This window comes from Rhipicephalus microplus, chromosome 2, assembly GCF_043290135.1.
Source record: "Rhipicephalus microplus isolate Deutch F79 chromosome 2, USDA_Rmic, whole genome shotgun sequence".
NCBI lineage: Eukaryota > Metazoa > Arthropoda > Arachnida > Ixodida > Ixodidae > Rhipicephalus > Rhipicephalus microplus.
Genome location: NC_134701.1, coordinates 160958601 through 161076241, shown reverse-complemented (window position 1 = coordinate 161076241; position 117641 = coordinate 160958601). Strand labels below are relative to the sequence as shown.

At 45.0% G+C, this 117641-nt stretch overlaps 3 protein-coding genes and 1 long non-coding RNA gene across 13 annotated transcripts in view; 2 read left to right on the top strand and 2 right to left on the bottom strand.

Annotated features, from left to right (window-relative positions):
* Nucleotides 1–16406: 16406 nt before the first annotated feature.
* RpL19 (ribosomal protein L19) lies at nt 16407–21586 on the bottom strand. Its single transcript, XM_037421861.2, has 5 exons — nt 21417–21586; nt 21027–21133; nt 19909–20152; nt 19072–19182; nt 16407–16589 (listed from the first exon to the last, which is right to left on the bottom strand). The coding sequence occupies exons 1-5, from the start codon at nt 21419–21421 to the stop codon at nt 16460–16462; spliced, it is 597 nt and encodes a 198-aa protein (XP_037277758.1). The 5' UTR covers nt 21422–21586; the 3' UTR covers nt 16407–16459.
* Nucleotides 21587–22081: 495 nt separating this feature from the next.
* Nucleotides 22082–92204, top strand: Pfk (ATP-dependent 6-phosphofructokinase). 7 transcript variants are annotated; one of them, XM_075886985.1, is made up of 20 exons: nt 22082–22393; nt 30227–30378; nt 32466–32655; nt 34136–34301; nt 35048–35092; nt 36032–36140; nt 39649–39744; nt 40438–40530; nt 44949–45074; nt 46097–46161; nt 49419–49494; nt 51779–51925; nt 52392–52462; nt 53338–53425; nt 55813–55965; nt 62753–62979; nt 69393–69504; nt 71809–72017; nt 89422–89554; nt 91902–92204. In XM_075886985.1, exons 1-20 carry the CDS (start codon nt 22228–22230, stop codon nt 91977–91979), a joined length of 2502 nt encoding a protein of 833 aa, XP_075743100.1. In that variant the 5' UTR covers nt 22082–22227; the 3' UTR covers nt 91980–92204. The 7 variants fall into 7 exon arrangements, with proteins under 7 accessions (XP_075743100.1, XP_075743093.1, XP_075743098.1 ...); XM_075886978.1 differs by having other exon boundaries at nt 22094–22393; nt 39649–39748; nt 40442–40530; XM_075886983.1 differs by having other exon boundaries at nt 22095–22393; nt 89422–89566; nt 91902–92042.
* Nucleotides 24584–27042, top strand: LOC142796427 (uncharacterized). Its single transcript, XR_012893832.1, has 2 exons — nt 24584–24659; nt 26934–27042. It is a non-coding gene; the product is annotated as an uncharacterized LOC142796427 (long non-coding RNA).
* Nucleotides 92205–94495: 2291 nt separating the features above from the next.
* The window catches only part of LOC119169689 (uncharacterized), a 489699-nt gene continuing 466553 nt past the window's right edge, over nt 94496–117641 (bottom strand). For all 4 annotated transcript variants that reach the window (XM_075886975.1, XM_075886976.1, XM_075886977.1 and 1 more), the window contains exons 6-13: nt 103658–103725; nt 103309–103478; nt 102430–102492; nt 101586–101939; nt 101101–101283; nt 100450–100557; nt 99729–99845; nt 94496–97397 (exon numbers count right to left, since the gene is read on the bottom strand). In XM_075886975.1, the coding sequence (XP_075743090.1) occupies nt 97036–97397; nt 99729–99845; nt 100450–100557; nt 101101–101283; nt 101586–101939; nt 102430–102492; nt 103309–103478; nt 103658–103725 (1425 nt within the window). In that variant the 3' untranslated portion in view covers nt 94496–97035. The remainder of the gene's footprint in view (nt 97398–99728; nt 99846–100449; nt 100558–101100; nt 101284–101585; nt 101940–102429; nt 102493–103308; nt 103479–103657; nt 103726–117641) is intronic.

The following is a 117641-nucleotide window of genomic DNA, read 5'->3' as shown; positions in this document are numbered from 1 at the left end:
ACAAAGAAACATACACACACAGACAGAGACAAACAGATGAACGGACGGACACACAGACGGAAGTACAGGCGTGTGCACGGAAGGACGCATGGACGGACGGAAGATTCGCCCCAACCATCATCATCATTTACTGGGTGGATATGCTGTGATTTTTTTAGTGATGGAATGGAAGCTCTCGCAACGCATTACCGCCCACAGATAGAATTTTGTAATTTACACTCTGGTAATTCACACAGTGGTAGCACAGATCAAGGGCGTAGTCACAAATGTCTCTCGGGTGTGTGTGTGTGGGGGGGGGGGGGTACAACCATCCTTTATGTTTGTTCATGCATGCGTTTGAACATGTGCATTCACATTCAAAAATTGAAAAACTTCAGAAGGGGTGGTAAACCCCCCCCACTGGCTACACCCCTTCTATGCATCTTGTTTCTAGAAAGAAATTGATGTCGTGAAAAGGGGCTACAGAAGAAACTATATATACAGTAAAATGTACACGTACGTATATACAGTTACTGCGTAGGCGTATAATACGTAGTGCATACTGTGTAGGGATATATGATAAGTGACTAAATATATGTGCTCATATTCCTTTACACGGCTACGTAACGGGTGTAAGACTGGCCTCCGCAATCATTTTCGATAGTGCACCCTTGCGAACTGCAGGAGGCGATCGCGGAGTCCATGGTCGGGCACCACCATCTAGCGTTCAAATGCACCATGGCACGTGCCTTGACGCGTTCCTACAGCCAGCCCGACCATAGAGGATGCGCTAAGTGGTCTGCCTCGTAGTTGAGCGCACACGTGACTCATGGCGGCACTCATGTGGTGTATGATGACTAGTGGTCTCGCGTTTGCTGTTTCTTCGTTGCAGTTTGCGTGGTTTGCCCCTTTAGGAGAAGTGCGAAAACTGCGTAGGTGAGGCTTACCAGCGCGTGCGTGACTCCGGGCTTTCTTTGTAATATTGCAAATATATGTTTCCTGCGGTAAAAATTGCCGACAAAACGTGCCAACCATACTTGGTGTAGTTGTCTAATACATTGATGATCGCTATCAATTATTCTGGGTGCGGGTGACACTGTGAATTCTTTTTTTTTTTTTTTGTCGTGCTGCAGTAAGTTAACGCTTGGCAGCACACATATATACCTGTTTCATGCGGAGCGCTGTATGAACACAAGGCGAACATCTTAAACAAGCTTGGGCAAAGCAATATAGGCTCGCTATGCTGCGCCACCGAAACAAAATTGTCAACAATCTAGTCTGCAGTCATCACCACCAACAACAACAACAACAAAAAGAAATAGGCGGGGAGTTATCCGGAAGAACGCATACATACTGGGTGTTCAGTGGCGTAGCTTCGAATCTAAAGGAGCATTTTTAGACGGCATTGATCACTCTCTGATCTGTATACCAAAGTGTTCTATTGTCACCGAAAGGCGTCAAGAAAAATGACAGTACGTGAAAGTGAACATACTGACCGAGAAAATCTTTGTTCGATTCTCTTTTATACCTCGGCTGTTAGCGACAATAGTCGATGTTGGACTTGAAGTGTGTCGAGGATGACACCTAAGGCCCATTGCAGCGCCACCCTCCCTATTACGTCATTGTATAGAGCATACTTTGCGCCCCTCCCCTTCTCACGGGACTATTTGGGGCCTCCACCTCCTTGCCCCCTTCTTTCCCACGCGCACGCCTATGCTCATAGCCATGAGTTGCTCTTGGACGTTGAGCCCCATTAACCAGAATACTTCCACTATATTTCATAATTTAAACTAGTACATGTATACCGCGTGCCAATTATTTCGCGCCGTATAGCTTTAACTTGATTCATTGATATGTACAGTTTAACGTCCCAAAACCACCATATGATAACGAGAGACGCCGTAGTGGAGGAATCCGGAATTTTCTACCACCTGAGGTTCTTTAACGTGCGCCCAAATCTGAGCGCACGAGCCTACAGCATTTTCGCCTACATCGAAAATGCAGCCGCAGCAGCTGGGATTCGATCCCGCGACCTGTGGGTCAGTAGCCGAGTATCTTAGCCACTAGACCACAGCGGCGGGGCGCCGTATAGGTTTGAGCCCCGACTCAGCAGTATGAAACCACAGATCACTGCGTACCTCACGTATATACAAGACGCACTTGCAGTCGCACTTCTGAACATATCGTGAACACTTAAGCTCAGCGTTTAGACTATAGTCTTTCGTCAGCAGATATCTACAATATACGTACATGTAACAGCGGGAGACAGGCAAAAATGCTTCTTTCTCCGCGGTATACGGCGCGCGACCACCTGGCCACAATGATACACGATTTCAAAGGCATTGCAGAACACTTGGGACTCACTCATTTCATTCGCCTCGAAGCCACAACCGCGCGGAGAAACACAAGCAACGGCGGAAGATGGAGGAAACAAAAGAAGTTAAGTAGAAGAAAAGACGCGAAAGTTGACCGGCGCGGCGGCACGAAGTAAGTGCTGTTTCCCCGATAACGACTCCACCAACACCGGCTTGCATATTGAAAAGCTCCCAAAACAGCTGTCTGTGGGCTCGTAACTCGAGCTGAGAGGCGAACCAACGAGCCGCCGCAAAAAAGAAAGAGCGAGAAACAAGTAACTAAAAGCAAGAGAACGCGCGAATCTGTGCGTGCGTGTTTCAAAGGAAAATGGAAAGAAGGTTGGATGAAGGAGGAGTCTGCAGGGAAGCCTTCACTCACGCGTTCCGCGCCGTATTCGAGGCACGCCGCGTGCAAGAAATTGAGAAACAAACGTGGCGAAGAAATCGAGGTGGAAGAAACGTAAAAGCGCGCGTCTAGGTTGCTCGGCACGTTTGACGTACACACATGAACAACTTGGGACGTCTCCCCTCCAGGTTGTGACGAGGCCGCAGCAAGCCGGCCCAAATATCGCGCGTTTCTACTTTCAGAGCGAAGGTACCAGGAGAGTCCGACTGAGACAGAAAAAGGGAGTCACTCTTTTTACACGTTCGAGAATATTCGTGTCGCTCTATAATGGTAAAATGATTTACGGTTTTCCGCTGTTTTGTCACACGGCGTGAATCTTGTCTCGCAAGTGCGCGCGGCACGCGCGTAGGCGACGCCTCGCTGTTGGGAACCAGGACTTTCGAAACAGCCCGAAGCTTAGTATGAAGGAACACCGAAAAGTCTCTAAAAACGGTCTCAACGAGGGACGGTAGAACGAATTTCATTGCCCGAAGAGAGGCCGGAAGAATAGTCCAAAGAACAGTACCAGAGGTAGATCTGAGGAATAATTTGGGGCACATCCGAAGAATACTGTACGAAATACAGTTCAGTGAGCAGCATACGAACCCTTTCTCAGCAGTGAACAGCATACGAACCCTTTCTCAAGTTGAGAAGAGAAAGGGCTTATGCCCTTTCTCTTCTCAATCTGAAGAGCCATCAGGATAACCGTGTGAAGTAAGGACCCATGAAAACAGAGAACGGGAATGATCTGACGATCATCTCGAAAACCACTACGAACATCCTGAAGAACAGTCTCTGGGTAAACTGTGTACAAAGATGACCTGCAGAACAGCCCGAGATAACAATTAAAAGAACAGTAGTAGGAATAGGAAGAAAGGCGTATACTTAGGCGAGCAGTACGAGGAGTGATTTGACGAGCAGCTCGAACTCCACAAGATGAGTGGTGCACGAAGACAGACTGAAGAGCAGCCTGGCAGAAAAGGCTAAAGAACATTCCGAAGAACTTTAATAGGACGAGCTTGAAGAGCACTCCGAGAAATAGTATCCGTTGTTCACTCGACATCGTAAAGATTTTCTTGCTCCGGGTCGGCTTTGCGTTCTCCCATAGTAGAATATTTAGTACTCTAAATCGTTAACCACTTTTTATAAACATCCATGAAACAGAATGAAGTTCAGGTGAAGCTGGCGCTTGCTGCCCATCCGCGAATGGCTGCTTAATAGGAAGAGTGGTAATCCCGCTTATAAATAAAAATAAGCATAAACAGACCGATAGCAGATTAGAACACATTGTCTGTATTACCTAGTGGCGTTGCTGCAGATAGCATCGCAGAAAAGTGGGTCGATGCTGGGGGCGATGTAACGTGGGTAGCGTTCCCGAATCCCAGTCGTCTTGTCCGGCCGAGATGTAATCGTGATGGCTGAAAATTTGTCCATACAACTATGCACACGTTGGCCAGAGAGCGTCGCGTGGCTCTCATTCATCAGCCCTTATTGGCACAAAAAAAGAGAGCATCATTTTGTGATGGGATTCACCATGAACTTCCGTAACGGAAGTGACCTCATTAAAATGGCAAGCGAATAGTATGGTGTACTGCAATCGGGCATTGAATCATCTGGTATGAAAAGGTGGCTCTTTTGGGATGATGGCTTGAAGTACCAGTGCCCACTGGTCTACTGTAGTGTCATATGTTGCTGCAGCCTGAAGTAATTTTTGTTGAACTGAACCTTCAGAACCTTCGCATGCCTTTTCGCCTCCCGGATAAAGTAAAATGAAGCCACACAAGTTTGCTACACAGGATTTGACTGGGCGTCGCCTTCACTCGACGCTACGCGCACCTTATCAGCCGTGCGGACAGCCCGGTCTGTGAGCGCTGCCGTGTAAATTAGACTTTTACACGTATATTCTACGACTGCCCTCTATACGTGTTTTTACAGGCAACGTTGACAGGCATTGGTGTGGCATCACTAATTGTCAGCAATGTGTGACCAGACGACGTCAACAACTGCCATGATCTATCAGGGCTGTGATATGTTTTCTTAAGTGTACACGGAAGAAGACGGAGGAAGACGAGCATGTGATACAGTTGAAAGAGAACATTACACTTTTAACAGTGGAGCTGTTTTAGGCTTGAAGCGATTCCGCATAGAAGAACGTCCCTAAAGACCGCTATGTTGGAGTCTGAAGATCTGCCCAGCACGGTAAGTTCGCGTGCTCTGGTGTGGGCGATATCATTTAGGTTGGTCATGGAAACCGCATGTGATCCGAGGTCAGTCGGAAAGCAAATTATGGTGGGCTTAGGAATAATACTATGACTTCAGATGCTAGTTACTCCAGATGATACCGATCCGGACTGGACGACCGCTCGTAATCTGCATGTTTCGTAGACGCATGCATTACAGTAGATCGGCCAACTTCTCGATCGTTGCAGTTGATCACGCACGTTGTGTATCCACGGAGCGGATCCAGACACTCATTTTAGGGGAAGCGTTGGCTTTGATGTAAAACTGGGAGGGGGGGGGGGCGATCCTTGCTATTTTGGTTTTTGTAGTTACTGTCACAATTTATCACTGAAGGTCACATGACCAGCATTGTTGAACCGTGCTCGCAGTGGTCCTTCTCATTTGTCCTAATCGGTTATAGGAGAGGGACAACAGGCTTTGAATTAAGGGAGGGGGTGGCTGCCACAGGCATTTGGGGGGGCTACCACCCCTCCCCCCTTTGTATCTGCAACTGATACAGTCCGGGTCTGTTGGAAATGCCACTTCCACTAAAGCTGAACAGGCAGCCATGGCTCTCGCTCTCAACAGTTCCCGACAACCAAGGAAGGTTTGCCGGCAACACATCTACCAAAGGACCTACCACCAACCCGGCTGCCTGACCGGGATCTCAGGAGGGAGAGGTCTCTTCTACTGCGTATACGCATCGGCTGCCCCTGGCCAGCGACCCGGAGTCGTCGGCTTGGCTTAGCCTCATACCCTTCGTGCAGTGCGTGCGGGGAGGACAAAACTATCGAGCACCAGTTGTGTGCATGTCCAGTGCTTCAAGCACGAGTCGCCTTGCTCTCCGCACTCGATCGCCAAGCTGACGGTGCTAAAATAGTTCTGCCCGCGGCAACATGGAGAGGCTTTCTCTTCCCTGCACGGCACCACACCCAGGTCTTCAAGGCGGTTCTTCGCTTCTTTGGGGACACGCCCGCCACATCCTCGGTCATGGAAGCCCTTTCTCTTCTCCGCCCTTCACCACATCCTTAGCCCCCTCTCTCTATTCCCTTACAGGTGCTGGGCCGTGCTACCGACGTGTATTTTCTTTTACTCAACCTCTCCTCCTCCTTATCAAGGAGATTTAAAAAGAAAATTTGACTCAAAGCTAAGCGTCTGCAGGCGTGGCCGCTACAAAATATACGTAAATGCGAGGCAACATGTGTCGGAGCAATGACGACAGCATGAAAGTTACGTTACGTATATCATTCGATTAGGCAACAACTTTCGCAAGAGGTTTTCTTTTCAACTAGTTATTCATTATTTTCGCTTCTCTCGATAAAGCGCACTGGCTTCACGTTAGTGGTTATTCGGTAATCTTTGCGAATTCAGCAGCCCTATACTTGGTGGTGGTGGTGAACAAGTTTATTCAAACCAGCAACGTGGTGGGGTTGTTCCACCTCGTGCAATTTTCGAGGCACACGGGACGGCTTTATGCTCTCCCATAGTAGAGTACCTAGTACTACAAATCGTTAACTACTTTTCTGGTCTCCGATGACAGCGCAGCTCTGGCCGACTGGGCTCGCCCTACGCCATCTCCTGACGCCGACAAAAGCTCTAGCCGAGTGGTGCCCCGTCCTCGGACTCCTGCGACCGTGTCCATCTTTCCTATCTTCTCCTTACTTCCGTATGTCGCTGCCCCTGCACCATGCTCTCTCCTTCCCCCTCTCTATCTCCATACCTTTAATACCTCCTTACCCCCATTCCTCGCGAGCTACTCTAGAGGTGTCGCACTCTGATACAGGCAGTTACGGGGCTCACTTTTATCTTCTTTTCTTTTTAAGAATCAAATAACAAAAAAGAAGGCAGATTGAGGCATAGGTTGTAGTTGCGCCATGAGTGGTGGAGAGAACCTGTCTCTCAGTCGCCTACCGTGCTCGCAGGATAGCCCATATTTTGATCTTCCCGATATGAAGTGATCAGCGCGGCTCTCCACCGCACCCCAAGCTGTTCTGATGAGACTGCGTGTGCATCCTGTATGTGAGCGCATTCCCATAAAATATGCTCTAGGGTTGTGTGTCTCTTGCTACATAACTTACACGAGTCATCTGGGTATAGGTCGGGGTGGATGCGATATAGGTGCACCGGGTTGGGAAATGTTCTGGTTTAAAGTCGCCTCCAGTCAACCTCCTGAGATCTATCTAACTTGGAGCTAGGCGGTGGAAATCTGTGCTTCGAATTTCGGTGGAATTGAATAATGACGCAGAACCTAAACATTCGGTCTTTCTCCTACTGTTCCTCTCCTCCCTGTACCTCGTGGGAATTAAGCTCCTTTGCGAGCGCGGTACAAGTGAGACCTCGCGCGACGCGGTGAGCTTCATCGTCGAGGTTGGCAACGGGGGACTCACACGGGGTGTGTCGGAAATCGTATAATATACCTTTCTTCAAATTACTCGGATCATGTGAGCTTATCCTTCCGGAAGAGTGTGTTAGTTGCCTCGGGAGATATTCTTTCTCGCGCGTAGTTGCGGATGGCCGGCTGCGAGTCACTGATGGCATGACTGCATTTTTTGAGAAAATTATGGCCTGCGCTATAGCCACCTCTTCCGCGATTTCCGAGAACGTATTGAGCACGCGCTTACGCACTTGCGGTCGGTGTTTATTAAATGGGAAGTATTTCTTAATGAACTTCAACGACTTTGAGCGTATCTATCTATCTATCTATCTATCTATCTATCTATCTATCTATCTATCTATCTATCTATCTATCTATCTATCTATCTATCTATCTATCTATCTATCCTCCTAGGACTTTTAGCTCTCCTGACCGTTTCAAAGATACCAAAATGTATGCCATAACATGGCTCTATGACGAGCATACTTGACTATAGTCATTATAATAAAATCACGACATGTATGTCATGAATGTCATGATTGACATTTTACGGTCTTCCTTGTCTTGTGGTGGTTTCGTTTACATTACATTTTGCAACATGGTATGGTATGACATGACTCCATGGCAAACATAAGGGGCAGACCCTAAAGTGGAAATCAGGACAATTATGCCATGTAATTCGCGACTACACGCCACGCTCATGGTGCACTCACTAGCTTCACATATAACAAATTTGGTATTGCGGGACGTGAATGGATGACTAATGTATATGACTGCTGCAAACATTATCATGACATGCGTGTCATGTAAGAACATGACAACATACCACGTTCATGATGCACTCGCAGCCGTTTCGCCAGCTCCACATATACAAAATTAGGCATCACGTGACGTCAATATACGGCGAAGGTAAATGACACGTCTAAACATGATAATCGTGACATGCGTGTAATGTAAAATATGATTACATGCTACGCCCATAGCATGCTCGTGGACGTTTCGCCAGCTCTACAAATATCAAATTTGGTATCACGTGACGTGAATACACGACGAATGTAAATTACACGTCCAAACACGATAATCATGACATGCAAGTAATGTGAAACATGAGTATACATGCTACGCTCATAGCGTGCTCGCGGCCATTTCGCTAGCTCCACGTGTACGAAATTTGATATTACGTGACATGAATGGACGACGAAGGTAAATGACTCGTCCCAACATGATAATCTCGATATGCGTGTCATGTGAAACATGACTACATGCTACGCTCGTAGCATGCTCGCGGCCGTTTCACTAGCTCCACATATCACGTCATGTGATACTAAATTTGGTATCGCGTGACGTATGATAGACGACGAAGGTAAATGACACGTCCAAACATGATAATTATGGCATGGAAGTCATGTACGGCATAACATACGTCCACCTCGTAATGTTGTGCTCATTTCAAAGTGGCATATCAACCTTCCTCATTCGTTCCTCGCATATCATCGATTCCCACAGTACGTGGGATCTGCCAATTTTTACTGCCACAACGTAGGATTGGTGACTCGGGCACTCCGTCTACGAACAACGTCTCCTTGTATCTACCACAGGCCTTGAGTTATAGAGTTCTAGCTCTGCTTTCTCTTCTGCCTTGATTAAGTTCGGGGGGATTGTTTATGGGCAGATCGGGAACCTGAATTTTTTATCTGATTACCTTTTTAGCCGACACTTTACATCCTTGTTGACTATGGTAATTTATCCCTAACTTGTCGATCATATACTCTGTCCTGCGCGCGTGCTGGCTAGTCTCTCCAACTGGACAATCTTTTGAGCTTCTATTAGCTCATCCAAAGTGTTGTGTAAACCCAGTTGAAATAGTCTTTCGGTGCTGGTGCTATCTGGAAGGCCTAAAGCTTGCTTGTACGCCTTTGGTATGAGTGCATTGATCTTGTTTTTTTCGGCTGTATACCAATTTAGATGTGCCGCAACGTATATAATATTATTAATGGCGAATGAATAAATAGGTTTGATGACGTCAGCCTCTTTCATGTCCTGGTGTTCGTTTGCGACTCTCTTTATTAGCCGTATTGCTTTGGTGACTTTGGTTACTAGCCTCTTGACGGTTTCGCAGTTTGTACCCTCAGACTCGATGATGAGTCCAAGGACTCTCCTTTGTTCCACTATAGGAATAGTCCTGTCACTTTTGGTGTGGATTTGGATCTCTTCAGAAGCGCGATCCCGGCTGTGTCCCTAGGGTGGTCTGCCTTTGAGGGTGGGGCGATAGAGGAAGAGTTCGGATTCATACAACGCCCACTCGAGACCAGTACCTTCAAGATAGTCCTCGATAGCGATGACGGCTTCCTGGACCCTCTGCTTTATCTCTCAATCACTAGCTTAACACGCCCAGATAATGATGTCATCTGCATATATGGAATGATGTATTCCGTATATAGAGTTAAGACGTGCCGGGAGTCCTATCATTATGAGATTAAACAGCATTGGTGATATGACTGAACCCTGCGGGATCTGTTGCTTAATTTGCATCATGGTGTCTTGCGTGGAGAGTCGTGTGCGGAACCCCAACATGGAGTCTGGGTAGATTTCGTTCCCCTCAAGATAGTTCTTGATTCTGTCTAGAAAACCGTGTTCCATCAGCGCTTCAGCACAGGACGTGAGTGATATGGGGCGTTAGCTCGATAGATCGGGAGGTTTTCCAGGCTTGGGTACGAGGGTTACTTTAGCTTCTTTCCATTGTTGCAGAATAGTGCCCTCGACTCAGCGCTCGTTAATATATTGCGTGATGTTCTCTATTGCTTGGTCGTCAAAGTTCCGTATATAGTGTTCTGTTGATGATCCCATCCGGTCCCGGTGCAGATTTGGTGTTTAGCTTCTGTACAGCATCCCTGATTTCAGCCACGGTGAACTCCTCATCTAAGAGCTCGTTCGGGCCTCCGGTATATGATCCGTGCTCTCTGACGGGCATTGCGGGAATGTACGTGCTGCTAGCCTCAGCGATAAAGTCCTCCTCTCTGCCGTTATACCGGTGCCCCAGTTTACGCAAGGTTTGCTTGTGTGTTGATTTGGTGTTATCTAGGAAGTGTTTGAGCATGCGCCATGTCTGGCCAGCCGCAAGCGTTCATTTGGCCGTCGAGACTATTACAAACATGGTCCCATTGCTGTTTACTTAGCTGCTTACAATGTTCTTCATTTCTGTGCTCTTATAAAATGGTTATATGATAGAAGATAACAACAAGATTTGTTCATAAATGATGGCCTGATTTGTTGGTCAAGCGTAACAAATTCTTGAAGTCGACAAGGAGAACTAGAGGTAAGGATGATGTCGGTTTGTGAATACGGGCCGTAGAGTTAGTCGACATCTTTGATAAGCACCTCATTACTATTGAAGACGTCATAGAGGCATCATTCGGAAAATCATTTTGTGCTTATCGACACCATGATTAGACGTTATATAATAAACATTTACCTCGTGAAGTAGAACAAGAATACTGTAAGCCGTCGCGTAAATTTAGAAAAAATAACAAGGGAAGACACGAATCAAACCATGGCGGTCATTTAGTTTTTTTTTTTCAATATGAAATGCACTTTTATTTACATAAAAATTAAATCATGCATTGGAACGACTTTTTTTAAGACGTCGTGGCGTCCGAGCTTTTGTAATGGCATTGTTCTCGTCAGTCTTCTTCATACTGGTCAGATGGCTTTTTCTATTTCAATAGAAGCTGGCAGATATGGAACATATGTACACACTAAAAATAATCAGCCCGTAGAGAAAAGTGCAATGCACTATGCTCTGATATATGATATTCGAAAGCTGAACCTCAAGGGGGGACGCTTGCAAGAAGTGTCCCCCCCGCCAGCCTGAACACAGGGAGGTCCGAACACCCTGACCCTTCCCCCATGTTTTACGCTAAGGCTAATAAATTGTTCGCTTAAACGTGGTGAACCTTGTGCACAGTGTATAAATGACATATTTCATCACTGACGACAATGGCAAAAAATATAGCGATTAATTACTGTACTTCCGAAATAACTGTCACGATAAGGCCCGCAAAAAGCATCGGCTCCTTTCGCGTTTACGCTCGTTTACTCCTCACACGACGTGAAGGAAAGATATACGACTTTTGCGTGCAAGTTCCCGAAACTCGATGCCGAATCCCGCCCCAAGAACTTGATCACGATGCCGAGGATCTCTTTTATTCTCCTTCGTGGTACACCGACGGGAATGTATGATATCTCCCGCGAAAGCTGCAGGGAAAACACGCCGGTGGGAAATAAAATTCCGACGACGACTCGGTGTGAGTGAAGAAGCGTGGCGGTAAGCGTATAGTCGTCAGTTAAAGGGACCCTGCAACACTTTGATCACTGTCACAAAACGCTGCTGATCGGTAGTCGAGATCCCCGAGAACGCGCAAGCCAAATAATATAGCGCAGCACGCGGTCTGGCATTCGCAATAAATTCTCACATCTGCTAAAAATTGCTTTCTCTTCTTTCGACAAATGGCGATAAAAGCTCAAACATTACTAGTCACCGACTTTGGCTGATCTGAGCTAGGCGCGCTCGGTTGTTACTGGGACCGCCACGGGAGGCCGCGACTTGTCCACGCGTGTGATCGCACTGAGAAACCGCGTATTCGAGAAAGAGAGCGATAGAAAGTGCTCAAGGTCACGAGACACGCGTGACGTATTGTCTTTCCCCGTGACATCCCTCACTGTTTAGCTTCAGCGCATTCGTCGAGACGAGAGAAGAGAAAAATCAATTGCAGAGCGGGACACACTTCTGTAACTCCACTTGTACTGCACATTCAAAAAAAAAAAATGCGACGGTGAATTTGTGAGGCAATAGGCTTTTTTAGTGAATCCATTGCATCGCTATTTCAAGGAGCCCTGTAACACTTTTTCAAGTAACCATAAAATTAGCTCTCTGGAAGAGCTATTGCCTCACGGATTAAACCGCGCAAAAGTTTTAAAAATCTGTCCAGTGCGAGAGGAGTGACAAAGATTCGTCGCATGCTGCGATTGCATTTTCTCGTCTCAACGAAAGCGCTGGAAGCTAAGCAGGGAGGGATGGCAGACGCAAAGGAAAACGTCACGCGAGCCTCGTGACCTTGAGCACTTTTTTTTTCTTTTTTTTTTCTTCGAATGCGCAGCTTGTTTAGTGGGATCGTGCGCGCACGCGTGGACAAGTCACGGCTTCCCACGGCAGTCTCTGTAACGACCAAGTGCGTCCTGTTCGAATCAGCTAATGGCTAATAGATGGGCTTACTACGAGTGATTTTTGGGCTTATTTCGTGATTTGCCGAGAGAAGAGAAAGCAATTATCAGCTGATTTGATAATTTATTGTGAATCCCAGGCCACGTGCTGCGCTACAATATTTGGCTCGCGTGTTGTCGGGAGCCTCGAATACCGATCGGCAGCGCTTTCTGACCATGCTCAAAAAGTGTTGCAGGGCCCGCTGAAAAAAAAAGTGTTTCAGGGCCCCTTTAGTACGAATGCACCACAGCGTTTCTTGAAAAGGTTTGAGTGGCACCAGCGCCGCGTAACTTTGGCTTCTGTACCCACGATGTTAACCATGAATCACGACATACTGCTCATACCGGTGTTGTTATTTCGGGGACGGCGCCGAGCGCTTCCTGGCTGGCATCAGTCAGACCAGCCCAGGTGCAGGTGAAATAAACTTTATTTGGTCCTGAAGAACCCGATCAGACCCACTCCAAATGGGGGTCCACCGCAGTTGCTGGCCGCGCCCACGCCGGTACCAGATGTCCATGACACTCCATCCGTTCGCACGCCTGGACTGCTGAGAGCTGGACTGAGAGCTCGGAGCTTAATAAGGGCCCTGTTATGATCGGCCTGCCTGGCTTGACGCCGCTTTGTCGCATGAGACACGGTCGCTGAGCCCACCCTGATTTCTTCCGTGTCAGCGCTCCCAGAGATGCACCAAGAGCGGCGACAACAGAGAAATCGTTCTTCTAGTTATCCCAGGTCGTCGGCGCCCCTCGTAAAACCCTGTGGACACACCTGACCGACTGACGGATTAGGAAGACTTGTTGGCCGTCGAGGCAGCTTGCTTTGTCGTGAAGGTGCCCCGGGAAAAAGGCCCAGTGTCTGACAACCGTCTTCGGATGCGTTTCCCACGCTCTCCGTGGCACCTTGATGCCGCTGTTTCCACAATTTGTGGTCTGCCTGCAACAGACTACGAAATTGACTTCCATGTAAGACTCAACGTCTTCGTGCTGTGCTGTGTCGTGCGCGGTGTGCAGTGTTTTCTCCCTCGCCATGGGCTGAACTGGGCGTGCCTCTTCTTTCCCCTTTCGTGGGTTAGGAAGGAGGCGGCGTTTCACCTTCCCCTTTCGGAGGCGGAGGTGAAGATGACAAACTTCATTGGACTGTCCTGGCCTGCATTGTTTTTTCCTGCAGGGAGTCCTGGGAAGGCCAGGCCGTAAAACTCGAGCGCCGAGGCGCTCCCGACAAGCTCGCAGAAGCTCCCATCATGCTTCCGTCGAGAGCTTCCATGACGCTGCTCTCATCATGTGATAACACGCTACCTGTATATAATGAAATAAATGTTACTGTTAGCAGCTCCGGGCTCCTCTCCTCGACATCTCCCCGAGATTCTGGCTGGCTCCAGTCCTCTGGGCAGAACCCCGATTACATCAGCCCTCTCCCAGTCCTGTTCCCTGCTGAACTTTGCGGTGTGTAACGCCACACACTGCCAGAGCATGTGAGCGAGTGTGCAATTATCTTCCCAATGCTAGGGCATCCTTGGTTTATGCCTTCAGCAAAGTGACTGAACGTGCTACGGGAACCTACCTGCCCAGCATCCGAAAAGCCGACGACTGCCGTCTGTTGAGCTTGGAATGCGGGAAGGGGTACCTCCACCTTGATAGTGAGAAGTAACTTCATTAAATGTTCCAAGTCCCTGAAGATCTCTTCGAACTCGCCTCCGAAACCATCCGCACCGTCATGACTTCTCGCGCACGGTTATGGGCAACTTCACTGATTCTCGGAACAGTTGGATGAACCCCCGAGCCCATGTGGGCCATCCAATCCAGCCCAGATCACGCTGCGGAGCGTTCGAGTTAAGCTTGCTGACGACTGTACATTACGCAGGAGGATGAAAAGCACAAGTGCATGACGATCAAGGGCGCAGCCAAACTTTTTTCTTCGTTAAAAAAGGAGGAGGGGGCTACCCTCCCCTTTGTGGTTACGCCAGTTGACACTGCTAAATGAAAAATGAACCTGCGGATATAAACAAATAGTTGGAGCCATGATCGAGACGATACGAGGCATTGCGATAAATGCCCTATGGATCATTTCTACACAGGTTACAACTCTTTCTGAAATCAGTTCAGAAACATGACATGAATGTCCGTACGGACATGAAGTCGGACGCTTGCGGAAATGTGCAGCGTGGTTCATTTACACTCGATCTTTCTTCTTATGTGATTCTTAGAGAGAGAAATAAATATAAAAGTGAGCCCCGTAACTGTCTGCATCACAGTGCGACACAACAGTAGCTCACGAGGGATGGGGGTAAGAAGGGATTAAACGGTATAGAGATAGAGGGGGAAGGAGAGAGCGTGGCGCAGGGGCAGCGACATCCGGAAGTAAGGAGAAGACAGGAATGATGGACATGGTCGCAGGAGTCCGAGGACGGAGCACCACTCAGCGTGAGCTCTTGTCAGCGTCAGATGGCGTAGGGCGAGCCAGTCGGCCAGAGCTGCGCTGTCGTCGGAGATAGCGGGGGCACAACCGGTCAGCACGAAATCCAGCGAGCGAGTGCACTCGATCTTGTTACACTGAAAAAAGTACACTTGATAGGGCGTTTTGCCGTCCCATGGAAACATATGGCGTTCCGTTGTCCCTTATGCTTTAGGGGTGCGGGTGGGAACATTCTGTCACTTAAGCTTTACCTTTACGGCTACAAAAATCTGGACTCGCTCCCTGGATTTCATGCCGACCGGCTGCTCACCCGCGATCTCCGACGACAGAGCAGCTCTAGCCGACTGGCTCGCCCTACGCCATTTCCTGACGCCGAGAAGAGCTCTCGCCGAGTGGTGCCCCGTCCTCGACCTCCTGTGACCATGTCCATCTTTCCTATCCTTATTTCCGTGCGTGGGTCTCTGTCCCTGCTCCAGTCTGTTTTATTCCTCCCTATCCTTTTTAATCCCTCCTTACCCCCATCCCTTGCACAGAACTGTATAAGTTCCCTCCATTGAGAGAGGCAGTAGAACTGCGCTTACTTCTTTCTCCCTTTTCAAAGTCACTTTGCTACAAAAATCTCCGATGCGCACAGTATCGAGGTCTAAGCACTGCACATGCGTGCGCTTCGTTGTGGATGCGAAAATCAAAATTACGCGATGACGTGCATCTCAGAACAGATAGTGCAAACAGATTTGTTTAAAAAATTTTTTCAGGGGGCGGGTTGCACGTGCAGTGTGTGTCATTTTCATAATGGCCTGCTATTGGTCCCCACCAGGATTCTGGGTGCTATAGAGGGAACAATCACTTTGGATGCAATGTAAAGAGGTCTGGGCCACCATTATCCCCAAAAACCCATGTAGACATCACTGTACGATGGTCCGACTGTGTACAGATATAGGAGCATCCACCTCCTTTCGTGGTGCCCAAGATGCACGATGATAAAGAAAAGAAATCTTATTATCCAACACACACTTGCTCTTCGGAATTTTAAACTCCTTTTTGAATTTGGGTACAGTAGGTTTTTATCACACTGCAATTACTGCTAGAGGCACTTATTTCAGATCGCAAAGCTGCAATGGGTTTTTCACATGGACTTCGCAAGGAGCGGGCAACAAATTCCTGTAATTTACCCTCATACTTGACGGGTTATGAAAATTTTCACACACATAAATTAATGAGGTTATAAACTAGCCAATTGACAACTAAAATGATACAGGCCCCTTTACAGTGAAACTAACAGTGTGATCTTGGTCACTCTGCACACTAAAGTCTCTGCTGGGACGACACGCAGTGTCATAACACTTCACTAAAAGGAGCAAGGGTGTGCGCTAGGCGCATGCGCGTTGCAGCAGTTGAGGAGGCCCTAAGCACGGTGTGGTGTACAGTATGAACAGTCCACATTTTTATTTCTCCTCCACACCCGTGTGGCAGTATCACTTCTTGGCAGCTGCGGCCTCTTCTTTCTGGAGGGAAAGCAGCATCTCTGCCTTCTTCTGCTGTATCCTCTCGGCACGGCGGTTGCGGGCTTCGCGCACCTTCTGCCTCCTGGCTTCCGCTTGGTCGCTGCACAGTGACAGGCATGCACGTTAAACAATGCAACAACTGCAGCACAAAAAAGTCGCACTGATATATAAGAATAAAACAAAGGCAAGAAACTAAAGAGCAGTACTACAGCATCACTTTGAGAATATCCTGAGACTAGTGCCACACGTGTCCAGTTGTCAACGGCTCGCAGTTACTCTTTCTGCTCTGAGCCAAACACACAGGACAAAAAACGCAGCAATCACTACCTGCATGATGGTCGCACTTTTTTCTCTTTCAAAAAATGGACACTGCAGGTAGGAGTCTTTACATAGAATAGTTAGACTAACAAAAACCACAAATGAGAGAGACCTACCCTAGTATTAGGCACATGCATTTACTGCGCATTGCATAAATTCAAGACTTAGGACACAGGCTATTATGGAGTTTTTCTCTCCAAAAATAAACCTCGTGTTTTGACATCTAGAATGCCTGATCCAAAACACCAAAATGAGTTAGTTCAAAAAACAAACAGTCCCAGAAACGGTAATCTGGTGAGTGCAGTTGAGAGGGGACACAAACACCGAACCTCGCGAAGCCGTGTCATATTTCTCAGCCACCTCGGTATTGTTGGAAGCTCAATTTTGACCTTTGTGTTCTGCTCCCCTGACATGGTACGAATGCATGCAAAACGACAAAAAAAAAATAATTCCCTAAATAATTCCCTATGAATGCAGACTGAATTATCAGCTGAAAAACCTGCACAATTTTCTCTGGGCTCATTTATTTGCATTTGCTAATTTTTGTGACATCAACTTCAGATACGCATCCATTAAGATATGCTAATGCAGTGGTCGCAAAACATTCTGGCTAATTTCAACAAAGAATCCAATACAGTCAAACCCCCGCTACAACGAAAAATTCACGGTTCCCCGTCAGCAGTCCATAGGGGTCAATGCATAAATATTGTCGCCACAACGAACATTTTTTCTTCTGCCGTCCCGCTTGTACGAAATTGCACGATGCAATTCTAAACTCAGATATTTATTGCTATACAGGAAACCCAATCTTTAACTTTTTGAGAACCTGAAAATTCATCGATGAAGTCTAAAACACTCGTTGGAACCACCAGAAACCGCCGCTGTTCAGCAAGCATGGGCGCCGCCATTGCTCAATAGCGATGGCAATGAGACTGCACTGCTCATGGAGGATGGCTCTGCTTTTGCCACTGCTTTGGAGCCACAGACGATCCGAAGCTGAAGCTCAGTTCATGGTTTCCTTCACACATGCGTGCACCCGCGGAGTGATGCCTTTTCCGAATCCAATGCTTATTTTATTCGCGCTTGGTCAGTGTGGTACATAATCAAAGCTGCTCTTGTCCGCATTATCAATAGACCTCTACCGGGGTACGTCACAGCGTGACGTCACCGGTGCATGTGCAAGGCGGTGGTTGGCAAAACACTCCTACCGGTGGCTGAGTGGGGTGCAGTCTCTCGGTGTTTGGGGCATTCTTTTTCTTTTTGAAAGCTGAACCTTCATCTCACAGTTGCAACATTAGCTGTGGCATGTGTCGGAGAATATCTGGGTGCGTGATGAAATATTCGCCACGCTGGCTGGCTGTTTATCTCGGAGAAGTGAACACACGTGGCGGCCTGTGCGAGGAACAGCGGCATCGTCTTCGAAAATGTGCAGTGTTGACTGTGACAGTGGCGTGTAGTGTGCGTTGAAAGGCATCGACAATATTGGTTCATTTTACGGACGGTGAAACTGGGAATGTGTGCAGTGTGAAAAATGCGATGCGTCTTGTTTGCGAAAACACTGGCATTCATTGTGGGCCGGTTTCAGAAACTGATTGTCAACGGAACTTAACAATCCGACATTGTAGTCAAGGTAAAACTACATTCGGCGTGATCATCTGTGAGTGGGTACACCTCGGCGTATGCGCGGCGTGCAGAAAAATAAAAGTGCATGATAACCTGGTGATATATACGACTACGCATGAGCTATAAGCATGTTGTAGCGTTGCCGAATCTGCATATATGCTTCACCACGGCTATAACTTGTAATATCGGATACCTGATACGTGTTAATGGAAACGGCAAAGATTTTGGTTTCTTATCTACCTTGTACTTTTACGGCTCGATTCTTATAAAATGAAAATGCGCGTTAGAAGTTTGTGTATCAGGCCTAAAGGAGCGACAGGTACGCAAACATGTTATAGGTGTCAAATGCAGCAAGGTAACTGTGCCAGATAATATTATATATTATTAAGATGTCGGGTTTTACATCACATGAATTTTCACTGGGTTTTTCAGAAACGCAGCGGCAGAACTTCACTTCGATTTGCGGCCTCGAAAATAGCATTTTTTTTGCACTTAAGGATTGAATTAGGCATCGATATTTACAGTATAGGTAGTTTATGTGACATACAACCCAACATTATGGTTTTTCAAACACAGACGCTTTTGCAATTTTTCGGTTTTCAAGGGCCACTGTATGCAAAGGAGCAAGAATAGCGACTCACTTGAGCTGCTTGGACCTGGCCTTCTCAGCCTTCTTCTTGTGGATGTACTCCATGAGGACACGCTTGTTCTTGAACACGTTGCCCTTGGCCTTCAAGTACAGGTCATGGTACCTACGCAAGACGAGGTACCACAATGAGCTCTCAAAGCCTGAGAAAACAAAAGCTTGAAGAGGGCACCATTGACCCACGTTAACAGTTCCACACCACCTATGGCTACATGTCGGTAAAATGACTGTGTGCTCTACGCACCAACAGAAACCGTTTCGGCACATCCTTGAGTAGCAATGCATTTGGACCATACTTGCAGAAACAAAACCAGCCGAAATACGGGCGCGATCGCTAACTTGAAAATTTTGAGCAATCGTTAAAAAATTAATCAAAATTAACCAACACTAATAATTATGTGTTAGAAACACTAGCAATTCAGTTTCACAACTATCAGACAAATGCCGACACATTAGACATAAATGGCTGAAACAAAAACTTTGCTGTTAGGAGTCCTTTAATAAATGCAAATAAATATTCTCACCCTACCATACTTAGTGTAAAAAGGAAAGGCTCCAGCAGAATGCTTACAAATCACAGTCTTCTAATGATCATGCAAACAGCCTTTAATGCAAATTCTTTCCAACTCTACTTCTAAAAAACAAACTTCATAAGATTCCATTTGCTGCAGAGTGCACACATTATCTACAAGGCTGTTCTTTGTTTCCGGGGCACAATTCTGGCAACAACGGCTCATTCCCCAGGTAGAGCTTCTATTGTGACAACATAGTGTGCACTAGCCATACGGCAAGCAAAGAGTTGCTCAGACGAGACAACGAAAGCGGTACTAACAGGTGCTTGTCGATCTTCTTGGCCTCGCGGTACTTCTTAAGCAGCCGCCTGAGGACCCGCATCCTACGAATCCAGATGACCTTGCGGGGCATTCGGGCATTGGCAGTACCCTTCCTCTTGCCAGGACCACAGTGGCGACCCTTGCGCCGAGCCTCTTGGTTCTTGCGGACACGGGCACGAGAGTGCACTGCCACAGGCTTGCGGATGATGAGACCATCCTTAATGAGCTTCCGGATGTTCTGGCCTGCAAGGGAAAGAAAAAAAAAAACGACAGATCAAAAGAAACATACAATTAGTCACAGTAACCTCTGATGACGCCTTCACCATAAACTAAATTCTAAAACACTGCCTCAAAAGCATCAACATGCTTCGCCGATCAATGAGAGCTATTCGATAACACAGCTGGCTTACACCGACACCCATGAGGCAACCATGATCAAGCGGCAGCAAGATGAGTTGTTTTCGTAACATCCTGTAAACTATTTCATGCACTTGATAAGGCATTTAGTTGTACCGATGACGCAACGTGTCCTGTGCAGCAAATAGCCATACAGTCAGCTATTTCGTGCTTTGCCACTTTCGGGTTTCTTGATGCATCACAGTTAAAGGAATGTGTAAACACTGCACTCAACAAGTTTGCAATGCCTTGTACCTTATGCTGGCAGTAGCTAAGGTTCATATTAACAGAAAAAACGCTAGGCATCGCTTAATGATATGGCATTACTAACGTTATCCATGCTTCAATGGACAGCACCCGGCGTTTTATCTGACAACAAAAACATTATCTGACAACAAAAACATTGACCGATCAACAAAAAATTATGCCCTTTTTAGAAACACTACGATCCGTCAACACCACACGTAATTTCAATGAACACAACACCCAAGACATCACTACGCCGTGCAATATACAAATGACCACCAAGCATACTGCTTTGACACACCGCATTCCGCTAGGAAAAAAACTTCAGCGTTCAAGGCGACGCTCATGTAAGCACTTGTCACCTACTTTCCTGTAGGCTAAAGCTTTTCTATGGTGCACACTGCTATCCCCGAACCTCCGCGATGCTAGTCTACACCAATTTCAACATACATCATCAGCAGTAAAGTTCACCTACGTGAGTTGGAGTTTGCGATCTCGTTTGTCTCGTTGGGATCCAGCCAGACTTTCTTGCGGCCGCACTTGAGGACGGCTGCGGCCAGCCGCTTCTGTAAGCGCAGCGTACTGCAGAAGAAAACATAATTTGTAACGTCAAGTTCGTAGTTGTCAAGACATCTGCTCCCTTCCGCAGCGGTGCACGGGAAATGTGCGAGGGCTGGCAGCTAAGCCTAGCGCCACATCATGTGGCCGCGGCTTGCCGGCAAAACGAGTTTTATTTACTCGGATTCGTTTGACGACACACCGCGATGCTGCGAGCGACCGTAACTACGGTCTCTCGAACGTGTCTTTTGCCAAGAAACGGCAATTTTACTCGCGTTGAAGGCGTAAATTCGCAGAGTCAACTTACCTCATGTTTGCTGCAGAACCACGCGCAGTGTGAAAAGATCTTGCACAAAATTGATCAAAAACTAGTCCTCCGCTTAAAAAAATAGTTCTTATATTTTGCTAACCAAACAGAAATTACCCGTGGCAATTCCTTAATAATAAAAATTAATATATCTCACAACTTGTGTTAAATTTGAGATTAGTATAAATAATACTTCATAATAAGCTACGAAAATGTATCCATCAGGAGATCCTTCTATGTGCCTTCCACTAGTTCTAATTTAGTGTTCTTGCGCGCTTGTGCTTTGCCAAAAACATATTAGTAAAAACGCATGTATATTGTTATAATCATTGTTTATCTGTCTGTGTATACGTATTAGTTTATTAAATATTGAAATAATTACGTCTGCTAAGTTTTTTGTATAGCAGTTGTGACTTAACTTAGACCACAACCAAAGCATAGCCTTCAAGATTTGCAATTCACGTTCTAAGTTTACTCTTGTTTAGAAGTAAACTAACACTTTGGCACTTTCAAATTACTACAACAAGTGTTTTAAAGTTTTATTGACTTTCAAGGTTAAAAAGTGTTATAAAGTAAGAGTTTGACAATATTTATAATTGCTATCATCATCAGCACAAAACGAATCCAAAAGCAGTGTTGCAACTTGCAGGTCGCGCGAGCCAATCGCGTGCTGGTAGGTGCTCTGTGGTTCCCCAGATCGTGTACAGGCCGCAAGGTCGAAGGGGCAGCGCATCTCTCTGGTCGAGCGCGTCGTTTCTCGTCTCCGTCCTCATCTCTCAGGGCTCCTCGGAGGAGCTACGACGCTCTCGCGATGGCTGAACGCGCGGCCCAGAAGCAAGAAGAGTACGATAATAAAGAACAGCATGAGTTCGCCTCGGCGGCCGAGCTGGGAGCCACCGTCCGCGAGACCCGAGTGGCCCAGGGATCGGCGAAAGGGAAAGTGATCGCTGTGTTCACTAGCGGCGGGGACTCGCAAGGTACGATTTATCTCGTATATTGCATGCTCTGCCTCCGTGGGCAGAGCTATATGTGCCACGAACGGTTATGCGGTCTTCTTCCTTCTTTATAGTGTTCCGCCGCCCTCGAAAAAATTCGGCGACCTCCCTGGCGCTTTACGTGACAGTCTGCGCGTAACGCACGGACTTGCCGGCCGGCTGGCATTACAGCGCGCCGTTCTATATGCGGGTGTGCCAATTGTACCGTGTTCTTTCTATATCGCGATGTCTATGATAAGCGCGCAAGTTGTGAACCGTTTTGTGTGGCCGGAAGAGGTTGTGTGGCGTACTCGGCTGCAGCTGTCGCCTCGTTAATTCATTGACGGCCTGGCGTAGTTTCTGTTTTGCACCTGCTCACTCATTAGATTCGCTAAACTCGCGGTGGCGATCTCGATGAGCTCAGAAAGGTCTCCCAAAGGCTTTCCGTGTGCGCGTAGTTAATCGACCAAACAGAGCATCCGAGCGATCGTATCACCCGAATTCCTTCGCAATAAGCGCTGCTTAGTGGTTGCGCCGTCGCGCCGACAAAGTTCCGATTCTAAGCTCATTTCCAATATTGGCACGAGATTTAGTTATCTTTAGATTAGGATTTGTTTGCGCGACACGCGAAATGTTCTTGTCTGTTTCGTTGCCGCGCTGTAGCAGACGACGCGGGGGTCTGTGTGTAATCTTGAACCAATCTTGGCACCGCGTCCACTCCTCCCCCCTGTTGCATGCATAAACACACGGTTTGAGGAGCTCGTTGAAGGGAAGAAACGTGGGGTCAAGGATTCTTATGATGACAGGAGCCGAAGTTCGCTTTCGTACGAGTGAAATGTGCGCTCGTTTGCATAGCCGAAGCTGCCGTGGGTGTTGTCTTTGGCGCTCACTGACAGGATTCACCTTGCCGGTGACCTTTCGGCGTTCTTCCAAATTTGTCGGGCGTTCCACTTTCGGCTTTCAGCTTTATCTGTTTGCTGTTCGCTGCCAGCTAGCTTCCGCCATTTTCCGGCTAACTGTCAATCAGCGCGCCGTAAAAGTGTGGTGATTGATTGATCCTTTGTTATCGTTTGTTGTTTACTACGGCGCATATTGCGTGGAGCGGTAATGTTTCCAAATCGCCACGCAGATATGGGATAACCCGTGTAACCTGTCGGCTAGTGTTTGTACAAACGTGATGTAATTGCATTTCGGTGTTGCACAATATCGAGATCGATTCACAACTTGGACATTACTCTCCGTACATTTAGACCTGATAAGGACTATCTGTGGACAATTAAACAATTGATTGTTATCAGCTTATACACATTCTTATTTCGTAGTCATCGAATTACGTTAATGATATGAGCTTATATGTATACACAGCAAAAGCTTACGAGCACGAGATCATCCCTCCTCTCTGCGCGAATCTCGGACGGCATAGACCACAAATGGCATCTCTCCAAGATTCAATTCCCCCAATAGAGTGGCCTTGTTTTCCTTCTAGATGTTGTTGCTGTTGTCTTGAAGTCTGCGTCGCGCTCGCTTCATGTTGGTTTGTTTCGCTTAAAACCTCCACATTTGTTTGTTCTTTTGTGGGCTGGTGGCCTTCGACACGAAATGCCCCGAGATTATGTTTCTCTGCATAAAATCTCAAGTGTTCAAATTGCACTCACATAGAGTGCATGTGATCATGATAGATCTAGCCTGATCAAGCTTTGAAAGCGCCCCGCATACACTACTTGTTTCCTGATTGATATGTACAACATTCTGGAAAATCGTCATACAATTAGGTACTATTCGACCAACTCTAGCGAAAAAAAAATTAATACTACTGCAGTACTATTTTGCAACATTTTAATGATATCTTTTAAGGGAATTCTCGGATTTTCTATTTGTAGCAAAAGCTTTATTTATTACATCATGATCAAACTATGTATATAACTTATATACATGCACACATCAATAAACCCTTTTGTATATACATATTGCATTGAATAAGCAAAATAAAAAGTTGTTCAACTCACTTTGCACAATAGCTGACATCAAATGAAACTTATCTTTGTAAGATCGTTGCAGCATATAATGCTAGTGTATAGTTCTGTTCAAAATTTAGAAGAAAGGAGTCGTTATCCATGAGATAATGCACCTCTACAATGAATTCATCTGCGCGTAATTACAGCCATCACCAGTGAAAGTGCTTGTATTCTGCAGGTTTGCACCATGTTTTCTAATGTGAACGATTCCGGTATGTACCAAGGTTCTCTGCCTACGTAACCTTGAACGTTCGGTGAGTTGGTGATAGTTCATGTTTAATTATGAAGCAGCGCATGGAGATAAGCACAAAAAGAATGAAAGGGACACCGCTGCACTCGCAACTAGTTTATTTTGCGGAAAGAACATGGGTAATATACAACATGATAGTGTATGAACCTTCTGAATCGCGCTCCTGAGGAACCAATAAATGGCAACTGCACACACGTGATGCCAGGAAAGTCTTGCCTCCTTCCACCTGATTATGTAAAAATGAGTCTGCACAGGTGGGCGAGAAATGACGAGCCTAGATGAGACAAACAGTTACAAGACGCACGCTTACGCAGCAGTGCTGCGTGTGTGCTTCTTGTAATTTTTTATCCCTTCTAGGTGCACCGATTCATCGCTCAGTTTGCACCGACTGGCCTGCTTACAATCTGCATTGTATAGGTGGCCTTGTTGGTTTCAAGGATCACCAACTCCAGCACCAGAACCAAGGAGCCCTTGCTTCTGCTTTCTGTGCATATTATAAATACCAGAAATGAAATGTCAATGTGTTTTGAGAATGCAAAGTTTTAAAACTTGATGTTGCTAAACTTAACACCCCCCCCCCCCCTCCAGCTGCTCTCAAAATGTATGCCACTAAAAAATCCTGCGGAGAATCATAGTGAATAAATAGTACATCAACTGCTGTGCAATAATAATTAATGGTATTGAAATATGGGAAACGATATTATTTTGCTTTTTTTGTGTGTGATGTGAACAGTAATTGTTTCCTCATTGGCACTAGTTCAATAATACAGGGAAGAAGGCAGCAGGAAAAATGAAAGCAATAAGGAAGATGAGACAATTCGGCATTATTTCTTTTTTATATTGTTTTTTTTCTCACTGGCGGGCTGTCATGAATGTGTATAGTTCGTTCTTTTTAACCAACACCAATTGATGTATAGAGGAATGTAGCTCATTCAAGCTGGTACTGTTCTTTTTTTTTTCTCTCATATTTGGGTGGTAAGTGAACGAGTAGAAAAAGATGCAATGAAGTACTGTCCATGTTTAAATCCACGACCTGCAAGGTGTCCTATCAATAAAGTGGCATTGGCATCTGTTTTAATACCATTCTGCCCAAAAATGTTAAATCTTTTCACATAAACAAAGATTGGGCTATTTCTAACAATGGCTGACTGGTTTTTACTAGCAATATAGACCCTTTTCATTATGCACAAGTGTACTTCTTTTCACTGTATGTTTGCCCAAGAAATGGCGGCACCTTCGTGCTTAAAGCGGACGCGTGGTCCTAGTTGAAGGTGCTTGTCTATTACGAGTGTTTATATCAAGAGAGCAGACTCTAAATTTTCCGCATCACTACATAAGCAAATCACTCTTGAACAAGCTGTTCGAAATAAGTGACTAGCCATCGTTACTTCAAGCTGCATAGCAGAAAAGCTAACCTAACAATTTTAAAAATGATCTATTTTGATAGCTCGACTTTACATGCCTGTCCTTGGCTAACCGTAACACTCGGAGCTACAATGGGGCCGCATAGGCTGTAAACCTTAGCCTATGTCTACAAACTGTGCTGAAAATATATTCAGTAAAAGCAACAATATTTTGAAATGTCCATTGTCATTTACGTTGTGCTGGGTTTGTCGTGAGGCGGAATATGCAACTGTTCACTTGTGATGGGCAGTGGTTGTCAAAAACTCAGGTCACTAACCTTTTCCACATCTGGTCATGATATTGGATACAGAAAATGCTTCCCATAAACAATATTGCCACGTGAAGAATTCTATGGCCCTTTCGCTTCTGATGTGATGCAACTAATATCAACTGTTGCTCAGCTACATTGAGAGTCGTCTCGTTTCTAGCCGCGTAGCGCAACTCTTCATAGCCAAATCCATGCATTCTTCCAAGCTGCCGTTGGCCAAGAATGAATCGCTGTTTGAAACTGTCAAACATTTGTTCACGTGCATTGCCTGCATGATTTTTGGGCTGCCATAGAGTGACTGGCATGTTTTGTTGTAGCGTGAACTGTCATGGCATAGCATGTCGCTAGTTCCTTCGTGTGATCATGGCTTGCAGTTTAGCCAGAGAGGCGGCTATGCATTTCTTTATTTCGGAGTTGCTTGATGCTGACACGACTGCAATTTGTCTACTGCCAACTTTGCTCGCCTCATTTAAGAAGCATTTTTGTATTCGTGGTTTCATAGAAAAGTAGTGTCAATATCAGTGAATGTCTAACCTGTCTGTTTTCTGTATTTGCTGTCTTGTAAACTAAGTTGTTTCTCTTGTTTTTTTTGTTCCTCTTTTGCAGATGATTTTGTTTCAATAGACACTTTGGTATGTTACCTGCAAGATTTATGACAAATGATAAAATAAATGCAGCAGCTAGCATCCTGCCTGCTTTCTGCTGCAGTTCACAAGTTTTTCTCTTCATTTTTTTAATGAAGTGCAGCTTGGTTGTTAGCCTCAAAAAAAAAACAAAAAGGCCAATTCCTATTACGCCATCTTTATATGGCATTTTTCCTGAGCTCCACATCATGGGTTTGTTTCTGTGACGTAGTGTCAGTTTTGGGCCCAGGACCACTCAGCAAGGAACTGAATCGAACCACGAGCGCACAGACACCCACACGAGAATATATTTACAGAGAGCGTAACTATGAACGAGTAACATTTAAAGTAGTAGAAACAAGCAGTCTATAGCTGTACTCAATGTCTCTCTAAATTAGAAAAGTCTCGCCGTGTTTTGAGGTGGCTTGCGGGTCGCCGGCGCCTATCGCTCGTGGACTGTGCCCCGTCTGGCTCGTTGCCGTCCTCAACGTGCGTCGGACCACTCTGTGACACGGCCTTCTGCCGCAACAGCAGCAGTTGGTAGCTGATTGGTAGCTCCGCAGCAGCTCTCCGCCACCACGCTCGTCTCAGCAGCACACCGGGGTCGCGCCAGCCACCCGGAACGGCAGCAGGAACATCAGGCCCGCAACAACCAAAACCCACAGCCACTCTGGACGGCAGCCAGCACCGCGGTACCTCGCCTGGTCCCTGGGCCAGTCGCCCAGCCGGAGTACAGGCCTCGTTCACAGGATGTCCAGCTGTCCGGAACGGCAGCCAGAACAGCAGTGGATCGCCTGGTTCCTGGGCCAGTCGCCCAGCTGGAGTCCAGGAATGGTAGAGCGCCTAGATGCCGCTGTCTAGTTCCCCGGACCGGACGTCCAGCCGAGAACCGACTCCTTGCACGCGCTGCCTCGAACCACCGCACACCACGCGCACGCTTCGTTTTTCTCTTCTCCCCTGCATGGCGAACACTGAATTCTTTTTTTTTTCCCGCGCCTCTGTATCATGACAGTTTCCCATCCAGGGCTGCAGCATTTTAATTTGGGTACTCTGTAGTATACAAGATATTGTCACTTGCTCGTCTTTATCGTGTTTTGCTTAGGAGCACGTACAATTCCGCCAACAATGATACTGCGTAATGCAAACCGTTACGCTTGTGGCACTATTATCATTTACGTGCCTAGTTTTGTGTGTACAGAAACTGACTCTAGGTGGTTAAAATCAGTGTGAAACTCACTAATTTCACCTCGAATTTTATGAATCGGTACATTTATTACTCATGAACTTTACAAAGGCATGTATTTTATCTAACTTGAAGTTCTGTTTTCAAGTTAAATGGCTACCAATCATAACTGCATTCTCACAAACTGCACTCACAAAGGGAAGTGAGAACGTCTAAAAAATCAGGTAAAAAAAAAATTTCACTATCACCCATTCCATGTTTCTTCCTTCCTTACGTAACGGTATTGTATTTTCTATCTATAGTTATTTCCTCACAATTGTACTAGATTACATTCCTGATTTGATAAGTGACAGTTTTTATTTTTGCCTACCTTGTTTCTTAGTGACCTGTTGCTTTCTACTGCTAAGAGCAAGCTTACATATTGTTGAGTATCGGGTGTCTTAGTTTGCAGCTGTTTCTTGCACAGAGCTGATATTTGAAGCAGACAATGCGACACTGAGTTAAGGAAACATTATTGTGCGGAATAAACAGAGGCACTGCATAGTCAGCACTGGGGCCGCCAGCTTATTGGGCTCGCACTTGTGTGCGATTACTACCCAGGATTTCTTCGGACACTGCTTTTTCGTCTTCGCGCCACTCGGTGCTTTTATAGCCCCTAAGGATCCCTTGCATCAGCCAGTAGTTCGAAGCCTCCAATCAGCAACCACCATTGTTCACTGGCTGAAATCGGACCTGGGGATTGAGAGGGCTTGCGGTACGTTGCATGAGGAATGGCTGTTGGTTAGCCAAGGTGTACCGCAAAAGTTGCTGTGGATTGCATAGGACTCCCGCCTTGGTTGTGCCTGTTGCACCGGACACCTCGCTTATATTGACACTGGTTGCATCAGCCACTCTATCGATGTTGATGCCACTTGCATCAGATGTTCTACCAGCTTGAATACTTTGCCACAGCAATAAAGTTTGGATTGGAATCCCTGGTATAACTACATGGTTTCCAAAGCTGTTAGAACATTATCTAAAATTCTTTTTACTTGTATTTCTATTGATTTAGTGTCACAACAGCTCTATTGATACTCGGTGCCTTCATTGCTCTCTATATATTCTAATACTCAGTTTTAAAAACTAGCCTCTGCATGGGTGTTTCACTCTCCGGAATATCTGAGCTTTGTTTGTTGAGGTTTACTTTTATTTACACTAGGGTGCGGCACTATGTTTAGCACGAAGCCTAGAGTGTACCCACTCGAGTGGAGGTCGCTAAGAAGCATGGCCATGTTTTCACCATGTGCGTTTTACTGTACGGTTGTACTTTTAGCCAAAGCGAGGATGACTTTAGTGAGGAAGAGAATTATGTGCCTCTGCAAGAGAGTGATGACAGGGATTCAACAAAAGTGAGTAACGAAAGCTACGAGGACAGCGGTGGGGACACCACCTCTGTTTTTTCTGCAAAACCTGCTCTAACAACCCTGGCCTGCACCCAGGAGAATGCTTGAAGCGGTATCATACGCTGCTCAAATGTTGCTAAAGGAATTGCCTGCAGAATGCAGGAGCACGAATAAATATTCTGTGAGTTTTTCTTCCGCAGTTTCTGTTTTCCTTCATGGCGCCAGAAACTGGAAAAATAGTTTTGAACCGGTAGAGCTGGAAAGCGGGTAAAAGTTTTGAAGCGCAAAGCACTCGTGGTTAAGCTTTGAGGTGGTAGTAGAGCCACCACCTTTTATAAGTATCACGTGATAGTGGTGCTACAATATGGTAGCACACGTGCCATTTATTGCACTGTTTTTTTTTTCTCCTTTTCATTTCTGTGACACATACACATTTATGATGGTTATAATTTTGGTAATGCATATTTCTACAACTTATGCATATTTTTGGGGCTAACTATAGCCTTCATTTTTTTTAGTGAATCATTTTAAAGTAGTGGAATTACCCAATTTTTCTGGCATGTACCCGTTCATGATGTCCACTGACGTTACCACGCATCCCAGGCACGAAAACCTTGACTAAGAGCAGCTTCACTGTAAAAAAATTGCCCTTTTTTAATTCCTCAAAGTTGTGTCGGTACTTCAACTGCCTGCTTGCACCGTTTGATGCAGGCATGAATGCGGCCGTGCGTGCCGTAGTGCGCATGGGTCTCTACCTGGGCGCCCGAGTGTTCTTCATCCGGGAGGGCTACCAGGGCATGGTCAATGGTGGTGACTCCATTGTCGAGGCCACCTGGGTCAGCGTCTCGGGCATTATCCACAAGGTGACCGATTTCGTCATTCCATCAGCCTTTCAGTCTATGTTTGTTTCGTGAAGAGGTAACGCGGAAGTGTTTGTGGCACCTTGAGCCTTGCTCTCTGCTCGACTGCTGGACAGTCCAAGATTCATACTTGCATCGCATGAGTCAACCAAAAATATGATCTTTTGTGTGTTATCACAAAGTGTTCCTTTCAACGCTGAGGTGCTGTGTCAACACCGAAGTGAGCAGACCATGGGATTAACAACACTTGTGTGTTTTCATGCAGGTTATGGTTCGTCGAATGCTTTATATAATAGAAGTGGTGTGCAAGACACGTAGCACAAGACAATCAATTTAGTGCCCAGTCAATTTTTTTTTCATTAAAACAAAAACATCTTAATTGAAAAAAAGTTATTTGCTTTACAAACACCACAAAAGTCGAAATTGTATATAGCTGCATCAGGAATGAATCAAACTTCGAAAAAAGTTGTTATATTCCACTTTCTTTATATATCTTCCTATCTAAAAAATTCAGAATTGTTTGAACACCAGTGTCATATAGAACATTAGCGCTATCATGTACCGTTAACATTGCTTTAGAAAGTTGGTCTATATGTCACTAATGCAGGGCCGTGATACAACCGGCTCTTTGCTTTCAGTAGACCTGGAAGTACAACCAGATTTCATGTTTAGATTGCTTGTGCGATAAAAAGTGGTAAAAAGTGCTTTGTTGTACCACTTGGTATGCATCTAGAATCTTTGACAATTCACATCGTAGACAATGTGCAATCGGAAAGTGTTGCAATGTTATGTGTTAGGAATAAATAAACCATTGATTCTACCATCTGTAATGTAAAAGTGTGCACTGTTCGTAGCACTGTGGAATAAACTTGTTTGTCAATGTGCCCCTGTTTGCAAAAGCTTGATTGTCACTGGTGGTCCGTAGTCGCGAATTTTTTTTATGTTATTAGCCAGAAATCGCACAACTACCTCGTGTGTATTAGTGAACTATTACAATACTATTAGTAGTACTAGCACAATTCATAGTGATACTACTGTCAATTGCCTCTGCTACATTATCGGTAGTGTCTGTTACTCGATCATCATTGATTCAGCTGTCTATTGCTGTGCCTCAAGAAACAGGCACAAATAGCTCTCAGAGACAAAAGAAAGGAGCCAGCTATATACACGTTTCTCACTGGTGCCTCAGTCACTCTCGAAGAACGGGCAGATTTAGTTAGGAAACATTGGGTCTTACTCTTAAGTGAAATTTTTTTTACAGCAAAAGCTGTTATGAGATTATAACAGCCAATTTCGGTGGGGCAGTTCTTTGCTACTGCCTCAAATGCCGGTTTTTATAACAGCTATTTTGCACAGTAAGAAAAAACAAACAAAACAGGTCCTAAGCGAGGTTTCAGCCCAGGCACCCTATATGGCAGTAAGGTATTCTACATTAGAACCACATTGGTTCTTGCAAAACCTTCACCAAGAGACCCGTCATCTGTTGGGCAAGAAATAAAATAACTGAATGCAATGTAGCGATAAAAGAGTAATACCAGGTGTGACATGATGCTAATTGTACAGCGAGTGGATGGCCTAAAGCTTTCCAACCTGTTACATAATGTTCTGCCATGATTATTCAGCAGCCATAGCATCAACAAATAGTGTCTTGCCGACATATAGTGGGTACCCCCTACTTCACAGAAGGAGTTGGGACATAGTTAATACCTTGCAACTGTACGTGCGACAAAAGCTGCACCACCGATTTTCGCTGTGACTGTGCTGCACGTCTCATGCGAACCGGACGTGGTTGGTGTTATTTATTATTTAACCCGTAGTTTTTGCCCAACCAGACTATAGTATTTCTGTGAAATGTTTGCGTTTAAGCCCATTGGTGTGCACTTCTGTAATTGTACTTGCTCACTCGGCCTTTCTTGCCACTTTTCAATACCCTTGCAATGGGGGCATTAAAACAATAATTTTTAAGGATATGCTTAGGAGAAAATCATATTTATAAGGTGGCCTCACTGCAATTTATGTGAAGTTACACTAGCAGCTTTAGTTAGATTGACCCAGCCGTTGGCTTTAGCTCACTTCGTCCACTTGGGCAGGGTGGCACGGTGATTGGCAGTGCCCGATCCCAAGACTTTCGCGAGCGTCAGGGCCGCCTGAGGGCAGCCAAGAACTTGGTCCACTGCGGCATCACAAACCTGGTGGTGATTGGCGGCGACGGTTCCCTGACTGGGGCGAACCTCTTCCGCCAGGAGTGGCCGTCCCTGCTTGACGAGTTGGTCAGCAACGGTGCGTTGACTTGCCTGCCAAAGCATTTGCACCGTTTGAAAGGATGTCCTATCCTCAATCCTCCTGCTTGCATTTCCTTTCTTAAAAACTGTGCACTTGCTTCATCCTTGTTTAAATAAGAAAATAGAAAAAACAAACTAATAGCCATGCATCTGATGGCAGTACATCTGCATTCTCGTTGTGCTTGCTTTAAGCTATTGAGGAGGAGTGAAGGTAGGATGGGTATGGGGATGAGCAACTGATGTTGAGTTTTATTGTCTGCGTTAAGAGTGTTAGATCAGGCAAGACATGAATGAGTTAGGTGTAGTCCAAGGATGGCGTAAGTGTCATGGACGTCGGTGTGCCTGTGAGCATTTAGCTGTGCTGCATGCACGGGATATTGCTCTCAACTTTGATGAAGTGACTACAGCTGCATTTTTAGCTTTTCTTCACATCACACATCTTTGAGTTCAACATTGATCACTGTATGTGGCTTCCTCCTGTTTTCTGCTAATAATGCATGCAGCGCCTGTAAAATGTATACTGTCACTTTGGAAACAAAGGCGATGTTTTTAAGGGTTGGCACAGAATAGCCAAAAGAAAGGCACTGGCACGAGGACTACCGTGTCTTCGTCTGCCTTTTTCGCGCTTGTTAATTTAAGCGCATAGCATTGCCCCTCCTCCCGAAAGAGCATCAGCTCGATGCTAAATGAAGCGTTTAAGGTAAACATAAACAAAGTCCTAACGTCTATAAAACCATGAATGTCAAAATGTGTGGTATAGTTTTAAATGCACCACATGCACAATTTCGGGCTCTGGCTCTCTGAGTCGTGGAGGTTGGCTTCCGTCCAGAAAGACTTCATACTTGACATTTCTCACTCGTAGTAGCACTTTGTAAGGGCCAGAATACAGACTTAGAAGCACTATACAGTAAAAGCTCATTGATTCGCATCTCACGAGACCAGAAAAAGTGTACGAATGAACTTAATGCTGAATTATCAAAAGTATCAAGGAAACAAAGTTTCTATGAAATCAATGCCTCTTAATTTTCTTGAGTACTTTAGTCCACTAGTTATTTTACAAAAGAGCAGTGTAAGCTGCAACTATCATCATTCGTGAGTTCATAATGTCACAACCCCGGTGTCATAAGCTTTGACGTGCTCTGAGCCCATGCCTTATTACATACCAAGAAAGTGGTAGCAGAAGGCAATGCCTTTCAAGAAGCTCGTGGCTGTTTTTGCTGTCGGTGAACACCATTTTTGTTTCTTTGCGTTGCACACCTGCGGTGCTTCGATCTTGGTGTGTTCTTAGGACCTTTTGAATTAACTGTGCTGCGACCAAAATCGACCAAATTAACAACAGCTTGATGCCACTAAACAATGCATATGCTGTGCGGGACCAGAGAACACGCCCAAAATACATATCATATTTTCATAATTGGCGAGTGTTGAATTAATAAGCTTTCACTGCATATATTTTTCACTTGCGTGGCCTTCTGCAGGCAGCATCACCCACGAACAGAGGAACACTTGCAGTCACCTCAACATTGTGGGCATGCTTGGTTCCATCGATAATGACTTCTGTGGCACTGACATGACCATTGGAACCGACTCTGCGCTTCATCGCATCATGGAAGCTGTGGATGCTATCGCCACCACTGCATCGAGGTGAGCTCTCTCTGCTTTCGTGATTGATGTACATGCTGCAGTTGTTGCAACTTTTTGACCCTTTCGTGAATGCTTTTTGCATTTCGTTGTGCATTGTTTATAACAATGTTTTGAATAGGTATGTTGATCATTTATGGGCCGGAACATTGGTGCTTTACTTGAGCTCAGTAATTCCCTCGTATGACAAGCCGTTCACAAAAGTTCTTTCTGCATCATTAAAGATTAATCATACATATAAGTAAAGGACAAATCAGCATAGTGTCTGTTTAATATCTCTTTACCATAGCACAAGCTGTTGCTTTAAAGATGCGTTGAAATGCTCTACGTAGTTGGCTTGCATTCCTAGAAGTCTGAATAATGGTTGTTCTTGTGAAAAGAAATTACTTTCATACATAGTTAGCGTAAAACATTGAGCGAAGTTGCGTCGCACACAAGGCTGTCTTTCAGAGGCTGTCACATGGCAAAATGTCGGCACTTGTTGCCTGGTGCAGCTTACTTCAGACTTCACTTCAACGAGCTTGCTCCTTAAAAGTTCATAGCCTCAGCAGCAGCTAGAGCGTAGTATTTTTGCTCATGAATTTTTCGGTTGCTTTCTCGCCAATAGACGGAAGCCTTTAGGGCTGTATGCCAGACAGGGCTGCTATTGCGTGCGACATGCAGTTGTGGGGGAAACTGCAAACAATCTCGCAGCATCTTACACTCCTCCTGATTCCGAGTTTGCCTTTTCCCGCCTTTCCACTCTCTAGTCATCAGAGGACTTTCATCCTTGAAGTCATGGGAAGACACTGTGGGTAAGTGCTACGCATCTGTGCTTGCTGGACGTTCTCGGTTTTGTACGGTCTTGCCACGTGCTCCTTTTTTCTATTTTCTTGTAAGCGTCCCCTTAGACATGTAACTACTTCCTTGCATGTGCCTGCTGGAATGTCATATTCGGTAGAGGTTTTACACAAAATATGAATATGAGTTTTATTAGGTTGTTGTTCTGGTTCCGCAGTGAGGGTGCTTTGATTATTCGAATTTTGGACCCTGAAGTAATGGCAGAAGGAACGTGCATTACTTTTTTGCAGTAACAGTAACTTGTTACCTCTTTACCTCTTTTTGTAAGTAACAATGGGCAGTAGCATGGTCCTCCATAGTTTGTGTAGCTTGTAACTTACTTAGTTGCTTTTCTTTTGGTAATGCATGCAGCACTTGTTTCTATTTATTGCAAGTTCCCACACATCTTCTAAGTAATTTGTTAGCACTGCCCTGTGAGCATGGAAAAAAATTTAAAATTTTGTCTATTAATTATTTTAATTTGTATTGTTATTCACATTCTTCTGTGTTTGAGTGTGTACATGCATATGCACACACTATAGGAAAGATTGCCTTTCTGCACCATGGGTCTAAAGTAAATTGTGTGAAAGTTTTTTATTGCTAATGACTACTTACCGTATAATGTATCAGATGGCTCTCTAAGCATTCTATGGCTGTTATTTTATAGATTAGAAAAGTTCGTACAAGATATATTCTTGCGTCCCATTAAGGAAGGCTTAGCGAGAGTTGCGTACAATGCGCATGATTGCAGGTTTTCTTTCCAGCCAGTGATTTGATTCTGGTGCATGTTAAAGGACAAGCAGAAAATGTGGAGGCTGTTTCATGAATTTGAAGCCCTGTGTTAGGTTTTAAATGCAGATTTTAAATGCCTTCTTTGCTTCATGCGCATCTTTTTTTTTTCTCCCTTAACCCAGGTATCTGGCCATTGTGGCAGCCTTGGCCAGTGAGGCTGACTACGTGTTCATTCCCGAATTACCGCCAGAAGTCGACTGGCCCAACACCCTCTGCGACAAACTGATTAAGGTGAACTGCCACTTCACATAAATTGATACTGTTCATTGCACTTCAAAGAAAAAGTTTGCATTCTTCACACTTCTCCAACCATAGCAAAAAACTCTGCAGAAGCTCACTCTGAGAGTAGTGGTGTGTAGTTATTTACCTGCATTGCTTCTAACTACATAACTGATTCAGTAATATAAACTGCAGCTTTAAAATCTAATATCATCATCACACTGCACCTTTAAATGTATCCAACCGACAGTTAAGCTGAAGAGAGCGTTGGTGACATCATTGGTTTTCAACTGTAGTGTAGCAATTATATTGTATCATTAGATATTTAATGATCCATAATTACCACTTGATTGTATTCTCTTAATTCTGTCTATCAAATAAATAAGTCCTTGGAGCAATTTTAAATGCGAAGCATTTCTTAGCGAAATTCGGCGACTTTGAGCTATCAATCTACCTATCTATCATTTATCTATCTATCTAGCCGCCTACGACTTCTAGCTCTCCTGGCCGTTTCAATAATGGTATTGATACCAAACTTGGTATGGCATAACATGACTGTATGAAGAACACATTTGACTAGTCATAACATAAAAATCATGTCATGTATGTCATGAATGTCATGATTTACATTTCATGGTACTGCAGCTCTTGTGGTGGTTTCGTTCACATGGCATGTTGGAAAACTGGTATAGTATGGCATGATTGCATGTCGAACACAAGCGGCAGACCCTAACATGAAAATCATGACGTGTGTCATGTAACAACATAACTACATGCCACGCTCATGATGCACTCGTGGCCGTTTAGCTAGCGTCACATATACAAAATTTGGTATTACAGTACTTGAATGGATGACGAAGGTATGTGATTAGTGAAAACATGATAATCACCATATGCGTGTCATGTAACAACTTGACTACATGCCGCGCTCATGATGCGCTGGCGGCCGTTTCGCTAGTTTCACTTATAATAAATTTGGTATTATGGGACGTGAATGGATGACGAAGTTATGATACTGGTGCAAACATGATATCCATGAGATGCCTGTCATATGATAGCATGACTACATGATGCGCATTCATGATGCGCTCGCGGCCATTTTGCTAGCTCCACATATATCAAATTTGGTGTTACGTGACGTAAATGGATGATGAAATATATGACTGGTGCAAACATGATAATCCTGACACGCGTGTCATGTGAGAACATGACAACATACCATGCTCATAGCGTGCTCGTGGTTGTTTCGCTAGCTCCACATATACTAAGTTTGGTATCATGTGACGTAAATAGATGACAAAGGTAAACGACACATCCAAACATGATAATCATGACACGGAAGTTATGAATGGCATCATTTACCTCGACCTCGTAACGTTGTGCTGATTTTAAAGTGACATATCAACATTTCTCATTCGTGCTTTGCATATCATCGATTCCCACTGTGCATGGTATCTGCCAATTTTTCTTCTTTCGTTCTTTCTGGGCATCTCTGTGTCATTCAATTGGAATGACATAAGCATATATAGAATTGACATTGTTCTGCAGTTATGCCGCAATTTTCAATGCCACTAGAAATAAACCACTTCTGCAGTCAAGTTGTCTTCAGGAGCTTATTTGACTGTAGAGCTCATGTGCGTGCTGCAGTATTTGGCCATATGTTAAACTAGATCGAATACCCCATTTTTTCACATGCCGCTAACAATTTTCAATCAAAAGTGCAGGCAGTGAGAGGAGTCCATCTCTATCCCTCATAGCTTTGCTGCTATGTGTAAAATGGTTGTTAGTGCCCTCTGTGGGTTCTTTTGCGATGGAATGAACAAGCCTAAGTACTTTTAATACATGCTTGGTAGAAAATGTGACCACCAGCTTGCAGATTTGCTACTAACCTACAATCATATTAAATTTAGGAACATCACTCTACGTATGAAAAAGATTATTAGGGACTATTGGATAGCATGAAAGTTATGTGCATATTCAGTAAAAAATAAGGACAAGAAAGGCATGAAAACGTACAGGTCCAACACAATGGTAGTGCTTTAGTGACGTAGCAACGTGAAGCTCGTTTGAGTGAGCAAGGTACCGCAGTAGCAGTGGATGACATAAGCAGAACGTTGGCACCTGTAGAAGTTAGCAAGTCTGTGTGATGAGGGCTAACGAGTACGGTGATTGATGAGAACAGAATGTCAAAAAGTGGTTTGTGCAGAGATAAGAATGAGAAATATCTCTGTACATTCGAAGCTTAATATCAAATGGGAAATTGGGGATGTTGAACAGGTGCAGTGTAACAGTGCAAGGTGACGACGCACGTAGAAAGCCAGCATGGACATGTTGCAATTGTGAACTTGGTTCACAGAAAACTGGGTGACATGTTCAACATCTGCAGCCCTGCATCCCAGTCTTCTCCCGCCTTGTCCCTTTTTTTTTTTTTTTTCAAGCAGTTTTCTTCACGCTCCCTACATATGCATTGGTATGGTGTACATATCGGAATAGGGCAGTGTGTCGTCTACAGCCGAAAACAAGGCTCTCTTCTGTGGTGATGGCCTGATGTGCGAACCCTTTCAGCCCTGGGTTTTTCTATTTTTGTCGGACATCTCTTTTGTGCACGGTGACCACAAACAAAAAATTGAGCCAGTCGTTCAAGTATTGATGGAATGATGAACATGGCATCAAATTAGGTTATCACGGCTCAGTGGTTGTAAATAGAGAGAAATGGCTTTTTTATTCCTGCTACTCTCTACAGTACACAATATTTGAACCAACGTCTTATTTGCCATAGCCATAATAATCGAAACTGCTTAAATATGTCGCCCCGCCGCGGTGGTCTAGTGGCTAAGGTACTCGGCTGCTGACCCGCAGGTCGCGGGTTCAAATCCCGGCTGCGGCGGCTGCATTTCCGATGGAGGCGGAAATGTTGTAGGCCCGTGTGCTCAGATTTGGGTGCACGTTAAAGAACCCCAGGTGGTCGAAATTTCCGGAGCCCTCCACTACGGCGTCTCTCGTAATCATATGATGGTTTTGGGACGTTAAACCACGCATATCAATCAATCAATGCTTAAATATGTTATCTGAAAAGGGCACTTATCTGCTTCAGCTGATGTGCCTGGGCTTCACTCAAGGCTTTGATCAAGCTTCTTCTTTGTGGCCCCCAGCTCCGCAAACATGCCATAATTTTGATGTCAATCACAGTGGGGATTATTGAAGGAGTATTCATTCCCCCAAAAATGAGCAAATTTGGTTTCATTTCCAAGGTGCTAAGGGAAATGTGTGATAGTCTCAGTTGACACCACCAGGGTCAAAAGGGTTAAAGCAATCTACTGCAGCCCTATTTGTTCCTACAGCCTGGTGTTGCTTTCGGCGAGTAGAAATACATGGCCTCTGGTATCAGTGGTTGCCTTTGCTTCAATATTCGGGCAAGTTCGTGCGAAACTGAATGATTGCCTCTGCCCGGGTCTCTTGTGCACACTGGCAATGGAGATATCCTCATATCATTGTTATTCGTTGATGTCTTGTTGTTCAGGAAAGAGAGCACGGCAAGAGACTGCACATCATCATCCTGTCCGAAGGTGCACAGGATAGAGAAGGGAAGCCGATCACAGCCGAGATGGTCAGAAAGGCAAGTAACTACTGCCTTGCTTGCTCTGTTGTGCTTGCATTCAGATTTAACTTGACATTGTCACTGTGCTAAAATGCTTTGTTTAGTGTGGATACGCTGAAGAGAAAAAAATATAGTGGGCTTGTTTGTGAAATTTCATGCTGCGTGCAGAGTAATTATGTTTGACTCCCATGTTGACAGGAGCCTTGACGACTGATTTATGGCATCATTTGTCGAGAGAAGAGAGCGATTTAGAGCTGGACTTCGAGAAGTACTAATTGTAAATTCCAGGCCGCCTGCTGTGCTATAATGCTTGGCTCAGATGTTCTCTGAATCCTCGACCAGCTGTCGGCAGTGTTTTTTGACCATGCTCAGAGTTGTTGCAGGGCCTCTTCTAGATGATGTGCAGGCACGATAAACACAGGTGTGAAACCCCAGCTTTAATGGAACTCTAACATTATATCCAAGGCATCTGTCATAGCATGCATCTGTGTACTTCGACACAATATGGTGGTTGTTGGACTTGCTGCCACCCTAAGTATCGTCCACTGGAGTACTCTTTGATCTGACTTATACACGACATCACTGCAAAAAAAGAAAAACAATGTCGCAATTCACTCTGTGAGCACTACATACCTTCACTTGTGCCCATGCTCTTTGCATGCTCTACAGTCATAACAGCCGAGTTACCCTCGCTTGTTCTTTCTCTGGCAGGTAGTAGTCGAGAAGGTAAAGCAGGACACTCGCATCACTGTCCTGGGCCATGTTCAGAGAGGTGGGAGCCCATCTGCTTTTGACCGAGTTTTGGTGAGTGCCTACAACTGCCACAAATTCTTCTTGTGTACAGTAGATGTAACCTAAAGGCACCAGGAAAATATCTTCCGCTTAACAGAAGTTCCATTTACTGAGAAGTGAACAGGGTTTCAGAATTCAATTATGAAACCAATCATGTTAGAGGCAGTTACATTTAAGCAGCAATTTCGTTAAGGATATTTCCACTTGCTGGAATCTGCTGTTATTTCGTACTAGGGCATGCCACTAGTGCTTGAATGACATGAATACTAATTAGATCACATGCTTTGTTCTTCAATTGATTGCTTAGCCAGCTGCAAAAAATTACGCAAGAATGTTTATTTTTTTGTTCTCTGATTAAGGTCTTGCATATACTGTATGAGAATGCGTATGGAGCTTGTCTACGTTATGGGCTACACTTTGCTTTACGCATATGTTGAAACTTCATATGTGATAATTCGCTTGACATCAACTCCAAGTGTGCACATGCTATAACATTGGTTATAATGGGTTTAGAACATCCATTCTTGTTGCAATGCTTACAGTTTGCCTTTCAGATTATTGTGACCTGCTTATTTACTTTGTAACTTCCTCATGTTGGAAAAAATCATGCTCCCAAAAAGGCAAATGAAATGTTTTGTTGGAGATTCTTGTTCAACGAAATGTGAAGGGATTAGGAAAATGCTTTCCGGTTAACGGGAGTTATGTTTACTGATAGATGAATGAGGGTGCAGAGTGCAAGTATGAATACAATCATGTGATAGGCAGTCGATTCATTTAATGGGGGACACGGGTCTTAGAAATGCCAAAATTCACAAAAAAATCGACTTTTCGAAGCTGACATTTTCGAAATCTGCGCCTATTTTTGCACTTATCTGAGAAGTTTCTAGCTTCTCACGTCATTATTTCTGGCGCGAAATCAATTTATAACATCCCTGTGAGATGAATGTGAGCGCAAATTGATGCTAAAATCGCGCTTTTTCCGCGCCAAACTGTTGCCATGTTCATCTTGGTCTCGTTTGGAAGGGTCGTTCTTCATCTTCAATTTCCCGCCACCGCTGGCTCACCTTGCTCATTGGTTTTTTAGCAAAAATGCGTCATTGAGAAGCACTAGCGCGCGATTCAATTGGCTGCTTGGGGCACGTGACCAAATTTAGGCATCCGATTGGCCAAAGGGCGCTTTCGGCATCTGCTTCACCATCGTGACGCGCACGGACATGCGCCATTTTGTCATGGTGCTACTGACTGCTTGCGGCAGTAAAGAAGTTCTGGTGTAGGCCTAATGCCCCTGACACACGGGCACCCTGAAGTCCTTTAGACAAGGGTACATCTTTCGGAAAGGCGTTCGGGCACAGTGACACACGACGAAGGAGTAACACCTTTCCGGCAAAGATCCTTTTCGCAAAAGCAGATCCCGCATCTACATTTCTGGCAGGAAGGGAGTACTCTCGCATACAGTGTGCATAATTTATCAATAGAAGAAAACGTGTCGCAACACTGCGGTGCCCTGTCAGTATTTTTTTGCGCTGAGAAAATGTTTTCATTTTCAGCAGCAGTGCGATTTGTTCAAAAGTGAAGTCCTATAGTCGGTCCATACTCTCAAACGCCTGCATTACGTCACTAGCGCGATCATGTTAGGGTTGGCAGCGGCAGTTGCTGTGTCGGGCTCACTCGAAAACACTGCTTAAAGTGGCCGTCGCCTAATAACGGCAATGTGTCTTCGAACCAGCGTTCGTTGCGCACATAGGCCCAAATTTCGCGGTTGATGGCTCGGGGTGACAGTGCGGAAGCAGTCAAAATGAAGCTGTTCATGACGAGTCTTTGTTTGAGGCTCATCACTCTTGCCCTCGCAGCGTTTAGCTCATCTTCGATGGAGCTGAGGGCGACAAGAGTCAGGCCCACCTTAACTTTTGCTTTATCTCTGTCTCTGTGCTGAGACATCGCAGGACCACGATGAAACGCGGCACGCCGTCACTGTCCCAACTGAACGCAGCCATGTAAAAAGCGCTACAAAAAACAAAAACAGCAAAACACCGACTGTTTATAGTTGCCAGACGAACTTAAGTTGCTGCCAAAAACGCAAAAAAGCGAAAGAAAATTACAGGTATGCGCATTATAAGCCACCAGACAATAAAAAAAACGGTTTTATGCTCCGGCGTCACTGAATGTGATGTACATGCGCAGATTCTTTTTAATATTTCCAATCTTGCTGCTTCCTCAAACAGCGCTATTTTTTCTGCAGCGTTCTTCTGAGGCACCGCCTAAAGCAGTAGTCCGGTGCCGTGTGTCATCAGCGCCACTCCTTTCTGTAAATGGTCCCCTTAGGCAACAAAAGGGGTTTACTTCAAAGTCCTTTACTTTTGCCCGTGTTTCACGGGTATAACTCACGTACGAGCCCGTTGGTTGCCGACAGCGTTACTGAGAACAACTTTGTTTTGCAGCCTCATCATTTAGAGGATGGCAAGTAAAAAGCAGAAGTGAAGCTACCAGAGATATCAATCTTTGTAGTGAGGGAACGGAAGTGCAGTCTTATTGCTAAACCCGCCGATGTTGTGGTTCCCCCCGCCTGACGAAAGGATTTTGAACTGCGCGACGGGTCGTCAGAGTGGAGTACGCCGCGCGTGTACCAACAATCCGTTCGCAGTGAACATGCTCGCGGCCCTCGCAATGGAGGCTACTGGCAACAGGTAGACTGCTTTTAACGACGTGTTCGCATCGTCGCAATCTCCGCTCGAAAATGCGGCAGTCTTACGTGAAAAGGGAACTAACACCTCGGCACTCGTGTAGCCTCGAAATTGATGAGCGAGGGAGCAACTTTGGTTCGCGACACTTACGAGTAACTTATTTTGGACAAGCCGGAAAACATCGTCGCGTTATTCGACGGATCGTGGATGGCGCACGCACATTTGTCGCACATCGCCGTCAGTGCAGTCACCAAACTGATAAGCGGCCTCGCGGCAGACGAGCCCACAGCAACAACTTGCTACAGGACTAGAAGAAACGACATGCTCGTACAAACAATCAGTCCTATTACATTCTCGGTGTAATTAACTACTAAAAGTATGTGTGCCATGATATTTTTTCCTCGGAACGGCGAAATTAAGTTTTAACAGCATTATTCTCGAAGCACAGATTTTGACCACTTTCTTTTGCTTGTTCGGTAAAAGTGGACCTAGGACAGCTAGTGCTGTAATTGTTTTTGCACAATGTAGCTAAATGTGCACAACAAACAATGCTGGGAGCCTATTTTTAATGGGCAGCTTCATTTTTTTTTTATTTTAATATAAAAATTTCTGTATTTGGTTACATGCAATGAACTTTACTGTGCTGTAATTCGAGAAGTACTCGTTCAATTTTCGATCAGCTTGCAGTATTGCACTCCTTAGGCTTTCTAGCATTCATTTATATGTCAATGGCTATGTAATTATAAGTGCATACATTACAGTTAAAAATGTTAGAATTCTTTGTTTTTTCTTCATTTTCTCAAAATGGCAATTTCGTACACCCTGCATGAAAATTACTGCAATATATCTGAAACTATTACAGATAGCAGAATATTTTATTTTGCAGCATGAAGCTATATGTTTGGAGCACAACACATAGGAAGCAGATTTTGATTTCTCTTGATGCAAGTTTTTCAAACTAGTCTTTTGTGTGATCACACAATGGCCACATTGAGGGCTGTGAAGTTTAGTGTACTGTAAAGTAAGAAATAATGACCCATTCAAAAAAGTGCTTCTTATGTTGCATGTCTTATGCTTTCTACTGTCAATCCCTATGTTATTTATAAATTTTGGACAGGTGGTTCTTTTTCTGTTATGGTAAGAACAATAGAAATTGTTATCTTGATTATTTAATTAACTAATGAAGCTACAGAAAAAATAACTACATTTTTAGAATCCGGAAAACAAACTAAGTAAGTGTGCCAACTTCCGTCACACTTGGTTAAAAAATAAATGAGAGAGCCCTAAGAACCATGTACCCCCTTAAGCAGAAGTTCTGTTTAGAAGAGTTCAGTTTACTGAGAGTCGACTGTACCTATGAAGCTACATACTGTACTAGAGAAATACTAATTGCATATTAGAAATCTGTGCACAAGTATATAATAGCACTTCACCAATATAATAGTATGTCCCCTTAAATGCTATAAAGTAAACACGTAAAATGAAATAACTTGCCATTCGGTGAACATAACCACGCTTTTGCCGGTGTCCTAGCACTACAGTATCATAGCTTTATCGTCAACAGCTCTGAATGTTAGCACTTCTAAAAATACCTGTTCGTTTTTTAGTAGTAGATAAGTAGGACTTATCAGAAGTAATCTTTCCTAAATGTTTTGGGGGATTTCTCCTACGTGTATTGTACGGGATAAAACTGTTGCTCAACAGGCTAACGTGCAGTGGTTAGAGTAAATCGGGCTTTTCTGAATGCAGGGCTGCCGAATGGGTGCAGAGGCTGTACTGGCCCTGTTCGAAGCGAAGCCCGACTCTGAGGCTTGTGTTGTGTCCCTGGATGGCAATCAAGCCGTGCGCGTGCCGCTCATGCAGTGTGTTGAGAAGGTAGGTGCCAACACTATTGTACGATGGAACCCCATTTGTACATTTTCTTGTGCGTAACGTTTCTGGCTTCTGATTCCAGCAAGAAGTCCACAGGCACTATCGGTGATGAACAGTGCTGGCGTCCCAAAAGTGTATCGCGGATCTTGCACCAAGTGTGCGCAACACCGATGCCAAATGCATTGCACTCCCTTCGTCTGCTGGTGCTACATGTAGTCAGGCCTAGCAGCATGACTCCCAGCTTAGAGCAGCATAATAAGGGCTACAGCTCATGTAAAAGAAGTCGGAGTTGTTAAAAAGTTACTGCTGAGAAGTGCCAATAACAGTTGCTTGGGTCTATAGAGTTAACTAAATATGCACTAGAAGGAACTCTGGCACTAGTGTCTATGGGAGCTGCAACGCATAACGCTTCAGCGAGCATGGGAATTGTGGGTATGACATGGATTGGCCTTGTTTTCATACTTCATGGTCTTTTTGGCTTCCCGTGGCTTGAAGTTGCTTTGTCACGAAACAACAATCAGCAAATGTTCAGTAGCTGTGCTTCACCACCTTAATCATTTAGGCTTACCATTTCAAATCGAGTCGTGAAGTTCAAAAGGGTTCATTCTCTTTTTCGAAACAAAACGTTAACAAAGCAATAAACGAAGCCACAAGTGAGTCATACCAGTGATTCCCATGCTCACTGAACGATCGCAGCGTCATCGCCCCCTCAGTTGATTTTAGAAAACTCTATGCATGGGTCCAGTCATGAAATTGAGCCATTCGAAGTCATTAGGCAGTCGCGGTAAGAAAAAGCTAGAGCCGAGGAAACGTGGAAGTGCTCACACCGAGATGCTCGTGTCTATCAATGTATTCCACTCTGGCACTTGTCAGTTCTGTGATATTCCGGCCTGATTAGCTATGAACTGTCGCTGTGCTAGATGTGCTGGTTCATGCCTAATTGTTTTCAAAGTGGCTTTACTATTAGTGTTATTGTGTGGCAGAAGCCAGCAAAGGAAAACGTAGCGCGATGCATTGCTGTGCAGACAAAAGCGGTTGCCAAGTGCATGGCCGACAAGGAGTGGCAGAAGGCAGTGCAGCTGCGTGGAAAGTAAGTGTTGGCGACAAGCGTCGTTTTTTTAACTTGCCGACTTATCCCAAATATGTCGTAACAGTTAGGAATAGGAGCTTGTCCTTGAATTTTGCGAATGCTGGATGAAGCGTTGTGAAAAAAAAAAGTTGTGAAGGTTTCGCCGGTTGTCCAACAAACATTCCGTAGGAAGTTGTTTCTGTCAGGTTTATGTCAATCGGTCACTGGAGCAGGCAAATGTTAGCAATGTCGCTTAGGTCACTGTTATTTAGCAATAGAATATGTTATAGTGGTATATAGCATTAATTTTATTATTACAATGTTATATAGCATTAGAAACTGTGTGTTGCTTCTTTATTATTATTATTTGAATTTATAACTGCTTAGGTATTCGTAAAAAAATGTTTGCTCAGAGCAAGCTCATGATGAAAACGCACGTGCGAACTCACACACACACACACAGAATAATTGCAAAAAATAGAAACAAGTTCTGTCATCACATGTTTTTAATGTGCGTCCGGAGTTTCTTCGCTAAGAAGTACTTGACATATTTATGTTGATTTAAAATATGTGGGAAGTTGTGCTGTAATGATTGTAGGCTATATTTGTTTCGAAATCTAGGAACATAACGCATGTCATTATTTCTGGTATTGGCGCCCCGCCGGGGTGGTCTAGTGGCTAAGGTACTCGGCTGTTGACCCGCAAGTCGCGGGTTCCAATCCCTGCTGCGGCGGCTGCATTTCCGATGGAGGCGGAAATGTTGTAGGCCCGTGTGCTCAGATTTGGGTGCACGTTAAAGAACCCCTGGTGGTCGAAATTTCCGAACCCCTCCACTACGGCGTCTCTCATAGTCATATGGTGGTTTTGGGACGTTAAACCCCACATAATCAATCATTTCTGGTATTGGCAGAAGTGACTCTAGGTGTCAATAGTGCAGTAGACGCAAGAAATTCATTAAAATCACTTTTTGAGTAATAAAAAGAATAAAGGAGGCGAAAGGTGTTGGAGATGTTCTGTTTTAATTATTTTATGATTTCCCTGTTCACTTTTGTCCCATAAGTGTTGTCAGATGCGCACTTGAAATATGAGCCTACTAACGCAAGCCTACTAATGCCTGTTATGCCATGGCCAAAAAAAAAAGTATTCTTCTTTTTTTTATAAGATTTCACGGCAATTTCATTCTGAGAAACGACAACACAAGAGCATTCAGATCCCGAGAAAGGGCAATGCATTTCGTGTACTGTGTTATGGCTGCTTAGTTCAAGAAAGCCAGAGGATTAAATTTATCTGTAGTCTTGCACCAACGTTTTATCTGCAGGGTTCGCCTTGCACTTACGCAATTCTGCCACTGATAACAGGGTTACAAGTTTGAGTTTCATGCATGACAGTCATATTTAATTCTTAATTAATCAAGTTTAAATAATAATTAAAGGGGTGGTGACACCAAATTTCGAGGCTATTCCAAGCCTGTTGTGGGTTTTCTCTGTATGCAAGGGCTCTCCACACAAAGAGTCGGACACAACAAATGCGTAGAATATATTTTAATTCACTTCTAAAAGTGAAGCTGAATGCTCACTCTCGCGATCTAGGCAAATCCCTTGCGCAGCAACTCTGACGTATCGGAATAGGAGAAGTAATGGCAGTTGTCGTAACGTCACACCAGAATTGTAGGGACGTGAGTGACCTCCACCATCTCCGAAACGCATTTTGTGAACAAGGAGAGAACTCGCATGCCTGCTGTTAAAGAGTGTGCGGGCGTCCCTTGCGGAGACACTGTGTGCGTCCGTCAAGGACTCTGTGTGCTTTCGAAAAGACACACGACTCGTCGTTCAGAGACACTGCGTGCGTCGAAAAGTGGGGCTGTCTCCTCCTCTATCAGCGTCTCGGCGCCTATAAAAGGCCGGCGCATCGAGCGTTGGGCAGCTTCCTCGTCCACATTCTGTACATACGTTGTAAATATAGTGGCTTTGTTTCCTTTTTGCTGCCTTTTGCCTTGCCACTGCCACAATGCTACTGCAGCTGGCCATGGCGACTGTCAGGGCATTTGTCTTGCTGGCGCTTGGTGTGGCACGTGTTTATGAGAGCAGACGAAACTCAACATAATGTGCATCACAGCCTTGTGTGCCCACGTGACCAAGCCACTTATGCATCGACGTCACTGCCCGATTCGGCACTGCAAAACCGAAATCGAGAATGGTCCCCATAAGTAGGGCAGTATTAAGTTATTTAGCGAAAACACACGAGTCTTGGTGTGTGTATCGTGCTTTTTGGAGCTGAAGGAAACGCTTACAGCAAAGAACACGCATGCCACAAATTCGGTGGCACCACCCCTTTAACAAATACAGATGGTATTATTGCACATCTCATTCTATCGCATTATTCTTGTTTCTTCGGTACATGGTCAGTGAAAATTGCTTTGGGATCGTGCCAACCATTCTTTGGACCGAGAAATGCCCCTGTTCACTGTTGTCCCGGAAGTGTTGTCAGATGCGCACTTGAAATATGATCCTACTAACGCAAGCTATGTGTGGTCTCCTCCTAACCACAGCCAGTATTTGGATGTCCCTTAGTAACCTGCACACTTTGTTTACTTCATCATTCTGAAGGTAACAAACCAACAGTGCTGTTTGCCCACCTTTATCATTGATAGCCTCAGTGCTGCCAGGTTTAAAACTGTAGGGGCGTGCTGATAGTAATTGGTGAGATTGAATCAAGTAGAAGTCATGTAGCAGGAATTAGTTTAACATAGTAGCGAATTTTTATTAATAGCACATGAATCAAAAAACAGATATTTTTACCAATGTTGCAAGATAACATTTGTACCCTTGTACTACTCACATCATCAATTTTGGGCATCGCATTGTATGTCATAAAGTAAACAACTGTTTACAACTATACAAATATGGCGACAACAATGTAGTGGTTTGTTCACACGCTCGTGGCGCTTTGCTCGGCGGGCACAATTGATGTCCGGCTGCAATAACCTGGCTATCCTTGGAGGAATCATGATCATCTACGTACTAGCTTATCTTTGGTCCTTGCTGTAGTGAAAGGAGGGGAGAATGAGAAGTCTAGCCCTACTGATGCCCTCCCGCTCCTCAGACAGCTGGCCAAAAGACGTTTAGGCGAGAGTAGATGTCTTCATCGAGGGTTACCTTACTAACGAAAAAACTATTCTCGTTGAAACGTTTGCTCTGGTGTAATTTCTATTTCAACTATACCTCATCACTTAACCAGCCCCCATTTTCCCCTTGAATGTATGCGACGTTTTTTTGCAGGAGCTTCGAGCGGAACGTGCAGACGTATCGTATGCTGACGAGCGTGATGCCACCGAAGCTGGACAAGCCATCCTCGGTGGGTTGTCTTTCTTGAGTCCATCGCATTGCTCCTAGCAGCTCTTGCATAAATGTGTCGCTTGATGGTCTGAAAAAAATATCCTTTTGACTTCTATGCATACTGGGATTAGGCCCCGAAAAGGGTGAGTGAAATTTAATGCAGAGTATCGCGATGCATTCGTGCATCGTTGTGACTTTCTGGCTCGTTTCAAACTTCCTTCCCCGCATTAGCTGGTCACCCTCATCCGGCTGCATGCTGTGTGCAGAACTTGCCGAAAGCTTAATCTATACGCTGTGATCTGTGAATTTGGGCCAATTATTCACAAAAACATGTCCAGGTGCAGATGTTTGTTTGTTGCCTCTCCTTATCTGGAATGCCTTCAGATGATCCGAAGTTTGACAGTGAGAAAGCAAATGTGCAAGAAGGTCTGCATTATGTCAATACTGGTGACTCTTGGCATGCGAACCAAAGGTGGCCCATGTCTTTGGTGGCTTGTCGGCCACATTCCAGCAAATTTGTACTTCTAAGGTGTCATCCTTACTGCATGTATGCTCAAGTTCGTGCATGTTCTTATCCCCAACATTCCATTCTATCAATCTTGCCCTCCTTATGTATCAATGTTTTTGCACCACTCAAGTGCTTATACAGAACAGACTGAAAACAAACGTGAAAATTCTGACCCAAAGTTTGGTTTCATGTTGCATTGGCTGAATGTTTGTTAGCTCAACTTTCGTATAATGCAAAAACTGTGTTCCCCACCGACAACATGTTATTATTTTTTTTATGTCAACATTTGCCCCTTATTTCATGATATGCTACCGTTCAATTAAAAGCTACAGATAACATCCCTTGTGCTTTCCTGGCCTTCATTGAATTGTTCCCCTTGGCCTACACTAATCATTCGTTTCACCATTAGCTCCTTTCTCAACAACATATTGCGTACAATTAAAACAAAATTGTTCTCGGAGTTCACCACTGCAGGAACCGTGTGCTAGAATGGGAGGCAGGTGATAAAGCTGTACATATTGAGAAACTAGTGCATAGTACAAAGTGCCTGTTATCACTGCTTGAAGGGACGCAGATGCATGCCCTACCAAACCAGAAAAAGAATCTGGTCGTTTGTTCACGCCGTGAAAACTTGCAAGTGTACTGTCTTTCTCTGATAGTCGGTTCTTTTTTACACCTTTTCTGTACTATTGTTGGCCCAGCTTGTTCCATTGACATGGTTTACATGTGCTGTTTCCATTGCCATGCAGTGAATCGCACATAAGAGCATGTGTATGTGCACGGTCGTGAGTGTGTGCTGCCATTTGGCCAATTTAAGGGCCTCCCCATCTTAAAGTAAAAGACATGGGGCCTCCTCAGAAGTTTCTACAACTTACTTATACATCTTAATAGGGTTTACCTGTGCTAAAAGAAAAAGAAAAGCTAGGGCTATCGGGTGCAACTTGTGAAGCCCTTTGTGTAAGTGCGCTAAATTAGTGGACTTTCCAAAGGGGCTCAATGAGCTCAATGTTCTTTCGTAACAAAAAGAATATTATGATTTATTGATATACATGATTTTCAGTAATTGATATTTAACGATTAGATTGTATTAAAACATGTAATGCTTACTAATGATTCCAGGTTCTAATTACAATTTAATTTCATTTTCGCTTACACTCATTTCGAACAGACAGATATTGTACCTTTCTATGCTTCATAAAAAGTGGCCCGTCAACTCGCTGGACATGGTTGTAATGTCAGCAAAGTCAACACGTTGTGTAATGTACAGCAAAATGAAGTTACATGGAGACATACAGATTACGCTGGAGGTTCAGTTCATCTAAAGTTAAACAAAGTGTAGGGGGCCACTCTGAGGCTTTAGGGTATTTTTGTCTATGGTTTTTATGTTCTATACCTTCAAACACCGAATGTGGATGCATGAAAAGGAGCCCTGGCACAAGCTTCACTAGCTAATAGCTGGAGCAGGCCGTACCCTCTACGTGTTGATTCTAAAAATTTCCAGACAAATCAAAGAACATATGGGACTAGCGGTAAGGAATTGATTGTAGCTACGATATCAAATGGGTATGTCACTTCCGTAAATCAGCCTTGCCAACACCACTGGTATTTTGTTGTTGGAGAGGTGCCTCTTGTATTGACATTTAGTAGTGCCATGCGTAGTAGGTTTTTGCAGTGGAAAAGCATTAGTCTTGTGCTCACGTTTACAAACTTGAAGTCTGCCTTCGAAGGAACTACTCTGCTGCTTTTCTGTAATTTGCGCTCGCTCATCAACTTTCTTTTTTTGCACCATTTCTAGGATGGCTTCCGGATGGCAGTGATGCATGTCGGCGCTCCGTGCTGCGGCATGAATGCGGCCGTACGGTCATTCGTTCGCAACTGCCTGAACCGTGGAGATGTTGTTTTCGGAATCCACGACGGTGTTGAAGGCCTCATTGATGGAAATGTGAGTTGTTTTTTTTTTTCTTTTTCTAAATGTGAGCTCTCGAGGTTCTACTCGTGAAGCATAGTTCTGCTGTGTTCATGCACGAGAAAACACGTGTGTGCAGAGCTTATGTGCAGTTCACCTTTTTTGCCTTTTTTTTTCTAGCCTAGGTGGTTCAGGGGGCCCGAGTTGGCAGAGTAATCAAAAACGGAAGAGATTCAATGGGTGAGGAGGCGCCAGGTGTCAGTTAGTGGGACTGCAGCAGATGAATGTATGGGGTGCACTTATTATGCGAGGGAAAAAATCCAATTTTCGATTACTGAAGTTGGGGGTGCGTTCATTATGCGAGTGTGTTCATTACGCGAGTAAGTATGATATTTTTGACTGCTGGATAGAGCTTGTGCCATATTTTGTGTAATAGTAAATTTATCTGCTGTTGCTACTTCACACTTTATGGGTAAGTTTGTAAATGTGTGGCCTCCTGCAGATTCATTCCATTGCTTGGCATGACGTCAGTGGCTGGGTTGGCCAAGGTGGTGCCTTTCTTGGAACAAAGCGGTAGGTACTACAGCTTTTTGTTTCTGTGTTTGCTCGCTCTTGTGTTGCATAATTAAGATTGATTTACCAGCATGAAAAGACGAAACACATAAGAAGGAATACACTGACACAGCTCTGAACTCACAACCGATTCGTTATCTACTCAAGTCCTTTTTCAAGGCACGCATCGAAGCAACAGAAAGACAGCTGTTTGCTTATAAAGACAATCAACCAAAGGTAACATCACGCAGTCGAAAATTCTGACACCACAAAGAACTATATCACATCAAAGCTGCATGCTGGCCGCTTTGATGAAAAACAGCGGCGATGCTGTACATTTTGAAAGAAACGAACTAGAATTTCTGAAACAAACAGCATTTTTTAAGCTATAAAACGGGCCAAGCATAACAAAATAAAATCGTGTTAGGTTGCCCCGTTAATAGAGCCCCTACTGAGCGATAGCCTGCTCCGCAATGCTTGAGTGTAAGGTGTGCAAGCATCCCGTAGGCAGCCCGCACCGCACAGAGCCCTCATAGCGGGGTTTGGTGGTTGTAGTGCACGCTCTTGGGCACCCCTCGAAATCGCAGCAGATACTACTGTTGCGGTTTAATGATTGCAAGAAAAGATAGCCACAAAACGTTTTTGTGGCGGCGCGGGCACACCAAGGACTTAGTAGACGCTATCGAAATGTATGAAATCAGTGTTTGAAAAAATTTCGATGTGGCAGCACGACCATAATTTTTTTGTGTGTGTGTTGTCCCATGAAAACATTGGTGTTTTTGATATTGCATAATTGTCATTTACTTATGTGTAAAAAATTATTTTTTTATTTTAGTGTCCTTTAGTGGGTATTAGAATGCTGAACATATGCCTCTTGCATTTTCTCATTTTTGTAGGACACTTCCCGGTAATATGATGGAACAATGCGTGGCGAAGCTACGGGAGTTCAGGATTCAGGCACTGCTCGTCATTGGTGGCTTCGAAGTAAGCCTCTCTTTTCCTGCCTGTTGACTGCATACCGCAAGCCTTCATCTGTGCAATTAAAAGCAGAGATGGTTTAGTATGCGGGCCTAATTCTGTAATTATCACCTTGAAGTGATAAGCTGAATCAGTTCTTTTTTCAGCGTCTGGGTGAGCAATTAGAGAACGGCATTGTATGTACTGAGTACGAAATTTCAACCCTCATCTATCGAGCACGAAAACAGAGCTGGGATAAGCTGATGAAAGCACCTATTTCTTAAGTATAGCTTTAGGTGCCCTGGGGGGCTGGGGAAGGGGGGGTAGGGGGGTATGCAGTTCCTGCAATTGATAATATTGAAGCCATCTCTGTCTGGTGGTTATGATGCGAACATCACAGCGAGTGGTTACGAAGACATGTCATACTTTTTCTTTGGTGAACCAGGTCTGTGCAAAGTGTGATAGAGAATGAACTAGGTCATAATATGCAACCTTGGCGAAGAAGCAGTGAGTACACATGTAAATAGTTCACATGTATTGAGGAATCTGACAAGTTATCATTCATCCATCTGATGTAGCGAGTTAAATTGCTGAAAAATGGGCACACAGACTAGTGATTAAAAAAAAAGAGCAAACTAGCAACTGTTCGCCAGGGTAAAAATATGTTCCTTTTTTTTACCTACCTTTCTTCCTCAGTTATAGCATGATAAAAAGAAGTCTGCACTCGAAACATTATGAGGTGACCATATACGGTCAAACCTTGATAATTCAAAGTTCCTGGGGCTATGAAATTTTAATTAAATGGTTTTTGAATTAATGAAACATACAAAAAGTGGAATGCAAGGAACTTATTGAAAGTCATCAGAGTCATCGGCCGGCTTTATTGCGCCTCCAAAGGTTGTGATTTTCAGCAATACCTGTTCAAAATTTCGCCCGAAACATGGGGAAACGTCGGGCGTCGCTGCTGCCTGCCCAGAAAAAAAAAAATGACAGGATATCCACGGAGTGAATGATGGATAGTGGGGAGAAGCATCCGTCCGTTCATTCGTTCTTGCTTCCATCCATCCATGCGTGCGTCAGTGTGGCCGCCCATGCGTCCATCCGCCCATCTGTGCGCGCGTCTGTTCGTTCGTCCACACATTCATCTGTGCGTCCGTTCCTGCTTTCGTCCATGCATCCGCTCCTGCGTCCGTCCATGCGTCCATCCGTTTGTGCAGCCATCCATGTGTCCGTCCATGCATCTGTCTGTGTGTCCGTTCGTCCACCTATTCAACACTCGAAGTACCACCATCTCGCATCTTTTCATCATATATTCCCCATATAAAAGCACCGCCATCCAGCGGACATTTCAAGGACTGAACGAGAGGAGTCACACGCACACTTTCTTACGGTTTGCGCTTCGGGTCTACTTCCTACATTTAAGCAACTCGAGTTCATGGTATATACTAGTTGACTGTATTCATGGCACTGCGGCCCAACGCTCTCTAACCCTTTCTAAAACCTAAAAGGTTACCCCCAGCGATTATAACGTAGCAACCCTTTCTTGTCTTCTGTGCGTGGTTGAAGAATAAAAAATTCGCAGCGTGCGCGTTAACTAAAAGCCGAATTCTCCTGTGTCTCATTCCCCCTTAGCGGCCATATGTATGTACATTGAGCACTATCTTTTATCGTTCAACAACGCACAGAAGAAATTTCTCACCGGCACCACCTTGGAGGTCAAAATGTTATACTTGTTACACACTACTACAACGGCTACGAAAGACGAACGGGTGCTGCTATAGGGAGCTTCGCCCCTAAAAGCAAACAGTGGTCTTGTGGTCAACTCATTTTCGCGGATTATCGGCATCCGGAATCTGTTCATGGCACTCAAAGTTTTCTAATTAAATGGGTTGACGCTAAATACTGCTTCAAATTATTTGCTAAAGCTTACATCAATAAAATATACTGATAAATTTTTGAACTAAGCTGATTTTTGAAATAAGCAAGTTCGAATTAAGGAGGTTTTTAGCGGTTGACTGTGTTCACCTCCTTCATTTGTTAGCAAAAGGATGTTCCACATATGCACTGATAGTTATTAGTGGGGGTAAGTAAACACTCCTTATGTTACACTGACAAAAGTAACCAGTAAAGGAAAGGGAACAACGACATCGAGTGATTTGAATCTGTAACGCTAAGGTCGAAGTTTTTATCCCCACCAGTACTGTGTTGTATTTTTCTCACCCACTTAATTTTTTTCTTTTTCTCATAATTACTCTACTTCAACGAAAAATCACTAACAAAACTTATTGTGCTTTCCTTGGCTTCATATGGTTGCTTTTAACGAAAATAGCCTCCCTAATTTATCACCATTCTATTAATTAGTTGCTCTGCTAAGTTTCCTTGATCCGTTAAATTAACTCTCTGCTTGTTTCTAGGGTTACCACACAGTGCTGCAGTTTGCTGAAGCCCGAGAGAAGTACCCCGAGTTGCGCATCCCCATGTGTGTGATTCCTGCCACGATCAGCAACAACGTCCCAGGCACTGAGTTCTCCCTGGGTGCTGACACTGCCCTGAACGAGATCACTGAGGTCAGTTGTTTCGTGATATTTTGTATCGTAGTCACGTAGCCACCACCCACCTGTATTTTTATTGTAATGGCTATTACTGTACAGACACCCCAGGCACATTTTACAGCGAAACCTGTTTTGAGATCACAACAAGGGTCACGTGCACTGTAGTCATCCGCCGGTGCCTGTAAACACTTGCACAAAATAAGAAAAAACTAAGTAAATAAGAAACACCAAGAACTCCGTGAGATTCGAACACGGATTTCCTGCCAGCCCAGTATTCTGCCAAAGAGCCCCGCCGGTGCTTGAAACTTCATGGCAAACTAGCCTTAGGCAAGCTTGATGTCTGGGAAGGAATTGCGTTACTATAATAAAGCATTTTAGAACAGCAAAGAAACTACTTGGTATCTCGCAATGGGAATTGCATAATGAGTGGGTCGTGGAATGCTCCAACCCTTTACAAAAGCGTCAGACATAATTCATCATCGTCAGCCACAGCACAAAAAAAAATTGTATAAATTCCTTGCGAGTGTGTAGCGGGTGCCACACTTCTCCAAAGAATGACGATATGTAGCATAGTGAATGCCTCTGTACTACGCAAAAATTATTATTAATGGTGTAGTGGGTACCCGGTAAGTGCGCTTGTAGCGGTTACCCAAAGAGTTATAAAGAAAGGCTCTGAAAGTATGTTTTTTCAACTTTTGCTGCAACTCTAGTGCATGTTTTGTGCAGGCCTGAAGGTTTTCTTGTTGGCATTCGCATGAGGTTTTGTACAGAGTCTGAGAGTTATCGGATCGCCCAGTGCGATGTGTCTTCTGTGTGCGAATGGAAGCTTGCTAGGGTGGCCAATGATAGTGGCTCAAACATTTGTTTGTTCCTGTATTCATTGCTTCATCTTTGCAGCAAAACTGTCTTTCTTTTTTCATGTTTTCATTGTGAAGGGGGTTTTTAGAGAATGGGTTCATATTGACACAATGTGACTTTAAATTACGCGCGCTAGCAAATACTTGTGCCTTCTAGATGATTTGCGACGCACTAGCCTGCGGGACCCAGCTGCGCGCGAACCGTGTTGGAAAAAAGAACGTAGAAGAAGAGGCAGAAGTGAATCCTCGAGACAATCTAGCTGTGTTATTATTCTTGGGCACAAGTTCGCCCTACCTACGTTAGCCTATTAAAAGAGTTCATTGAAGAGTGCGTTACAAATCTGGTGGAAGTGCTGGGTGTGATGCCAAGCCCCTCTCGTGTGACGCAGCACAGTCCAGAACCACAGCGATTTCGACCCAACGAGCTGACGCCTGTTCATCAGCGCTGCAGTCGACGCCTACGTGGTGAGGGTCCTGAATTTTCACCTTTATCGACTTCGCTTGGAACATCAACGGCTGTGAACGGGTACGCAACCGACATGACAGCTCAGGTCTCTCCAGTCAACATTGTAGTAAACCAGCCAATGCTACCAAAGCCTTTCCAAGGCGAAAGCTACGAGGATGCAGAGGACTGGCTTGAGCACTTTGAACGCGTCGCAAAGGCTAACGGATATGGGGAAGAGCGCAAACTTGGAAGTGTTTACTTCGCACTGGAAGATAACGCACGAACGTGGTATGAAAACCACGAAGCTACCTTCCGGTCATGAAATGTCTTTCGACGGGAGCTGCTCGCTGCTTTCCCGAACACAGACCGCAAAGAGAGAGCTAAAGCTGCGCTCCAGACAAGAAATCAGCGAAATAACGAAACTGTCGCCATGTATCTGGAAGACATTTCTCGCTTATTTCGCCGAGCGGATTCAAATATGAGCGAAGACAGAAAGCTGCGCCATCTAATGCGAGGCGGGAAGCAAGAACTCTTTGCCGGACTAATTCGAAGCCCGCCGCGCACCGTCGACGAGTTTCGCTCCGAGGCGACTACAATGGAAAGGACGCTACAACAGCGAGCAAGGTTATACAACCAGGATGCGATCGTCACTTCCTTGGACACATTGCCACCAGCCTTCGGTAACGGCATGGAAGCACTACGCGAGCTGGTGCGGTCTGTTGTGCGAGAAGAGCTGCAGAAGCAGCATCTTGACCAGAACGCTCCAATGCTTTCGTCTCTGGCCGATGTGATCCGTGAGGAGGTCAGGCAGGTGGTACGCGAACCTTCGAGCAACGCACAGCCAGGGCCGCCACTACAACAGAAGACGAGAGTGACGTATGCTGATGTGCTACTACGAGGACCTCCAGGACGTGCGGACGTCGCGGCGGCTACACCTATGCAGTACCCGATGCCGCCGAGCACCCTGCAGCCAATGCCAGAGAGGAGACTAAGGAAGAGCGATGTCTGGCGCACTCCCGACAGGATACCGCTGTGTTACCACTGTGGGGAGCCTGGTCATCTCTACCGAACGTGCCACTACCGCCAGGCAGGTCTACGTGGTTTTCCTGTTAATGCACCTAGACCACGAAATGGTGAACGTCCCTTCGAAATTGAAGAATACCTGTCAGGTCGTCAAACCTCAAGTGGCTTCCAACGACACCAACCTCATGCAACGACAACGGGGAGGTATAGATCGCCTAGCCCCCGACCTTCAGCAAGCTCCCCAAGGTCTCGTTCCCCAAGCCCGCGTCGGGAAAACTAGAGTCAGCGACCTGTGGAGGCAAGGCCGCTGTCGACGCTAATGCAGAAAAACCTCTATTGCTGACTCTGAACGACGACCGATTCAGAAACCGGTGCTTCGATAGTGACGTTGCTTCCGATTTACGTGTGTTCGTTGACGGCTACGAAGTCGTCGGACTGGTAGATACCGGCGCAGATTATTCAATGATGAGTAGCGGACTTTCTAAAATACTAAAGAAAGTGCTGACTCCTTGGAAGGAACCACAAGTTCGCACAGCAGGAGGGCACCTCATCGACCCTACTAGAATATGCACAGCAAGAATCGGAATACGGGGTTTCACGTACGTCGCCAGTTTTATTGTGCTGCCGGAATGCTCAAGAGACTTGATTATCGGCATGGATTTCTTACGAGCTAATGGTGCTGTAATTAACTTGCGAGAATCTTCCGTCTCATTCTCGACTAGGCACGCGATTGCTACCTTTGAAACGGAAGAAAACGTATATGACCTTTGTATTGCAGATGATGGCGTCATGGTGCCACCAAGATCGAGCACATCTGTCGCAGTAAACAGCAAAGCATTCAGTGAATTCGAAGGATTTGCCGGCAACAACACTGCCTTACTACTCCAAAAAGGGATCTGCATGGCACGAGGCCTTGTTAAGTTACGTGACGGATGTGCAAATGTTCTACTCACAAACTTTGGAAATGAGGTGCAGCACGTTGCAAAAGGTACCGTCATCGCCAGTCTGAATGATTTCGTCCAGGTTACGGAGCTGCGCACATTCGAAACCAATGAGTCTGATTTCGAAGACGTGGAGTCTGTCCTTGCAGTCATCGACATCGAGCCATGCCTACTACCAAGCGAAAAAGAGCAAATAGAGGGTCTTTTAAAGGAATTCGCCAAATGTTTCTCGTTGTCATCTAAGGTTCGACGCACTGCTATCGCCAAACATCGCATCATTGTCGATGAGTCAGTGAGGCCAATACACCAGCATCCCTACCGAGTGTCACCAAGAGAAAGAGAAGCTATTGGTAATCAGGTTAAAGAAATGCTCAAAGACGATGTAGTCCAGCCTTCATCAAGTCCATGGGCATCACCTGTTGTTCTTGTGAAGAAAAAAGACCAAACCTTGCGTTTCTGCGTTGATTATCGGAAGCTGAATGCCGTCACCAAACGCGATGTTTATCCTCTGCCAAGAATTGATGACACTCTGGATAGGCTGCGAAATGCCAGGTATTTTTCCTCATTGGATCTTAAAAGTGGGTATTGGCAGATAGAAGTTGACGAAAGAGATCGCGAAAAGACAGCGTTTGTGACACCGGACGGTTTATACGAGTTCAAGGTACTCCCTTTTGGCCTTTGTTCAGCACCCGCCACATTCCAACGAATGATGGACACAGTGCTTTGTGGTCTTAAATGGCAGTCATGCCTGGTTTATCTCGACGATGTTGTAGTTTTCTCTGCTACCTTTGAGCAACATTTGGAAAGGCTCCGGGCCGTGCTCACTGCGATCAAATCAGCGGACTTGACGATAAAACCGCAGAAATTTCATTTCGGCTTCCGTGAGCTCCTTTTTCTCGGCCATGTCATCAGTGCAGAAGGCGTCCGCCCAGACCCTGCAAAAACTGAGGCCGTAGCAAGATTTCCGAAGCCAACAGACAAAAAGGCTGTTAGGCGATTTTTAGGTCTCTGCGCCTATTATCGACGGTTCATTAAAAATTTTTCACGAGTTGCTGAACCACTGTCGCAGCTGACAAAAGAGGAAATGCCTTTCGTATGGCTTGCCGAACAAGAGGATGCCTTCAATGAACTACGAAAGGGCCTTCAAAGCCATCCTGTTCTGGCGCATTTTGACGAGGAAGCGGAAACCGATATCCACACGGATGCAAGCAATTTAGGTCTTGGGGCCGTGCTCATCCAATGGCAAAACGGACAAGAACGAATCATTGCGTATGCCAGTCGCACTATTTCGAAAGCTGAGGTGAACTGCTCAGCGACTGAGAAAGAATGCCTTGCCGTGGTATGGGCTATCAGCAAGTTTCGACCATATTTATATGGTAGGCCTTTTCGAGCTATAAGCGACAATCATTCGCTATGCTGGCTGGCTAATCTCAAGGACCCATGTGGACGGCTTGCACGATGGAGCTTGCGATTACAGGAGTATGATATCACGCTTGTGTACAAGTCAGGTCGCAAGCACAGTGATGCGGACTGCTTGTCACGTGCTCCGATTCAACCTGCTGCTTCTGCTTCCACCGAGGATGGTGAAGATTTTATTTTATTTTCTTGGGAGCTGTGACACCATCAGAAATGGAAAATCAGCAGCGATTGGACCCTGAGATACTCCTCTTGATCAAGTACCTACAAGGACAGTCTGTCGATGTTCCACGACCTTTTGTCCGCGGCTTGTCAGCGTTCGTCCTACGAAACAACATCCTGTATAAAAGGAACTTTGACAACAATACAACGACATTCCTGCTTGTCGTCTCTTCACCTCTGCGACCAGAGATTTTGGAGGCTTGCCACGACGATCCATCAGCTGGACACTTAGGAGTAAGCAGAACGTTAGCACGCATCCACACTAAATACTACTGGCCGAAGTTGCTTAGCTCTGTACGACAGTATGTCAGAACCTGCCGGGACTGCCAAAGACGTAAAACGCCACCGCTAAAACCAGCAGGTCTCCTTCAACCGATAGAACCACCAGAAGCCCCATTCACACAAGTGGGAATGGACTTACTGGGCCCATTTCCTACGTCGTCATCGGGAAAACGGTGGATAATAGTTGCAACCGACTATTTAACCAGATATGCTGAGACAGCGACTCTTGTTAAAGGATCAGCCGTTGAAGTAGCCGAATTCTTCGTCTCCAACATTGTACTGCGGCACGGAGCTCCAAAAGCGTTGATCACGGACCGAGGGACTGCATTTACGGCCGACCTGATGAAATTTATTATGAAATTGACGCACACCAGTCATAGAAAAACGACGGCATATCATCCTCAAGCAAATGGTCTTACGGAACGACTGAACAGAACGCTGGCTGATATGTTGTCTATGTACGTTGATATAGAACACCGTACTTGGGATAAAATATTACCCTATGCAACATTCGCCTATAACACTGCGATGCAAGAGACAACACGTATGACGCCATTCCAACTTGTTTTTGGTCGGACGGTAACGACACCTTTAGATGCAATGTTACCTATTAACGAGACGCCCGAGAATTACTATGACGTTCACGACTATATACAAAGAGCAGAAGAAGCCAGACAGCTGGCACGATATCGCATTCTCCAACAGCAGAAAACCGACACGCATCGATACAATCTGCGAAGAAGAGACGTCCAGTACGCACCAGGAGACAGAGTATGGGTGTGGATTCCTGTACGAATACGTGGCCTGTCAGAAAAACTGCTTCGCCGCTATTTCGGTCCGTACAGAGTGCTCCGCCGCGTCGGCTCGCTCAACTACGAAGTTATGCCAGAGGGACAGGATATTTCATCCCGACGGCGGCATCGCACGGAAACTGTGCATGTCGTCAGGATGAAACCATATCACGACAGGCAATGAAACGCTGAAGATACAACGTTCTTTGACGTTAACGACATCCCCGACGAGGGTTTGTGAATGACTGCCATGCAACCAGTTCGACACAAGCATTGGGACGATGCACTCTGGAAAGGGGGGCAATGACACAATGTGACTTTAAATTACGCGCGCTAGCAAATACTTGTGCCTTCTAGATGATTTGCGACGCACGAGCCTGCGGGACCCAGCTGCGCGCGAACCGTGTTGGAAAAAAGAACGTAGAAGAAGAGGCAGAAGTGAATCCTCGAGACAATCTAGCTGTGTTATTATTCTCGGGCACAAGTTCGCCCTACCTACGTTAGCCTATTGAGTTCATTGAAGAGTGCGTTACAATATCTGTGCACAGAATGGAATGGAATGAAAAAACTTTATTTTATTTTTTATTTATTTATTTGAAGATATGTTCTGTGCACAGAACATATCTTCAAATCGGTGCAGGAACTTTCGCTTGAAAGTAGTAGTTTGAGCTGTTGAAAAGACCACAAAAACACATTCTGAGAATTGCAATTAGCTGTTGTCTTTGTCCGTCTAGTTGGCGCATTGCCGAATTTTTGCTGTCGGCTCAATTTCATACTAGCTGTTGCTTTGAAACTTATTGTCTGACCATTGCACCCAAACTGCAGATTTGCGACCGGATCCGCCAGTCCGCTCAGGGAACCAAGCGGCGCGTGTTCGTCGTGGAGACCATGGGTGGCTACTGTGGTTACCTGGCTACATTGGCAGGGTTGGCAGGGGGTGCCGACGCGGCGTACATCTTCGAGGAGCACTTTGGCATCAAGGAACTCATGAACGACGTGCTGCACATGAAGGTCAAGATGGCCGAGGGCGTCCAGCGAGGTCTCGTCCTCAGGTGCGTGTGGTTGCCTGCGTGCAGCTATCAATAGAACTTGGAGGAGCTTCGCCTTAAGGGGGCAGACTGGTCTTTGGGACCAAAAAGTGACAAAAAAACTCATTTTTTAAAATTGACATATTTGCTCTCTGCAAGTATTTTTCTATCTCTCTGCAAATTTTTACACACCAGGAAGTATTATTTTTTGTAATGTCATTCTGACTGCCCAGAGTCTTGGTCCTAGAAAAATGCAGAACTTGCAAAAAATGGGGAGCCTACTTCGAGGCTTCTTTATAATTTGCCAGCATCTGAGTCTGAAGCTCTACTACCAATTTATGAGCGCTTTTATGAGCATTGCAAAAGATGAACACCGTGATTGGTGTTTTTTGAAGAAAGTGGGTGTTATCAGTTTTTTCATTTTTTTCAAAAAAGTAAATTTACGACTGTTCGATTAGGAGGCCTCAATATCTCTGCAGCTAGGGCAGGTAAATTACTCATCAAAATTGTAACAGAATTCCAGCTGCTTTTGAAAATAGATAGTTCATTTTGCTGTAAAATAACCAAAAAAAGCCTAAAACAAAAAACTTGCATACTTTCAATCTCTAGTCATTAGTCCATGTTGGCATATATTCAATACCACTTTTAGTTAAGCACTTTTTTTTCTATGGCAGCTTTAAACAATAGGGGGTGAACTTAAGTTATCTCAGGAACATGATGAGTTACAGGAAAAGTAATTAGATGTTTGGAATAAGCAGAAAAAACTACGTAATGCTGTGTCGTTTGATCAAGATCACTGAAGAAATAAACAAAGAATGATGAAAATGAGTCGGCCTCCTTAAAGAGTGAAATGCAATTAGTGTAATCGAGCCCTGCACACATTGTCTTTAGTTGTGCCGCTAGGATTTCTACATTTCTGGATGTAACCTTAGTGGTTATGCCTACTGCAAGTAGGCAACTGTACTTACCGCACGTACTGTTTAAAAGTGCCCACTGCGCCATAGTTCTTCATTTTGCAAATTTGCCTTTTGCAGTTCTTGCTTTTACAAGCCATCATTCCTTAGAAAAACTCTTTGCATGGCTAAAACATAAAAAATAAAGCAGCATAAACATTCCCATCCGAATAAAACACAATTTTATTCCCATGTACTGCACACTTGAGCGATGCAAGCTTTGCATTCCTTGGCCTATATGTTTCACTTTCTCAAGCGAAGGGTAATAAAATGAGTTCAGCCTTCTTTAACCCTTTCAGCCACCATCTCTGAAGAACTGTCTGTAAATATTCAAAACGGTACATTATTTATAAGGCACTCAATATTTATCTGTGACAAAAAATATTAATTTGTTTTACAGTAACTCATCTTTATGAGGTTTTAATTAAATAACTATTTGTCCTGAAGTCATTGATGCTCTGTTTTCAAGCTAGAATCTCAGGCTAGGAAGGTATAGCCAATTAATTTTTGGTTGTATACATTTTGAGCAAAGAAAAACTGTGACTTGCACTGGAGTTGCACTGGACTTGCACTGTGACTTGCACTGGAAAAAAAGATGTGACTTGCACTGGAGTTGTACTACTGGTACTATTGCAGCTTCACAAGCACAAATAATGTCAACGTCCAACTGGCAGTGTCCCCTTCGAATTTTTAATATGCTTCTATTACGTTCTTGTATTGTGGCAAAGTTTGCTTTTCAGGCTCTGCTACAGTCTAAAATCTACCAACCTGAGAAAACGCTGGCTCCAACAAGGCAATGAATTGTGGCAGGGGTGGGGACTCGATTGACGCTGTTCTGGACCTGAAATTTGGGCAGGAAATCCAGAAAATCAGATGCCGAAGATTGCTTTTAGCTCTTCTTGCCATTGCTCCTAGATCTTGCTTCTAGCGATTTGGATACGTGCCAATATACCCATAGCAAGTATTAGAGATGTTTAAAGCAACGACTGCACGTACGCTCACCGAGACAACTTTTGCTTACCGCTATGTTGCACTCCTCAACACTATAGCACCTCTTGTCTCGGAAAAAGACATTTATGGCAAAGCCAGCATTCATCATCATCATCAGCCTGACTAGTTATGTCCACTGCAGGGCAAAGGCCTCTCCCATGTTCTGCCATTCAACTCTGTCCTGTGCTTGCTGCTGCCAATTTATACCCGCAAACTTCTTAATCTCATCTACCCACCTAATCTTCTGTCTCCCCCTAATCCGCTTGCCTTCTCTAGGAATCCAGTTAGTTGCCCTTAATGACCAGTGGTTATCCTGTCTGCATGCTACATGCCCGGCCCATGTCCATTTCCTCTTCTTGATTTCAACTACGATATCCTTAACCCTAGTTTGTTCCTCTGCTTTCTTTTCTTCTTGTCTCTTAAGGTTACACCTAACATTTTTTCGTTCCATTGCTCGATGCATCGTCCTCAATTTAAGCTGAACCTTCTTTGTAAGTCTCCAGGTTTCTGCTTCGTAGCTAAGTACCAGCAAGACACAGCTGTTATATACCGTCCTCTTGAGGGATAGTGGCAATCTACCTGTCATGATTTGAGAGGGCTTGCCAAATGTGCTCCCCTCCATTCTTATTCTTGTAGTTCCTTCAATCTCGTAGTTCGGCTCCGCGGTTATTACCTGTCCTAAGTAGACAGTCTTCTACAACTTTAAGAGCACTATTACCGATCTCGAAGCGCTGTTCTCTTTCGACGTAGTTGTACATTACTTTCATTTTCTGGAAAATAATTTTAAGACCTACTTTTCTGCTCTCCTTGTCTAACTCCGTAATCGTGAGTTGCAATTCGTCCCCTGAGTTACTCAGCAATGTAATGTCATCGGCGAAGCGCAGGTTACTAAGGTTCTCTCCATTAACTCTTACGCCTAACTGTTCCCATTCTAGGCCTCTGAAAACCTCCTGTAAGCACACGGTAAATAGCATTGGGGAGATTGTATCCCCCTGCCTTACACCCCTCTTAATTGGTATTCTGTTGCTTTCTTTATGAAGCACTAAGGGAGCAGTTGATCTCCTGTAGATTTCTTCCAGGGTGTTTATATATGCTTCGTCGATGCCCTGATTCTGCAGTGTCTGCATGACTGCTGGTATTTCTACTGAATCAGACGCCTTTTCGTATCTATGAAGGCTATGTATAGTGGTTGTCTATATTCTGAGCATTTTTCTTACCTGGTTGATAGTATAAATTTGGTCGATTGTTGAGTAGCCTGTTCGAAATCCTGCTTGTTTTTTTGGTTGATTGAATTCTAATGTTTTCTTTACTCTGTTAGCAATTACCTTTGTAAATAGCTTGTATACTTCGGAGAGCAAGCTGATTGGCCTGTAATTCTTCAAGTCCTTGTCGTCTCCTTTCTATGTATTAGGATGATGTTAAAATTCTTCCAAGATTCTGGTACTCTTCCCGTCAGGAGACATCTCGTAAACAGGGTCGCTAGTTTTTCTAATACAATCTGTTCTCCATCTTTCAGCAGATCTGATGTTACCTGATCCTCACTAGCAGCTTTGCCTCTTTGCATGCTCTCCAAGGCTTTTCTGACTTCTTCTATCATTACTAGTGGGGTGTCATCTAGGTTAGAGCTAGTTCATATATCAAGGTCGTGGTTGTGCTGGCTACTGTACAGATCTCTGTAAAACTCCTCCGCTAATTTTACTATCCTATCCATACTGGAAGTTACTTTGCCTTCCTTGTTCCTTAGTGCATACATCTGGTTTTTTGCCTATCCCGAGCCAGCATTATAGTACTTCTAAGAAGCTCACAGACAGGGAATTACTGCCACTTCCCCCGTTTGCCACAGCAGATGCCAAGGCAATAGGGAACACATGGCCCAGCTTTGGAACTTTTGTGAAAAAAGCTTGTTGATTTAATCTGTAGCCCTGGTCGCTTCCTGGCTGTTCATGGCCAATCCCCATCTCCTTTTAAAAAATTGTTTAATTTTATTTTTTATTTTGTTTTGCTCTTATGTTTTGGGGCTTGGTTCATTGCAAAACTTAAACTGGTCATTTCTCAATGCTGGATTCCTGTTGTATGCATAGAGGGTTTAACGGGGTAGGCAGGCTTTGCATTGCTCAGGTGCGTATACCAATTTAGAAAAATGTGGAGACCCAAAGGTTATCATAAAACGCATGTGCAGCGGCAGCAGGCACAACCGATCTTATATACGCCTTATTTTAAAACTGCCTGATGTATGCAAATTGAGTGTGTTCAATGGAAACTCCCTGGGCTTTGCTCCTCTCTTTATGCATGAACGTACATACAGTTAAACCTCGTTATAATGAAATTGGAGGGCCGCCGCTATTTGCTCGTTATAACCAATATTTCGTTATAGCCGTAGCGGGCATTTACCGCAAATATTATGCACTGTACTTACCCCAAAAAAAATAGCGGGCGAAATAGCATCCCGCCGCACGGTGGTATGCAACAAAATAACCGCATTCCCAAATAAAAAGGAAAAAGTCATGCACCTGTTTTAATGCACTTCAAAATACACAGCTTGCATTTCAGGCAGACTTAGCTGCAAAGAAGTCTGTAATTAGACGTTGATGCATCTTCCTGATGCGAACGATGACTCGCTCAGCTGCGGCCGCAATGTTCAAGCCATCTTCGCCGCCCTCGTGAGCGCCGAAGTAGCGACGCAGTACGTCCACCGCGTCTAATGCCTCCGACGTCGTCGGCACGTTTGTCTCCTGTTCGTCGACAGAGTCATCGTCACTGGTTTCGTTACGATTACTGACAGCGCGCACAATATCGTCATCCAGGAGCTGCTCCGTTGCCACCACTTCCGAGTCCGCACTCACATAGTCGCAAAACGACTCGCTGTCAGGCACGACACCGGCATCACGAAGTGCCGTTCATGATGCAGCGACTTCGTCTGATGTGGCAAAACCGTCCGGCACAGTGGGCTCGTCTGATGGCTCATCGCTGGCGTCTGGTGCGGCGGCAAATGAGGCGTGTTGAAAGCAGTTTGCCATCGTCGTCGCCGTCACACTCATCCACGCCGCCTGAAGCATTTACGCCGCCAGCTGCCAATTACGAAAATTGGCAGCTTTTCAGAGCCGGTCATGTTTGCACAAAGTAGCACAGTGATCCGCAGCTTCCTTTGTTTGCCGCCATGGCAGGGCTCGCCTTTGAGGGCTAACGTCTTGTGCGGCAACATCTTGAAAAAGAGAGCGGTTTCGTCCGCGTTAAAAATATCCTCCGTGCTGTATTTTTCTAGCAGCCGCACGATGTTTTCTTTCGCCCACTTGGTAGCCTCTGCTTCGTCGACAGATTGCGATTCGCCGCAGACCGCTCTCCTGACAATGTCGTGGTGCTCCTTGAAGCGTTGGAGCCAACCCGAACTTGCTACGAAGTTGTCATAGCCCATGATGCAGGCAAAGTCTCTCGCTTTTCTTTGCAGCAAGGCGCCGCTCACCGGCAGATTCACGGCCCGCGTGTCCAAGAACCATTTAAAAACGGCCCTTTCGACCGCTTCAAAGGCAGGTGCCCTCATCCTCTTAGCGCTTCCTTTCACACCATGTGCAACAGCGTCGATGATGGACTCCTGCTTGCTCAAGATGGTTGACAGTGTGCTCGTCGATACGCCAAAGTCTCTTGCCACGTTGCCTTTCTTGGTCCCCGATTTGACGGCTCTTATCATAGTCGCCTTCTGATCTAGCGTTATGCGCTTTCGCTTCCCGCCTGGCGCATTCATGTTACTGGAATCACGAGCGCAGCACGATAAAAGATAAGGCGGAAGCGGTCGAAAAAGAGAAGAAACACGCACACAAAAGCAACGCGGCTCACGTCGGCGAGCGACAACACTTGCAGAGAAAGTGACTGAGAAGAGGAAGGGGCAGAAGGGGCGCTCTTTTGCGCTGCCCTCTAGAAACCGGTTACTCAAGGGAGGGGGTATGTAAGATTAGGAAGCGCGCCTCAGCACCATGAGAAAGAGGAGAGGGAGAATATAAAGAAGACACAAAAGAAAAGAAAAGAGCGAGACGTTCGCGGAGCTGCGGAGCGCTCCGCTGTCGGTGGTAGCCAAGCGGCGCACGTGCAGCGACCTCTCCTCTAGAAACAGTGCGTGCCGTCTGCATTGCGCGTGTTGCTGGAGGGCGCGTGGCGGGAGTTTTGAACTGCTAAATACAGTTCTCGAATTGCGCGCCGTCTCAAATTCGCGTTGTGCACTGTCGTGACATCGGCTCAAAATTTTACTTCCTAACAAAATATGTTCGTTATATCCCATAACAGGCAAATTTTGCCTCGTTAAAACGAGGTTTTCAATACAATGGTTTGTATGGGGACTTTCAAGGAGAATTAGGATTTGCTGGTTATATCCATTATTTCGTTATAGCCCGTCTCGTTATAACGAGGTTTAACTATATTTTATGATATTTTTGCAAACGATGCTTTCTCCATGCTTATTCTGGCAGAAGTGTATCAGCTAAATGCACTGTTTTATCCTATCAGGAATGAAAAGGCCAATGAAAACTACACCACAGACTTCATCTATCGACTGTACTGCGAGGAAGGAAAAGATGTGTTTACTGCCAGGCAAAACATTCTGGGTCACATGCAGCAGGTGAGTGACGTTGCAGTAGTACATGTATTAGGCGTCCAAACTTCCGTGCATGCATTTCCTTCATTCCAAGATATTATCCCGCTCTGTTGAACTGAATGCTGGATGAATTGGTGACTGCGTTCACCTTGAAGCACAGTACAAAATAAGGAAAGCTTTACAGGAAGCGAATGTATGTTGTCCAGGTTTTTAAAGAGAAGAGTTGGGTTCCTAGATCCAAAGACTATCCTTGCGAGCATCAGCACTTCATATCAGCTTATCACGTCTGGTTTTGCCAATACCCATGCTCCTGTTGGCATCATGCAAGTGCAAACAACTGGTCATGTACACATTTACAACTGTTCAACATATGTCTCCAAGTGCAACATTTTTACATTTAGCGCAATTTCGTAATGTATCGCTCAATATACAAATTATAAAGCAATCACCTTCGTTATGCATGCTTTACATAGCGTCGATTCTCAAGGTGTGTGGGATCTGCCGAATTTTATTTCTCTGCAACCTGCTCTGAAATCGTATTTTCGTGCTTTTAAAGCAACATTTTGCTGGTTTGAAAATTTCTCTAAATGTTATATCTGCTGTTGCCCCGCTGCTCTAATGTTAACATAAAGGAGATAAATAAAGTACATATGCAGGTTATAGTATAGTAAACTGAAATGCACATTGCCGAGAAATAAGTAAACAAGCCTTTACTTCTGTACACATTTTAGCGGAAACAAGAGGAAGTTAATTGCTTAGCCCCTTCAGGCACAAATTTCGAAGGACCGTCTGCAAATGTCTCAAATTTACACAACATAATTCCAAAGCACCCGATGTTACATTCTATGAAAAAAACTGAAGTAATATGTTCTCTTGTTCCTCCATATGAATTTCGGTGATGGTAAGTAGCATGTCATTAAGCATATAATTATTCAGCAATTAGCCTTGTTCCTCTTTATGAAGAAGCAGCACACAAGAGGACAGAGTCACACACAGATAAAATGATGTCAACACAGGTGCAAACACAGTACTTCTATTTTTTTGTCATTTTATGTGTACAGTGAAACCTCACTGATGCGATCATGCTTCTTAGGAATATCAGAGTGATACGAGTTTTTCTGTGGTCCAGGCCAAGACCCATTGGCCTGCAATGTAACGGAGTACAGCTGTTGCAAACCGATTGTTACCATGCAACATTTGATACGAGTGTACGCGGAAGACACGACATGTACGTGCGGGCACATGAACCCAAGTGCTGGCACGCATGCCACGCTGCCATTCCATCAGAAAAGACGCTTCCCGAGTACGCGCCCATCTGCTAGTGCCTCTCTTCGTTTCACTTGACAGACTTCCGAATTATGAGCAAACCCCTTCCCCTCCCACCCCTGATTGTGCGGGTGCAGCTATGAATCTCCTGAAAATCATCCTTAACACCACCTCGATTATAAAATATTTACAACAAAGGACGGTGGTTTTGAAGCTTTCTGGCCTTTATTGTGTGCAAAATGCTTTTTCAGCCGCTTTCTCCACAGTACTTTGATGTCATGCGAAAATATGTACTAAGATTAGGATGAGGCTACAAGCCGTCACGGGACACAACCCACCTGGTTCAATAATTAGGCACGACGTACATATACCAATACGAGTATGATTGTCGACGCCTAAAAGCTGTACTCATAATTATTCAGAGCTCTTCACAACGCTGCTGCTGCACTGAGAAACTATAGTTAAAAAGTACGCCAGGTTCTTTTTGTGGCGCACTAATTCTGCACGTTTTTTGGTGATACGAATTTTCGATGATACGAATAATTTTGGTGACCCCACAGGATTCGTATCACCGAGGTTTCACTGTACGTGACTCTGTCCTTTTATGTGCTGCTTCTTCAAGTATCATGGCACGCTAACTAGCTCATCAGTATACTTTAAGCCATGTTCCATTCTTTAATAAAAATAATGAAATCTTGAAGAGTCCAAATTAGTGTGCAATTTGTTCTGAGTGATATTCACTTCAAGCAAAGAATTATTAGGATATTAGTGTAGGTGCTGACTTGCTGCATGTCAAATGGCCCATTGAGCGTTGTAGTGCCATCACCAAAGGGATCGTCTGCAGTCGCACACAGCATATATAGGCCAAGCTGAGACATGTCGACTATGCAGAAGGTTCAATTCATCTTATGTGCGATGTATCTCGCTTCTTTGGCGGCCATTAGTCGAAAAAAAGACTGCAAAAATGAGTTGCATTTAGGCATGTGAATACTGTGCACGAAGGTTAACTGAGCTCCAATGTTAATAACTCGCTCCTTCGCACTCCCCCGTCTCCTTGTTCAGGGTGGCACACCGTCGCCATTTGATCGCAACTTTGGCACCAAGACGGCCACGCGGGCCTTCGAGTGGATGGTGCTGCAGCTGAAGGCTGCCGCAAAGCCGGATGGCACTGTGCACGCCACCACTCCCGAGACTGCCTGCCTGCTCGGCCTCATCCGGCGGCAGTACTTCTTCACGCCTGTGCAGGATCTTAAGTCGAAGACCGACTGGAAGTACGTACCTCGCTCATTTTAATGTCTAGCGTAGGTGTGTGAACTGCACTGGCTTGTTCGATCGAACAAAAGCAATGCATGGGACAACAGACACAAGACGCATTGTTGACGTTCAAAAATTTACAATTTGGAGATTCCTAGAAAAATCTGCACATTTGCACGAGCTTGGACGAGTTGTACTATCTCATTATAATGAACACATCTGTCAACCCCGATATATAAAATTCAAGTGTGTCGAGTCTGTATCGTATAATTGGAAAATCCTCTCGGATCTCGCGCAAGATAATAGTACTGCTCGAAGCATGTATAAGAAAAGTCAATTTCACCACAGGGGAAAAGCAGTGAATGCATTAAGAACAAATTGAAATGTCCTAGCACCTCAATTGTTTTGCATTCAACCTGGCATAACTCAACAAAATGCTGCCATAAGGAAACATGGCCTACTGCAGTGAGTGATGCTACCGTCATGCTGTCCATCATTAAACATGAACTTAGTGTGAGAACACATTGGTACAAGGCTTTGAGCCATCCATTAAAATCTATCAAGATGGAGTCGGAACACAACAGGTACATTCATTTACAAAGGTATGAGCAGTCTGCTAGTCCCTGTGTAGGTGGGGCTACAATAACACCAGGGAATGAGCCAAGGCGACCGGTAGGTGCCACCACCGTGTTGTCTTAGCACAGCGTTGGAAACACTCTCCTTTCCGTGCAAGCGTTGCATGGGCAGCACAGCGTGATAAGCACTACTGTCCTTAGAATTACTTATGTATGCCTTTTCTAGTAAAAAGACACACATACAGGATATTGACGTGTTGTTATGGTGCCTCAGATATGCTCAATAATTGCTTTTTAATTGACAATCGCACAAATACGAATGCTAAACCTTGAGCAATATTGGTGGGTGCTGCGGATGGGGTCGGCCGTTTAGGGTATCGGCCGATCACTCCGGTGCCTTTTAGGGTGTCGTTAAAGGTAGACAGACAAATGTACAGACACACAGACAGACCGAAATTTATGCGTCAAAGGTCCCCAAGAAAGACTATCGTCTTTAAAAGAGCACATGCATGGTACCTGTATGTCTGCATTCGGCACTGAACTGCATGCGTATTTTTAGTATTCTCTATCACCTTTTTTGCACATATTGTCATAATAAACATGCCTTACCTTACAGTGGTGCCTCATAGCTTAATAGGTTATTTCATTAACGCTATCAGTGTATCTGATGCAGTTTTGTCCTGATAGGCAGTTTGATAAGTCCCTGTAGGTGTAGTAAAACTACGCCACCGAAAGACAGAACCAACTCTTCAGAGAGTGAGTTCGTACTGGTCAAAGATACAGCAAATAAATGTGCATTATTCAAATTAACTGTGGTTAGCCCATACTACACTTTAAATAGTCGGTCACATGTGCTGGCAATGGGACTCTAGCAGTGATGGCAGAAAACACATCATCACTACTGGTAGCTGTCCGTTTTTCACTGGTTTGGGTTATGCTGAAAGTTTTACATTACAATAGTAGCTAGCAGTATGTACACTGTTGTATAATAATGGTTAATCACAGCTGGAGCAGTCATGTATCAATGCCTTGTGATGGCTGTTCATAGTTTTTAGAATCCTTAAAAATAGTTGTATACATTTTTGCCTGATAGAAGTGGCTGCAGGCTGCTCATTAGTTCAGGATAGACTTGTAGCTTCTACCTTGGACGGGGACAGAAACAGAAAGAAAAATTCGGCCGGCACAAGTCGCCCGTCGCGTCACCGACTGAAGCAGCCACCAGAAAGATGGAAGATCAGAGCTCCGCACGTTTCCTCCTGCTGCCTGTCTGCATGTAAATACTTTTCTCACTTTTTTGTCTTCCTTCTGTAGATCATTTGTTTTTGTTAATTTTAACATTCCTGAATGCTCTTGCACTGTATAGTGTTTCTTTTTGTGTGTGTGTGCTTGACTGGTGTGTTCGTTTGTTGCTGGTTTGGTAGGTGGCTGGTGCCTGAACACCCCTCAGCAAACAGCACATGCTTGCCGTTCTTTTGCATTTTGCTGTTGAGAAGCCTATGCACTTCATTCCATTTAGCTGCACCACCATTTCTTTCTTAGTGGATAAGTTTCTGAGACTGTTGGCTTGTTAGTAGAGAAACAAAGCACATGCGCTCTTGATACCTAGTTCCAATTCAGTGTTCCTTGAGTCAGTTCTGCATTGTTATTGTTTTGTACTTTTTCACATTTGTATTTGTAGATGTTAGCCTTAATTGCATGCTGTAAAGATGTCTGTTATTTGCTCAATGCCTGTGAATTTGTGCCTGCAAACTGTCACACAGTTGACCCATTTTTCTCCATAATATGTGATATATAGTATTCAAAATATTCAACCAATATCACAATTCACTTTAAATTCGCTTCGCACCTAAAATTCGCTATTTGCACGACCAAGGAGGATTTAAAAAAAAAAGCTGGAGTGGAAATTGTTACCCAGGAGTGAAGCCGTACCCTGCAAAAGACTGCAGTGGCGGCCGTCATCTTACTAGGGGCATGTCAAACTGTCCACGTTCGACAAATAAAAACTGGGTGTTTTCCTCGCACACCCAACGAGTTTAATGGTGGATCTTTTTCGTGTCAGATAGTGCTCAAAGTGCGTCTTAGTGTTACTAGTTTTCCTTAGTAAGCCTCTCATTCTAGGTAAAGTTTATAAGAAATTGTCACCGATACTCGTCTCTGTGTTATTTCTTTGGGAACAACCATCTTTTTTAGTTTATAATTAACATAGCATTTTTACTAACAGATCAAAGCCACCTGACCTCTAAGTGAGCACCACCAGAAAAGAGATTGTTTCTCTTGTGGGCAAAAGCTGGCTTCACATTTGCTGGCAAAGAATTGTGGGATCTTCTTCTTTATCGAATTTTTCCGATCCTCCTTGATAGCCACTCGCTTCAACTTTTCATACTGTACGAGTTTGGGCTTATTGGCTATCAGCACATACGCATTTTGTTTCTGACACCACATTGAGGAAGGAGGGGCCGTCTGCAATGAAGCGAGTTGAAGTCTACAGGAATTGCATTCAAATGTTTGTCACCATACATTAGCTAGTTCCCTGTTCAGTCTCTGTTCATTCCATGTGTGCTATCATCCCTATGTAGAATGTAAAACACAAAGAGAACAAACTGAAACCTCTCGCTAGTAATGACTCACTGAATGTGCGGTTTCACACCGACGTGTATCCAGTTTAAAGAAATAATGTGGGCACTTGAAGGGACCCTGCTACTCTTTTTCAAGTAACCATCAAACTGCTAGTAAAGGAGTTTATATTGGCCCACAAATCGACTGCTGCAAAAAGCTTTACAATCTCTTTACCATTGCAATTTCAAAGACCTTTCCTCATATATTAAGTCAGTTCTCACATGTGGGCTAGGACTCGAGGAGCATATCGCTATCGATATCTTTGCAATGATCAAAATCTAGACGCCAATCCTAAATTATAGTTTTCGTTTTGTGGTTTTATTGCTAGACATGGTGACCATATTAGGTGTCTTACAGAAAAAAAGAAATGTGTAACACCAGTCACGTCTGTGTGCCTAAGTGTTATTATAATCATAATAGGCTCATAATAATCATAATAAGCGAAACGTCGGTGGGCCGCGAGCTCTAATTTTACTTACCAAAGAGCACACCTGGAATCACATGTAGCATGGCACACTACGTGCCTCATTTTTCTACATTGGCTGAGAATATGATGAAAAGACCTGGGAAAAAGTAATAGAAGTGTTCCTCATAAACGAAGGAAACTGTAAAAAGGCTGTGTACAATATAAATTCTCGCAGCTTATGTGTACACTTTATGTTCTTACCCACAAGTTAATTTAGCTCCCTAGAATTCGTCGATGGCAGCATATTAATTTTACTTCACATGTGGAACACATCTGGAATTGCATTCAGCATGGCACACTACAACTCATTTTTCTACGTGGCGTTCTTATCTGCAAACTAGATGGGATCAAAGTTGCTCTGGTCTATTGTTTCCTTCTGGTGCTCATATATTTTGTTCATTGTTGTCTACAGTAAAACCTCGGTAACTGGGGTCGCGAGAAACCTTCGAGTTGATCAGGTTTTCAAATTAACAGAACCTTACAAAAAGTGGGATGCAAAAAACTTGGAACTATATATTCAATGTAATCTGTGCTCTTCGTTTGCTTTGCCGGCTAGCTTGCGGCTTCAAAGGTTATGTTTTTCAGCAATACCTGGTCTTCATTTTGCTGCGAACATGAACGAACAGTAAGTCTCGCTGTTGCCACCGAAAAAAAAAAAATGAAAACGCGATCGTGACCGAAATGTGCCCCTGCAGAAAACAAGACATCTTCACTGCAACACAGTAGTGACACAAGGGCAGCATGTCGCCTGCTTCTCGCTGCGTCAGCACGTCATGATGCGACCATTCACACATTCTTTCTATTATAATTACGAATTTAATAATGGCCAGTATGACGAAGCTCACGATGTGTTTTGGCTGGAAAAATTATCTTTGAAACTTTCGAACTTAGTTTTCGAAGTAGGTGTTGCTGGCAAGAACTCCGCCAGCATTGCAAAGACGCGAATTGCTTGAGAAACCGGCATTCGGAGGTTCGCATACATCGCTATTTCCGCTAAGCTGTTCTTTATTAATTTTTTTTTTACAATTTCAGAAAGAATGAGTAAACCATGACCCGCTGACGTTGCGAGAAACATGCAATTAGCTGCCTGCGTGTCACTACTGTGTTGCAGTGAAGATGTCTTATTTTCTGCAGGCGCAGATTTCAGTCACGATCGCGTTTTCATTTTTTTTTTTTTTTTCGGTGGCAACAGCGAGATTTACTGTTCATTCATGTTCGCGGCAAAATAAAGACCATGTATTGCTGAAAAACATAATCTTTGGAGCCGCAGCTAACCGACAAAGCAAACGAAGAGCACTGATTACTTTGAATAGTTTCAAGTTTTTTGCATCCCACTGTATGTTCTGTTAATTTGAAAACCCGTTCGATTCGAAGCTTTTTCGTGTGTCACCACTGTAAAGCATGGCTCAATTTTCGCAAGCGCACGTGTCGGTTGACCATGAGACAGTTTTTTCTTCTTTCTTTTTTTTTTTTTTGCCCTGGAAGTATTTAAATAGGGGTGCTTCAGCTGCCACTTATTAGTATAAATACTTTGCATTGCCTTGTGGCAATTAATGGCCGTCGTTTCCGCGGATTTGCGGCGAAATCGGGATCGGGAACTGGCACACGGCACCCAAAGTTTTCGAATTAACCGGACTGGTGCCAGCCGCCGCTTCAAATTATCCACTCAAACTACATTGCAAAATACGGAACTGCGGAAATCCTTTGAATTAAGTGGGATTTCGAAATAAGAGTTAGAATTAACGAGGTTTTACTGTATGTGGTATATATGGCAAGTCTTTTGTATGGTATAAAACAAGGCTCGCTAATGACGTACCAAAAACTGAGCAGGGGGCCTTACGAAGAACAGCTTTCTTGGGCAGTCAAGCTGCGTTCTTTAAATGTCGTATGTCTGCTGGACACAGACCATAATGACATTGTGCGACCTTTCAGACACCGCCTCCCGAAGAGCACATGGTGGCCTGACCTACGGCCTATGCTGAACATGCTGGCTACTTCTGACCGCTACTTGCGCGAGATGGCTGGAAAGCATCCCCTGCTTGTAGAGCAGTCCATATCAGAGGACATCGAAGAAGTGGCCTACAGCATCTAAATTATCTTTCCTCCGCGCTGTCTGTCAATGCCTCTTTCTCTGTTTGGCACCAGTTTTCTTCGATCGACCTCAACGTTTGGAATGCAGCAGGGCGAGAGCTGCCAGTGCCCCTAGGTGCTGTTGTTGTCTTGTGCAGCTACATTTAGAGACACTGGTTGTTGTCTGGACTGTTCTTTGTTCAAGATTTTGTGTCGATCCAAGTAAGCCTGCGCTAGAACTATGTTTGTCGTTCCTTTTTCGTCCTCTTATTTCATGTTGTTTTTTGTGTTGAAGACAGAACTATCTGTTCTGATACCAGAGCAGCGTATTTTCAGTCTCTCGATTTTTGAGATGTCATCTTCATTGCGTGCCGTTCGGCTGAGCGACTGAGCTGGACATGTTTTACACTGGACACGTTTTTGCGTTGCCTGCTTTCGCGTATTCTCATCAGTAGACACCTCTTGTTATAGTGACGTTACGCTAATTTAAAAGATGCAGTTGGTATCAAAGAGAGATATAATAGGGGACCTGTGTGGTGCTGAAAGCATCACCCAAAAGTGATCCCTTGAAAAAGCAGCCATATATTATATACCCACTGCTGTTCTCTCTGTCACTAGCCAAATGTACTATAGCTGTATACGCTGCTGTTCAGTGATACCGCATTGATGATGATTGGGATGCCTTTTACATCCTGTGGACACGGAGCAAGATCGTGACTGTGTTCCTGTTACTTGCCTTGTTTATTTTCATGTGCGTCCGGCACTTATAGGAACTTGGCACATGAAGTGTTGCTCATTTTACCTGTGCATTGAAAAATCTTTTGAACATTTGTTCCTTTATTCTGTGTCTGCTTTTGTGTCTTTCTTTGAGACATTTCAGACTGGCAGATCAATGAGGAGTTGTGAGTGTTGGTTGTCCTTGAAAGGTGTTGATTAGAAGCAAATGTGGCTGCTGCACCGCATGTCAGGCTTTTAAAGCATCTGTTGTTGCCTTAATTATTGTAGTAATATTTGCCTTCTGCATTGCTTTTTTCTGATGTATTCATATACAAGATTAACGTTAAGTATTATATCACATTGCATCTAAGCCATGTAAGAATTTTTATTGTAAGATTATTTTGTTTTTAAAACTGTATTTAGCATTTTGCCAAAATATTTATGGTAGTTATTAACCAAGGTACTATATAGAAATTATTGCTAACTTTTGAGGAACTTAGCATTGATTCTCTTGATTTTTAACTTCAATGCTCAGTTTATATTTCCATACGCTGTGTTGTTTCCCGTCATATTACAGCTGCATTGGACTGTGCTTATCACAATTTTTAACAAAAAGCTATTAAGATATTCAGTCAGTTTTGGAGGCTAATTATAAAGCAGTGTTTGATATGATCACTACTTCACAAGCTGTGCAAACAAATTGGTTTGACACTTAGAAACAGATTAGCCTTTTTCCTAAAGGTTACTTTCACACTGTCATATCATTATTTAGGATCCTCTGAAATTCATATGCACGTCAATTTGAGATAACATAGTAGTTGTGTATGGCTCTCCCAGATGACATGAGAACAGCAGTGTATTTTTATCTCGCTTGCCACTAGGCTGCAAACCCGACATCTGTTGGCTTTATTAGATTGAGTCTGGCCTATAGTCGTGCAAAAAGGCTTGCTTTGTTTTAGCCTTGTTTTATCCTTCTGTTTTCTATTTAGAAGTAATATTTATATATCGGACTGAGGAAGACTGTTAATGCATTAGACAAAGCCTACACATTTCGTTTATAGAGAACTATATCGTTAGCATATTGCTGTGTAATTTGCACTGCTGAAATTGATGGCATTAAGAAGCATTTGGAAGTGCCATCAATGTTCATCATACTTGAGAATACTTTCCAAAGAAAAAATTAAATCTCTCATTAACGGGTATTGTGTTCAGCTAGATCATTCTAGCTTAACAAACAGAAAAAAAAAACTTTTTTTATGCATGACTTTACCTGCCTATTATTGGTAAGCATTTTTGTTTTACGAAATGCATCAGGAAATCTGCATAATGCTTTCAATCAAGTCAATACAGCAAGTTCCTCATTATACTTTATATACAATATTTGTTGTGAGCATGCATATTTTAGTACATGTCACTACTTGCAACATTTTAGACTTTTTGCTTTCAGTGACTTGCTATAGTGTATCAAGGTTCAATTGTGCAAAGAAAAACGCGATTACAGTATGCCAAGAGACACAGCCTACGAGTATTTTTCTTTTAAAGAAAAGGTGGATCATGTCCATTCACTTTTCTTAATTCGGATGTGGGCTGCTAACACAAATGACGCATGAAAAATGGGCTGATATTACTATTTCGGTTTTGTTAGCAGTCATGACCTCTCTTCTCTCTTTTAATATTTTTTTGAATTTTTCTAGTCACTGCCACCTCATTTTTTCTTCGTTATTAAATTTTAATTGATGCTTTTAAGTCGTAGAAAGGAGTGTAACTGTGCCCCCGTCTCGCCCTGTGCCACTGTGTGCTGTGATGTTTTCCTTTCTTTTTTTTTACCTACTACGATGAGTTGTGATGGCTTTTCTGTCGTTGCCCTGTACTGTTGTGCGTAGAGCTGCCTTCGAGTGGTGGCCGTAGTCTTTCACGTGTGTGTGAACAAACTTGTGTGCCTGTCATAAGTAATTGTTGTAAGTAAATGCCGCCAACTCTGTATGCACAGAACCTTGTAGATGCCCAGGACGCGTGTTAGGTATTTTCGAGCGGCGATTTTGTTAAAAGAGCAGCTCATTCCTAATTCCCTCATTTATAGGTCATTTGGAATATTTTTCGAGTGCTGTATACCCATGACTTGCTCTTACTCAAGTATATGCTGTCAGGGTTTTACTGCTTAATATTAGTCTGTTATGAGTTCCTGACGGCAGTTATTTCTCACATATTTACTGTCGCTAGTGTGTTGTAATGAGAATATGTGATTATGAAACTAGTAACCAGGAAGTGGTGTTTTAACCTGTTGTGGGAGTGAGTTTGATCTATCGCTGGCAGGTTCCTTCAACCTGGCAGCGTATTTATTTATTTTGAGGTCATTTGGCATTTTTGCTAATGGAGTTTTCTTGCATGTCTCGATTGTGTTGCATTTTAAAGTTAAGCAGATGATTGTCTGTTTAGTTTTAGATACTTTAATTTTGAACATGTGCATGATGCAATGGCCAGGGCACTCTGCTGTGGATATAAGACATTGGTTTCTACTCCCAGTAGTGGAGTTATTCTAATGATAGTGACATTGCATGCACTATAATTCTTTACCACCCATCCTCAATAATGGTCAATATTATTGCCTCCACGGCAAGTTCCTCTGTTAGCTTAGGTCCACCTTTGGCATTAAACTTTACAAACTATGAACTGCGGGTGAATTTGCATGTGACACAATCACGTTTTCAAGGTAATATAGATGAAAAATGTGTACCTCTGCTGTTATTGTATGCCACTGTGTATTAGTACTTTGAGAATAAAATAAAAGGTCTTGAACACCACTCCTTGCAGTGTGTTAACATTTTTTTTCATCAGTGAGAATCTCTGCACTCATTTCTTGACAAAACTGAGTCCTTCTCTCCTTCCTTCTTTTGTTTAATTGTTTGTTCATTTGTTTATTTAGCAACCTTTCAATGGCGAATTACAACCACATGTCAGAGAAAATAATAAGCATAAGTTGTTTGCTTTAGCATATCTGGCCCTGTAAAGTACATCTATACAGAAACGAGGTGTCAGTTCAGCAATAATTTAATTATTATGGTAATGTATTAGCTTTCGATTTGCTTTACTCTTGCAGCTGCACTTAAAACTAGCAAGGGATCGTGAGCATTGTGAAAATTACATGCTGGGCATTATGTTCTTAACATGTATGCTCTGTTATGGGCAGGCAGATTTGTGCTCTGCAACATTTCAACATGTTTGCTTGTTTATTATTTTTTCGTTGGTTTGTCTCACTACAGTCTTCGTATTTTTTTTTCTTTTTACGAGGGCCCTGGTGAACATTCCCGGGCTTACAGAATTCAAATTATTTCAATTTTTTTTATTACCCCCTCACCCTTGCCCTTTCCATCCCAGGCACAGGATCGGCAAAGAGGAATGGTGGCTTAGCAGTGTTCGTGACCTGCTAAAGATCTTTGCTCACCACAGCGTGGATTACACAACCTGCACTGCTGTTATCAAACGCCTGAAAACTCCCGATGACGGGGATAACGGCGACTGCACATAGTTCCAAGTCATACCCTTGATTGCTCATTTTCAGCAACATTTTAATACTTGAAGGGGCCCTGCAACACTTTTCGAAGTAGCCATACAATGGATTCACTAAAGGAAGCTTATTGCCTCACGAATTGGCCATTGCGAAAATTTTTAGGATTTGTCCAGTACGAGCGGTGCTACAAAAATTTGCTGCACGCTGCAGTAGCTCTCCTCTTGTCCTGACGAAAGTTCTGAAAGCTAAGCAGGAATGAATGGCACAAGGGAAGGAGGTACGTCACGCCTCCCTTGTCACGCGCATCTCGTGACTTGAGCCCTTTTTTTTTTCTTCAAACTCGATGCAATTCTGCGTGCACTCGTAGAGACATCGCGGCCTTCCACAGCAGCCCCCGGTAACGCCAGTGTGTGCCATGCTCAAATCAGCTTGTGGCCAAATACTTTGGCTTGTGACGGAGATTTTCGAGTACGGTACATTGCATCACATTGCATCATTTGTCAAGAGAAGAGAAAGTGATCTTTAGCTGACCTTGAGAATTAATTGTAAATTCCAAGCCGCTTGCTGCACAATAATATTTGGCTCACGTGTTCTCGGAAGCCTCGACTAGCAATGGGCAGCATTTTATGACCATGCTCAAAAAGTATTGCAGGGCTCGTTGACATTCTCGATTCAACACTCCTGTACATTGCCTCGCTGAAGCGTTGCACATTTGGTATTGACATCCCAATCTTGCCAATCAACTCCACAACAATGCAAACTGAAATAAACGCTGATGAGGAGTGTGATGGCCTAAAAGGGCCTTTTTCATTGTATTTAGTGTTTGGCTGGCTTAGCCAGTCTGGCTGCATTGAAAGTTAAATCATTGAAAGTGAATGATAGAGTGTATATCTTTTAATGAGTGAACATGAATGGTTGTAGTTTTATCATTGATTTTTTTTGAAAGGACACCAGAGAGGGATAGGAGACCAGATGAGTGGATTCGAACTTAAATGCTTTTCTTGGGTGCTGGTACTGCATCTGTTTCGCAAGAAAAGTTTGTGTACTGGCTAGCTAACCAAAGACCAAATTTTTCTGTGTGAATTATCTGCTCCAACTCTACCACCAGTTTGTTTTTATAGCATCGCAGGTTTCAGTGTACTTACACATGATTGGGCTATTTTGTGCATGAAGCATCGTTGAACTGTACTAGTTTGTGTAATTTGTTTCACTAGAACGTCCTTGAATTCTTGATTATTAAAACTGGATGTAGTATCAAGAAAAATGTGCATAGTGAAGTCATTTGGTGGTTTAGCTTTTACCTGTATGTACCTAGGCTCCGTTACGGTAAAACTGATCTTTTCATTTTTTATATTAGAAGTACGATTTACCAAATCAGTTTAGGTCTGTGCTCCTCCATGGTGTCCCTTTAAGCCACGCAGCTGCCAGCTGCTTTGGTGTTGTATAGCCGTTTTGTTTGGTATCTATTTAATAGAGATGCCCAAATATTCAAAGCTCGAGCTTTGTGTTAAAGTACTTGGGCTTATCATTTCAATATTCATTATTGTTTTCGCTATACTTTTAAGACTGGAAAAGAAAAGTTTTCTGTGATTATTTTAGATTATCCTTTATGATAAACGGCAGCGCATACGCTTTGCCAGCTACACTGAATGAAGTTCCGTTTCAATCAGGCTATTGGAATCACCAAAAACATGATGTCCAAACACAACAAGTTGCCTGAAAATGGGTCTTAAGATAAATGCAGCCAATCAAGAAATTTTGTTACCTGCCACTTCTCATTCATTTACAAGTTTTGCAGTTTAAAGTTTACTTGTGTAAAGCACAGACCACACATAAAGGAAACATCTGGACTAGAATTTTGTTATAACAGACTGCCTTAACAATTTTGCATATTGTTCACTTCAGCAGCAGTGGCTAGGTTTGGGCAGGCGAGTTGTTTATGCTAGTTAAGAGAGCGAAATAAATTACTCATTACATGAATTGAACCTCAATGTGCTTCATATGACCACAGCTGGTCATTTGGCAAAGGCGTGTATTCAAAAGGTTGTTAGAGGTGCCAGGAACACCAAAAGCATCATTTTGCTTTGCTTAAAATGAATACAACCAAAATCTCATTTTCGTGCGTGAACTTATGATTTTTTTCATGAAAGAATGGAGCATGACTGATTGTAGAATAATTAAGGGGAGATGTGATTCGGAAAAAAATTTGCCTAGGACAGTGAAATGTTTGCTGTATATTATAGGCTTTTATGCCGATTTGGAATCTGTAATTAGTTTTGCAGTAAGTTGCACAGTTTTTGTTTTGTGCCACGACAATGTGTAAAGTATAGTTAGTTTTTGATGTAACTTTTTATGCCACGGAACTTTTATATTTCTGTGCCAATAATATTGCTCCACAATAACTGTAAAATGCGAATAACTATCAAGAAAGTGCATCTGAAGCATTTTTATGATCAAAAAAATTTATAGTGTGAGAATTCCTATAATCTTCAGCCCAAACTAATTGCATAGTTTTGGTTTGCAATAATTACACACTCAGTATCAAGTTTTAAAAGAGATGCAGTTAAACCCCTTCATAAAAGGCATGCTCCGGGCAGCAATTCTCGTCTTTTATGAGAAAGCGGGGCACCTCGTATTCATTTTCTTATCAACCCATATTTTACTGTAGGCGCACTGGTGTCTTATACCAATCTGTCTCTAATATCAGTGGCTCTTATAAAGGAGTTCGACTGTACTTGCACCTTTCCCTCATGTTAAGAAATACGTGGACAAAATTCTATATTGATCGGGCAATTGGAATATCCAAAAACATGATGTCCAAACTCGTGAAGACACCCAAAAATGGGTCTTGAGAAGAGTGCATTTTAAAAATATAAATAAATGCTCATCTATGCGAAAGAAGATACGTTTTTTAAGATTTCTTCTATCATGAGAGCTCTGCAATTATGGTTATTTTGAGCACGTGGCTTTAGTGAACCTCTCATGCCAAATGCAATTTCAAGCAGCCAGGTGACAATTTACATGGGACTCTGGACAATGAGCACTTTTCCAAGTTTTTTGTAGCCACCTTGTGCTCTTTAAAAGCAATTTTAACCTACTTTGAGTTTATTTACATTCTTTAATTTTTTTGTCGTAACAGTAAAGAAACCAAACTTGTGAAAGCAAATAAAAACGAAAAACATGTATTTTGACTCACATCTTCCCTTGAACATTCAATTACGGGCTAATTATGAAGAACCTTATGAAACTCGCAAAAAGCTGCATATTCATTTTTTTTCTATAATGTAGTATTAAGTACTTTGGATTTACGCTATACAAACTTGATGCACTTTCACACAGTGCATCATAATTTAAGCGTGAAATGATTGTTCGAAACAGTCCCTTGACCGGTCAGTTTAGTATTTTGATAATGCAATGACATGTAATCAGAACTAAAATTTTTGCGACTCTATAAATGTAACCACTCAGGCAAGATCTAAAATATTTTTTTCCTCAAGGACGATCGAATATACTCTTGACACCTCTCTACACTGATGTCGGTGCTCTTAGACGGAGCTCGTTTTTATGGTGCCTTGGGATTCTGTTTAATGCGATACTAGTGCAACATTCAAAATAAATTAAACTATGCAGGCCTGTAAAAGTAAAATCATCAATGCTTTGTGCCAAAACTGAGGCATAACGATTTGCTGAACGCTAATGTTTTGTTCCCATTATGAGTGAACGTCATCGCTTGTTGTAGGAAGTTTTTTAGCCACATTCCATGCTCTTTCTTGTGCTTGCAACTTGTTACTATAAAGTTCCACTGTTTAAAAACCCCAGCTTTTCATAAGTGTACATACAACACATTTTGCTCATTGTGAGCTATGGAGGAACATAGATGACATCACACTCAGTGAACTATGATCTAGAAGAAAGGAAATATTCAGTATTATTCATCATTTCTCTAGAAATTCTACTCTCGGAACACCTTTCGTGTGCACATAATCTACTTGTGGCACGTAGCACGATTTTGTCTCTGTGTGCTATATAGGGGGAGGTGATGCATCACACCTTGATGTATAGGGCAACAAATCAAACTGAGAACAGGTATGTTGCAGATGTGAAGTCTATCAAACCGACTCCACTGAGTCATGTATAAATTTGGAAAGTTTTTCAAGGGGCCAATCGTTATCGGGGTATTCTTTGTGTGTTAATTGATGTGTTATCTATTTCGTGAAGAGGTTGTATGACCCTCTTTCACTTGACTAAAGTTCATATCAGTACGATGAGTTAAGCAGCTAGTTGTTTGAGCAGCACCATGTACTAAAGCCCATTACAGGTTAGGGCACCAGAAAGGCAACAGCCGTCAGTTGATGTCATGCTTTGTCATGTATGTATGAAAGCCTTCAGGCTGAAATAAATACAAATAGTTGGGACTGTCACAGAAGCTGACATTGCTTTGACAGAAAAAAAAAAACGGCTTTGATAGAAATTTTCATTTAATCTGCTCTTAATTCTTGCAGTTGGCAGCTGTAAGCTTTCAGAGTGGTTAGTGTGCCGTTTTTCACTTTGATAGTTCTCAATCATTAGGTTGGTTGTAGAGATTATTGCAAAGAAATTTTTTTATTCTGAGCCATTGTTTTGTACTGCTGCTGTGTAGAAATATATGTTGCTGTGATTTGCTTGTTGAATTGCTGGAGTGAAGATGGCGTGTACCTGAAAGCAAATGAGGGATCTTTTTTCATCTATGCTAAGGAATGCCTTTAGACGAGTGATATTTTATCAAAAATGCAAGCTAGGGACTGAACAAGGCGAAGGCAATCTTGCTGTCCTTATGAGCATGCCCTTAACATTCCATGTTATGTATTATACAGGCGCAGTTGCACAGGGGCCTATACAATTGCTTCGCTTCAAGCATTTCATCTTTTTTCAAGCTTTTGTGATATATTTCTGTGAAGATACTTATATTTTAGGCATCTTTTTTTATGCTTTGCGATTTGTTGAAGAGAGGGACCCACACCTTGATTCCATTCATCTTTAGAATTATCCATGTGTCAATTGTTCATTCACTGAAAATATTTTAAGGTTATGATGTGGAGTAGTGCCAAAGATCATGCCAAAACAAAATCTGCTCTGTAGCCTAGCTCATACTAGATTGAAAAACATATTTATATGGTGGGCTCGTTTCCTTCTCTGAAACCTCTCTGCTTCCATGCATCTGTACTCTCACGCTTTCTCGGCCTTTGACCGCACTTTTGTGTAAAGTTAGTTTTGCCAGTGTTTAACTGGCGGTCTGTATTTTTTCAGTTCCATTCTTCCCAATTTGTGGCAGAATTGTTCATATTGTTTTTGTTTGTATTGTATGCAGCATTTCTTTTGTCACTCTGTTTAAGTAATCTCGCTTTTTTTTTTCTTTTTTGTACTGTGTATATGCACACTTTTTAAAAGAGTTATAGAAACACATGGCTGTTTGTTTCTGTATCTAGATAACATGCCTTATCACATCTAACATTTATACATGTATGTTCATAATATATTGCTATATGGGTTCTATAGAGAATTCGTATTCTAAAATGAGCCTTTAAAGGATGTGAACATATTGCTTTCCATCTTTAGCAACTGTCGCTTTCATAAAAGGTCTCCTTTAACCACATGTCTTATTTCATATCAGAAGTGACATGTATAATTGCATGTGTGTACTATGCGAACAAGTGTATGTGGTATATGAACATTACTGCCTTTATAATGTGTGTTGCCAAATCAGCCAGAAATGTTTTTTCTACAAGGTCCTTCATGCACAGCGAAGCCTGCTCAATGAGGCTGCACTTCTGTCCACTGATTTCCCAGGCATTTCAAATCATGCAAAATGTCTTTTGCCGAGTGTGGGATCATAACGTAAAAAAATTGGGAAAAGGTTTCACCGGCACTCACCCGGTAAAAATGGTTATGTATGCATAACCGGAGTACGAAAGAAGAAAACATTGCATTTAATAAACAATGGCACAAGGCAATATAAATAATCACGTCATAACTTATGTGAGTTTGCAATTGATTCAACATCCATCCAACATCAATTTTCAAGTTGGTAAGGTAAAGAATTTGACGGGTTTTTTATTTGCACATGCAGTGCTGGTAATTAAAGGCATTTGCTGCAATCTGTCTAAAGCAGATATTTAGACAAAGTGCTATGCTGCATAGTAGTTCGATACTATGAAAGCAGCTAAATGGCAGTGGAAGTACAGTACCTTATAATTCAGTCAGTTTGAGCTCATTTAATGTTTGAAATAATGCAGCTGCATACTTAACCTCTAAGTAAGCTGGGATGAAACAAACAAAAAAAAAGCAATGGCTAGAGACGGTGACAAGCTACCCTGTGTATTCTCAATTCTCTATTTTGTGCAATTTTTTTTTGTTATATCTGCACTTGATCACACATATACCAATGCTGCTTAACTTCTACACATGATCAGGATAAGCTTTGTTATGGCTCTTGTATATGATTCATTTGCACCTTTTGGATATGACATTAAGGAATATATAACTCAATCATTTAACAGTAACAATATGCTGCAATGTGCTGTGCCTTGTAAAGTTTGCTAAGGTTCCAACTATATGAGACTTGTGTTTACACTTAATGCATCAATAAGTAGCGCATTCCTTTTGCACAGACTGCAATGGCTAGTCTTCCATGCAGACTCTGTTGCACTGATTATTTTGTGAAAATAAACTCTCCATTTGCACTTACGATCAGAGTATTCCTTACTGTTTGTTAATCTTGTTAATAAGAGTTTTTTTAGATTTCAACATGCTTTTAGTGTGCTGTTGTACTGGAAGATTTTGATTTGTTGGTTGGCCAGTCGAAACCATGCATTCAAGTGGATGGCAGCGAGAGTTCCACTTGTCAAGCAGCAGCTGAGTTGAGTGAAGCTGGCTGTATTTGTGCACTTCACACACAGGTGGGAGCTGACACCTTTTCGAACCAATAAAGGGGCTTGCATGTTGCTTTGATTGCGGAGAAATTTTAAAAGCGACGGTTTGTTAGCCAAATGCAATTTTCGCAAAAGTGCCTTTGGCTTGATTACGTGGCATTTAGCCACAGCTACTGCAGTGAGGGCCTGTGTTTCTCACAAACAGTATCAAAACGGAACAGCTGCAGTTAAAGGTTTATGCAGTTAAAGGTTTATTGCAGAAAATCATATGTAAGTTATTGATTATACAGTGAAATTTCACTAATAACTGTTCAGTTAGTTGTGGCAGCTTGTTGTTGTGGCAACATTAAGGCTGCGTTGGAAAGGTGTTGACTAGCCAAAATGGTGAGCCCGAGATCAAGCTTACGAAAACATGAGCACTAGCAGACCTGTAGTTCTGATGACTGCATGAACACTTCAACCTAGCCTTGTACGATTACCCTCTTTGTTTCTGAGCTTAGCTTAATTTACGTTTAGTTAGCTGATGCTTAGCTTGTGCTCAGCTGCAAGTTTTTCACCCAGGTACAGGAAGAACCTGGGAGTTCCTTGGTGGGTCAACTTGTATGTCATGATGGACTACCTGGGTCGCTGTCGGCTCACAGGGCAGCCACCGGTAGACAAGAAGTGGACACCTCCCTCTACAAAGATTTCAACTGTACGTTGATTGGTGGGTTGAATGCAGATTTGTACGCTTTACACAAAATGAGAAAGCAACCACGATTCAGTCTCTGCTGAAGAAAATTGATGACAGTTAGCGATTTCTAAAGTGCAATCAATCGTATCTGCATTGGTTTCCTATTACCAGTTCACAATCAGTGGCTTGCCTTTCTGAAAGACATTGGCATGAATGAGGCTGTTGCATGGCACGACTGCCAGGCGTTTCTCTGTATACCAGTCATCAAGTTCAACTGTTCCCGATGTTGTAGTGCATTACACCTTGTTTCTTGAATAAGGTTACATGTGACTAGTAGTTTTTGCCCCGCCGCGGTGGTCTAGTGGCTAAGGTACTCGGCTGCTGACCCGCAGGTCGGGGGATCGAATCCCGGCTGCGGCGGCTGCATTTCTGATGGAGGCGGAAATGTTGTAGGCCCGTGTGCTCAGATTTGGGTGCACGTTAAAGAACCCCAGGTGGTCGAAATTTCCAGAGCCCTCTACTACGGCGTCTCTCATAATCATATGGTGGTTTTGGGACGTTAAATTCCACAAATCAATCAATCAATACATGTTACTAGTTGCTGAAAATAGCAATGAGATTGCGGTGTATGTTTTTGAATACAAAGATCAGTTGACTCATTGTAAAACTACCAAAAAATAGTAATTGCTTACTAGTAATCTGTTGCCTTCAGGTATGGCTGAACACTACTCATTGTGCTGCATGCCTAGGACAATGCCACACATAAGTGCACTCTACCTTTCTGTAGCGCACTGGTTCACTTAGAAGCTAAGCTTCATAGTTGAATTATTTGTGCTGCTCCAGAGAATCGAACCCAGGGCCATATTCTTTCCGAGGAGAACACCGAACAATCAGAGCTTAGTCTTCCTTACTATGAGTTGGTAGGGACTCAAAGGAACTTTAAGATCCCACTTCCCCTCTCATTTTTAAGCTTCATTGTGCATCGAGGCTGCATTTCACAACTACATGTAGGTAATTTCTGAGATATAACTACTAGGAGTTAACGTTCCAAAACCACGACATGGCTGAGTGGCGCCATGGTGGAAGACTCGTGCAATTCATACCACCTGGGGTTCTTTAACACTGTCCTCTGAGCATTATCTGAATTGAAAATGCGACCACCGCTGCCGGGATTCAATCCTGCGATTGTGGGTCAGCATTTGGGCACCATAACCACAAGACCACTGTGGCATGTAACTTCTGATATCAGGGGCAGGCTGACGTCAGGGAAATCTTCCGCCAAAATATCTCCTAGGAAAACCTTTGTGGTGTGCTATAAGTGAAATAAATTGGGGTGCAGGCTTAGTAGTATACAAATTTTCTACTGAATATTTCACCTTGACTAAGTATAGTTTGGCATGGTAGCTTGCCGGCTCTATTTTGAATTTCTTTAGTCTGGTACGGCTGTAGAAGGTGATCGCGTTTCTACTTCAAAGGCAGATGCACACCATCCTGCGCCAGCAAGCACACATGCTGGACTGATGTCATAGGACTGTGACCTTACTATCGGAGATTATAGCCGAGCAGATAATCAGGACTGTTTTGAGTCTGCTGCCATGCTTAGGTCGTCTGGGTGGAAGCTTTTCTGCCTTGTCATGTATCTAGTGAGAGGTTTTTGTTGTCTTTTATATTCTAGCTCAAAATGTGCTTTTGTTTATGGTGATCCAAAATCATCTTATAAAACCAGTTTCCTTCTCATGTTATTCTAATAATAGAGGCAAGTTGAAGCAATGATGATGTAATATTGTCACAATGATGTAGTGGGAACTACGTCAGTCAAACAGCTTGAAAATTTTACTAAAGCTGCTCTTGTCACTAGGTGCGTACTTCAAATGTGGAAGCGAAAGGTTATGCACAAAAGGCACACATTGTGTGCACCTGGGCCTTTCTGAAGCATTAAAATAACACTAGGCAGACATTTTATTCGAGTCATCGAGATAAAGTTAATAAAACTGTCACCCTCTTCCGTGCAACGCAACACAAAACCACCACAGATACCTTAAGCTTTTCCCAAATTTGACCAGCAGGTTAACTTATGCAAAAAATAAAATAAAAAAACATGTGCTCTTTGTAGATAAGTAGGTGGAATGCGAGCTCATATTCAAATTTCATGCTTCATAAAGTCCTCCACAGCTAGCACTGTTATGTAATTCAGTGGGCAACAGATTTTGCATAGAGGCATTGCAACGGTATATGGGGTAAAGCAAGGCTGTGCCTGCACAACTAGGTACTGCATGGCTAATGTAATTGTGTGTAAGGTTCACTCGCTCGATATGCACAGGCATTCATCACTGCTTTCTCTGCCTTCTCTTTTTTTTTTTTTTTGCAGAATCCATATCAGCTTATCTGGGGTCTGTTAGTGGCTGTATTCATCGTCACATCGAAGAAGATCGTTCTCTCAAAGTAGCCTCTCTTGCCTCTGGGGCAGTGAAATGCTTTTCTTTCTTCTTTCGATGAAGAGGCCTCAACTCTTTTAGAAGAAAACACGTGAAAGTGAGGACTGTTGCCACCATCAGGCGCACGAAAAAAAAAAAAAACATTTCGACTCGGCGGGTGCATGGAATACGTGTGAAGCATTCCTTGTAGAACTGTCAACTATTGCTGTCATGAATTAAAGGAGTCATCGTTCGAAGTTTTTTTGCCTCTTGGATGTTCAGTTTTCAAATCCATCAAGCACAAACAGGGCCGTTACATGGAATGACTGCTTTCCCTCTCCATTTGTTACCAGTGAGCTCGAAGCTACAAAGAGCCTTCCAAGAGTTAAATTGTCGCTCGTAGCAGCATTGAGCATTTCCAATGGCGGTTTAACTGCACTGCATTTCCAATTTTTTGGCGGTTTAACTGCACTGCGATGCCGGCCCCCAGATCAGCCACTGTAATTAAAAGGACCCTGCAATACTTTTAGAATGACTTTATTAAAATAGCTTATCACCCCACGATTCAACTATCAAACATTTTTTTGAATCCATCCAAAGATCAAGATCAATCCGTACAAGCATCAAGCACTTTCTCTCCCGCTTCTTATCGGTGAGCACGCTGAATGCTTCACAGGGAGCAAGATGATGAGGTTGCAAATTGATGTGTCCCTTCATCAGCACGCATTATGACCTTGAGGTAGCGTTGGAAAGCTTGTTTAGCAGACAGTCTGCATCGGCATCATTAGTGGGGAGCGAGAAATCTTGTCAGCCCCAGCTGCTGCAACATTAGGTAACCCAGAAAAGAAGCACTTGAAATATAGACTATTCCAGCATCCAAACACAATAAGACTAGTTCAATTCCACTTGTTAAGCTGCTCTTTAAGGAAACTGCATGCGTCTTGCTACAGTTGCACACTGGTCTGCTATTGTCACAAACCGAGCGCTCAAAAAAGGGCGCGCCGCCAAATTCTCGCGACAAAGCGCCGAGAGGTCAACGATAAAAAAAAGAAAAGCATCCAAAGACTCCCCGGGCGCGCGTCCTCCCCTGGGAAGCGTAGGTTCGCCGACGAACCTCCTCACCCCACATCGGCGGCCGAGCAAGCCCTCGAAATTTCTCGATGGAAAGGGGCGTGGTGATGCCGGGTTGCGTCATCCATCGCGGACGGCCCTCGTACCGTCTCGCGCTTTCCCCCAGCCTTCGCTGCGCATCGCGCCGACGAAAGGATGAGAACTTTCTGGAATCTCGCGCGGAAGGTATTTAATTGAGCAGCGGAGACTAGAGATCAGGAGAAGACGGAAGTTAGCGCCAGAGCGCGTGGGGATTCCGCCGTGTAGTCGGCGAAGGTTTTGTCCGTAGAGACAAAGCGGGAGAAGAAGATGATTTCCACCTGACGGGTGACGACTCGAGCTACAGGCCAGAGTGTGTGTTTACCGCTATCGAGCGAAGACGCATGGCAACAGCTGCGTGTGTGAAGCCGACGTGTTTCCGGCGAAGAAGTTGAAGCTTGGAGAGTGGCCAATTGAGGACGCGAGGTTTCCTGGAAGAGAAACTTCGGGGGCAGCGGAACGACAACAACGCTGGACTTTGAGTGAGTGATTCTCGGAAGAGTATCCTCTAGACTTTGGTTCCAAGAACTTTGGACTGAATAGGTTTTCTATCTCTTTAGTCTTTAAGTGTCTTGGTTGTTCAATGCATGCGACTGCATTGTAGTGCGTATTGTTGTCTGTGTCCGTTGTTTCGAGTGTGGCTGATTGTACTGTGTAGTACGTTGTTTGATTGGTGACATATTGTATGCAACTATTGTGGAGTGTGCATACTTGTGTATTGTTTTTGATCTGCCATTATTGAGAATATAATTTTGTTTTGTTTATCAACTCTCGGCTCTGACTTGTTCTTTGGGCCACAGCCGGCGTCCGCTGGCCCGCCAAAAAGGACCACTTCTATATTGTCCACGCTTTCGTGGTGCGGTTCGGGGGGCTGATACTTCGGCCCTTGGAATTAGCCCGGCGATCGCCTCCCGAATTAACGGGACCTGTGACAGCTATAGATGCATTATTGAAACTGTCAAGAAATCAAAATTGGGCCTCTTGGACATAGTTCGATACCCAGAGACTAAATCATGAAAACATGACTAAGTAATGCATTTTTACTGTGTCTACAGCTCCTGAAATATGCTAATGAAATCGTTAATAAAAATTTACGGGTCTGAGTCGGGATCGAGGCCAGGCTGTCTGGGTGACAACTACCACAAAAAAAAAAACACCAGACTTGTTGAAACGCCTACGTCAGGGCCAACATTGCCTTTAGCAGCTGGATTCGTAGTGATATGTGATGCAATTATCATGAACAGTTACTCGAAGCAGTCCTTATCCAGAAAAAAAAACATGTTTCAATCGAGAGTACTGTACATCTAAAACTGCCCTGCAGTGCAAGAACAAATTCCTGGAAAATGACTTGCTCTTGTGTCGCTTGTTGTGCCAGGCAGAAATTTCATTGAGAGACTGGTTTCGGGTTCATTATAGCATTTATTACACCATAGTGGCTGACAGGGAGATACAATAAAAAATAAATTAACTCTCTCAGCATCATCTTCAGCAACATGGCAACAACACTGCACAAACAAAAAAAATTTTCCGGGATTTGAAACTCGAGGCAGAGAGGGATCTCAGTACATGTGTATGTGTGTGTGTGGCAAAAAAAAGTTTCTCAAGCACTCTTGCATAGGAACCTTTTTTTTTTTCGCTACAAACCCTAAAACTCCAACGTGAACTACATTGTAGAACAAGACTCGTTTCCCTTGAAAAAGGAATCGTGCTTCCAACGCAACAGCTGCAAAGCCAAGTGGCACCAAGGGACGGACGCATCACGGTCTTTTCAGCTACTGTGCTTTTAGAATGTCATAACCTGGCTTCAACTATGTGCGAGTGCTTCAGTGTAATGCATCAACTACTATACATAACACATACACATGTTCAGTGTGCAAAGCGTTGTGCCGATATAGAATGCTCCAATATGTGTCTGCAAATAATTATTTAAAACTACTGTCTTAAGGGTACTTCTGACACCCTTAGCCAATCTGCACTAAAGACTTAATGCTCAAAATGTCGACTCTATCGAATTTTAGTGGTGTACATCTGTGACACTCAAAATTGCTTATGCAATGAGAATATGTTTGCCTGCATCACCCGTGCTGTATCACTTGGGTCTATTATTGCTCCTGTTAAGTGTTAAGCACAATTTTGTTTGTGTCAAGGCAAGACAACCAGCGTAATTTGGTATCCCCCACCTCGGCTTCAAAGGTACGTCAAACATTGCTTGGCTTTAAGCTTTCAGCATTTCACAATCTAGATCCATTAGCACCAAATTCAGCTGTGACAGACTTTGCAAACGGAAGTGTGTAACAAGGTGTCCTAAACAGGTTTGTGAATCAAACTCTGCCCGCTGAAAAACTTGACTAGCATACTAGTAGCAGCTGACAGAGCAGTGCTCGAGTTTTACTGTGCTGTGACGTTAAGGTAGGCTGCACGTGCTATAATGTGACCACATTGAACAGTAGAAAAGTGGCAGCACAAGTGAAAAAAAAAATCTACTGAAGCAGTTAACCTAATTTTATGTCAGCTCAAACCTCTTGAGCTTGATGAAAGGCGAAATCAAAATTAAAATGTGGAATGTTTCAGTAGTGAAACGTAAGTGATCAAGCTCCATGATGGCATCTAGTTTTGGAACACAAGCCTTTTTATGCTACAAGAGGAATCGTGAACAATGGACAGACTTCTGAACAAACATACATTAAGGTGGCAGGCTCTCTAAACATGGTAAACAAAAAACCACTTTCTATAAGCTGTTGCTGAAGGCAGCTCCTTAGGAGCCTTGGTAGTACATAATGCCATAGAAGTGTTTCTCGTCTTCTTAAATAATTAGTCCAACACCTGTACACAGTTCGTAACACACACTAGCACACAATGTGTCCAAACAGTGCACCCGCTCACAGCTGAACAGATTTGGGACACGGTTGCGTCAAAACTGCCACTTGTCCGTGAGCATTGTCCATGTATCAAGAGACAATCTACCATAGTCGCACACTGCTCGCAGATGCGACCTGACATCACTCACACAAGACGTTGTGTAGTAGTTAACTTTATATTCAGGCAGCACTTGGAGGTGAGGTCTTTTTCACAAGGTGAAACATCGGTTCCTAATGTGACGCACATGTCTCCTCTCCTCCTCACGCGGCGAGTAGAAGCTTCACAGATGATGACTGGAATGCAGAATATTTACACCACAAGGCTGGTCACGGGCTCATCACTTCCAGGACAAGTGTCTGGTGTATATATATATATATATATCAGGTAATGTGCTCTGTACAATGGTAAAAGGAACATCAACTTCATAGCTAACAGCAAACGAGAGTGCCCAACAGCTGTGATGTTCAAGGGGAGGCTAAGGCAAGTCTCCGTTAAAGCAACAATATTGAACTGGTGCCTTGAGGCTCTAGGAAACTGCAAACGAATATTGCGCATTGTTTGACATCACATCCGTTTCTTCCATCAAGCAGTGGTAAGTACAAATTAACATGGAGATTTCACTTGACTCGTATACATATTTTACACACAAAAGTGCACAAGCGAAAGTCGTAAAAGCTAAACTGACTCCTTGTTTGTTTAGGTTCGCTAAAGCACTGTACAAGGACCCCCGTGACCAGCGATACAAAGAGTCGCAGAATGAGCGGCATGCTATTGCGAAGCCGCCGTCTTTGTTCCCGGGACAAATGCCAGCAGACCAATGTGCATCTGTTCTTGTTCTATGCTGCGTCGTCTGGTTTTGTGGCTCGATTCCCAAGTTCGCAGATGGTACTTGAAGTTCAAAGCTTCCTGCCTTTCTGCACTAACGTCGCACAAGCACCTTGCAATCGGCCCGCTGAAGCACAATGGATGCTCAAGAAGGACTCTTCTTGTATTTGTTCCCACTGATTAGTTCACAAAGTGTTCCCATGTGCACCACAGCTTGCAGTCGCACTGTCCATTGTTGACGTAACCGCGTCCCTATCACCTTCGACTTCTGGCCACCGGTGTCTGTGGGTGCACTGCCTTCCTGTGCTTGTTGGATAGTAGCCTGCCAAGCAAATGGCCAGGCGGGAGCGCCGGCACGACAGAGCTGCGGTCTCGAGAAGGTGCCGCGCTTCCACAGTTGGCTTCGTCGCTGCCGTCGCCACAAGAGTCGAAGCCGTCGCACCACACGGTGCCCGGCACGCAGCGGCCATTCTGGCACTGGCGCTGATGTGCCAGGCACGGGGAATCGCAGCCGGGCGGCTCGTCCGACCCATCGTCGCAGTCTCGGTAGCTGTCGCAGAAGTTGTCCATCGGGATACACTGGCCACTGTTACAGGTGTGCTGAGAGGCGGGACAGACTGCGTGCGGGAAAGAGAGGAGGAGGTTAATCGGATTATCAAACCCACGCACTGAAAACAGTTGCAGGGCAATATGTAATTGTTCTAGTTGGTTTTGCATATACACTCAAACCTCATTTTGACAGTTGCATCTTGCACAAAAAACAAGCTCGTTATACTTAAAAATTTGTTATAAATGTACAGTGAACTCCCTTTAAGAGGAACTTGAAGAGACCATGAAGAATTGTTCGTCTTATCAGATGTTCGTCTTATCAGAAGCACCCTTGAATAAAGAATTGGCTACATATCTAGGTGCATGCAAATATCTTAGTTCAAAACAAAGTATCAAGTACACTTACAGTGAAGGAAAAAGACACAAAAATAATTTATTTGAGGGAGTAACCTGATAGGCAACTGCGTTCAAGTGCTCTTGCTCGGCTTGATCCAGTCCATAATGGACGTCTGTCGCTGTTGTGCACATCGGCGAGCAGCCACAAATGACGCCATATCTCCTAGCGATCTCAAAAACACTTTAGTTCCTTCATGCTGCTCAAAATAGTTCCTTAACGGACTAATGTAGAGATCTGCAGCATCATTTGCCACTGGCGCAGGCCCCATGCTGGCATCTTCGTCATCCTCCGACGTCACCTCCGAAGGAACCTCTAGAACCTCATCAATCAATGTGTCCAATGTGTCCTCCCTGCAGGTTGGCACATCTTCATCGACAGTGACATAACTGCCTATGTCCACGACGAGTCCTTTATTGCCTAGCGAGGCCGCGAGGCTCACCTCTTCCTCGTCGTCTTCGCAACTGTCCTGCGCCGAGCACTCGGGCACCACAAAACCAGCATGACGGAATGAATTTATTATAGTCATGTCAGTCACCTGGCTCCAGGCATTTGTGAGGAGGTGAAGTGCTGTCAGCAGGTCCACTGTGTACTGTTTGTGGCTCTCCATGCACAGTAACATTCTCTGCAGAAGAGATCGGCGATAGTGCCTTTTCAGGTTGCTGATCACCCCCTGGTCCATTGGCTGGAGCTTGGCTGTGGTGTTAGCGGGCAAAAACTCCAAGCGAATGGCCTGAAGGTTGGCGACGTGCCCGTGCCCAGGGCAGTTGTCCAACAGGAATATGACACGTCTCTTTTCTTTCTGGAAACGGCGATCCATGTCTCGCAGCCACTCCTCGAAAATCGACCGAGTCATCCAGGATTTTGAGTTGGCCGTGTAGGTCACCGTCAGCGTTTTAGCGTGCTTGAAGCAGCGCGGCGATCTTGATTTGCCGATGACCAACAGTTTCAACTTGTCGCTTCCTGACATGTTTGCGCCAACGAGTACGGTAACCCTCACCTTGCTGTGCTTTCCCCCTGTGCAGTCGTCGACAGCGAAAGCGAGCGTCTTTGCTGCCTCCCTCCCTCCGCCGTGGCGCGAATTCGCTTCGCGCCGTTGCTGCTTTTGTATTTTCTTTCCCTCCGGTCGTGGGAATGCCCCCCCAAGATTGCCATAATTCCTCTGTAGAATCGCCTCGGTCTCCCGGTCTCCGTGAAAGTGTTCGTCTTAACAGAAGAGCAGGTGCAAGGCTGTTCGTCTTAAGCGGATTTTTTTTGCATTGGGTCTATGGAAAACCAAACAAACGTTCTCGCGTTGTTCGGCATAAGCGAGAATTCGTCTTAAACGAGTTCGTCTTAACGGGAGTTCACTGTATATTCCTAACACTGTATTTATTGCAAGACTATTCTCTATTACTTAGTTATCATTTATATTTCATTATATGTGGGTTCATCATATGGAGATTTCAGTCTATCAATTAGTGGAAATAGCGCAAAAAAAATGTAGGTGGCAACAAAAGGCCGACACAGAGTGCTTGTTCGTATCTCCCATTTGTTTCTGTCCGGTGTTTTCATTAATTCGAGTCGGGAAGTGGTCGTGAAACACTACAGCTTGCAGGTTGCTTTGTCTAGAATTATAGTTGTGCCAAATGCACAATGGAATTATTACTTTGAAGCATTGAAATAAAGCAATAGTACATTAAGACAATCTATTTCTTAGCTAAAACTATACTACTAGCATGATAGACAGGGAATTTCTTTTAAGAGCTACACAACATCTGAAATGGTTTATTCAGCAAGATCAGTTTCCTTTTTTTTTGTTGCGAGAATTCTACATCATGAAATGCTTGCATCGAAATAAGCTAAGGTGGTGCAGTTGGGGGGACCAATGGATGTTGAACTGCACCCTGGTATAGTCAGTACAATTTACTCTTTGAAGTAGGAACATCCTGGACATTACAGTGGTTTGAGGCATGGTTCTGGGTAGCCACTTGTTAAGTGCTGTGTAAGCGTAGAGCACACTTACGAGCTGTGCAATTGGCCTCGTCGCTTCCATCCCAGCAGTCAACAAATCCATTACAGCGGCGATCGAGTGGCAGGCACGAGGTGTTGTTACTACAGTGAAATCCATCACTTCCACATTCTGCAACAAAACAATAGTTTGCACATTAAAGGCATGATTTTCAAGGAATGCTGCAGTAAATTAAAAGAAATGAAAGTCACTGATGTAGTAAGGCTGTCATCTCGACAGGTTTTTTTCTTTTGTCATCTGTCCACATGCAAAAGCGTGAATTCAGTTTACAGTAAATACAAATCATGCTAAATTTGAACTGCACAATTTAAACTAGCAGCCTATGCGATGTTCTGCAAGTATATCTCCCTACAACTAAAAGAGGAAGCAGCAGACTTCATTCCATTTATGTGCTGCATCCTAGGCGTTTCTTGATGCTTGTAAAACTTGTTCTACCCAAGCAAGATGGCAGACGTCATGTGAGAAGCAGAAATGAAAAGTACGAGCGAACCAGCTGGCGACGGCCTCTCTTCTGCTAAATCATCTCTACTATAGCCTTCCCTCAGCGAGAAGTACAATGCATCTTGTACATATTCTAGTACACCCCACCTCGTCTCAGTGCCACGAGGCAAGAAATTGAGGTCAACCATTTTGTGTGGGAGGCCAAAATAGTGCTTGAGGAAAATCTACTGCGGTTGTTATGCCCCTATGATATTTGATTATAGGTTTTACTCACCGCAGTTGTACTCGTCTGTCATGTCGTAGCAGTTGAAGTGCCCATCGCAGCGACGTTGTTCGGGTATGCACAGGCCGTTCTTGCAGCGCCACTCGTCGTGGAGGCACTCTGAAATCACGAAAAAGCCAAAAATTCGTTCATTGTGGAACTAACCAAGGCATAATGCGAACTCTGAAACTTGGTACGTACCGAGTTCAGACCATCTAAGGGAACCTAGAAACCAACCTACTCATGTGAAACAGGATGGCAGAATTTCGCGATGTACAGTAGAAAGCTCTCAATAGCGACAAACGTCAACAACAGCTTAGTTGTGCGATGACAACCATAAGCATGCGCACGGGGGGAGGCACTGCAATAAACATTCACTTTCCGCCCCCCTCTTACGGCAAACCCTGCACACACTTACGCCCTCGTCATATTGCACATCGGTTCATTCGCTATCCTCGTGGTCATAACGCCTGTTGTGAAGATTCAGGAAGCAGGGAAAGGCCAATAGATTAAAACTAAGTGATCCCTACCAGTTAACTGGGGGAACATGGGAGACGTCTTTGTCCTGCAGCGAAATGCTGCAGTTCAATGCTAACCGCAATCTTGATAGGCATGGACCACAGTCGTGGAACATGCTTGGAAATAATCGCCCAAACTGCTCACCTGAATCGTCGATGCAATGCACGGTGTTGTTGTCGAGCCGTTGGCAGAGCTCGTTGGGTCCCGAGCACCATCCGCCACATCCCCGGGGGTCGTTGGGGTCCTTAGGTGTCACGCAATGCGGTTTGGTCTCCTCGCCATTCATGAAGCATATCTCGCCCGGCTGGCACTGGTGGCACGGCCTCCCTGTGTGCCATTCACAAAGAAAATGCTATAGTTTTCTTTTTAAAGGTGAATAACCCAGAAAAAGTCGGAGGTGGGGGGGGGGGGGGGTCGAGCAGGATTGAATCTCTAAACCAGCCAGTTTCAATTGAAGGGGAATCCTGCTTAAAATGTTGCTTTTTTACTGAGTCTATATTTCACGTTCTTTGGTGACGGGGCGGCAGGTGCCGCCTGATCACTGAGGCCATGCAACATGCACGTCCATAGCTACTCGGCACATCTACAGAGCACAAAGGCAACCGACGAGACTCCAAGCAGCCACTCACAGTCATCGGGCATCGATGGCTGCGAAGCCGTGTCCGCCGTCGCCTTCTCGCGCGTCGTGGACTGTGGCGCCGCGGTCGCGTTCTCGCTCTCCGAGTCGCCCTCGTCGTCGTCGTCGTCCTCCGAGGTGGCGGCGTCCGTCGTGGTCGTGGGTGGCGGCGCCCTGGTCGGGCAGAGGCAGCTTTTGAACTCGACTTCCTTGCCTCCCTGTTCGAGGCAGGCCAGGTTGTCGGGCAACAGGCTGCCGCGGCCGTAATGCGAGCGGCACTCGCGGCGCCGCGACCGCAGTCGGTTCGGGTTGCACTGGCCGTCGTGGCCCGTGCAGTCGCTCCACGGAGACCACGGGGACCAGGCAGCTGCACGCAAAACGAGAGGTCAGAACCGGGGCACTAGCGATTAGGGTTAAGTCGTAAGGGTGGGAATCGGTACCGTAGGACTTCGTTCATGCGTTAACGAAGAAAAAAGACGCGGGAAAGAACTTACTATTTGGGAAAACGTACAATCCGAATCCACTAGAACATCGCGCGATTTCGCGATCATTGGCATCAAAAAATCTCACGAAACGAAAAGTATTGACGAGGTCCTCACGATTTCATATGGCAACGCTTATGGGAAACGAGGACAGCCCATAACCTTGTGTTAGCATATCCTAGTGTCCTGTATTACCCTTGTATTGTGATGTGCAGTACTACAAACTGTCACATTGGGGTAACATTAAGGGAACTGTGTTCAGCAGGTATTGAATGCAAAATAAAAATTTTAGAAACTATAACAGAAAAAAAAGCGATAAATAAAGCATGCAAACAGAAAGCCAAGGAGCGTCCAGAACTTTTTATAAGCCCTCACCGTCAAAGTAGGATGGCCCATGCGTCACCATGACTGGAGGAGGAACTGCGCCAGGCTTCACGTCTGGGAAAAGAAGTAATACAATGGCGGGTAAGCTTGGATTGTGAGTCTCATGAAACCGTTCATAACATTTTGTTATACCGGTGCGGCAAATATACGCGGTCTGCTTCTAACGTAACATTTATGTACGGTTGAGCCTAGAGATTAAATACAGAGAAACAATTTTGAAAGTTCAATTCCGCATGTAACATCAAAATAAAGTGCCACGAAGAATGTACGCTCGGTTTTTCTTTCAGATTGTTTATTATTACAATGGCAATACTTTCTTTTAGCCACACACAGACACGACAGTGGTTACACGCAGTCATCCGGACGACTAACAGTAACATGAACAAGTGCGTGTGGTAGGCTTCCCCTCATGACACTTATGCTTGTGAAGAAGCACGCTTTGGCGGACACCTTTTGAACTGCGCATGAACAATACTGTGTTGCAAATTGTGTGCGCTAAGGGCTTATAGTTCGCAAAGTAGCCATATTTTAAGCATTGCATGCAAACAGGCTGCAAAACAAAAGCTCTCGGGCATTTCAAGACCGCACCGTTTCACATGCTCGCATTGAATTATCGGGCCAAGTTGCGAACTGTTGCTTCTGCTGAAAAAAAAAAAAAGAACGAAAGAAACCAAAGCTTGAGCAACTAGCCAAGCGCGTTTGAAACGTAAGCTCGTTAGCTGGATCGTTCGAAATCAAATGCGCCCTTTGAGACGATCGGTGCAACTTCAGCACGAGACAGCCTCAGCACTGGATATGGATGAGCTCTTTTAAGCACAAGGACTTATGGAAGAAACTTCACGCGAAGCGAATGCCAGCTTGTATACTCACTCGTGAAGTGCAAGGATCGGATGTCGACGCGGAGGTTTCCCGCGGGAAGGATTCCGTGTCCTTGTTCGAGCACCTGGATGAAGGCCAGGCCCACGTGGTGCGCCGCGTTCGTCAGCGGTTGGTTGAGCACGATGCGACAGCTGACGCCGATGCTGCTGCTGTCACTCGCACTGTTTTGCACGAAATTAGGAGGGAAGAGAAAAAAAAACCCTTAAGAACGGGGCTGGTCTTTTCCACACTGAGACGAACGGCGTGCAAGTTGTACACGTTCGCGTGCACGCATTCGACGATAAACATAAAACAACGATAGCAAATAACCAGTAAACAACGGAAAATAGAGGGAACTCACCTGAATTCTATCACTTGCGTCATGTTGTAGTCTTGCGATAAGGGTCCTAAGTAGAATAGCTCGTCTAGCTGTAAACGACAAGAATAGAGGGAAAATAAATTTTAGGTGAAAAAAAAACTCGGGTTACTGCTAAAAGAGCACATATCCAACATTAGTAATCATCTAAAGAGCAATGACCAAGCGTGGGGGAGATTAATTAAGCATAATTCAGGCAATCTTCACTTGTACTATAATATCAGTTGAAGCGAAGCGCACTTTTACAGGGCCTGGAAACTTTTCATGTTACGAACATGACTGAAGTGCGAAGCGAATTCCGTTATGAGTGGCTGTGTTCGAGGCCACTTACTCTTTACTTGAAGATCACGCATCACAAGCGGCATAGACAGCGCAGTGTAGCGTATCGGAAATGTCACTCAGCGACGCTCGGTACACAGCGGAGGCGTATACAGTATGCTAATGCGCGAATAATGCACCGAAGCCATCGCGGACGTGCCCTTGATAGGCTGAAGTATAAACGTGTTTTCACTGTTTTCATCTAGTGTCTTTTTTTTTAAATTCAGAATGGGCGGAACAACACTTCCTTCGGGATGTCGACTTCAGCGTACTCTTCGATGTGCTTATTTTCCAGTGTGCGTCGAAAAAAACGCTGAGAAGTCCCAGTGAACGCTCAAAAGGATGACACGTGGCAAGTCTCGAAGAGAAGTCACGTACTTTCGTCGAGCAGCACCGAGGTCACGCACGAACCGAAAGCAGCCCTCTGCCGCTTCTAGCTTACATATACGCGTCATTGAAATAGCGCCGATTCAAAATACGCGCTCGGTTGTCATCTCGACTCGGACGTGCGCCTCGTCAAGTCGTCCGTGCCTTCACCGTGAGACATCATCCTCCGTCCGGCACGGACTCTCTTCATTTAGTTCCTCTTCAGATCCCACTCGAGCAGGCGGGGCGGACGAAAGTCGTGCTTTCCGGCCTCGCTTTTACTATTCTCTTCCGCACGATTGCTCGGCGGGGTTTTTTTTCTGTCGCACACACCGCTCGTCACGAACAAGCGCCACGTTTAGAGCCGATTCTCGACTGTTATTCTATTTTTTCCCTCTTCGCTCGGGCGTGCTGCTTCCTTTTTCATTTCGCCTCGTCACTGCGGTTTAATATCCGCCCGAGTTGCGCCGCAGGCGGGCTGAGTACGGCACGTTTTGAAAGCAAACTTCTGTATCCCCCGCCCTCTAACGGCGGCAAGCGCCGTGCCTCGCGGCGAGCCCTGCAGGGCCGCAGCTATTATGCCTACCCGTGCCTGTAGCGCCGGCTTGGGACTGTGCTTTGGCGCCACTAAGGACCTCATCGTTTGGCTATTCTCGCTGGGAGGGAGGTCGGTGTCCCGCTGGTCAGAACGAAAGAAAATGAAGAGAAGGTTCGAGTCTCTTGCGATTTGCCAGAGGACGCGCAGATACAGCTTATAGTCGATGTTGCTTGCTGTCGTTGTTGTTGTCGTCAGCGAGTCGAGCGATGTGTATGTAGTTTTAAAAGAATCACAGAAAGTATGGGGGGAGGAAAACGACGGCTACACGTCGGAGCCGGACGCACGCCCGAGCGCAGCGCCTGGGGACGCATTCGCTTGGGACGGCGATTTGAAGCGGATTGTGCACCCCCTCAGTCACTCCCCTCCTCCCCAACTCTCTCTCACTCTTCTCCGAAAGGCCCACGCCCCTAGCGAACTGCTTTACTCGAAGCGGCTACTTCCGCCGCTTCTTTGCAGCGCCTCGACTTCTTCTGCTGGCCGCCCTTCGCTTTGGCATTCCCTTCTGCTTCGCGTATTCTGTAGCAGACGACGGCGAACGCCCCTGTTGTATGCGCGGTGACTGAATGGATGCCGCGCCGGCCTGTTGCTGTGGCAGCGTTCGTGTTTGTGTGCCGCTCACCTGCCTCTCTCACTCTGGAGCCGGCAAACACACACGCCCATGCGCGGCAGGCCTGCAGCTTGCCGGTCGGGCTCACCAGAAGAACATCCCTTCCCCCCCTCCTTCCACGCATCCCTCCACCCGTGTCCCTCACCCCTCCCCGCGCCTTGAAGGGGGTGTGACAAGCGTCTCATCTCCCTTCTCCTAGCTTTCATTGTAGAGCGTATGCAAGTGAAGGAAAACAAAAACGCCAAGAAACGTTGGGGGCTTACAGTTTTCCGCGGAATAAGATTGAAAGTTCTCTCGCTCTCTCCTAGTCATTGGTTAAAAAAAAAAAGAAATAACGAAAACGGGGTCGAAAACGAAAGCAAAGCGCCCTGAACCGTGGAAGAGTCCTGTCTTTCTCGGGCAGGGGGTCCCACCGCATGAACCACCGCGGCGGCAGCGCAGTGACTGCGGCATCGTCTTCGCTTTTTCGCCCGCCGTCGATTCCTTTGTGCTTCCGCGTCGCCGATTCAAGAAGAAGAAGGAAACCTCTTTTTATTTTCTCGCCTTTTGTCGCACAGGCCGGGAGTTTATTTGGTGCCATTCTTCGGCGCGGCCCGCGTCACCGCTTTTCCCGAGAAACGTTCTCGTTTCTTTTTTTGGCGAGCTAGAAGCCTTATTATGGAGTCCAAACCGACGCACCCAACCCCGTGTATGTGTGTTTGCACGAGTTCTCTGTCGCGGTGAAGCGCCGCGCCTCTTTCTTCTCTCTCCGCGCACGACGGATCCGCAAATGGCGAATAAATGGCTCCACGGAGCGGTTCGGCCGCATTCGGCGACGTTTTGTGGCCAGCTCGGCGAAAGCTCGTCCAGCACGAAGGCCAGTTTCCTCAGCGTCGCTCGGCTTGGGGAAATGCAGAGCTGAGGCTTAACTATTGAAAGGTCGAGAGTGTACAGCCAACAGGTAATTTGCAGTGAAGTTGCGTGTTTATACGTGAAAAAACAGTACCCTTATAGTCTGCAAGCAGTCGAATATAAGTCCTAAAGATAAAAAACAGGCAAGGACACGCGTTGACCCCACTTTGCATGCGAATGTCCCATGAAAAAGAGAGAACTACGCGATTCTTTTTCTAGCAGTTGCGACCAACGGGTGTAATGAAGAAGTATAATTTTTTTTTTCAATCAAGCCGATATTCAGAATGCGCAAGTCGATTTTTTAGCGCGCTGTTGCGCCTTTGGGTAGCGTGGTGCGGACTCGGGCCATCCGAGTCCCCGGAGAGGACGAGTAGAGAAGCCGGAGAAGGAGAAAAAAATGTTTATATACAGTATTTACATGGTAGCGTGGTACAACATGAAAAGAGAATCACACACGAGCGCCTCTGCGCTAGCGTTTTTATACATCGTCCGCCTTCCCAAGATCCCTTGCAAAGAAAATTTATGCGCAGGATACTCCAATGAGATCGTCGTCTTCCTCTCCGTCCCCGAAGAGGGAAAGCCAAACACCGCCTCCCTCTGAACCTAGGAAAGGGGCAAGACATGCCCAGTTCGCTGTTTGGTGAGGGAGACCCCACGCGCCAGCGTGGCACCACAGTGAGATGACGTGGAATCCCATGCGCAAAGTCGCTCCCTGATGCAGCCAGGTTGACTCAAGCAAGGCAGAATACCCCGTACAGCTGCTGGGTCGACGCTGCTTCGGAGTGTTGCTCTCGGCGGCTGACAAAAGCTTGGCCAACGACTTTTGTGTCAAGAGGAGCCGGCGACGTGGTTTTTCCAGATTGTCCGCGTCCGTCGCCGTCCCGGTGCAGGGTTGACTCATCAACAGCTGCCAGGTGCCAGCAGGCCGCGAAGACCACGTGGAACTTGGGCGAGGCACAACAGCACCCCCGCCGCCAGATGATACATCGGGAGGTCGAGTTGTTCCATGCAGCTCGGCCGGGTCGATGTCGGCGACGTTCCGGCAAGGCTCTTGCTTTCTCGAAGGGCCTGGTCAAACTGGAATGCTCCAAGAGCTGGCCTCTGCGCCCCGCTTCGGTGAAAAGTGGGTGACAAGCTCCAAGAAACGACCTTTGTCAGCCACACACAATGCGACAAGCACCGCGTGCACGCCACTCTCATCGCCAGGCCTCCGATTTTACAAAGCAAACATCTTATCTTAATAACTTAAGCTCAAGGAAACAATGTGCATACCAATCGGGACAAGTGTCCAGTAACTCTTTCATACGTAACTCCATTTGGAATCGAGATAACATTATAATCAAGCTAAACAAGCAAACTGTAGAGCTCGGGACAACGAGGGAGTCAGTGAAAAATTTCTCTACGCCCTCACTGTAACACATTGAAAAAAAAAGTACACATAAACTAGGTAAAGGTAAACAAAAAATCAAACAAACCTTCCGCGTCTTTTGACGAGTCAAAACGCTCGACTTAGGGCGTCTGCATTTGTATGAAGGCCACCTCTCTTGTAGCGCACCTCGAAATTGTGCTGCTGCAGTGCTATGCTCCATCTGAGCAAACGACCATTCTTAGGTGACATTTGGTGTAACCAGGTTAGTGGAGAGTGATCAGTTTCTATAATAAACTTAGAGCCAGCAACATAGCAGCCTAGTTTTCGTACGGCCCAAACAATGCAAGCACATTCTTTTTCCGAAGTGCTATAAGCCTCTTCCCTGCTGCTCAATTTGCGACTCAAATACAAAACCGGCCGCTCCTCTCCACTCTGGTCCGTCTGACATAGCACTGCTCCTAAACCGCGTTCGCTTGCATCACACTGAATAGTGAAAGGTTTTGCAAAATCCGGTGCCCTCAAGACGGGTTTCTCACTCAATGCGTGCTTCAGCTTCTGAAAAGCGTCTTCCTTTTTAGAGTCCCATTGAATGTTCACAGGTTCGGTCTTGCGTAAACTATCTGTCAAAGGGCTGGCAATCTCGGAGTAATTCGGGACGTAATGCTGATAGTAACCTGTGAGGCCGAGGAATGCTCTCATCTCGGTCTTAGTGCTGGGACGACGATAACCGACCACCGCGGCTACCTTGAGTTCGGACGGTCGACGACGCCCATTTCCTACAATGTGCCCTAAATAGCTTACTTCAGCACAGCCCAAATGACATTTCTCTCTCTTTACCGTAAGACCTGCATTTTTGACCCGTTCCAAAACCATCCGAAGGTGTTCAACATGGTCTTCCCATTTGTCCGAAAATATCGCCACATCGTCTAGGTAAGGCAGCGCAAATTTCTCGAGCCCGTGGAGAACCTTATCCATCAGGCGGCTGAAACAATACGGCGCGTTCTTGAGCCCAAAGCTCATCATCAAAGGACGAAAAGTGCCCAGGGGTGAGATAAAAGCAGCGTATCGACTCGCGCGCTCTGTCAAAGGGACCTGCCAATACCCCCTAACAAGGTCTAACGTAGAAATGTATTTCGCCTTAGACACTGTCTCTACCCTCTCTTCAATGTTAGGAATAGGGTAAGTCTGGTCGACTGTTACAGAGTTCAGGCGGCGATAGTCCACGCATGGCCTTGGATCACGGCCCGGAATCTCAACCAAAATCAAAGGCGAGGTGAAATCACTGTCTGCTTCGATGATAACACCTAGGTCGATCATGCGGCGAATTTCGGCCTCTAGTATCTCTCTCTGTCTAGGTGACACCCGATACGGCTTACAGCTGATCGGCTTGTTAACCGTCAGCTCAATGTCGTGCTTCATCACATCCGTTTTGCCTGGCTTCTCGGAGAAAACGGTAGCGAATTCCTGTACTAAAAGCTCTAAATCTTCCTCTTGAGCCTTACTTAGGGTGTTCCCTGTGTCTACCCTATCGGACAATGTGCTGCTGACCGTGCCATCGGAAAGACAAAGGATTTCCGCGCCCTCATCCTCAGGAACATTGAGTGCAAGGTTTACTACTGCTTTTCGTCGCATGTAGGGTTTCATTAGGTTACTGTGATACACTTTGGGGCATTTCCGGCCCCACTTTACCTCGTAGTTGGTGTCTGAAAGCACTGACAACACTGTCGCTGGTCCCTCCCATTGTACGTCCAGCTTGTTTTTTCTTGAAGGGCACAACAGCATCACCTCATCGCCCACTCTAAAGACTCGCTTTCGAGCTGACTTATCGTAACGGGCCTTGGAAAGCGCCTGTGCTGCGCGCATGTTGCTCTCCACCACTTCGCGTGTAGTCCCCAGTCGCCCCAATAAATCCAGTACATAGGAAACCACATTAGGGTCCTCCCCATATCCAGTCCATGACTCTCGTATTAAGTGCAGCGGACCTCTCAAGTTCCTGCCGTAGACAAGTTCAGCCGGACTAAACCCGTACTCTCGTGTGGGGCCGACCTCAGAGAAAACATCGCAGCTGGTATACACCCCTCCCAGTCACTTTTATGCTCAAAGCACAAAGCTCGCAAAACGCGTTTCATGACCGAGTGCATGCGTTCCACAGGGTTCGACTGTGGATGGTGAATAGAGCTATGCGCGATTTTTATCCCGCAGCGTTCTAGGAATGTAGTCGTAAGGCAGCTTGTGAACACACTTCCGTTGTCACACTGTATCTCCGAGGGAAAACCCACCCGAGAAAAAATAGACAACAATGCGTCCACCACGCATACTGAACTCAACTCTTTCAGTGCGATTGCCTCCGGGAACTTGGTGGCAACGCACAGCGCGGTCAGGACGTACCGATATCCTGATTTAGATGGAGGCAGAGGCCCCACGATGTCAATCACGAGCCGACGGAAGGGTTCTGTGACTATTGGCACTAGTTTCATTGGTGCCTTCCATTTGTCTGTTGATTTTCCTATCCGCTGACAAGTGTCGCATCCACGGACAAACATCTCTACATCCTTCCAGCACCCGGGCCAGTAGAACTCCTGAGCCAGCTTAGCTTTCGTTTTCTTTATACCTAAGTGGCCCGCCCAGGCGTTGCTGTGGGCCAGGTCGAGAATGTTCCGCCGGTATTTTAGTGGAACTACCACTTGGTTGTAGACCCGCCCTTTAGCGTTCTCATACCTGCGATGCAACACCTCGTTTTGGGTGTAGAACGAAACGTTCTTCCTAGAGTTACCTTCCTTATGTATGGCATCTAGCAGCATAGAGAGTGCGAGATCCGCCTTTTGATCGACCACTAGCGTTGCACGGTCGGTTCTGGCTAGCTGACACCAACTGGTGGACGCGGGTGTTAACACCGAGCCTGTCACCAAGTCCTCGTTTTCGGGCGTTAGAGATATTTCCTCGCTGTTGTCGACCATAGCCCCAGTTTCCGTCTCGACAACTCGCATGGCAGACTCATTTTCCGTCGCAACTACCTCAGGTTTTCCTACACTGCCCTCGGACGTCTGTTCCCCAGAGGGTGAGCTGCTCAGCTGTTGCGTCAGCTCGCGCGCCTTCGAACGGGTAAGGGCCATGCAAGCTATTTCGGTGGCAAATGATTCTCCACGTGTTTTTAACATTTCCTCAGACTTATTTGAAAATAGGTAAGGGAAGTGCTCCGGGAGGTTGGCTGAAATTGCTGCTTCCGTACACAATTGGCCGAAAGGGCCCTCGATTACAACCCTCGCTATCGGTAGGCAGACGCTTTGCTTTTCTGCCACTTGCCGAATCCAGGCACACTCTCCTATATAGTCTTCGGAAGATACGCAACTTGGATGCGCTACATCCATTGTGGCCGCCGAGTCCCTCAATACCCTACACATTCGGCCGTTCACTGAGAGTGTCCTCATGTAAGGCTTCAACAGCTTTAAGCTATCCTCTGACTCCTGAATTGTGGCAAATGCCATGTGCCTCTTACAGCTCCTGGCCATGTGGCCCTTTTCTCCGCAGCTGTAGCAAACAACTGGCTTCCGCGCTTCTAACGCATGCGCTATGTCACCAGGCGCCTTTGAACCTGATGAAGGTGCCGCCTTAGTCCCCTCACTGTCCTTTCCCTGCTGATTGTCTAATAACTTGGAATTTTCGGGTTTCCAGTTATTTCTTGCAAACCTCTTGCGTCCCTGGTTTCCCGACCAGCTTTCTACCTTTTCATTTTTTTCCGAAGTTCGTGGTGTATTGCGGAGACTACGGCGTGAGCAGTAATCTTCGGCGAGTTCTGCTGCCCTGTTCATGTCTACGTCTTTCATCCTATCTTGCACCCAAAGCCTTACCTCCTCGGGAATTCCCCGGTAAAACTGCTCAAGTACCATCAACTCAATGACCTTGTCATGGTTGCCATAGACTTGCGCGCTTTTGAGCCACTCTTCAAAGTTGGCTCTAATTTGGTAGGCATAGTCTGAATGAGATTCGTTGCCCCTCTTAGAGTGCCTGAACCGCAGGCGGAAAGCCTCTGTCGATAGGCGACATTTTCGTAGCAATGCAGCCTTTACCCTGTCATACACCTCGGAGTCCTCTTTATTCATTCTTGCGATAACATCGGACACTTCGCCTGGTAGTACGCATATCAGTTTTTGTGGCCAAGTCTCCCTACTAAACCCTGCATTTTCGCATGCTCGCTCAAAATGCACGAGGTATAATGCAATGTCGTCACCCGCCTTGAAGGTGTGGATTAGATCCTTTATCTTTGATTCTCCACCCCCTGAATTTTGATTTCCCACGGACATACGAAGCTCCAGTTCTTTCAGACGGATTTCATGTTCTTTATCCTCGCGATCCCTCCTTATTTCCTCCTCTCTTTGTTCACGGGCTAAGCGCTCACGCTCCTCTTTCTTTGCCAAAATGGTTTCTCTGGCCTCAATGGCCTCTTCTAAACTCACTTCCTCTTTTCCCAAGTGCTCCAAAATTTGTTGTTTTCTTTTAACCGAGCCGACCGAAATATTCAGCTCCTGACAAATTTCGAGGAGTTCTTGGACCTTAAACTTCTCCATCTTAGATATGCACACCGTTTCTCTTCTAAGGTAATTTTGCCCACGAGCCACCCAATTCTTGGTCTGCGAATCAAAATTTACCAAAATCACCCTACCACGTTACCGACCATCTGCGCTAACGAGTCTGGCGAAAAGAAGAGCAAACACGCGGCACTCACCACTTCGATGCAGCCGACGCAGGCGAATCCCATAAGCTGCCAGCCACTGTTGCGCCTTTGGGTAGCGTGGTGCGGACTCGGGCCATCCGAGTCCCCGGAGAGGACGAGTAGAGAAGCCGGAGAAGGAGAAAAAAATGTTTATATACAGTATTTACATGGTAGCGTGGTACAACATGAAAAGAGAATCACACACGAGCGCCTCTGCGCTAGCGTTTTTATACATCGTCCGCCTTCCCAAGATCCCTTGCAAAGAAAATTTATGCGCAGGATACTCCAATGAGATCGTCGTCTTCCTCTCCGTCCCCGAAGAGGGAAAGCCAAACACCGCCTCCCTCTGAACCTAGGAAAGGGGCAAGACATGCCCAGTTCGCTGTTTGGTGAGGGAGACCCCACGCGCCAGCGTGGCACCACAGTGAGATGACGTGGAATCCCATGCGCAAAGTCGCTCCCTGATGCAGCCAGGTTGACTCAAGCAAGGCAGAATACCCCGTACAGCTGCTGGGTCGACGCTGCTTCGGAGTGTTGCTCTCGGCGGCTGACAAAAGCTTGGCCAACGACTTTTGTGTCAAGAGGAGCCGGCGACGTGGTTTTTCCAGATTGTCCGCGTCCGTCGCCGTCCCGGTGCAGGGTTGACTCATCAACAGCTGCCAGGTGCCAGCAGGCCGCGAAGACCACGTGGAACTTGGGCGAGGCACAACAGCGCATTCATATGCAATAAGCGGCTGCCTCTCACACGCAATTCACGTCTGCAACGATTCTTAGCTCCTCCTGCAGTGTGCGTTTTGTTTGTTTGTTTGTTTGTTTTGTTATCGCGCGCCTGTGTGAGCATCTCCTTTCGAGATTTCGTGCGTGATATCGTCCATGAGCTTCAGCGCAACAAATCACGTAATTCACACACGAAGCAACGTCCAGCATTTCGCTTATTCAGTTGACAGCTCCTCAACGAACCACAGCAACGCCAGAGCTGAAATTTACGAAATTTACCCTCTAGGAAAGAGTTCGGTATTCCGCGGTTCCGGCGTCAGAAAGCGGTTATCATTGGACAGGAAGAAAAAAAAAACCATCAGCTTTCTCTTTCTCCGCAATAACAACTGCGTCATTATGTGCGACTGGGAATGCGACAAGGAGGGCGATGTCACCGCGTCGCTTTTCAAGAGACGACCGGCAGCGTGACTTAAAGAAAAGAAAAAGTGGATGCAAAGAAAGAGAGAGAGAACGAGAAAACAGTCGATTCCCAAACGAGCATAATTCGTCGGAATACAACCGCTGTAGGCTATATACCTCCCATGCATTGGGCAACCTGTCTGCGGTCAACGCAGGAAACGCGACAGGAGGAGGACTGCGGTCGGGTGCGTAATAAGCATGTCCGCTGCGGTTGGGCGGGATAGCCATCTATGGGCCGTGCATGCGACAGTCGTGGCCGTACGACAGAAGACGCGTCTGTGTCCTCGTGTCACGGGGCCCTGCGGCCATGTCGCATGCTTGTCTTCGTCGTCCAGGTCGATCTTCCGCTAATGGAAGGGGAGAGGCGCACTGCCAACCTACGAAACCGAGCACGTGGTGGTTATCGACGACTACCGCGCCACGTACACACGTTAAGGCACACCGTGCGCGGGCCAAGCGCCGTTGCGAGACGACGGGAAAAAACGCCCGCAGATTCGCCGACATCCTGCGGTTAGAAAAACCGAAACCACGACGAATTCCTTCAGGAAAGAAAGGGAGTTGTGTTTTGACCATGTCTACACTCAGGGGGGGGGGGGGGGGGAGGCGATTATGGGGCTGGAAAGGGGGGGTCTGCCCCCCCCCCCGTCCTTCTCATGGCCCCTCCCGGTGCTACACCTCCGAATAGACATGACTCGTGGTACGCAGTCGTTGTACAAAGCAGAATAGGTGTACGTGGTACGGGAACTTCGAATGTTTCGAGGTCGATCGATCATACGACCATCCGCGTAATAAATTTTGCACTTACATTAGAGAGCAGACGGTGACAGTAAAACAGCCGTCCTTATTTACAACTGCCGCGCATTGAGCATTGCCCAGACCGCGCCAGGTGATAAATATATGCGTCCACGTCCTTACCGCCTTTTCTGCCATGCCCTTCGTCGATAGAACCGTATTGTGCAGTTCAGTAGAATCAGGGTGATGTGTGTGTCAACTTATTGAGCGAAGAAAAAAATCCCACACGGCTACTTGCGTGTGGCAACGAGACGTTACTGCCCAACCTTTGTGGCTATATTTAAACAGAAGGCCCTCGAATGACGAGATCTTTTTTTTTTTTTTTCACCGGGAACGCATCGACGATGTCATGCCCACGTGCGCCCGCATATATATTCAGAACCATTCACAAGAGGTAATCTTGTGGAGCGATCACAAACGTCACACATGTAGTCTCGCAATGGTTAGGCATAACGATGTGCATATTCACCGTTCTGCCGTACCGAGCTTCGTCCCCTACAACTGTGCGTCGCACGTGCCGTTCAGTGACGCGCAGTTGTGGATCGGCGGTTTGGCGGCAACGAGGCGCGTGATGGGGTCGTGGCGTGACCCTCGGTTCAAACACGTGTCGCAAGTCTCGCACGAAGCCACGATTGCTTTTGCGCTCGTGAATGCACCGACGTTTACGTAAGTTATTCTTTTTTTTTCTTTTTTCAAGACCTCGCACATGCATGAGGCGATCACAGTTTCTAGGAGGTACATGAAGGGACTCATTCATATCGCCTCACGCGAAGGGCACCTCGACACTACACGGATATGTCCACCAAAAAAAAATAAATAAAAAGCGTACGAATAGTTCCACTATTTTTTTTTTCTCTGGCCTTCTACTTTGCTTTCATTCACTTTCACTGACCCGGTGCCTCCCATTCTACGGTTGCTGCCCCCTTATTTCGCACTTTGTGTTTCAATAATTTCGGAGCATCAGCATTCCTGCGCGCGAAAGAGAGAGCCTAATTATATCTTTCCTACAGCAGGGACACGTGCAGTACTGCGCGATAAGCCGGCGCAGTCGCTCAGTTCCATGCAGCGCAACAAAAGCTATAAGAGCCGGGCACATATATAGCTTGCGTGTGGCAAGTACGGCAGTAACGCTCTCTCTTACAAAAAAAAAAAAGAGAGGTACGCAAGCGCGAGTGGATGAAATCCCCTTCGGACTCAATGGAGCATCGTATACTGCGTGCCGAGGCAATGCCATGCAAGTGCCCATTCTGTGTGTGTTATACGTTACCCTTGCGTCGCATCTCTCGCGCACTGCAGACGTTATACTCCCCTAGACACCGCCGACATAGTTCAAGTGTATACCCGTTTGTACCGAGAAAACCATCGGCGCGAGGAACACTGGTCAACTCACATATTACAGTGCCGACACGAAAACGCACTTCGCACAATTCCGTTTCCCCACGAAATGTTTTATGCTATACTGACACGTGCAAAACCACGTAACAAAACGTGGCAGTGATCTTCATAAATGACTCAGCTTAAGGCGACGCGATGTTGTTGCATCGCGCAGGAGCCGGCGCTCGCTCTGGGACGCTCCCTTCGATTTCCGCCGTGCTGCACGGAACTAAACCGCGCGGACGAAGAGAACACGGCCAGTCGGGGTCGGGCGGTATAAAGGGACGCGCGCCATTAAATTCTTGCGCGCCGAAGAATTCTCAAGGAACTCTGGCCGGTTCACCGGAGCGAACGTAAGGCCAGCGCCGTATTAGCGAAGTTCACAAACGAACGACGGGCTACACCACATAATAATAACGCACGCACTGCATGCTGAAGGGGTCCTCTGATGTCCTTCACGCTTGCCCCGCTCGCTCGCTCGTTCATTCCATCGCGAGACATCGGCAGTTCTTTCGAACGCTCTCTCCTCCTCTCTTCGTCTCGCCCTCTTCTTATTTTACTTGGCAAGGCAAACGCACGAGCATAATGAACGCGTCGTTGGTTACAACTTTTTAGATAGTCGGTGCGATAACGTATGTTGCATAACGCGTAAGTAGTACGCCGCAACAGCATGTGTGCGTGAGTGAGCCGACGTATACGTGAACCAAAAGTGTTTTATACTATGATCAACGCCGCGCGAAAGTGCGGCGGAGCAGGAAGATACATAGAGAGCTTGAAAAATGAAAGTGAAGGAGAAAAAAAGAGACGGGAACAGTTTGTATCATGTAGGTTGCGAAATGCGAACACACTTGAGAGATTCAGCCGTATATACTACAACTGTTCATACGATGCTAGCAGCCGTATTCAATGTCTTTCGCTTGTAAATATAAGCGAACTTTGTGGAAACGCTGATTGTCTCTTAATTATTCTTCGTTAATCGATGAGTACAGCTTCAATTCCGAATATTCGTCGATCAATTGCTGCGAACTTTTGAAACGATGTAAACAAAAGCGTTCGGGGCCGCGCACCACACGACTTCGTCGTACACGTTTTCAGCAGGACAAGAATGGTTTCAAAGGAAACGAAGTTGGCCGCACATAAGACAAAATCGTGTCGAAACATGCAATTTCGTCGTGCTCATTTAAAATGTGTCAGATCATCGGGACCGGAGCAACATGGCGACGCGGAGACGAAGAGTTCCGAGTCGATATCATACACATACCTTTCGCGTTCGTACATTTTCCTTGCCTATCGAAATCTCGCATTCTCTACATTCATTCTGCCTTCCTTTCTTCAAGATGGAGAAGCTTAAGACAGCCGAGAATCAACGTTCGTTTATTGAAATATGAACGTGGTAGAAGGACGGAACGCGACTAAAATCGCGATAATGACGACACTAATAAAAAACGTGGCGACGGGAGGAGGGGGGTCGCAATACTTTTTGGAGGAGCAACGAGTGGATGCGAACCGAAGGTATGAGTATACGCATACACTGACAGTATAAAGTAATAAGAAATAAACACGCGCAAACTGAAAAACGAAGGAAGGAAGGCTCGATCTGTCATCTTTCCTGGCGTGGCGGCAGAATGTTCGCGCGGAGACGATATCGCGACAGAAGTTTCCGAGCCGGATCGCGAAGCGAATATCAGGAGGGCGAGAGTGAATACGCCGCCGAGAAGAGGCTAAACAAATATCAATATCGCCTCCGCCCGCGTCGCCACACACTTT

Coding starts and splice junctions, on each gene's coding strand:
- RpL19 (XM_037421861.2), bottom strand. Junction 19,183..19,908: donor AAGAAGATCGACAAGCACCT/GTTAGTACCGCT, acceptor CGTCTTGCGTAG/GTACCATGACCTGTACTTGA. Junction 16,590..19,071: donor GCCAGGTCCAAGCAGCTCAA/GTGAGTCGCTAT, acceptor GTCACTGTGCAG/CGACCAAGCGGAAGCCAGGA.
- Pfk (XM_075886985.1), top strand. CDS start 22,228: ATGGCTGAACGCGCGGCCCAGAAGCAAGAAGAGTACGATAATAAAGAA. Junction 30,379..32,465: donor TCTCGGGCATTATCCACAAG/GTGACCGATTTC, acceptor CCACTTGGGCAG/GGTGGCACGGTGATTGGCAG. Junction 72,018..89,421: donor AAGTCGAAGACCGACTGGAA/GTACGTACCTCG, acceptor TTTTTCACCCAG/GTACAGGAAGAACCTGGGAG.